General features: G+C 52.9%; 4 protein-coding genes across 15 annotated transcripts; 2 read left to right on the top strand and 2 right to left on the bottom strand.

The window, feature by feature from the left end:
* Positions 1-19,313: 19,313 nt before the first annotated feature.
* Positions 19,314-53,260, bottom strand: NOL9 (nucleolar protein 9). Of its 6 annotated transcripts, XM_031002654.3 has the most exons (12): positions 52,196-53,260; positions 48,308-48,527; positions 47,485-47,612; positions 42,986-43,121; positions 42,767-42,863; positions 39,765-39,862; positions 31,236-31,397; positions 30,418-30,715; positions 29,923-30,034; positions 26,946-27,123; positions 24,643-24,776; positions 19,314-23,950 (listed from the first exon to the last, which is right to left on the bottom strand). In XM_031002654.3, the coding sequence occupies exons 1-12, from the start codon at positions 52,589-52,591 to the stop codon at positions 23,801-23,803; spliced, it is 2,109 nt and encodes a 702-aa protein (XP_030858514.1). In that variant the 5' UTR covers positions 52,592-53,260; the 3' UTR covers positions 19,314-23,800. The 6 variants fall into 6 exon arrangements, with proteins under 6 accessions (XP_030858514.1, XP_055239171.1, XP_018866030.1 ...); XM_055383196.2 differs by lacking the exon at positions 31,236-31,397; XM_019010485.3 differs by lacking the exons at positions 39,765-39,862; positions 42,767-42,863; positions 42,986-43,121; positions 48,308-48,527; positions 52,196-53,260 and having other exon boundaries at positions 47,485-47,607.
* TAS1R1 (taste 1 receptor member 1) lies at positions 52,362-78,024 on the top strand. 2 transcript variants are annotated; one of them, XM_004024567.5, is made up of 6 exons: positions 52,621-53,654; positions 69,164-69,470; positions 72,912-73,673; positions 74,692-74,904; positions 75,227-75,347; positions 76,921-78,023. In XM_004024567.5, the coding sequence occupies exons 1-6, from the start codon at positions 53,464-53,466 to the stop codon at positions 77,850-77,852; spliced, it is 2,526 nt and encodes an 841-aa protein (XP_004024616.5). In that variant the 5' UTR covers positions 52,621-53,463; the 3' UTR covers positions 77,853-78,023. The 2 variants fall into 2 exon arrangements, with proteins under 2 accessions (XP_055239157.2, XP_004024616.5); XM_055383182.2 differs by lacking the exon at positions 74,692-74,904 and having other exon boundaries at positions 52,362-53,654; positions 76,921-78,024.
* Positions 78,025-78,216: 192 nt separating this feature from the next.
* Positions 78,217-87,569, top strand: ZBTB48 (zinc finger and BTB domain containing 48). 6 transcript variants are annotated; one of them, XM_004024565.3, is made up of 11 exons: positions 78,217-78,318; positions 78,808-79,566; positions 80,322-80,563; positions 84,183-84,294; positions 84,958-85,050; positions 85,459-85,545; positions 85,765-85,919; positions 86,350-86,486; positions 86,568-86,732; positions 87,045-87,133; positions 87,205-87,569. In XM_004024565.3, the coding sequence occupies exons 2-11, from the start codon at positions 78,877-78,879 to the stop codon at positions 87,499-87,501; spliced, it is 2,067 nt and encodes a 688-aa protein (XP_004024614.3). In that variant the 5' UTR covers positions 78,217-78,318; positions 78,808-78,876; the 3' UTR covers positions 87,502-87,569. The 6 variants fall into 6 exon arrangements, with proteins under 6 accessions (XP_004024614.3, XP_004024615.3, XP_004024613.3 ...); XM_004024566.5 differs by having other exon boundaries at positions 78,254-78,404; XM_004024564.5 differs by having other exon boundaries at positions 78,263-78,338.
* Positions 87,570-89,013: 1,444 nt separating this feature from the next.
* Positions 89,014-101,301, bottom strand: KLHL21 (kelch like family member 21). The gene is made up of 4 exons (XM_004024571.5): positions 100,080-101,301; positions 97,338-97,743; positions 93,778-93,850; positions 89,014-91,951 (listed from the first exon to the last, which is right to left on the bottom strand). Exons 1-4 carry the CDS (start codon positions 101,098-101,100, stop codon positions 91,658-91,660), a joined length of 1,794 nt encoding a protein of 597 aa, XP_004024620.3. The 5' UTR covers positions 101,101-101,301; the 3' UTR covers positions 89,014-91,657.
* Positions 101,302-101,526: the final 225 nt, after the last annotated feature.

The raw sequence follows: 101,526 nt of genomic DNA, 5'->3' as shown, positions 1-101,526 counted from the left end.
AGTAAGAAGAGGTGGGAGGACACATTCAGGATTCCTTCCTGGGGCCCAAGAAACCGTCCACACAGCTCTGCACACAGGCCTGGGGCCAGCCGGCCACTTCCTCCGGCTGAGGCTACTGTGGGCACCTGCCCATCTGCCCCCCGTGGGCTTCCTCCAGAGGTTCCTCAGAGGAACCAAGAGTGACCAAGGGCGGAACAGGAGCGGGGCTGCAGAAATAGCTATGAGATCCCAATTCCCGACAGTCACGCTCCAAGCGCCAGTCCCACCCCCATCACAGGCAGGGCTGGCATCGGCCCACCCTGCATGGGCCCCGGCCAGGGTCTGGCTGGCGCAGAGGACAGAGCCCACACAGACAGCCGTGTGCCCAGGCTCACCCACCCGACCGCCTCAGCTCATGCATGAGACCTGTTCACGTGCTGTGACCCAGCCGCTGTGTGCAGCTCCCCAGCGCCTCTCTGCCGGCCCCGGGGAGAGCTGGGGCAGGCACACATGGGTGAGCAGGTCTCAGTTCTGGTGCTCAGGCTGAGGGTGTGCATGGTGTATCTGGGTGCCACCACTTGGGATCTCAAAGGCCTCGCCACACCTCACCAGGATAAAGGGGATTCCAAGAATGGCCTTGACTCAGAGAGTGGGCATGGATATTCCAGGAGCCTAGTTTTAAAGAGCTTTGAGGCTGGACATGGTGGCTTATACCCAAAATCCCAACACTTTGGGAAGCCAAGGAGGCAGAAGGATCATTTTAGTCCAGATGCTCAAGACCAGCCTGGGCAACATAGAGAGACTCTATCTCTACAAAAACATTAAAAAAACCAGCAGGGCATGGTGGTGTGCACCTGCAGTCCCAGCTGCTTGGGAGGCTGAGGCAGGAGTGCTGCTTGAGGTCAGATGCAGTGAGCTGTGATCTCGCCACTGCACTCCAGCCTGGGTAACAGAGCAAGACAACCCTGTCTTTTTTTTTTCAGATGGAGTTTTGCTCTTGTCACCCAGGATGGAGTGCAATGGTATGATCTCGGCTCACTGAACCTCTGCCTCCCAGGTTCAAGTGATTCTCCTGCCTCAGCCTCCCAAGTAGCTGGGATTACAGGTGCCTGCCACCATGCCCGGCTAATTTTTTGTATTTTTTAGTAGACACATGGTTTCACCATGCTGGCCAGGTTGGTCTTGAAGTCCTGACCTTAGGTGATCCACCCGCCTCGGCCTCCCAAAGTGCTGGGATTACAGGCGTAAGCCACCGCGCCCGGCCTACCCTGTCTTAAAGAGAAAAATAAAGAGCACTTGGCACTGGGTATGCCCTCTCTACGTTAGCTGTGTGGCCAGTGTGATCAAGGGGCCCCAGAGCTGTGAAACCCCAGAAGCAGGAGCCGCCTGCCCCAGAGGCAGGAGAGACAGGCAGCTTCATAGATGTGATTCCTGCATCTGAGCCGTGAGGGCATCCCAAGGGGAGGGACCAGCAGGATGACTGAGATGTACAGAACAACTAAGAGAGCCCAGGGAGGGTCTGCCTCTGCAGACGGCGAGCAGCCCCACTTTGCCCCACCCCGCCCAGGGGAGCACAGTCTGACTGGGGGCGAGAGGTGGGACACAGCTCCCATTGGCTGGCCCTGCTGGCTTGGGGCCGGGTGGCTAAACGACCTGGGTCAAGTCTCTGGCTCTGTTGGGTCCTGTAGCACTGTACCTGCCTCAGGTAGGCAGGAAGCTGCCGGGTGAAGAAATAGAGCAGCCTGCCCCCGATCCCACCCTCCAACTCCAGGACAGTGCCCGGCTGAGGGTGAAGGGGAGATTTGCCCCCGCAACATCAGCTGCCATGCTCCTCCTCACCCCACCCCCACATCCCGTGCTGCCTCCCGCATCCCCACTGCCTCCACCAGCTGGGCAGCTGGGCCGCCCCTCTCACGTCCTGCCCTCCCTGCCTCCTGCGCACGTCCCGATGGGGCCTGGAGCTGCTGGGGCCTGTGGGACACTGTACCTGCCTCTCCTGACAAGCAGCCACATTCCCCCTCCTCCACAGTGGGGGGCTGGTCACAGGCACGGATGCCTGGCCTTCATGCCCACCCGGCATCGTCCTCCCTCCTGGGAGCAGCACTTCCCTTCTCTCTTTTTTTTTCTTTTTTTTTTTTTGAGATGGCGCCTCGCTCTGTCACCCATGCTGGAGTGCAGTGGCACAATCTTGGCTCACTGCAAGCTACACCTCCCGAGTTCACGCCATTCTCCTGCCTCAGCCTCCGGAGTAACTGGGACTACAGGCGCCCACCACCACACCCAGCTAATTTTTTGTGTTTTTAGTAGAGACGGGGTTTCACCGTGTTAGTCAGGCTGGTCTCGATCCCCTGACCTCGTGATCCGCCTGCCTCGGCCTCCCAAAGTGCTGGGATTACAGTCATGAGCCACCGCGCCCAGCCTACACCTCCCTTTTCAAAACCCTTCGCTGTATGGTCTGCGGGCTCCCTCTTGCCTCCCAATGTGGACCGCAGGCTGAACCGTCACTCTCCCTGCCTCTGGCCTCACGGATGGGCTCAGGGAAGGACCACGCCAGCCTGGGGAGACTCATCCAGGACAGGCTCCTGCTCCCTGGGCTTGTGGCCTGGGGGACGCCAGCTCCTGGGCCCGAGGATGAGGCTAATGGAGAAGAGAACCCAGGCCCAGGCCCCGGCCCCAGACAGTTCCACAGTGCTGGGAGCTGGAGATCAGCGCTCCGGTAGCTTCTGCGGACCGGACTCAAGTTTCTGTCACTGCACCAAAGCTCCCTGACAGAGCCAGGTCCCCAGCCCACAGTGCCGACCAGCCCACTGTGCCGACTAGCCTACAGTACCGACCAGCCCACGATGCCGACCAGCCTACGGTGCCGACCAGCTGAGCTGAGCGGACAGGATGGGCATCTGACAGCCAGCACAGGTGCGCCCTGCCTCTGCCACCGCTGTTTGAAGCTCCCTGTGTGTCATCCCCATTAGTGCTCTCAGCCTCCCAGTGACCCCCAAGGCATCATTATTCCCATTCACAGCTCCCCAACCTCTCACCCCCAGGAGCAGTCCAACATCCCACCCCTCTAAACACAAGCCACGGGGCTCAGCGTCCCCGAGAGCTCATCCTGCCTCTTCAGGGGCTTAAACTCCCTGTACCTCTGTTTCCTCATCTGTAAAATGGGGACAAAAGGAGAAATGACCCACGTCCTGGGACCTGGAACATGAATGTTCCAGAACATCTCATTACACCACCCAGCCCTGAGAAAACACCATGGCCTGATCTTGGGGGCGGGGTGAGAGCAGAGGCAGAGGCCAGGCCTGAAGCCCAGTGCGGGGCCCACGCTGCCCAGCCAGGCCAGCCCTGGAGGAAGGACAGCCTCCTCAGCTGCTTGCCTGCCCTCTGGCCCCCAGGGTCCTCATTTCCGGGTCCTCTCCTGCACCAGCGGCAGCTCTCAGGAGTGGCTCTGGCCCCCACACCACCGTGGAGCAAGTGACCGTCAGCAGCATGTGTGTGTGAATGGGCTACAGGCCCTGGCTGGGCAGGCCCGGTGCCAGAGCCTGCTGAAAGTCCTCCCGGGAGGTGGGCTCGCACCTACCCCCGAGGTCCTCGATGATGTCCAGGGTGGAGCTCCACGAGAAACGCTCCACCGTCCCCAGCTCCAGCTCAGCCAGGTCGCCGGGCAGGGCCTCCAGCTCGTAGGTGCCCCGCTTCCTCCAGTAGAGAAACATGCTGAGGCCAGGGGAGGCCGCCCTGCCTGGCCCGCGCCCTTGGAGGCTGGGTGGCCTGGGGACGGGACGCAGGGAGTGCAGGGGCGCAGGGGGCTTCAGGGACCACTGGGGCTGGCCTCGGCTGGCAGGCGCTCCCTCCTCGGGAAGGGGAGCATTCTGGGAGCGGCTGGGGGCCTCAGAGCTGACCAATGGCCAGGGCCCCGGCCCCACACAAAGCGCCTTTCTTCCCCTCCTACAGACATTTTACAAATTTCGCCTTCCCGGCCCCCTCGGAGCCCCCGCCGAGGAGACGGGCTGGCCGTCTGGGGACGACAGAGGCCCGGAAAAGAGTGCGATTGTTTCGTGGTCTCTTTGCTAAGATAGGTTTCCAGAGAAGAAAAATGTGCTGCCCGAGGAGCAATTCCGGCTCCCCACCCCTGACCTGTGACCCTGCTCCCAGCCCCAGTGGAACCCTGCAGGATTTCTCAGTGAGGAACAGAAGCACCTGTGGGGACGCCGTGGGCTGCCCCTAGAGATGATTCCAGCTCCTGCCTGGACCCTCCCCAGGAAGCTCAAGGCAGGCATGTCCCTCACCTCCACTGAGCCGAGGCCCCCAGAGGCCCCCCAGCGGGGCAGGAGCTGTGGGCCAGGCCTCACCCTCAGCCTGCCTGTGAGGTCTGGGCTCTGCTCTCTGGGCTCCCTTTCGGGGCTGGCCACACTTCACCAGGCTGCCTCCTCCTTCAGATCATGTCGCCTACACCAATGGCAGCGCAGGCATAGAGCCCTAGGCAGCCGAACCTCTGGCATCCTCAGGGGAGCCTCATTGCTCCCGAGCGGCGGGTGGAGCTGGAGGAAGTCAGAGGGCTGGGGGTGCAGACCCTTCACAGAAAGAACCATGAGAAGAAGAAAAAGCGAGCGGACAGGCGGGGAAATGAAAAGCCACTGACTGGTCAGTTGATTCCAGAGTGTTGTCAAAACTGCAAAATGTTCAAGCTAGAAAATAGCAACTCAAAGCCTATGGCAGCCCTCCTGTGGAGAGACCTCTGCCACGGTATCCACGTGACCTGTGCCCCAGCAGGGTCACTGTGGCTTTCCCTGCGTGGGTGGGCACTTCCTTCATGGCACAGATGAGGAAGCTGAGGCTCAGCTCACAAGGAATAGAACTTGTATTTGACCCCAAGACTGTCTAGCTTCAAAGCCAACTTGGGGACCTGAACAAGCAGCTGGGGGAGAAGGTGGGGTGATCAGAGGGCCATGGGGCAGCCCTTCAGAAATCCAGACTTGAACGGGGCCAAGGGCAGCTTGCACTGGGCTCCCCAGCCAGGCTCTGCTGAGCCTCCTCTGTCTTACCCCACCTGTGCCCCCCCAGCCTGCCAGGTCTGAAGGAGCAGAGCCAGGCCAGAGCTGGCTCTCCTAACAGACCAGATGCCTGGCAACAGAGACCCAAGGCCCAGGCAGAGGGAGCTGGCAGCAGAAGGCTCTGTTTCTGGGGGGTGGGGGGATGGAGGGGTCACCCCAGGGCTGTGGCAGGGGGTGCTGGGGTGGCCATCCAGGCAGCCTGCACGCCCCCAGCTGAGGGCTAAGGTGCCAAGAGGCGGCTTGAATAATTCGAACCATATGCCTGCCTGGCCGGCCCCTCCCGCGCCGGCACGGGGCCAGGGAGGACAAACGCAGGCCCTTGGCCTTCATCACTGGCACCCACACGACCTGGGCCTGAGCCCACAAGAGCTGGGGGTGTCCCTGGCTCGCGTTCATGTGGCAAGTGGCCTGCCTGGGGGTGTCAGACTGAGGCTTAGGGAATAGGACCATCCATGGCCTGGCCAGCCATCTCTGTCTCAGACCCACCATAGCAGAGGCCAGGGCCGGTGGGGTGGGTCTTAGAGCCTTTACCCAGCCCTGGTCCCTCTTTGTCTGGGCTTGGTGGGAGCCACACCTGGTTATTATTTTAGGACAGCCAACCCCAGAACATCCCCGCCTGGGTGCAGCAGAGACTCCTTCCTACCCTCAACTGTGGGCTGAGCACAAGGGGACGCCCCTACTGCAGCGGTCACCTGGGGGGGGGGGCCCCACTCCCAGGTGTCCATTTGGGGCTCGGAGGCTGAACCCTCCTGAGGGGCTGCAGCCCTGGATGCCAAGAGGAGGAGGCCGGGCTCCACCCTCCATCCTGACCACACGGAGCATCATCTTCTGTGTTCCCTCTGCCTCCAAATGTGCCTCCTGCCTCCCACCTCCCACCTTCGCTTGTGCTGTTCCTGCTGCCAGGCTGTCCTCCTCTGTCTCCCACGCTCCTTCCATACAAAGCTGGAGGGTCCCCCACCCAGCCTCCCGATGCAGGAAGGCAGAGGCAGCCCCAGTGGGTCAGGGGAGGCCCCCCCAGGCCAGCGAAGCGGACCCCCACAGTGCTCGAGGGTGCAGCACCAGCCCCTCTCTCTGAGGCAGCAGCTGTCCAAGGCAGGTGGACACACCTGGGCTTTTTCCTCGGGTCTGGGGGAAACCAGGAAACAAGACTGACGAGCGATGCCGCTGACAAACACGGGGGTTGCTCTTGGTGCCTTCAGGGACAGCTGTCTGTCTTGCATTCTGCTGTGTGCCCAGCCTCAGGCAGGCTCTCCACTTACCATGGCCCAATGCCATACTGAGCAAGCACTATTCACACATCATCTCCAATCCACACTTCATCCCCAACAGCAGGTGCTACTGTCCCCACAACAGAGATGGAGAAGCTGAGGCCATGACAGGCAACTTGCCCAGGGCCACACAGAGCTAGGAAGAGGGAGAGCCAGGGCTGAGCCCCAGAGCGGTACACACACTGCTGGCCGCACTGCCCACCCCGCTCTAGGCCTGGTCCTCCTCACCCACCTGTAGCGCCTCTCGAAGTCACTGCTGGGTACAGACAGGGAGCTAGAGGCCCAAGAGAGGCAGGCGGGCCCTCAGCTGGAGGGCTGCTCTCCCACAGCCCCAGACCTATCTCGGGGGACTCAGTCCCCTGGAAGCCTCAGGGCCTCTGGACAGGAAGATCCCAGGGGAGCAGAGACAATTGGTTTGTGCCCTCACGCGGGCTGCCCCTGGGGCTGGGAGCTGTGGCCCTGGGCCCGGAGACCCTAAGATTTGCCTCTCGTCCCACCTCTGGTTCCTTCTGTGCTCCAGTGAGCATCCCCTGGCCTGGGGCTGGAACCAGGACAGGCAGAGGGACAGTGGCTAAAGACAAGGGCCCGCTTCATCCAGTTCCTGGCAATGGCCTTGGACATGGGGAGGGGGCGAGTCCTCTGCAAACTACAGCTGTTTCCTTGAGAGCGGAAGTGCCAAGTGAGGGAGGACCCAAGCAGGGTCTACCTCCGCAAGGTCTCGCTGAGTAAGGGGCCAAAAGAGGAAGAGAAACAGGTGGCAGGACCCGGCCATCGACCCCCATGCCAGGAAGCCACGGCCACTCGGGAGACGTAGGCTCTGGGGCACTTTTCCTGCCTAAGCTCACAGGCTGGGGGCTCCACAGGCCCCTGAACATCCTTTCTCCCCTCAACCACCCTGGATGACCCCTTCCCACTGCAGGGGTTTTCTGAGGGCAGCCCCCCGCAGGGGAGGGCTTGGTTCAGGGTTAGGCTTCTGCCTCCCAAGCTGGGCAGCCTCGGCCGTGACACTTCCCGATTCCACATCTGTAAAATGGGTTAAGGAGAGAGCCCCCCAGGGTGTCATCTCCACAAGACCCTGCACACACAAGGTTTAGCAGGGAGCCTGGCGCAGGGTGAGTGCTCACCCCAAAGGGATAGACTTGGTGGGGGGTCCCTGTACCCAACAAGAGCCCTGTTCCTCCCCGTCCCCAGGCAAGGCCCACTGTGGCCTCTTGTGGACCCCAAGGCCCCAGGTGCAGGTAACCACATTCCTCCCTTCCTCTCCCAGTGTCTGAGGAGGCCTGTCTGGACCCCGAGGGCAGCCGGGGAGAGCCAGCTGCGTGCATGCGGGGCCGCCATGCCCAGTTCTAGCTACCCGGCTCTCGTGAGAAGCACCCAGGCGGCCATGCTGTGGGTGAGTGTTTCTGCACAGGCCAGGCTGCAGAGCCCCATTATGTAATCTGGAGAGAGTGGGCGCTAGCCACTCCCCCTGCCCTCTGGCTCTCCTGTCTCTGTTCTTCTGGCCAGGCCCTCCCCAAACGCTCCACCAGGCCAAGTAAAAAGAAGAATCTGCCTCTGCCCGGCCGGGCACAGCGGCTCACGCCTGTAATCCCAGCACTTTGGGAGGCCAAGGCAGGTGGATCACGAGGTCAGGAGTTCAAGACCAGTCTGGCCAAGATGATGAAACCCCGTCTCTACTAAAAATACAAAAATTAGCCAGGAGGGGTGGCAGGCACCTGTAATCCCAGCTACTTGGGAGGCTGAGGCAGAGGATTGCTTTAACCCGGGATGCGGAGGTTGCAGTGAGCTGAGATCGCGCCACTGCAATCTAGCCTGGGTGACAGAATGAGACTCTGTCTCCAAAAATGAAAAGAATCTGCCTCTGCCCTCTGGAGGCACAGGCTGAGAACCCTCCAGGGCCAATACCTGATAGTGACCCTGGGGGTGGGGGCCAGGTGGGGCGGAGGCCAACCCACCAGCCAGCAAGCAGTGGGCCCAGTGTCAGCACCTGCGGGAGGGGTGAACAGGGCCTGGTGCGGGCAGCACAGACCCTTCCTCCAAATTAAACAATTCTGGGCTGGGCACAGTGGCTCATGCCTACAATCCCAGCACTTTGGGAGGCCAAGGCGGGTGGGGATCACTTGAGGTCAGGAGTTCGAGACTAGCCTGGCCAACATGATGACATCCCGTCTCTACTAAAAATACAAAAGTTAGCCAAGTGTGGTGGCAGGTGCCTATAATCTCAGCTACTCAGGAGGCTGAGGCAGGAGAGTGGCTTGAACCTGGGAGGCAGAAGTTGTAGTGAGCCGAGATCACGCCACTGCACTCCAGCCTCAGCAACCGAGTGAAACTGTGTCAAAAAAAAAAAAAGTTAAACAATTCTGAAGGCCAGATGCGTGGGTCCAGTGCCCCAGCCCATCTGCCAGTCCATTTGTTTGGAAGATGCTGGTGGAAACCTGGGCCACAACCACCTGGCCCCTGGCCAGCCCGTCCTTGAGCTTCAACCAGGCCTCAGCCTTAGCCCCCAACACCCTCCCCTCCCCACAGTCTCTGATGGGCCCTGTGCCAGCCCTGGGTGCTGCTGGGGTGGGGGATGGACCAAAGAGGACAGGCACCACCAACGAGGACGGTCACTGACTCCTCCAGCCTCGGTTTCCTCCTCTGTAAAATGGAGACAATCCTAAGCCCCGACTAGGGTGATTAAATGAGGCTGCCTGTATGAAAGGACCCTGCTTGGAGCCTGGCAAGCCCGAGAGAAACGTCTGAAGGGGGCTGGCGGTCACCCAGCAGCTGCTGATGCCCACCGCCCCCAAGACAGGAGGGATCCGAGAGGGGTCCCACACACTCCTGTGCTGCCCAGACAGGTCTTTCTCCAATCCTCAGGGCCCCCAGGTGCTGGGACTGAGGCATGTGAGATGGGGGACTGAGGCAGCAGGGCCACGACAGGGCTCACAGAGCGAGGACTGGGCCGGCAGAGCCACGCAGTGGCTTCACCTCCAGGCCTGGAGTGGGCACTGCAGGCTGCCTGACTGCAGCCCCCCCAGACAGGCTGCCCCCAGCACTGCAGAGAGTGAGTGTGTGACTGCCACTATGGCCTGGATAGAGGAAGCGGGAGAGGGTTCTGCTGGCAGGAAGCCCAGGGCCGGGCAGGGGAGAGGCCCTTGGAAGCCGGGGAGCCCGTGCTACTCTCTTCCCTGTGCTCAGGAAGACTCCTGCTGGGCCAGGGACCCTCTCAGCCCCCTTTCCCTGGCTGTCCTTACAGCAGGGACACTAACATCTGCCGGTGCCCTATGTATTATACCAGGACTCTGGACCAAGGGCCTTCAAGGTGGCATCTCCTTTAATCTACCCAGTGGCCCTGTGATTGGATCACCGTCACCCTGTTTTACAGAGGAGGAAGCGGAGGCTCGGGACGCCTGGAGACCTACCCATGTCGCCCGGAAGGGGTTGGGCGCTGCCGCAGGGTCTCTCCACCACCCTCCATACCATTGGCTCCTCCTTCACAGCCGAGATATTTGAGCTCCACATGCTGTGGGGTCATCCCAGGCCGAGCGAGTTGTCCTTCCTGCTCAGCACCGTTCAAGCCCTGAGGCCACGTGAGCTCAAGTGGGCTTCTCCCAGCCCCAGATGTGCCCCTGACTTGGACTCTGGGAGCCATTCAGGCCTGGACAAACCTCCCTGACCTTCGAGCCCACTGGCATGGGCCCCTCCCCGGGCTACCCTGAGTGTGTGGGGGGCAGGGAAGCCAGACAGTGGGGCCCTCAGGCCCACTCGGCTCACCAGCAGGGTGGGAGGGCCAGTCACTGCCCAGCATCTGGCCGGACCATCATCACCCACCCAACCACCAGCTGCAGCCTCGGGACAACTGCAGCCTGGGGCGGGCCGACCACAAACCAGCTCCCACACTGTTCTAAGCTCTGTCTCCAAGATGTCTTTCAGTGCCATCAGCCCTGCCCTGCGCTGGCACAGCCTCAGGCCACCACCGCCCTGCCTCAGTCCCTCCCCGTCTCACATTTACCCCCTCCAACACAGCCTCCAGAACCAGCCGGGCTCCCCGGGTTCAAATCCCAGCTCCAGCTCCTGCCGGCTGTGCCATCTCGAACAAGTTGGGCCTCAGTTTCCTCATTTATACAGCGTAGGCCTCACAGGCCTCACAGGGTGGCCATGGGGGGTGAATAAATTAATCCAGGAGAGTCCCCTCCAAACCCGGAGACAGTGGCCAACAATCACAGCAGAAGAACAGAACGCAAGTCTGCAAATGTCACTGTCTTGATTAAAAGCCTGCCCCCGGCGTGGCCACTTAGACGCCGGGGCCCCGCCCACCCACTGTTCCTGGTGGAATCGGTAGCTCCTCTCACTGACGCCTGGATCCCGCTGTGGAGCTCCCCTCGCTCCATCTAGCCTGGGAGCCCTTAGAATCTAGACTCTATCAGGGATGCAAGGCCCAGACCCAGCCTGGCCCAGGGCAGGTGCCAGGGAAATGCTTATTGATTTGAACTAAAATCAATTTGCAATCAACCATCTCTCACCAGGGCTGACTTCCAAATACCCCAAGGCTTGGTCCAGCTGGGCTCCACCTCACCCTGTGTGTCAAGGTGGCAGGGCTCCCTGGCATCCAAGTAGGACCGTGCCCAGAGGGCAGCCCACATGCCTGGATGCCCGGCTGGGGTCAAACCTGGTCCCCTTGGAGGAGCTGAGACTCAGACTAAGACTAAGACCCAGCAGCTGCCACCTGCCGGGGATTTTTCAGCCTGAGGTGAGGGGAAGAGGCGGAAATGAAGGCTGTTCCTCGGGGCTGTCTGTGGCCAAGCCAGCACAGCTACATTCCAGCCTGACTGCCGGCTGCTGGCCACTGCAGACTTTTAAACCTGGCCAGACAAACTGAGAGACTGGGGCCCTCTCGAGGGCCAAGTCTGTCCAAGGAACAAAGGCTCCTGGGCCAGGCTCCCAACCATGGAAAAGACAGGCTGGACTTCCAGAACAGCTAGGATTTCAAACCATCTACCCCATTGTCGAAACCCTGGTCCTGTTGGTTGGAAACTGTCACTACTGTCACTGTGGACACGCCCAGCAGAGACCCAGGCTGCCTCGGATGGGCCTTGTCTGACTGTTGGCCCACAGAAGTCAAGGGCCCTTCCCCACTAAGCCCAGGACACAGGCCCAGCCTCCAGAGGCAGTTTCTGTGCAGGGCAGCTATGGGGTCTCAACCCATCTTGGCATTACAGAGGAGGCTGTTTCCTGAGAGCCTCCCATATGGGCCTGGAGGGGTTCTGCCTGGATCCTGTTCATTTACATCTCGAGAAGCATAAAGCAGGGACAGGTATGGAGGTTCACGTCTACAGTCCCAGCACTTTGGGAAGCTGAGGCAGGAGGACTCCTTGACCCTAGAGTTCAAGACCAGACTGGACAACATGGCTGAGACCTTGTCTCTACAAAAAAAATTAAAAATTAGCCAGGCATGGTGGCACTCAGCTGTGGTCCCAGCTACTCAGGAGGCTGGGGTGGGTCTCTGGAGCCTGGGAGGTTGAGACCAGGCTGGGCAACGTAGTGAGACTGTGTCTCTACAAAAAGTTTAAAAATTAGCTGGGCATGGTGGTATGCGCCTGTGGTCCCAGCTACTCAGGAGGCTACAGAAGAGGATGACTTGAGCCCAGAAGGTCAAGGCTGCAGTGAGTTGTAATTGTGCCACTGCACTCCAGCCTTGGTGACAGAGCAAGACCCTGTCTCAAAAAAAAAAAAAAAGAAAAGAAAAAGAAAGAAAATGGCCGGGTGCGGTGGCTCACGCCTATAATTCCAGCACTTTGGGAGGCTGAGGCAGGCAGATCACGAGGTCAGGAGTTCGAGATCAGCCTGGCCAACATGGTGAAACCTTTTCTCTACTAAAAATACAAAAATTAGCTGGGCATGGTGGCAGGTGCCTGTAATCCCAGGTACTCGGGAGGCTGAGGCATGAGAATTGCTTGAACCCGGGAGGCGGAGGTTGCAGCGAGCCGAGATCATGCCACTGCACTCCAGCCTGGGTGACAGAGCAAGACTCCATCTTGAAGGAAAAAAAAAAAAAAAAGAAAATTGGCCAGCCGCGATGGCTCAAGCCTGTAATCCCAGCACTTGGAGAGGCTGAGGCAGGTAGGTCACCTTAGGTCAGGAGTTTAAGACCAGCCTGGCCAACACAGTGAAACCCCAACTCTACTAAAAATACAAAAAATTAGCCAGGCATTAATCCCAGTTATTCAGGAGGCTGAGACAGGGGAACTGCTTGAACCTGGGAGGCAGAGGTTGCAGTGAACCAAGATGGCGCCACTGTACTCCAGCCTGGCGAGAGAGCAAGACTCCATCAAAAAATAAAAAAATAAAATAAAAAGAAAGAAAGAAAATCATACCAAATTTTGGATATAACAACAGCTGCAAACAGACAATGTGCTAAATGCTTTGAACATTTAGAGCCTTCAGTAGGGACTCTGCTTCCGACAGTGATGGAGTCAATAAATCAGACCCACCTGCCCATTTGGGACAACTAAAAAAGCTGGATGAGGCCGGGCGCGGTGGCTCACGCCTGTAATCCCAGCACTTTGGGAGGCTGAGGCAGGCAGATCACGAGGTCAGGAGATTGAGACCATCCTGGCTAACACGGTGAAACCCCGTCTCTACTACAAATACCAAAAATTAGCCGGGTGTGGTGGCGGGCGCCTGTAGTCCCAGCTATTGGGGAGGCTGAGACAGGAGAATCACTTGAACCCAGGAGGTGGGGGTTGTAGTGAGCCAAGATTTTGCCACTGCACTCCAGCCTGGGTAACAGAGTGAGACACTGTCTCAAAAAAAAAAATGTATGAGGTTGGGCATGGTCGTTCACACCTATAATCCCAGCACTTGGGAAGGCTGAGGTGGGAGAATCATTTGAGGCCAGGAGTTGAAACCAGCCTGGACAACAGAGCAAGACTCTGTCTCAGCAAAAAATTAAATTAAAAAAAAGACTATGTAAGAGGGTCTTTAGAAGTGGGAAATCTAACCAGAAAGATAAGCAAATTTAATGTAGCGTATCCTCTGGACACCACCCGCGGAAGTTCTGGAGGCATGACCCCAGAGTCCCCTATCGCTGCCCCTGCTCCTCTGCCAAGAGCCATGGCATTTCAGCAATGCGAGTGGACAAGAGGGAAATGCCTGGTGACCACATAAGGGGTCACCTGACTAGTCATGCCCCTCATATCTCAGGGACATGGACACGGAAGACGGTGACCACTTACTCTGCTGGTGGGAGAATAAGTGGCTGTCTGGATGACAATCTGGAAATGTCAGAATGAAATTGCTCACAGCCTTCCACACAGAAATTCCACTGTCCTAGGAATTCCCTCTACAGATGCTCTTTCACAAGTGCACACAGACACAGACACAAGAATGTCCACTATGGCACCATTTGCAAGAATGAAAAACTGGGCTGGGCTTCGTGGCACACACCCAGCTATTCAGGAGGCTGAGGCAGGAGGATTGCTTGAGTCCAGGACTTTCAGAGACCAGCCTAAGCGATATAGCAAGACCTTGTCTCAAAAGAAAAAAAAAATAGGTGAAATATTGGAAACAATCCAAAAGTTTGCTATTAGAGGCATAGTTTAAAATTTCAGGCATATCCATGTATATCGTGAAGCCATTAAAAAGGATGAGGAGGCCAGGCACAGTGACTCATGCCTGCAATCCCAACACTTTGGGAGGCCGAGGAGGGTGGATCACCTGAGGTCAGGAGTTCCAGACTAGCCTGGCCAACATGGTGAAACCCCATCTCTACTAAAAACACAAAAATTAGCTGGGCGTGGTGGTGGGCATCTGTAATCCCAGCTACTGGGGAGGCTGAGGCAGGAGAACTGCTTGAACCCGGGAGGTGGGGGTTGCAGTGAGCCGAGATCACACCACTGCACTCCAGCCTGGGCAACACAGTGAGACTCTGTCTCAAAAAAATATAAAATAAAAGATAAGGAATGTTTTTATGTATTGGCAAGTTTTTTGTACTGGCATATATATGTGTGTGTGTATATACATATACATATATGTATGTATATACGTATATACATATACATATATGTATGTATATACGTATATACATATAAGCATATATTATATATATGTATATATATATATATTATTATTTTTTTGAAATAGAGTCTCACTCTGTCACCCAGGCTGGAGTACAGTGGCACGATCTTGTTCACTGCCACCTCTGCCTCCCAGGTTCAAGCGATTCTTCTGTTTCAGACTCCCGAGTAGCTGGGATTACAGGCGCCCCACCACCACACCTGGCTAATTTTTGTGTGTGTGGTTTTTTTTTTTTTGAGACGGAGTCTCACTCTGTCGCCCAGGCTGGAGTGCAGTGGTGCAATCTCGGCTCACTGCAAGCTCTGCCTCCCGGGTTCACTCCATTCCCCTGCCTCAGCCTCCTGAGTAGCTGGGACTACAGGCGCCCACCACCAAGCCCGGCTAATTTTTTGTATTTTTAGTAGAGATGGGGTTTCACCATGTTGGCCAGGCTGGTCTCAAACACCTGACCTCAAGTGATCTGCCGGCCTCGGCTTCCCAGAGTGCTGGGATTACAGGTGTGAGCCACCTTGCCCGGCCACAGATGTATTACTTTTATAAGCAGAACAAAAGTGCACATGTGGGTGGGCAAGGTGGCTCACGCCTATAATCTCAGCACTCTGGGAAGCCAAGACGGGCGGATCACTTGAGGTCAGGAGTTTGAGACCAGCCTGGCCAACATGGTGAAACCCCATCTCCACTAAAAATACAAAAAAAAGGCCAGGCGCGGTAGCTCACGCCTGAGACCCCGTCTCTACTAAAAATACAAAAAATTAGCCAGGTGTGGTGGTGGGCAACTGTGGTCCCAGCTACTTGGGAGGCTGAGGCAGAAGAATGGCATGAACCTGGGAGGCGGAGGTTACAGTGAGCCGAGATGGTGCCACTGCACTCCAGCCTGGGCAACAGAGTGAGACTCCGTCTCAAAAAAAAAAAAAAAAAAAAGATACAGCCAAGCATATGCTGAGAATAGGTGACCATTCTCTGCTGTTCATGGGGTAGGTATGATACAGGGGACACTCCAAAAGGTCTGTAACCCCCAGTGTCACCCACACCTGGACGCAATCTCCCTTCAGTAAATAAGCAGGGCCAGGCTTATTTAATTAAGTGGCCATTTTACTATGTGAGTGCTAGGGGCTCACATGTCAACATGCTGTCGCTGTCACTGTGGCTCACATAACTCTATATTCCCTGAATACTAGCAGGGGATGAGCTTGTGGGGGTGAGCAAAGGAAGAAAAAGTCAGCAGCTCAGATTCCTTGCTGGGGAGGGGATGGCCCTGGGAGGAATTCTCCATGACTCGCTGTCAGCTTCATATATCTGTCGGGCCAGCCATCAGGGAGACAGAGATAAAGGTTGGAACAGGCTCAGATCTGACGACAACCAGAAGGGTCCATGGCCCAAATGCCCCGAGGCCAGGCCAGGCCAGTCTATCCCGCTGGGGCCGGGATGTTTCCCAGACCAGGCTCCAACTCGGGTAGGAGAATGTTACCGGATTTCATGAACGCTATTCCTGACCCCCGACTCCCAAAATGCATCATGGCGGATATATATATACATATATTTTTTTGAGACGGAGTCTCGCTCTGTTGCCCAGGCTGGAGTGTAGTGGCTCCATCTTGGCTCCCTACAAGCTCCGCCTCCCGGGTTCACACCATTCTCCTGCCTCAGCCTCCCGAGTAGCTGGGACTACAGGTGCCTGCCACCACACCCAGCTGATTTTTTGTATTTTTAGTAGAGACGGGGTTTCACCATGTTAGCCAGGATGGTCTTGATCTCCTGACCTTGTGATCCGCCCGCCTCAGCCTCCCAAAGTGCTGGGATTACAGGTGTGAGCCACCGCGCCTGGCCGTGTCATGGCAGATATTAAAAGTAAACTTGAAAATATGGATGTGCAGGGCCAGGCGCGGTGGCTCACGCCTGTAATCCCAGCACTTTGGGAGGCCGAGGCAGGCAGATCACCTGAGGTTGGGAGTTCAAGACCAGCCTGACCAACATGGAGAAACCCCGTCTCTACTAAAACCACAAAATTAGCCGGGCTTGATGGCGCATGCCTGTAATCCCAGCTACTCGGGAGACTGAGGCAGGAGAATCACTTGAACCCAGGAGGCGGAGCTTGTGGTGAGCCGTATCGCACCATTGCACTCCAGCCTGGGCAACAAAAGTGAAACTCCATCTCAAAAAAAAGAAAGAAAGAAAAAGAAAAAGAAAAAAGAAAAGAAAATATGGATGTGCAGGAGGAATTTCCTAGCCCTTCCCGAGAGCTACAAAGACAAGGTTGGGAACGGTTCCAGACCATCCTTGCCAGGGGCATGCAACTTGAAGGCACAAAATGGGACAGTCTGAAGGGCCTTGGGGCATCTTTCTTGCCCCACTTTCTATGTCACAGAGGAGGAAACAGGTAACCCTCCTCTAACACGAGAGCCACCTGCCAAAAGCAAAGCCAACCTGCCACCAGAGCAACCCTTCGGCATATGTTTTTGTTTTTGTTTTTTTGAGACGGAGTCTTGCTCTGTCGCCCAGGCAGGAGTGCAGTGGCACGATTTCTGCTCACTGCAAGCTCCGCTTCCCGGGTTCACGCCATTCTCCTGCCTCAGCCTCCCAAGAGGTGGGACTACAGGTGCCCGCCACCACGCCCAGCTAATTTTTTGTGTTTTTAGTAGAGACGGGGTTTCAACGTGTTAGCCAGGATGGTCTCGATCTCCTAACCTTGTGATCCGCCTGCCTCGGCCTCCCAAAGTGCTGGGATTACAGGCGTGAGCCACTGCGCCCAGCAACCCTTCGGCATATGGAGTCTAGGTCTTTCTTCTGTCAGGAGTTAGATGGCTGAGCGGCAAGGCCCCCTCCTCTGCCCTCAAATCAGAGCTGATGGCTCAAACTGCAGGGCTTGGAGGGCTTAACTCACTGATTAATGGAAGAATGAGACAAAATGGATCCAGCCTGCAAGTGGCTCTTAAACCGTCCGGACTAATTCAGTGAGTGTGAGTCCTTGGAGCCCTCCAACACCTGCAAAGCCCCTCCTTTCACTCTGTGTCCTCAAACCTCCTTTCTAGACAAAAGAGATAGAAAACATACTCACCAGTTCCTGAACAAAGGCTGAGCCAGCTTTGAGGTGGAGACCCATGTTTTGTCAGGACTGAATTCATGTTTGACCTCTGCGGTGGTGGCACCCTGCCTGGACCTCCAGCCACATGCCAATGCCACAGGCCTCTCTAATCAGACACACAGGTCTCCGTCCTGCTTTGCCCAGTTGCCGTCTCAACATGGAAGGCTTCTCCCCGACTCAGCCCCAGTCTTAATTTCTGCAGCTGGACCTGTCTGCACAGAAAACCAAGGCGCTCTCAGCCCTGCCAATTTGCTCCCCGTCCAACACAGGTCCCCTGGGCGCTGTATATTTGAAGGCACAGACTTCGCAGCCGCCGCTCACACTGCATTTCCTTGTTGGTGGTTGGTTCCTTCTTGGATTTTCCATTCCCGAGTGCCCATTCGCGCCCTGGAATGGGCTCCCACACTGCTGGCTGCCCTGGAGGTGCCGTCCCTCCTTTCCAGGAAAGCAACACCACAGAGACCCCGGCCTCTGCAATCCCAGCAGCCAGCAGCAGCCCTCTGTTGGGCTCCTTGGCTACCAGGAAGGCCTTAGTTTGGTGGCTTTCCCCTGCCAGGCAGAGAGGGGCTGGTCACAGCGGGAGATCAAGTGAGCCTCAAAACATTAGAAAAACCCAAGCCAGTCTGCAGAGCACCGCAGCCGCCTCAGGGCCGGTTACCATAGCTACCCTTGGCTTCCCAGCCCAGCACATGTCTGCCCAGCTCAACTCTGCTGATTCGCAAGACTTTGCTTGCTCAGCTCCTGGCACTGCAGACTGGACCTGCTGCCCCCAACTCGGGGGCTACCGCTCTTCCTGGCAAAGCCTTGGGAATACTTAACTTAGCAAGGTCTTTCTGAAAAGGCCCTGAACATCACGTAGGCTTCCCCACTTACTGCATAGATGGCCCCCATATTTATTTTAGCCACTGTTCAGGCTGGGCTTGTCAGCCAAATCTCTCTCTGCTAGGCCCAACCCTATGAGGTGTGGGAAGACAAGGGCTGAGTCCTCACTGCCGAGAGGCAGTTTTATCGGCACAGCACTAGGTGGGGGTTTGTTTCAGGTTTTTTTTGCTTTTAAGTAGATGGTGTCTCACTATGTTGACCAGGCTGATCTCAAACTCTTGGCCTCAAGTGATCCTCCTGCCTCAGCCTTCCAAGGTGCTGGGATTACAGGCATGAGTCATTTTAGTTTTTTAAAACTTGAACTCTTCCAGGAGCAAAGCCCTGTTTCCTTCTAATACACTCCCAAAGACAGTCCAGAAAGAATGCAACATCCCCTCTTTACTTACATATGAACCAAGACAGGAAAATTAAACTCCCACTTGAGCTTCAAGTCAGTGACAAATAAAAATTAAAAATACTGAAAAAATAAACTCCCATTGCACTCAATACTTCAATGGTTAAAAACAACAACAAAACAGGCCAGGCACAGTGGCTCACCTGTAATCCCAGCACTTTGGGAGGCCGAGGCGGGTGGATCACCTGAGGTCAGTTTAAGACCAGCCTGGCCAATATGGTGAAACCCGCTCTCTAGTAAAAATACAAAAATGAGCTGGGTGTGGTGGTGCCTGCCTGTCGTCCCAGCTACTCGGGAGGCTGAGGCAGGAGAATCGCTTGAATCTGGGAGGTGGAAATTGCAGTGAGCCGAGATTGCACCATCGCACTCCAGCCTGGGCAAAAGAGACTCTGTCTCAAAAAGAAAAAAAAGGGCACAACAAAACAAACAAACAAACAAACAAACACATCACAAGCATTTGCTGGAGTCTCCAGACTTCATTAACCGCCTTTCAACATTTGTTTTCCTCCCAGTGTTTTTTCACTATAGTTTCTTCTAAGCATTTAAGTGATTGCCTGGAATAAAATGACCTATCTACATAAAATTACACAACAACTAAATTCATGTTCTCAAAAATATTTAATGATACAAAAGTTCATCTGTTAACTGAAAAGAGCTGAACAGAAACCATACATATTTTGTAAAATACACACACACACAGCAGAACCCCAGCTGAGACACCTCACAGTGTCAGTGATTACTATGTGGTGGTGGGCTGGAGGATCATTTTCTACATGTGTAAGCTGCTTATAAAATTTTAAAAGCAACAAGTGGGGGTTTATGAAAAACTTTCAGGAATGGGTTATCTATGGTAGCCGTGGAGCTTGCTTCCTCAAGGGCTCTTTGACCACAGGAAGCTTGGTAGCAACAATTTTAAGGTGAACCTGCCAGAGGCAAGATGAGTAAGTAGCTGCGGATTCATTTAGTTTCTGCATCCCTCCAGCATGACCGTGAGTAGCACAGCCGTGGTGCCAGCCTCCTGAGTTTACCATCTAATCAGAGGCTAGCCACACACTAGGAGTTACTGACCGTTTCTACATGCCGGAGACTGTGCTACATCTCTTATAGACATGACTTCACTTACTCCTCACCCAGGAACACTGAAGGAAGGACAACTACCCAATCTTCAAAACACAAAACAGGCTCAGGCTAAGCATCTTCCTCCAAGTTACACCACTGACAAGTGGTAGAGCCAGGATTTGAACTCAGAGCTCTATAATCAAAGCCTGCTGTCTTATCCATGATCTTGCCATCCAAACCCAAAAACAAATGACCTAGGCCGGGCACGGTGGCTCACGCCTGTAATCCCAGCACTTTGGGAGGCCAAGGTGGACGGATCACAAGGTCAGGAGCTCGAGACCAGCCTAGCCAACATAGTAAAACCCCATCTCTACTAGAAATACAAAAAAAATTAGCTAGTTTAGTGGCGGGCGCCTGTAATCCCGGATACTCTGAAAATTACATACAAAAATTACTAAGAGGCCCAGGCACAGTGGCTTATGCCTGTAATCCCAACACCTTGGGAGGCCGAGGCAGGCGGATCCCCTGAGGTTGGAAGTTCGAGACCAGCCTGACCAATAAAGTGAAACGCCATCTCTACTTAAAATACAAAAATTAGCCGGGTGTGGTGGCAGGCGCCTGTAATCCCAGCTACTTGGGAGGCTGAAGCAGGAGAATCGCTTGAACCCAGGAGGCAGAGGTTGCAGTGACCTGAGATCAGGCCACTGCACTCCAGCCTTGGCGACAGTCCGTCGCAAAAAAAAAAAACAAAAAAAAAAACTAAGAGCTTTTGTAAAGAATAGCTTCAGGCCAGGCGCAGTGGCTCACGCCTGTAATCCCAGCACTTTCGGAGGCCAAGGAGGGCGGATCACGAGGCCAGGAGTTCGAGACCAGCCTGACCAACATGGTGAAACCCTGTCTCTACTAAAAATACAAAAATTAGCTGGGCGTGGTGGCACACGCCTGTAATCCCAGCTACTCAGGAGGCTGAGGCAGGAGAATCACTTAAACCTGGGAGGCGGAAGTTGCAGTGAGCCGAGATCACTCCACTGCACTTCAGCCTGGGCGACAGAGCTAGACTCTGTCTCAAAAAAAAAAAAAAAAAAAAATTGCTTCAGCACTTTGGGAGGCCGAGGCAAGCAGATCACAAGGTCAGGAGATCGAGACCAGCCTAGACAATACGGTGAAACCCTATCTCTACTAAAAATATAAAAATTAGCCAGGCATGGTGGCGCTCGCCTGTAATCCCAGCTACTTGGGAGGCTGAGGCAGAAGAATCACTTGAACCCAGGAGGGGAGAGGCTGTAGTGAGCCAAGGTCGTGCCACTGCACCCCAGCCTGGGTGACAGAGCGAGACTCCGTCTCAAAAAAAAAAAGAATAGCTCCAATGGAGAACTCCTTACTACCTAATCTGACCCATAACAGACTGTGGAAATGATAAAAAGTCCAATCTTGTCCTTCCTCTAAATGCCCTTAAAGCCACTGCCACCAGCTGGGTGCGGTGGCTCATGCCTGTAATCCCAACACTTTGGGAGGCCAAGGCAGGTGGATCACCTGAGGACAGGAGTTCGAAACCAGCCTGGCCAACATGGTGAAACCCCTTCTCTACTAAAAATAGAAAATCAGCCAGGCGTGGTGGCTCATGCCTGTAATCCCAGCTACTCGGGAGGTTGAGGCAAGGGAATCACTTGAACCCGGGAGGCGGAGGTGGCAGTGAGCCCAGATTGCGCCACTGCACTCCAACCTGGGCAACAAGAGCGAAACTCCATCTCAAAAAAAAAAAAAAAAAAAAAAAGGATAAAAAGGCCACTGCCATCAATAATGGGATGAATCTTCATCCTGGAGAATGGTGCTGCTGCAGGTCTGACCGGCACAAGCTAGAGCTGACAGAGGCCTTGGCTCCCGGTCTCCAAACCTCCTTCCCTAAACCCTGTACAGCTTCCTGGGCCAACTCTAGCCCCAGTACAGCCACCTGACCCACAGCTGATAGCTCCCTCTAGAGGCAACGATTTTTCTTTACTGATAGGGACTGAAGAAAAAGACTTGACCTTCATACAGGCCGCATTTAAAGCCTGAAGGCAAACCTAGATTGAATGCAAATGCAATTACAGGGCACCAGTTTCATTCTTCCAGAGACTTGCTGCAAATGACCTCCAGTGAGTATAACTGTAAGATACACGGAAGTGGAGAAAGGCAAAACGTTGGTGGTGATGGATTGTCTTAAAATTCTTTACGAGGCCAGCACAGTAAAACATCGTATGAATGAGCCAGATTTCAACATAAATAAGGGGCAACTAAGAAGCTAGACTCAATTGTCTCAAAGGTATCAAAACTAATCACCATAGCAAGGTTTCCTGTGCTTATTTTAAGTCCTTTGCTGTTGGGTCTAAGAGGTGCTGAGGGGCCACTGTAAAATACTAAAGACAATGATAACCAACAGTTGTATGCAAGTGTATATAAGTGTTAAAACCCACACATCCTAATAGTCTTACAATGTGATCATGCTGGGAAGATGGAATTCTGTCAAAGCGGCGGTCACAATACCAGTTTGAACCTCAGCCCCAGGAAGTATCCTGCTGTCTTAAATGCAAAAATGATGTGACCTGGTCCCATCACCCGTTTACACAAACCACTTCCAACCTAGAGGACAGAGTCGGAAGCACCAGGGAGAACATGGAGAATGGCAGTCTGGTCACCAGCCGCCAGCACCCCCAGAAAAAAGCTCTAAATGGCAGGGTTGTTCATAGGTGCAAGTTCAGGTCCAGCCTCCCACAGGCAAAAATGGAGCTTTCCCAAGAGCTGGTCTGCCAGTCCTTCTTCCTTCAAAACAGCCCAGTCTCCAGCTCTGCCCTGTGGTTGTCTCTGGCCTCAGATCAGAAGTCAATTTGGACAAATCTACTTTTTAAGAGCCCCCAGAAGAGGTTTTCCAGATTTTTTTTTTTTTTTTTTTTGAGATGGAGTCTTGCTCTCGTCGCCCAGGCTGGAGTGCAGTGGCGTGATCTCGGCTCACTGCAAGCTCCGCCTCCTGGGTTCATGCCATTCTCCTGCCTCAGCCTCCTCAGTAGCTGGGACTATAGGCGCCCACCACCACGCCCAGCTAGTTTTTTGTATTTTCAGTAGAGACGGAGTTTCACTGTGTTAGCCAGGATGGTCTCGATCTCCTGACCTCGTGAACCGCCTGCCTCGGCCTCCCAAAGTGCTGGAATTACAGGCGTGAGCCACCGCGCCTGGCCCCGAGGTTTTCCAGATTTGAAAGAAATTTCCTCAGCATAAAACCTCAGGATTAAAAAAAAGGAAGGGCTCTTGGGTCCAAATTTATATCTATCAAACCCGTTTAAATTTTTCTTTTCTTTTTTAAAAGGTAAGGTCTTACTGTGTCGCTCAGGCTGGAGTAGTTGGTGTACTCCAGCCTGGAACTCCGAGGCTCAAGCAATCCTCCCGCCTCAGCCTCCCAAAGTGCTAGGATTACAGGTGTGCATGAGCCACCATGCCCAGCCCTATCTATTAAATCTTGATTGAATATAACAGACCAAGTACAACTGCACCAAATGGATGGGCTGTAACCATCCACACTGGCTCCAAGGAAGCAGACCGCTGGACCCCAGCTCTGCATGTGGCTCAGGCAAGGCTCATGGCGAGCCCTTGTATCCATTATGCTTGAGATCCTGCAGGTCGGCCTTCTTCCTTCCTTCTCAGTACATTGTTATGGCCCCAGTTTCCTTATTTTTATCCTGATTCTAATAACCAGGTCCTTGAAGAACTTTCTGAGGAATCTCTGTTTTAATGGCACACAAACTGTTCTCTGCTGTTTTACTCCCTCTGGACAGCAAGTATGAGTATCACACAGAAGACTAGAACAAATTCTAGCTCATGCAGCTTTAAAAGAGAAACTTAAGACTACTATACGACATTCACGAATTACACAAAAAACACTGTTGCTAATAAGGGCACCATTCATGGCCATGAAACTCCATCATATCTCTTGTGGTCAGGCTTGAGACAAAGCTTTCTGGTAGGAAAGTTTCTTCCCTTATTAAAAACGCGAGCATCACTTCATTTTTCGACAGAACTTAGGTCTTCGGTATGGTTTCTCTTTATGTGCCTCCTCAGGTTCTCTTGCTCCAATTTTCTCTGATGCTCCAGGAAGTTTAAAATTGTAATCCGTTGTGACATAAGGTACTGTCCCTTCGATCCCACGCTGAAATGGAAACACAGAGAATGCATGGAAACACTCCAGGTCCAGCCCAGAGAGGTTTACAGTGCTCTCTCACACCTAGAAGGCAGTGTCATGGTGACGGTCTGGGTGGGGACTTCTCACTTTTAAGGCATTTGATCCCTTCCTTCAGAGCCCCCTTTAATCAACTGGCTCGGTAACAAACGTGCCAAGGCCTCCCTTCTGTCCCATTCCATCAACACAGCAAACAGCGTGAGGCAGAGTGGGGGTGCAGTGTGCGTCCCTTTCAAATGAGGGACACCGGAGGATGAGAATGGTAGGAACATCCCCCGTTCCCAGAGCCCACTCGCAGCCCCTGTGGCTGGCTCTGGGGCACACAGACGCCTTGACCTGGTCCCGTGATGCCTCTGAAGACTGTCCTCAGGAGGACAAACCTGGGAGGGCCTCTGCTCGCTCCAACACAACCTACTCCTATGTAAAGGCTCCACCACGGGTTGCAGTGAGCCCAGATCGCGACACTGACACCACGAGTGACAGTGATTCATAGTCTCAGGCCTTGGAGGCAGCCCTGACACCGTCTTGGCTCACTCAGGATCTACAACAAAGTATAGGTTTCCCAGATCACCCATTCCCATGACCCCTGACCCTACTTCAGCTCTTCACTTCTGTGGACCTGAGTAGGCTCCTTCCAGGGCTGTGCCCGGGGGAAGGCTCACCTGGCACTTAAGGACACAATGCGGAACGGCAATAGCTCCAACAAGCAGACAATTCACGGTCCTTAGCTCTTCCGGGGGCACAGGGGTGAGGATGTGGTACAGCCGCTTCTCCATGTCAATGCCTCTACAGATGCCTTCAAGACACGCGCACAACACAAAAATCACCCTTTTGGAAAACATCAAACCTCTCCACCGTTAGAAACTGCAGAATGGTTTTGAACATAAGTCTTGATATCAACTCTGTTTTGTTTTGAAAATACAAAGAGCTGGCCAGGTGCAGTGGCTCACGCCTGTAATCCCAGCACTCTGGGAGGCCGAGGCGGGTGGACTACCTGAGATCAGGAGTTCCAGACCAGCTTGGGCAACACAGTGAAACCCTGTCTCCACTAACAATACAAAAAATTAGCCGGGCGTAGTGGTGGGCGCCTGCAGTCCCAGCTACTCGGGAGGCCGAGACAGGAGAATAGCTTGAACCCGGGAGGTGGAGCTTGCAGTGAGCCGAGATGGCGCCACTGTACTCCAGCCTGGGTGACAGAGTGAGACTGTCTCAAAAAAAAAAAAAAAAAAAAATACAAAGAGTCAAGAGATGGAGTCCTTGAACATTGGGACAGTTCGTACCTTCCCTGTGTTCAGCCACGAGGAACCAAAATGGTCTACGTGCAAAAGTCCTAGATTGGGCCAGCTGCGGTGGCTATGCCTGTAATCCCAGCACTGTGGAGGCTGAGGCGGGTGCATCGAATGAGGTCAGGAGTTTGCGACCAGCCTGGCCAACATGGTGAAACCCCATCTCTACTAAAATCACAAAAATCAGCTGGGCATGGTGGTGTGCACCTGTAATACCAGCTACTCGGGAGTCTGAGACACAAGAATCACTTGAACTCGGGAGGCAGAGGTTGCAGTGAGCCCAAATAGACAGGGAGAGACTTTGTCTCAAAAAAAAAAAAACAAAAAACAAAAAAAACAGCCTGGGCACAGTGGCTCATGCCTGTAATCTCAGCACTCTGGGAGGCCGAGGTGGGCAGATCACAAGGTCAGGAGTTCAAGACCAGGCTGACCAACATGGTGAAACCCCATCTGTACTAAAAATACAAAATTAGCTGGGCGTGGTGACGCATGCCCGTAATCCCAGCTACTCAGGAGGCTGAGACAGAAGAATCGTTTGAACCTGGGAGGCGGAGGTTGCAGTGAACGGAGATCACACCATTGCACTCCAGCCTGGGCGACAGAGCAAGACTCCGTCTCGGAAAAAAAAAAAAAAAAAAAAAAAGTCCTTGATTGTTGGTGAGTACAGGCCAGGGGGAAAATCCACCACTAAGGAACATACAGAAGACAACCTGATATCACTGTTCCTCCTTTATGGTCTATGAAAATGCTTTTGAGAAATACAGTGTTGTCCAAATCTGAAATGTGCATTTGAGGACTTTGCTAATTTGGGACTACTTAGCTCCAGCACCCTTCCAAAACTCCAAATTTATTGACCTCAGGAAACCAGGGCAGGTCAAGGAAGTGGGGATCCAATCCCGCTGGGCACTTCGAGCCCTGGTCCAGACCCTGGATCTGAGTGATGCGAAGTGCCAGGCTGTGGCACAATTGCGCCTGGGTTCAGGTCATTCCTGGCTGTAGGGATGAATTTTAAGGGAGGAAGTGGAGAGTTCAGTTAAGAAACTTTTCAGTAGATGCCGATGGCTGACTAGCATGCTGAGAAGAGGTGGAAGAAGCTGACATATTTTGAAGAGAGAAGCCACCAGACCATCTAATGGGCTGAAAGTACCAAATGAAGGCTAGGGGATGCCAAGGAGGGGCCAGGGTCTGACCTGGATGTCAGAGTGAATCTTCCAATGGACCAAGTACGAGCCTGGGGCAAGGAGGAGAGGGTGAGGGCAGGAGGGTCCTGGGGGTCCCAGGTCTGCACGCCAGCCAGGCACTCAAGTGAAGATGCACACCGACAAGGTGGGTTTGGAATGCAGATGAGCAGCTGTGCTGGAGGACGCTGCAAAAAGGCAGCGCCTAAGATGGATTTAGAACCCAGCAGTGACTGAGACAGCCTAGCGGAGAAGTGTCGAGCAAGAAGAGGGCCAAGCCCAGGCCCTTGGGAAGCCTACATTTACAGGAGCTGGCAGATGAAGCAGAGAAATAGCTGCTTCCTTCCTGGCCTCCAGCCCCTAAGGCGTGCTATATAGATGAGGGGGGTTCTCTGACCTCTGTAGCTTAGACACAGCTCCAAGGTCAAGACCAGTCATCTACAGTTGAAGCAGTGGATCCTTTTCTGTAGGTTTATGGATATGTTTTACTCTCAGACTCACCAAAGCCCAAGCAGTCACAGATTGGAGTCTGGGCAAGCAGGATGGGCCCATTCGTGTATCCTCTGACGTCATCCTGGATCTTGCAAAGACCAACCCAGCTGGCATTCACAGCATATAGTATATGGGTAGGGGCGACATCAGAGTGGGTAATCCGGAGTGCGACTGCATTGAAAGGGACCTGGAAAATGAATTTGCATCTCACTCTATTCATTGCTACTTTGAAAGACCACTTAATTTCTACAACTAGATTAACCAGCTATCTAAAGATAGGTCTGCCGAAGTGCCTACTCAAAAGTATCTCTGAAGAATAAAAATAGCCAGGCACAGTGGCTCACGCATGTAATCCCAGCACTATGGGAGGCCGACGCGGGCGGATCACGAGGTCAGGAGTTCAAGACCAGCCTGATCAACATGGTGAAACCTTGTCTCTACAAAAAACACAAAATTAGCCAGGCATGGTGGCGGGCGCCTGTAATCCCAGCTACTCGGGAGGCTAAGGCAGAAGAATCGCTTGAACCTGGGAGGCGGAGGTTGCAGTGAGCGGAGATTGTGCCACCGCACTCCAGCCTGGGCGATAGAGCAAGACTCGGTCTCAAAAAAAAAAATAAATAAAAAATAAAAATAAAAAATAAAATAAAAAATTCTTTAGGCTGGGCGCAGTGGCTCACGCCTGTAATCTCAACCCATTGGGAGGCCAAGGTGGGTTGATCACTTGAGGTCAGGAATTTGAGACCAGCCTGGCCAACATGGCGAAACCCTGTCTCTACTAAAAATACAAAAATTAGCCAGGGATGGTGGTGTGTGCCTGTAGTCCCAGCTACTTGGGAGGCTGAGGCACAAGACTCACTTAAACCCAGGAGGCGGAGGTTGCAGTGAGCTGAGATCGTGCCACTGCACTCCAGCTTGAATGACAGACCAAGACTCCATCTCAAAAACAAAAATTAAAAATAATAAATAAATAAATAAAATACAAAAATTTAGCCAAGTGTGGTGGCGCATGCCTTTAGTCTTAGCTACTTGGGAGGCTGAGGTACTAGAATTGAGAATCACTTGAACCCACGAAGCGGAGATTACAGTGAGCCAAGATTGTGCCACTGCACTTCAGCCTGGGTGAAAGAGAGAGACTCTGTCTCCAAAAAAAAAAGAAACAAAAAACATTTAAATTTAAAAAATAAATGTGGGCCGGGTGCAGAGGACACGCCTGTAATCCCAGCACTTTGGGAGACTGAGGCGGGTGGATCATCTGAGGTCAGGAGTTTGAGACCAGCCTGGCTAACATGGTGAAACCCCGTTTCTACTAAAAATACAAAAGATTAGCTGGGCGTGGTGGCATGCGCCTGTAATCCCAACTACTCGGGAGGCCGACGCAGGAGAATCGCTTGAACCCGGGAGGCGGAGGTTGCAGTGAGCCAAGCACGTGGCATTGCACTCTGGCATGGGCAACAAGAGTGAAATTCCACCTCAAAAAGATAAATAAATAAATAAATGTGAAGTAATACAAGACAGATTTAAGTATTGGCAGACAAATTTCACATTCACTTAAAGAGCATCTCCAGGTGAATAAATGACCCATAAACTAAAACCCCATTAGCAAAGTGACTTAGACTCTCCAGGGGAGGTAACTCAGAGGCCTGGAGCCCACGCCACCATCGGGCCCAAGAAACATATCCTTGCTGCCCAGGTCTGCCGCTTCAGCCTATGTGACCTAAGGCAAATGCTTCCACCTGACAATGCCCAATGCTCAAAGCTGTAAATGAAGCACGTCTTAGCCTTTCTCTCACAGGGTGGCCATGAAGTCACTGAGCCCCTCCATGCTTGGCAGAGTGCCTGGCACGGAGCAAGCGCTCAAAACCGGACATGCTGTGCGGCAGAGCACAGACCTGGGCTCAGAGTCGGGCGTCCTGCGGCTTCAGTCCTAGCCTCAACTTTGACTACACCATTTTGGGCAAGCTGACTCCCAGTCCCTGGCCTTGGTTTTACCATCTGTAAAATGGGGATAATAACAGGACCACGGTAAGTAGTGGAGTTACACAGGCTTAGAACAGAGTACTGCACAGAGTAAGCATTTCAGAAGTGCTACCTGCCGCTAGTTTTGTTTTTTCATCATCCCGAATCCTAACACTATCATGCTTTCCTCCCAAAACAATTATTAGCAGCCTGGATTCCAAGTTGCAAATACTCTGGTGGTGGAATCTACTTTTGACGACAGTAATGTGAAGTACTTCTTTTTTTTTTTCTTTTAAGTCGGCATCTCGCTCTGTCACCCAGGCTGGAGTGCAGTGTCGTGATCTCAGATCACTGCAACCTCCGCCTCCTGGGTTCAAGCGATTCTCCTGCCTCAGCCTCCTGAATAGCTGGGACTATAGGCACGTGCCACCATGCCTGGCTAATTTTTTGTATTTTTAATAGAGAGGGGGTTTCACTGTGTTAGCCAGGATGGTCCCGATCTCCTGACCTCGTGATCTGCCCGCCTTGGCCTCCCAAAGTGCTGGGATTACAGGTGCGAGCCACCGCGCCCGGCTAATGTGAAGTACTTTAAGAGTGTTCTCTGGGTGCCAGGTTCCACTGTGAACGCTCCCTGAATCCACACGTTCACTCTCTGAGGCCCAGTAGCACCCCTGCTCTACAGCTGAAAAGTGGAAGTGCTGGAGCAGCCCCTGCGACCAGGTGGGACATTCAAACCCAGCACGGACCCACACTTATCCTCAGTACAGAACCATGGCTAAGAGCAGTCACTGGAGCTGAACTGCCTGGGCCTGCATGCCAGCCCAGCCCCTAGTGCTGAGTCCCTCAGCCTCTCTACACCTCAGGTTCCCCATCTGTGAAGTGGGAATAACAACACAAGCTGTGTCACTGGGATGTTCTGAGGATTAAATGAGCGAGGAGTTATGTAGTGGTTAGAAAAGCGCCCAGCACACAGAAAACCACACAAGTGTGTAACAAAATGAAGACAATTTCTCCTGTAAGTTCAGATTACCTGATAGGGTGTCAGGCTATGTAAAGGAGAAAGTGGTTTGGGCATCGGGGGCTGCAGCTGGCTAAGGTAACTCAAGATGGACAGATCTCGAAGAATTTTGTTATGTGACTCTCTGAAAGGCAAATCACAACAAGGTAAGTAGACATTTAACCCTCAACGGCCACCTCCCACACCTGTCATCACAGAGGTCACATTTTCACAGAGTACTGGGCTTTCCAACGCTGCCCCCCCTTGACAGACCCCAACTGGAAAAACAGGAAGTGTAAAGACTCTCCTTTAAGTCAAAGTTGCTGGCAGCCAGAGGTAGGGGACACTTCTGGGTATTTCCACTGGGAACGTAACAGTTCAGAAAACAACTGGTTCGTCTTTGTAAATGCACAGCTGTGATAGAGACCTGAAGATTTCAGAGGACTCAGGCCTTTAGAGGAATTGAGAATGGCAGGTCTTTTTCGACGGAAGGAAAAATAATTCTTCAGCCAAATGAGGGTTAGTTACCTATTTCTTGGAGTTATTCTGAATGCAAAGTCTGTATAAACACCTATCAGTTTATGTCCAGTGAACTCAACTGGACTCTCTTTTTCTTCATCAGCAAATTCCAAAGCATCTGCAAATGCTGCGAGTCTGAAACGTCGATTTCTCATCTTGGTCTTGCTTTTTGTGTACAAGCCATCCATGTCATCTACATACTGCGGGGTAAGGTCTGGCATATATTTACTGTGGTCAGAGCGGAACTGAACCACATGGCTGGGAGACAGCAATCGGATCAGATCAATGAGAAGCAGGAGCCCCTGGTCTGTGGGGAAGAGACATTAGCACAGCTGATACACTCAAGAACAGTGACGCGCTCAAGAACAGTGACATGCTCCTACGACAAATGGATGCATTTGTTCTAAGACAAAGAAACCCATCAATACGTTGGACTTCGGCTGGGCACAGTGGCTCATGTTTGTAATCCCAGCATGCCTTGACAGGCCAAGGTGGGCGGATCACTTGAGGCCAGAAGTTCAAGATCAGCATGGCCAACATGGCAAAACCCCATCTTTACTAAAACTACAAAAATTAGCGGGGCAGAGTGGCACACGCCTGTGGTCCCAGCTACTCTGGAAGCTGAGGTGGGAGGATTGTTTGAGCCTGGGAGGCAGAGGATGCAGTGAGCCGAGATCACGCCACTGCACTCCAACCTGGGCGACAGAGTGAGACCCTGCCTCAATTAAAAACAAAAAACAAAACACTGGGCTTTAACGTGAATGTCTGAAACTAACAGTACTCACACTGCCTGTCCTTCCCTTGCAGATGCGCACATGCAGGCTTACCTGAAACCCATCCCATAGTGTTGACGACGAGAGGGGACTCTCTCTTGTAAGCGCTGAACACATATTTCACTATATCAATATAATTCTCATAGTTGTTTTTACAAGAAGGTTTCCCATAATACACCATCTTCTGTGGGGTCCTCAGGTGAGTGAAAGGTGCTCCTAAAAAGATTAAGATGAGTAATCACAAGAGTAAGGTGTGATCAATCCTGGCTACTTAAAAGGTGGTGAGGGTTTTGTTTCAGCCGTTATCACTGACAAAGAACCTCAGGAAATCTGAGACCATCCTACCTACAGGAATACTCTAATTCCATTTTTTGGAAATCTAAGCTTTCAACTTAACACAAAGACATGCTCACTTTCACATAAACGGCTAATGCCAATTATGTCCTAACATGGCCATTCATTCAGCGAACACACAAATCTGCTAACTGCTGGGCTTATTCCAGTGATTTGGGACATATCTGTAAACAAAACAGACAAACATCCCCACCCTCACAGGGCTTCTATCCCAATGAAAGGGCAATGAATAGCCATGTGTGTCTTATAGGAATACAGCAATGACTCTGTTCTAAGAGGCCCTTCACATATAGCCTCTAATTTTCTTTCTTTCTTTTTTTTTTTTAGACAGAGTTTCACTCTTGTCGCCCAGGCTGGACTGCAATGGTGCGATCTTGGCTCACAGCAACCTCCGCCTGCCAGGTTCAAGCGATTCTCCTGCCTCAGCCTCTCAAGTAGCTGGGATTACAGGCATGTGCCACCATACCTGGCTTATTTTGTATTTTTAGTAGAGACGGGGTTTCTCCATGTTGGTCAGGCTGGTCTTGAACTCCCAACCTCAGGTGATCCACCCACCTCAGCCTCCCAAAGTGCTGGGATTACAGGTGTGAGCCACCATGCCCAGCCAAGAGCCTCTAATTTTCATAACCCTGTGGCAGGTAGTAGTATCCTCATTTTTACAGATGAGGAAATTGGGAAAGAGATCAACTTGAACAAGGTCAGCCAGTCAGTAAACAGCAAGCTGGTTTAAACCCAGAGGGGCCGGCTCCTGCGTTCACACTCCTAATCATGACATATCTCCTCTGGCCAGGGACAGGGAGCTGAGCAGTTCAATGAGGGCAGGGTCCGCACAGTCAGCAGGCCAGTGACCAGGACTGTGTGTGAAAGGGTCAGAAGGGAGATGGCCTGGGTCAGTGTGATTGCAGCAAGGCCACTCAACCGTCAGAGTGGCCACTATGATGGGAGCTGCGAATTCAGCCAGCGAGGCTCCTTTCAAGGTTGGGGCCAGTAAGGGCAGGGATGTGGGGTAGCCAGCAGCAGAGGGAGTAGCCTGTATAGTTGAGAGAAGACTGAGCAAATATGCAAATATATTGTAAATAATCATAGGCAGCTTTCTTCCCACCAGAGAACCAACTTACAAATATGAAAGTGAGGAAGGCTAACGAGAGTGACCCCTGGGGTGTTAAGCCAGAATCGGATGAGTCGGAAACTCATGGCTCTCTCTCTCTGTCTCTCTCTCTCTCTTTCTCTCTTTTTTTATTTTTTTGAGACAGAGTCTCACTCTGTCATCCAGGCTGGAGTGCAGTGGCGCAATCTCAGCTCACTGCAACCTCCACCTCCCGAGTTCAGGTGATTCTCCTGCCTCAGCCTCCCAAGTAGCTGGGATTACAGGCACTCGCCACCACACCTGGCTAATTTTTGGATTTTTTAGTAGAGATGAGGTTTTGTTATGTTGGCCAAGTAAGTTGGTCTCAAACTCCTGACCTCAGGTGATCCGCCTGCCTCGGCCTCCCACAGTGCTAGGATTACAGGCATGAAGCACCGTGCCTGGTTTTAATGAAACAGATAGAAAAGGTATCTACAGAAGTATAGATCTATATGCATACATACACATATACATATGTATGTTTGGGTTTAAATATGCAATATATGCTAGCTCTGTGCGCTGAGGGGATCTAGAAACAATAACACACCAGAGGCAACAAGCGTGCACAGTACTGAAACTCTGGTTTCAATCTCTCTCCATGAAAAGAAGCCAGGGCTCTCTGGAAAAATAGCTCATTCCAAGGCTATGGAAGAGAAAGTGAAAGATGACCCCAGAACTTCCTGTTTTGCCTGAAAGTTAAGACAGTGCTCAAAAAAGGATGGAGCCATGGAGTAGCCAGGGTCAGTACAGCTGGAGAGCCCAGGCCAAGGGTGCAGTCAGGACCTAGGACGTGAGAGGAGCTCAGTAGACAGACAGGTCCTAGGAGGTGGCCAGCAGGGCAGAGCAGCTGCTTATACATAGGGATATTGTACACATAAATTAATGTGTTCAGAATAATGAGAGCCAAGTTTTCTTGTTTTTGTTTCTTTTTAAGATAGGGTCAGCTGGGCATGGTGGCTTACACCTATAATTCTAGCACTTTGGGAGGCCAAGGCAGGTGGATCACCTGAGGTCAGGAGTTTGAGACCAGCCTGGCCAACATGGTGAAACCCCGCCTCTACTAAAAATACAAAAAATTAGCCAGGCATGGTGGCGGGTGCCTGTAATCCCAGCTACTTGGGAGGTGAGGCACGTGAATCGCTTGAACCCAGGAGGCACAGGTTGCAGTGAGCCGAGATCGTGCTATTGCACTCCAGCCTGGGCAGCAAGAGCGAAACTCCATCTCAAAAAAAAAAAAAAAAAGTTGGAGGTATCACATTCTCTGACTTCAAAAGCAGTTATAATTAAAAGAGCATGGTCCAGACCGGGCTACAAAGTGAGACACTGCCTCTACAAATAATTGTTCAAAAATTAGCCAGGTGTGGGCCGGGTGCGGTAGCTCACGCCTGTAATCCTAGCACTTTAGGAGGCTGAGGCGGGTGGATCACCAGGTCAGGAGATCGAGACCATCCTGGCTAACGTGGTGAAACCCCATCTCTACTAAAAATGCAAAAAATTAGCCGGGCGTGGTGGCGGGCACCTGTGGTCCCAGCTACTCGGGAGGCTGAGGCAGGAGAATGGCGTGAACTCAGGAGGCGGAGCTTGCAGTGAGCCGAGATCACGCCACTGCACTCCTGCCTGGGTGACAGAGCGAGACTCCGTCTCAAATAAAATAAAATAAAATAAAAAAATAAAAATTAGACAGGTGTGGTGGCTAATAATAGCTGTCATCCTACCTACTCAAGTGAGGTAGGAGGATCCCTTCAGCCCAGAAGCTTGAGGTTGCAGTAAGCTATGATCACACCACTGTACTCCAGCCTCAGTGACAGACTGAGATCCTGTCTCAAAGGAAAAAATAAGGCCAGGTGCAGTGGCTCACACTTGTAATCTCAGGACTGTGGGAGGCTTAGGTGGGAGGATCACTTGAGCTCAGGAGTTTGAGACCAGCTTGGGCAACATAGGGTGACCCTGTTTCTACAAAGTCTAAAAAAAATGGAGTTAGGCTTGGTGGTGCATACCTGTTTTCCCAGCTACCTGCAAGGCTAGCCTGAGCTCAGAAGGTGGAGGATGCAGTGAGCTGTGATTACGCCACTGTACTCCAGCCTGTGTGACAGAGCAAGACCCGGTCTCAATAAATACATATTTTTAAATTAATTTTTAAGTAAAACAGCATGGCAGGATCAGGCATGGTGGCTCTGCCATCTCAGTGCTTTGGGAGGCTAAGGCAGATCACCTGATTCCAGGAATCCAAGGCTGCGGTGAGCTATGATTGTGCTAATTAATGCACTCCAGCCTGGGTGACAGAGTGAGACACTGTCTCTCTCAGAAACCAAGCACGGTAATGGCATAAAAAAAGACATATCACCCAATGGAACAGCATAGAAAGCCTGGAAATAAACACTGCATTTACAGCCAATTGACTTCTGACAAAGGTGCTAATAACAAAACAAGGGGGAAGGACAGTCTTCAATAAATAAGGCCGGGAAATCTGGTTATCCACGGGGAGAAGAAGGATACTAGATATCCTTATCAAACACCATATACAAAAATCAACTCAAAATGGAATAAAGACTTAAGTATTAAGACCTGAAACTGTAAACCTACTAGAGGAAAAGCTTCATGACACTGGTCTAGGTAACAATTTTTTGGATATGACCCTGAAAACAAAGGTTAACAACAGACAAACGAGATGGCATCAAACTAAAAAGCTTCTGCATAACAAAGGAAAAAATTCCAAAGAGACAACCCTCAGAATGGGAGAAAACATCTGTAAATCATCCATCTGATAAGGAGTTAATATCCAAAATATGTAAGGAACACAAGAAACTCAACAGCAAGAAAACAAATAACCCAACTGAAAAATGGGTAAGGCACTTGTACTGACTTCAAAACTTACTGAAAAGCTATAGTAATTAAAACAATATGATACTGGGTCAAGGACAGACATGTACACCGAAGAAACAGAAACGGAACCAGGAAATAAGCCCATACATATAAGATCAAACAATCTTCAAGACAGTCTTTTCAACAAATGGTGGTGGAAAATCTCAATATCTATATTCAAAAGAAAGAAGCTGGACCAATTCCTTACACTATATGAAAATATTAATTCAAAATGGATCAAAAACCTAAACTTAAGAGTAAAAACTGGGCTGGGTGTGGTGGCTCACACCTGTAATCCCAGCACTTTGGGGAGGCCGAGGCAGGTGGATCACGAGGTCAGGAGATCGAGACCATCCTGGCTAACACGGTGAAACCCCGTCTGCACTCCAGCCTGGGCGACAAAGCAAGACTCCATCTCAAAAAAAAAAAAAAAAAAAAAGAGTAAAAACTGAACAAACAAATTCAGGCTGAAAAATTTAAAAATAAAAAAATTTAAAAAGTTAAAAACTATAAAGCTCTTACAAGAAAACATTAGAGACAATCATGATGACATTGGATTTAGTAATGATTTCAAGGATGTAACACCAAAAGCATAGGCAACAAGTGAAAAAATAGATACACTGAACTTCATCAAAATTAAGAACTGTGCATCAAAGGTTACTGTCAAGAAAGCAAAAAGACAACAACCTACAGAACAGGAGAAAACATTTGCAGATTGTACATCTCATAAAGGATTAATATAAAGAACTACTATTAATATGAAGAACTACTAAACTCAACAAAAAATAACAATCCAATTCAAAAACATGCAGGCTGGGACCGGATGCCGTGGCTCACGCCTGTAATCCAGGCACTTTAGGAGGCCAAGGCAGGTGGATCACCTGAGGTCAGGAGTTCGAGACCAGCCTGGCCAACACGGTGAAACCCCATCTCTACTAAAAATATAAAAATTAGCTGGGCATGGTGGCGGGCATCTATAATCCCAGCTACTCTGGAGGCTGAGGCAGGAGAATCGCTTGAACCCGGGAAGCAGAGGTTGCAGTGAACTGAGATCACACTACTTCACTCCAGCCTCGGCACTCCGTCTCAAAAAGAAAAACAAACAAAAAACAAAAAAACAAGCAGGCTGAGTGCTGTGGCTCAAGCCTGTAATCCCAGCATTTTGGGATGCTGAGGCGGGTGGATTGCCTGAGGCCAGGAGTTCGAGACCAGCCTGGCCAATGTGGTGAAACCCTATCTCTACTAAAAATATAAAAATTAGCCAGGCGTGGTGTAGTTCCAGCTACTTGGGAGGCTGAGGCAGGACAACTGCTTGAACCCGGGAGGTGGAGTCTGTAGTGAGCCGAGATCACGCCACTGCACCTCAGCCTGGGCGAAAGAGCAAGACTGTCTCAGAAACAAACGAACAAAAAAAACACACAAGCAATATTCAAGGACTGGAACAGACATTTTTCCAAAGAAGATATACAAATGGCCAATAAGCACATGCTCAACATCATTAGTCATTTAAGGGAATGTAAATGAAAACCAACATGAGACATTACTTCACACAAACTCAGACAGCTATAATCAAAATAAGCATTGGTGGGGATACGGAGAAATCAGAACTCTTGTGCATTGCTGCTGGGAATGTGAAATGCAGCTACTGTGAAAAACAGTTTGGCAGTTCTCAAAACATTAAACACAGAACTACCATAAGACCCAGCAATTCCACTCCTCGGTATACACCTGGAAGAACTGAAAGCAGGATATGGAGGAGATATTTGAATACCCATGTTCATAGCAGGATTATTCACGAAAGCCAAAATGTGGAAAGAACCCAAGTGTCCCTTAACAGCTCAATGGATAAACTAAATGTGATATACACATACAACTGAATAACATTCAGCCATCAAAAAGAATTATTATTATTATTATTTTTTTGAGGCAGAATCTCACTCTTTGTCACCCAGGCTGGAGTGTAATGGTGCAATTTCAGCTCACTGCAGCCTCTACCTCCCAGGTTCAAGTGATCCTCCTGCCTCAGACTCCCAAATATCTGGGACTATAGGCACGGACCACCAAGCCGAGCTAATTTTTGTATTTTTTTTATAGGGACTGGGTTTCACCATGCTACCCTGGTCTCAAACTCCCAGGCTCAAGCAATCTGCCGGCCCTGGCCTCCCAAAGTGCTGGGATTACAGGTGTGAGCCATGGCACCTGGCCAGGAATTAAATTTTGATACATGCTACAACATGGATGGATTTTGACAATACTATGCTGAGTGAAATAAGCCAGACAAAGGATAAGTATTGTGTCACTCCACTTACATGAGAATAGCCAAATTCATAGGGACAAAAAGTAGAACAGAGGTGAAGTGTCTAGGGGCTAGGAAAGAGGACAAGAGGAGGACACGAGGGAATTAAGGGAGTTATTCTTTTTTTTGAGACAGAGTTTTGCTCTTGCTGCCCAGACTGGAGTGCAGTGGTGAGATCTCGGCTCACCGCAACCTCTGCCTCCCGGGTTCAAGTGATTCTCCTGCCTCAGCCTCCCAAGGAGAGTTATTCTTTTTTTTTTTTTTTTTTTGAGACAGAGTCTCGCTCTGTCGCCCAGGCTGGAGTGCAGTGATGAGATCTCAGTTCACTGCAAGCTCCGCCTCCTGGGTTCATGCCATTCTCCTGCCTCAGCCTCCTGAGTAGCTGGGACTACAGGCGCCCGCCACTACGCCCGGCTAATTTTTTGTATTTTTAGTAGAGACGGGGTTTCACTATGTTAGCCAGGATGGTCTCGATCTCCTGACCTCGTGATCCACCCGCCTTGGTCTCCCAAAGTGCTGGGATTACAGGCATGAGCCACCAAGCCCAGCTGAGAGTTATTCTTTAATGAGTACAGTTTTCATTTTGGGATGACAAAAAACCACACCCGACTAATTTTTACATTTTTTGTAGAGACAGGGTTTCACCACGTTGCAAACACAACAAAAAAAGTTGTGGCCAGGCACAGTGGCTCATGCCTACAATCCCAGCACTTGGGAGTCAGAGGTGAGTGGATGACCTGAGGTCAGGAGTTCGAGACCAGCCTGGCCAACATGGTGAAACCCTGTCTCTACTAAAAATACAAAAATTAGCTGGGCATGGTGGCGCGCGCCTGCAGTCACAGCTACTCAGGAGGCTGACGCAGAAGAATAGCTCGAACTCAGGAGGCGGAGGTTACAGTGAGCACAGATCACGCCACTGCACTCCAGTCTGCCTAGGTGACAGAGCAAGACTCCATCTTAAAAAAAAAAGCAAGCAAGGTGGTACTTACTCCAGCAGCACATACACTAAAAAACTGGAATGATACAGAGAAGACTGGCAATGGGCCCCGCACAAGGATAACATATTATTTTTTTTAAAGTGATGTAGAATTGTGGATAACTGGTGAATTTTCAATAAAATCTGTAGACTGGTTAACAGCTTTTTTTTTTTTGAGATAGAATCTCACTCTGTTGCCCAGGTTGGAGTGCAGTGGAATGATCTTGGCTCACTGCAACCTCCACCCCTGGGTTCATGCGATTCTCCTGCCCTGGCGTCCCAAGTAGCTGGGACTATAGGCACGTGCCACCAAACCCAGATAATTTTTGTTTTTTTGGGTTTTGAGATGGAGACTTGCTCTGTCCCCAGGCTGGAGTCAGTGGCTTGACCTCAGCTCATTGCAACTTCTGTCTCCTGGTCAAGCAATTCTCCTGCTTCAGCCTCCCGAGTAGCTGGGACTACAGGCGTGCACCACCATGCCCAGCTAATTTTTGTATTTGTAGTACAGATGGGGTTTCCCCATGTTGGCCAGGCTTGTCTTAAACTCCCTACCTCAGGTGATGCACCAGCTTCAGCCTCCCCAAGTGCTGGGATTACAAGTGTGAGCCACCACAGGCAGCCTGATTAACAGTATTGATTCAGTATTAATTTCTTGGTCTACATAGTTGTACATAAGATGTTGAAATTAGGGAAACATGTGTTTCTAATTTACATAAAACAAAATAATTTTTGCCACCACACCCAACTAATTTCATAAAACAAAATGAGTAGCAGTTCCATTTCCTAAAATGAGAAAGCACCATAGTTTGTTTTTTGGAGGTTAGAGGAACAAGTTATGGAAAGACCATGAGTTTGGTAGGCGTATGTTCACTTTTAATATTTTATACTCTTCTATTTCTGAGTTTTTGTAAGCATCATCACATATGAATTTCATAAAACCAAGACATTCGAGAAATATGTAATACATACCCAGAACTGGTTCTGTAATATTAAGCAAAGAAATGCAACCAGGAGGGGTAAATTCTGTCTGTCCCAGATCACATTCCAAATAGTCAACGCAGGGAAGACTGCAAATTTTTAAAAAACAAAAAAGAAAGAAAATCCTAACTAGCTTTACTCAGTAGAAAGGATAATCACACAGTAAAGATTTCATGTGACACACAGGCATAATCCACCACACACAGCACTTTAGAAGTGAAGCCTCAAGATGACAATCGCTGTTTAAAAACAAGTCCAGAGAAACGCAGTGCAGGCATGGTCACAATGTCCATTTGTAACACGGATAACAACTTGCTCTTTCAGATTTTTTTTTTTTTTTTTGCGATGGAGTCTCACACTGTTGCCCAGACTGGGGTGCAGTGCGCAATCTCGGCTCACTGCAAGCTCCACCTCCTGGGTTCATGCCATTCTCCTGCCTCAGCCTCCTGAGTAGCTGGGACTACAGGCGCCCACCATCACGCCCAGCTAATTTTTGTATTTTTAGTAGAGACGGGGTTTCACTATGTTAGCCAGGATGGTCTCGATCTCCTGACCTCGTGATCTGCCCACCTTGGTCCCCCAAAGTGCTGGGATTATAGGCGTGAGGCACTGCGCCCGACTGAATTTTTTTTTTTTGAGACGGAGTCCCGCTCTGTCGCCCAGGTTGGAGTGCAGTGGCGCGATCTCGGCTCACTATAACCTCCGTCTCCCGGGCTTGAGCAATTCTCCTGCCTCAGCCTCCCAAGTAGCTGGGATTACAGGTATGTGCCACCATGCCTGGCTAATTTTTTCTATTTTTAGTAGAGACGGGGTTTCACAGTGTTAGCCAGGATGGTCTCGATCTCCTGACCTTGGGATCCGCCCGCCTCAGCCTCCCAAAGTGCTGGGATTACAGGCATGAGCCACCATGCCTGGCTAATTTTTGTATTTTTAGCAGAGACAGGGTTTCACCATGTTGGCCAGGCTGGTCTTGAATCCTGAACTCAAGTGATCCACCTGCCTCAGCCTCCCAAAGTGCTGGGATTACAGGCATGAGCTAACACTCGGCCATCTTTCATATAAGTTTATTTTTTCTTGAGACAGGGTGTCACCGAGTCACCCAGGCTGGAGTGCAGTGATCAGAACTCACTGCAGCCTCGACCTCCTGGGCTCAAGCAATACTCCCTCCTTAGCCTCCCAAGTAGCTGGGACCACAGGCACATGCCACCATGCCTGACTAATTTCTAAATTTTTTGTAGAGACAGGGTCTCGTTACGTTGCCCAGGCTGGTCCGAAACTCCTGGGCTCACACAATCCTACCTCAGTTTCCCAAAGTGCTGGGATTACAGGCAGAAGCCACAGTGCCCAGCCTTTTTATCTTTTTTTTTTTTTTTGAGACAGAGTCTCGCTCTGTCACCCACGCTGGAGTACAGTGGCACCATCTCGGCTCACTGCAAGCTCCTCCTCCCAGGTTCACGCCATTCTCCTGCCTCAGCCTCCCGAATAGCTGGGACTACAGGTGCCCGCCACCACGCCCAGCTAATTTTTTGTATTTTTAGTAGAGATGGGGTTTCCCCGTGTTAGCCAGGATGGTCTCGATCTCCTGACCTTGTGATCTGCCCGCCTCAGCATCCCAAAGGCTTGGGATTACAGGCGTGAGCCACTGCGCCCAGGCTTTATTTATTTATTTATTTAGAGACACAGTGTCACTCTGTTGCCCAGGCTGGAGTGCAATGGTGTGACATAGCTCACTGTAGACTCGAACTCCTTGGCTCAAGCCAGCATCCCACTTTGGCCTCCCAAAGTGCTGCAACTGCAGATGTAAGCCACCATAACCCACCTCTGTTGTTGTTGTAAAGGTAAAATTTCGGATCTGGCATGGTGGCTTATATCTGTAATCCCAGCACTTTGTGAGGCCAAGGTAGGAGGATTGCTTGAGCCCAGGAGTTCAAGACCAGCCTGGGCAACATGGCAAGATCCTCTGTCTACAAAAGCAAAACAAACAAAAAAATTAGCCAGAGGCCGGGCATGGTGGCTCATGCCTGTAATCCTAGCACTTTGGGAGGCTAAGGTGGGCAGATAACCTGAGGTCAGGATTTGGAGATCAGCTTAACCAACATGGTGGAACCTTGTCTCTACTAAAAATACAAAAATTAGCTGGGTACGGTGGCGCACGCCTGTAATCCCAGCTACTTGGGAGGCTGAGGTAGGAGAATCACTTGAACCTGGGAGGCGGAGGTTGCAGTGAGCAGAGAACACGCCATTGCACTCCAGCCTGGGTGAGTGAAACTCTGTCTCAAAAACAAACAACTAGCCAGGTGTGGTGGTGCGCTAGTGTGGTCCCTGCTACTTGGGAGGCTGAAGTGGAAGGACTGCTTGAACCCAGGACGTCAAGGCTGCAGCAAGCCGTGTTTGTGCCACTATACTTTTTGCTGGGCAACACAGTCAGAACCGGTCTCAAAAAAAAAAAAAAAAAATTAAAAGAAAATTCCCAGGAGTTTGAGACCAGACTGGGCAACATAGCAAGACCTCATCTCTACAAAAATAAAAAATAAAATAAAAAAATTAGCCAGGCATGGTGGCCCATGGCTGTAGTCTCAGCTGCTCAGGAGGCAGAGGCGGGAGGATCACTTGAGCCCAGGAGTTCAAGACTATGAGGTATGACTGTGCCACTGCACTCCAGTCTGAGGGAAACCCTGTCTGAAAACACACACACACACACACACACACACACACACACACACACACACACCCAGAACTTATAAATACAGACTCTGAGACCAAGTGTCTCCTCTTGGAAGTCTGCCTGCAGGTAAGGCAAAGTCAGCCTACGCTAGAGCATTGTCACATACTGCAAAGCAGACGGCAGTGAGGACCAGATGCTTCAGCTGGGCAGCTTTAGACCTGTATGTAATCTCTAGCTAGAAGCCAAGAAGCACTCCCTCCAAATCAAAAATCCCACTTCATGACAAAAACCTAGCAATGTGTCAAAGCCATAAGAAAAGCACTCTTACCTATTTAACAACTGGTTAATCAGGTATCTATTAAATGTTGACTTTCCAACATCCTGGGATCCACAAACTAGAATGACAGGGCAGCCATCTACTTCTTCTGAATGGGAAACAAACATTGATCGCTAGAATTAGCCGTCTTCCTTGGACTCGAATTATGACTACTCATCCTCTGGGGGTCTGGTGGACAGACATTCAGGGTGATCAATGTGTATTACTCACCACAGGAAACATTGACTAACTCTTCCAGGGCTGAAAGGGTACTCTCAGTTAACTGAAGGCCTTTCCTTTTTTTCTCTCTTCTGATGCCAACAGACCTCAAGGCTAAATATTCAGGTTTAATCTGGGGAGTTGGACTCTGAAATCAACAATTTAAACTTTAAGGTGAAAAAATGCACATTTTTTTCTTCAGTACTAAATTAATCAAGCCTCACACAGTTGTGAGCCAGAGAAGATAAATTGTTTCCTCCCTTTGTCTCCTGCCCCAAAATCCAACCCATCAACAAGTGTTGCCAACTGTATTCCTGAAGTTATCCACGTCTATTTTCAGTTTCTGCTTTCTCCCGAGCCTTCACTGCCTCCGCAGCAGACTCCAGAGAAAAAGAAAATGCCTGGTAAGACATGACTGCACAGGAAACATTCAGCAGGAGGCCCTGGCTCTAGACCAGGTGAGTGATGTAGAATCAAGTCAAGGCAACCTCTGAAAACATAAAGCAAAAACACACGGACAGAACATATGCAAACAGAGTTGAAAGGAGGGAGAAGACAGGTCTGTGAAGTCCAGAAGGACTGGGAAAGCAACCCAAGGAAAGGAAGAGCAGGCCCTTGCTGAGGCAGGTAAGGCTCAGTTGGAACCAGTTCACCACAGAAGAGGATGAAGGAAGGGCCCCGCCCATGAGCACATCCTCTTGCAATTCATCAACACTGAAAATAAAGATACCATAAAGAAATGTGAAGCAGGCTGGGTGCAGTGGTGCATGCCTGTAATCCCAGCTACTTGGGAGGCTGAAGCACAAGAATCGCTTGAACCCAGGAGGTGGAGGTTGCAGTGAGTCAAGACTGTGGCACTGCACTCCAACCTGGGCGACAGAGGGAGACTGTGTCTGTGTCTCAAAAAAAAAAAAAAAGAGAAGCAGCCTAGTGTGAGGCTTCCTATCGGCAATGCTGGATCCTAGAAAACAACAGAACAAGGCCTTCAACAATTTGAGAAAAAAGTCTGTTGAACCAACCATTCTACACTGTGTGCAATTATCAATCACTGAGGGCAAATCAAGAACATCTAACAAAATTAGATAATCAAGTTTACTATCTCCCTTATGTGAAAAAACAACTCCAGAATCTACTGACGCATCCAGAGGGTGGGATAGGGAGGGAAGTATCCAAGAAAGAGCATAAGAAATATGAACAGTGGTGGTTTAGTCCCAGAAAAACAGATAAAGCTGAAAATAAATGAAAAAAGAATGTGGCTGCCCCATAGCATCTGGAACATTCACTTTCAGTAACCAAGGCTTGAGAACAGGCAATCCCATCTCCTCCTCTGCAGTCCTGGTCCAGCTACTGGACTCTGCAAAAGACTAAAAGGCAATCACAACAGTCCGTTCGCTGTCCTGCTCTCACTTCTTCTCTCCTTTCACTTCAAATTCCCCACACCCACCTCGTATCTATCTGCTTCCCACACAGTGACGACCTTGATTCCATTTCCCAGTGCAGCAGGAAATAATCAGAGGACAACTTCTACTTCCTCTGGCCCTCTCCTAGGGACTTCCTCTAGCCACTATGAATGAGCTGGCTATGCTCCTACGGCCACATGATGCCAGAACCGGACCCATCCCTGGTAGCCAACTTACATAGTTCCAGCAGCCTCTCCTCTCTCTGCTGCATGGTTACCTCCCCCTTCCTCTGGATCATTCCCATCTGCCATGTTCCAGCATGTTTTTTTCATCCATCTTAACAAAATTACAAAACTCTCCTGATCATACTTATCCCTGCAACTAGTACTTCATTTCTTTTCTTCCCTTTACAGCTAACTTCTACCAAAGCAAAATACTTTACTACTAAGCCTGTGAGTCCCTCTCCGCCCAGGCTCTTGACCCCATTCCAATCAGGCTACTTCCCGGCCTCTACAGCCAGCGCTTTCTCAGGTCTCACCTGACCACCAGCAGCTTTCGCCACCGCTGTTCAGTTAACTCTCGTTTAAAGACTTCCTGACCTACAGGACATCACACACTGGGTTTTCCACCAAAACCGATGACTATCTGCTGCTCCCTCATCTTTGCCTGGACCTCTTCTTGGAGTGCCCAGGGCTCAGAGCTGGAACCATCTTGTTTCTATCTATTCAACTCCATCAGCATTATTATCGCACCTGGTGGCCTAGGTATCCTCTCTGCTGAAGGCTCCCATATTTACACCTCCAAACTCTTCCCTGAACTCCAGGCCCACATATTCAACTGCCCACTTGACATGTCCAGCTGATGTCTACCAGGCATCTCAGGGTTAACAAATGGAAACCCACTCCTCCCGCAGTGACCCCATCCCAGCTAATGGCAACTACATGCACCTCAGTCGTTAAGCCAAAAACCTGCTGTGATTCCTTGATTCTTCCTCACCCCTCACATATCCAGTCTGTCGCCAATCCTGGAGATTAGACTCCACCTACTGGCCCATGGGAGACAATTATAGTAATAGTACTTAAGGAAATGGAAAAAAAAAAAAAAAAAGAACTTAAGGAAATGAATAATACGGTCAGTAAAAATTTAGAGGTGAGGCCAGACACGGTGGCTCACACCTGTAATCTCAGCACTTTTGGAGGCAGACGGATTGCTGGAGTCCAAGAGTTCGTGACCAGCCTGGGCAACATGGCAAAATCCTATCTCTACAAAACCTACAAAAATTAGCCGGGAGTCATGGCGTGTACCTGTAACCCCAGCTACTGAGAGGCTCCGGTGGGAGGGTCACCTGAGCCCGGAAAGGTTGAGGCTGCAGTGAGCTGAGTTCTTGCCACTGCACTACAGCCTGGGCAACAGAGACTTTATCTCAAAAATAAAAACAAAAGCTCTCTTCTAGGGACGTTGTCTACACGAAGTGAGAATGGTCCAGCATTTGACACACCGTCATAGGCTTTCCTACAATACATCATCATAGGCTTCCTACAATACAGCCTCTAACAAAACTAGGCTGTCCCGAACCCCTGGTAATAAAATTGTTTGTCTCTGTACCAAGAAGGTTGGGAAAACACCAAAATTTGCATTGGCGTGGGCCAGGCAGGCTTCGAGGGGTCCGTGCCATGAGACTTAAAGTTCTTTTTTTTTTTTTTTTTGAGATGGATTCTCACTCTGTCTCCCAGGCTGGAGTGTGCAGTGGCGCAATCTCAGCTCACTGCAACCTGCGCCTCCCAGGTTCCATCGATTCTCCCGCCTCACCTCTGGAGTAACTGGGATTACAGGTGCATGCCCCACGCCCTGCTAATTTTGTGTATATTTAGTAGAGATGGGGTTTCACCATGTTGGCCAGGCTGGTCTTGAACTCCTGACCTAAAGTGATCTGCCCACCTCAGCTTCCCAAAGTGCTGGGATTACAGGCGTGAGCCACCACGCCCTGCCAAGACCTAAAGTTCTTAAGAGATTGTCCAAAACAAAAACCATGTCAGCAGAGCCTACGGTGGTTCCATGCGTGCTAAACGTGTTCAGGACAGGATCAAGCGTGCTTTCCTTCTCGAGGAGGAGAACATCATTGTAAAAGTGTTGAAGGCACAAGCACAGAGTCAGAAAGCTAAATAAAAAATGAAGCCTTTTTGACTAATAAAAATTAAGACTCGTTAAAAATTAGAGGTAAGGAAAGAGATAAAAGAAAATATAAGTTCATTTAAACTACTCATTCATAGTTTAGAGACAATTTATATTATCTCAAATTAATAAACTGAAATATAAAGACAACCATTAAAAACCCCAAAAAAGGCCAGGCATGGTGGCTCACACCTGTAATCCCAGCACTTTGGGAGGCAGAGGTGGGCAGATCACCTGAGGTCAGGAGTTCGAGACCAACCTGGCCAACATGGTGAAACCCCGTCTGTACTAAAAACAAAAAAATTAGCTGGGCATGGTGGCATGCACCTGTAGTCCTAGCTACTTGGGAGGCTGAGGCAGAAGAATCACTTCATCCTGGGAGGCAGAGGGTGCAGTGAGCCGAGATCACACCACTGCACTCTAGCCTGGCAACAGAGAGAGAGTCCATCTCAAAACAAAAAACAAAAAAACAAAAATTAGCCGGGCATGGTGGCAGGCGCCTGTAATCCCAGCTACTTGGGAGGCTGAGGCAGGAGAACTGCTTGACCCTGGGAGGCGGGGTTGCAGTGAGGTTGAGGTCGCACCACTGTACTCCAGCCTGAGTGACAGAGTGAGACTCCGTCTCAAAAAAACGAACAAACCAACCAACCAACCAACCAAAAAAGCAGGGCTGGAGCACGGTGTTAATAAAAACCCAAAAAGCACTTAACCAACTACGATATAAAATGGTGGCTCAGGTATGAAACTAAGGAGGGGAGGATGAACATTTTTCACGATATACCTTTCTATAATAGTTTCTGTATACACGTGTTACATTCTGTAGGACTGAGAGCACTAGAGAGACCAACTGTTCTTCCAAGACAACATCCTACATAGTCATCTGAAATCACTGTTTTGGTGCAAGTAATTAGCAAAACTCTGAATGAAAACGGGTTCTACCTCTTGCACAAAAATGTAGGATGAACCCGGATAGCTGGTTATGAAGTTTACAGTGGCAGTTTTCAGATGTTCTAGCAACACAATGGAACACTGAGGAGAAAAATTCTGCATCGACCAACGCCTGTCATCTGTAAAGAGAAAAATAAACCACCTTAGAAGCAGTAACTTCATTACATTCCACGCCCTTTAGGACTGCCATCTCCTCGGCTAAACTATAAACTTTAGGAGAGTAGGAATTACGGTTGAGAGCCTTTTTCAGGGGGCCATACTACATACTAAGAACACATCTGGGAGAAGTCAGTCGAGGTTTGCCACATAATAATTTTGTGGCCTTGAACAATTTTTCTTGTCAGTAAAATGGTGATAACAATAGTACTTTCACTCTCAGGACCCTTGTAAGGGTTTATATAGATACAGCAACGTCCTTAGCACACTGTCTAGACCATAGTAAGTATCTAAAATAATTTTTTTTTCTTTGAGATGGGGTCTCGCTCTGTTGCCCAGGCTGGAGTGCAGTGGCGTGATCTCAGCCTACTGCAAGCTCCGCCTCCCGGGTTCAAGCGATTCTCCTGTCTCGGCCTCCCGAGTAGCTGGGACTACAGGCGCCTGCCACCACGCTCGGCTAATTTTTTGCATTTTTAGTAGAGACAGGGTTTCACCGTCTTAGCCAGGATGGTCTCGATCTCCTGACCTCATGATCCGCCCGCCTTGGCCTCCCAAAGTGCTGGGATCACAGGCGTGAGCCACCGCGCCTGGCCCTAAAAATTATGAATTAGCCTTATTACAGTAGGCCCTCAGTAAATTACCCAGTTCTTTTCATTACCAAGGTTAAGATGAGATTTGAGCAAATTCCGGGCTTCCCTTTTCAGTTCCTTCTTGCTTTTATCAGGCAGTGAGTAGCGAAGTGCATGGATACTCAAGCAAGAGTGGGTATACACAGAGAAGATGTCTTGGGCAGGCTGGCCTTGGCTGATGGTAAAACCAAATACCTGCACCTGGCCATAGAGGCAAGTCACACGACAGATCCCACTAAAAGTAAAACCCTAGCAGGGAGAGAAAACAGAAAAAACATTATAGATCATGTCACTAATGACTGAAACATTCCAAAATCTTTTTTTTTTTTTTTTGAGATGGAGTTTTGCTCTTGTTGCCCAGGCTGGAGTACAATGGCACAATCTTGGCTCACCGCAACCTCCGCCTCCCAGGTTCAAGCAATTCTCCTGCCTCACCCTCCCTAGTAGCTGGGATTACAGGTGAGTGTCACCACGCCCAGCTAATTTTGTACTTTTAATAGAGACAGGGTTTCTCCATGTTGGTCAGGCTGGTCTTGAACTCCCGACCTCAGGTGATCCGTCCACCTCGGCCTCCCAAAGTGCTGGGATTACAGGCGTGGGCCACCGCACCTGGCCAAATTCTAAAATCTTAACTTGCTATTCACACATCAAAAGGCAGGTAAGGCCAGGCACAGTGGCTCATGCTTGTGATCCCAACACTTTGGGAAGCTGAGACAGGAGGATCACTTGAGCCCAGAAGTTCAAGATCAGCCTAGGCAACAGAGTGAGACTTCTCCTTACAAAACATTTAAAAATTAGCAGGGTGCAGTGGCATGCCTCTGTGGTCCTAGCTACTTGGGAGGCTGAGGTGGGTAGACTGCTTGAGTCTCGGAGGTAGAGGCTGCCGTGAACCATAATTACACCACTCCACTCCATCAGTAATAAGTATTGGGCCAGGCACGGTGGCTCACGCCAGTAATCCCGGAACTCTGGGAGAAGGAGGTGGGGGGATCACTTGAGTGAGGCCAGGAGTTTGAGACCAGCCTGGATAACATGGCAAACCCCCCTGCACCCCACCCCCGCCACCCCATCTCTACTAAAATTACAAAAATTAGCTGGGCATGTGCCTGTAATCCCAGCTACTCCAGAGGCTGAGGCATGAGAATCACTTGAATCCAGAGGCAAAGGCTGCAGTGAGCTGAGATCATGCCAGTACACTGCAGCCTGGGCGACAGTGATACTGTCCCAAAAATAAATAAATAAATAAAAATTAAATAAAATTAAAAAATTTAAAAGGCTGCAGCCATAAAAAGGTATGAGATCATGTCCTTTGCAGGGACTTGGATGGAGCTGGAAGCCGTTATCTTCAGCAAACTAATTCAGGTACAGAAAATCAAATATCGGCCAGGTGTGGTGGCTCACGCCTGTAATCCCAGCACTTTGGGAGGCCGAGGCGGGTGGATCACAAGGTCAGGAGATCAAGACCATGCAGGCTAACACAGTGAAACCCCGTCTCTACTAAAAAAAATACAAAAAACTTAGCCAGGTGTGGTGGCGGGCACCTATAGTCCCAGCTACTCGGGAGGCTGAGGCAGGAGAATGGTGTGAACCCGGGAGGCGGAGCTTGCAGTGAGCCCAGATCGCACCACTGCACTCCAGCCTGGGCAACAGAGCGAGACTCCATCTCAAAAAAAAAGAAAGAAAATCAAAATATGGCATGTTCTCACTTATCAGTGGGATTTGAACCATGAGAACACATGGATACATGGTGGGTAACAACATACACTGGAGCCTGTGGGGGTCTGGGGAAGGGCATCAGGAAGAATGGATGCTGGGCTTAATACGTAGGTGATGTGTTGATCTGTGCAGCAAACCACCAAGGCACCCATTTAACTACGTAATAAATCTGCACACCCTGCATATGTACCTTGGAACTTAAAAGTTGAAGAAAAATGAAATAAAATAAAATAATTTAAAAAGGCAGCTGATTTCTAAGTAACAGATCGCATTGTATTGGGTAACCATAACATACTTTATTTTTTTTTTTTTTTGAGACAGAGTCTTGTTCTGTTGCCCAGGCTGGAGTGCAGTGGCGCAATCCTGGCTCACTGCACACTCCGTCTCCCAGGTTCAAGTGATTCTCATGCCTCAGCCTCCCGAGTGGCTGGGATTACAGGCTCATACCACCATGCCCGGCTAATTTTTCTATTTTTTAGTAGAGATGGGGTTTCACCATGTCAGCCAGGCTGGTCTCGAACTCCTGACCTCAGGTGATATATACGTGTATATATATATACGTATATATATATATATAGTTGGAGAGATTTGGAGACAGAGTCTCGCTCTGTCACCCAGGCTAGAGTGCAGTGGTGCAGTCTCAGGTTACCACAACCTCCGCCTCCCGGGTTAAAGCAATTCTCCTGCCTCTGCCTCCAGAGCAGCTGGGATTACAGGCGTGTGCCACCACGCCCCATTGATATTTCTATTTTTAGTAGAGATGGGGTTTCACCATTTTGGCCAGGCTGGTCTCAAACTCCTGACCTCAGGTGATCTGCCCACCTAGGCCTCCAAAAGTGCTGGGATTACAGGCGTGAGCCACTGTGCCCAGCTCTCTCTTTTCCTTTTCCTTTCTTTCTTTTCCCCTCCCTCCTTCCTTTCTTCCTTTCTTTCGAGACGGAGTCTCACTCTGTCGCCCAGGCTGGAGTGCAATGGCGTGATCTTGGCTCACTGCAACCTCCAGCTCCCGGGTTCAAGCAAGTCTCCTGCCTTAGCCTCCTGAGTAGCTGGGATTACAGGCGTGTGCCACCATGCCCAGCTAATTTTTGTATTTTTAGTAGAGATGAGGTTTCACCATGTTGGTCAGGCTGGTCTCAAACTCCTGACCTCAGATGATCTGCCAGCTTCGGCTTCCCAAAGTGCCGGGACTACAGGCCTGAGCCACCGCACCTGGCCCATACTTTATATTTTTAACCTAAGATCATACCCCATGGCAGCTACAGAGAAAGCATGGTGACCGTGAACTCGGCTCTGTGCTCCTGGTTCAGACAGACTCTACCACTCTGTCCTTTTAAAGACCCACAGCTGGCCAAGTCTCTTCCAGAACTTCCTGGGTTTTGCCTTCCCTCCTGCATTAGACAGGGAATCTCCAAGAATGGCATCCACGTTAAGAATCAGGCTGCCTGAGTTCGACTCCTAGCTCTCCCACTACTGTGTAAGTTACCCAACCTCAGTCTCTTCGTCTGTAAACACTTAGAGAGAGGGACAACTACTCCGTAAGAGAGCTGAATGTTTAAATGGGTTCAAAGCCTAAAACACTTGGAACCCTTAAATCCTGGAATTTCTGAGCTCTCAGTAATTGCAACCTTTTTTTTTTTTTTAACTATTAAAATCCCTTTCAGGGTTCCAGGTGCGGTGGTTCACACCTGTAATCCCAGCACTTTGAGAGGCCGAGGCGGGTGGATCACAAGGTCAGGAGATCGAGACTATCCTGGCTAACATGGCGAAACCCCGTTTCTACTAAAAATACAGCCGGGCGAGGTGGCACGCGCCTGTAGTCCCAACTACTCCGGAGGCTGAGGCAGGGGAATCGCTTCAACCCGGGATACGGAGGTTGCAGTGAGCCGAGATTGCGCCACTGCACTCCAGCCTGGGGGACAGAGTGAGACTCTGTCTCAAAAAGAAAAAGAAAGAAAGAAAACAAAACAAAATAAAGTCCCTTTAGTTCGTAAGGCCTAGGGACCCCTTAGCAGGGTACCTGTTACCCTGCTGCTCAGGGGAGCCTAGTTGCCACCAACCATCAAGAGGATGGACTTGAATCCGACTGGCAGCCAGAGAACAGGCCCGGGGGACCACGGTCCTCTCCTACCCTGCAGCTCTCCCGGGGCTGCCTCTCCAGCCCTCCCTGCCCTCGGGGACTACTACCGGCGCCCCCCACCTACCTGCTCGACCGGCAGCAGCAGCAACGCGCGGCCGGGGCCCACGGGCCGCACCGGTGGGATGAGGAGAGGCCGGTGGCAACTCGAGGCGGATTCGAGTTCGGGTTCGGATTCGGGTTCGGAGGCGGGGGTCGGGCTAGGGATCGGGCTGGGGGTCGCGGTGTTGGGTCTCCCGGCCGCCGCCGCGCGCGACACCTGGCGGGCTCCCTCCCTCCAGTCCACGCCGGCTGCCTGGGCTTGCAGTAACCGCCGCCGTAGGCGCCGCCGACCGCACCAGCGCAGGCTCCCGAGCCGGCGGCGGGGCCGGCGGCTGAGGATGAGCTGGGGCCGGGCCTTGCGGACCCGCAGCCAAGTGGAACGGCAGGAACCCCGCTTTAGCAGCAGCCCCCAGTCCGCCATGCTGGATCCTCAGGGCCTACCGCGCGAGAATCTCGCGAGATCCCGTCGGTCCGCCCCGCTGCCCTCCCAGCTGCCGAAAGGAGGGGCCTCGGAGCCGCCGGCGCCCTCTGCCGGCAACCTCCGGAAGCACACTAGGAGGTTCCAGCCGATCTGGTCGAGGGGGCTCCACGGAGGACTCCATTTACATTACGCAAATTCCCTACCCCAGCCGGCCGGAGAGAGAAAGCCAGAAACCTCGCGACCAGCCATGGGCCAACTCTCCGGAAAAACACCGGGATTTTTTTTTTCTCCTGCAGAAAAAGCTTTAGGATTGGCAGTTTAAACAAAACATGTCTATTTGCATACCTTCGGTTTGCATGCATTTGTTTCGAAGTGAGCAACCCTGGGTAACAAGGCGAAAGTATATGACAATTTGCTCAGAATCTTAATGTCAGAAAACTGGAGACTGGGGCAGGGGGGTGTCGACTCAAAGCTGTGTCTCATTTAGTAAACTGAGGCCCAGGTAAAAAGTTCTGAAACCTCGCAACACCCGGAGAAGTTGTGTTCCAGCCTCCCACCTCGCCCCAAAATGCCAGAGCTCCTTTTCTAAGCCAGGTGAAGTCACAGAGCGTGGACGGAACCCACAACCGTCCAGAGGAAGGGTCACTGGGTGCCACCTGGTTTGCATCTGTGCCTTCGTCCTGCCCAGTTCCTGAGTGGGACCGCAGGCCCGGAATGTCAAGGCAAACAGTCCTGCTTCAGCCACTGGGCTCCAGTCCCACCCCTTTTGGGGGCCTGAAGTTAGGAAGCATCCGGCAGCTGCCTTCTATTTAAGCAACTGGCCTCCTTAGAGGCCACTCCTTGGCCATGCCAGGCGCGGGCATCTGGCCAGCATGCTGCTCTGCACGGCTCGCCTGGTCGGCCTGCAGCTTCTCATTTCCTGCTGCTGGGCCTTTGCCTGCCATAGCACGGAGTCTTCTCCTGACTTCACCCTCCCCGGAGATTACCTCCTGGCAGGCCTGTTCCCTCTCCATTCTGGCTGTCTGCAGGTGAGGCACAGACCCGAGGTGACCCTGTGTGACAGGTGAGTGAGGGGCCAGCAGAGCCACACTTAGTGGGACCCCTGGCTATAGGGCCCCTCTGGCTGCCATCCTCCAAACAGGACCTTGCCTCTGCCTTTGCCCCTTGAACTGTCCCCAGGCCTTGTTCATCAATCCACTTGCCACCTAAGTGCTGGCTAGACCTTCCTAGACACTTCGGCCAGTTTCCAATTATTTCACCCTTGCTGTTAGAATGTGTTGTATTGTAACTTCATTGAAATTGGTTCTTGGCTTTGTACCATACCTAGGTGGCCAGGCCTAAGCAAGGGCAGCTTTTTCCCTCTTCTTTTTTTTTTTTTTTTTTGAGACGGAGTCTCGCTCTTTCACCCAGGTGGGACTGCAGTGGCGCGATCTCAGCTCACTGCAAGCTCCGCCTTCCGGGTTCACGCCATTCTCCTGCCTCAGCCTCCCGAGTAGCTGGGACTACGGGCGCCCGCCACTGCGCCCAGCTAATGTTTTGTATTTTTAGTAGAGACGGGGTTTCACCATGTTAGCCAGGATGGTCTCGATCTCCTGACCTCGTGATCCGCCCGCCTCGGCCTCCCAAAGTGCTGGGATTACAGGCGTGAGCCACCGCGCCCAGCCGCCTTTTCCCTCTTCCATCTTCTCTCCACTCCTACCCATGTTCAAAGTTCCCTAGAGTCCCAGATGACAAGTATGATTCTCCATGGTTCTTCATGGGGTGGGAAGGGAAGACACATCCCATTAGATGCTTTAGGAGCTTGACAAATATAAATTAGGTTGGTGCCATCATGAAGTCAACAATCTAGGTAGAGGGAAACTACTGCTTTTCTTTTATTTATATCTATCTATCTATCTATCTATCTATCTATCTATCTATCTATATATATATATATATATTTTTTTTTTGAGATGGAGACTCAGTCTGTCATCCAGGCTGGAGTGCAGTGGCATAATCTTGACTCACTGCAACCTCCTCCTCCTGGGCTCAAGTGATTCTCATGCCTTAGCCTCGGGAGTAGCTGGAATTATAGGCATGTGTCACCATACCCAGCTAATTTTTGTATTTTTCGTAGAGACAGGGGTTTCACCATGTTGGTCAGGCTGGTCTCGAACTCCCGACCTCAGGTGATCCGCCCACCTCGGCCTCCCAAAGTGCTGGGATTATAGGCTTGAGCCACCGCGCCCAGCCTACTTTTCTTTTAAAGAAGACAGTTGCAGCCGAGCACAGTGGCTCACGCCTGTAATCCCAGCACTTTGGGAGGCTGAGACAGGCGGATCGCGAGGTCAGGAGTTCGAGATCAGTCTGGCCAAGATAGTGAAACCTTGTCTCTACATAAAATACAACAAATTAGCCAGGTGTGGTGGTGTGCACCTGTAATCCCAGCTACTCAGGAGCCTGAGGCAGGAGAATCACATGAACCCGGAGGTGGAGGTTGCAGTGAGCCAAGATCACACCATTGCATTCCAACCCGGGCGACAGAGCGAGGCTCCATCTCAAAAAAAAAAAAAAAAAAAAAAAAAAAAGACGAAGACAGTTGCTTGCAGACTGTGAAAGTCACAGACCCAGAGGCCCAAGAATGCTGCCGAGGCTTGGCTGCAGGATGTCCTACCCATGAAGCACACGAGATGGTTGGCTCAGGAAGAAGTTTCTGGAAATCTAGTGTATGACAATCTACTCGAAGGGCTACAGCTAGAAACCTGGATAAAGAGATAAAGAGAATGGGCTGGGAAGAGAGATTGGGTAGAGCAGGAGGAGGGAAGAAATGAAAACTGGCTTCAGATACTTGAAGAATTGTCTCAGGCAGGAGGCACGAACCCTCCTTTGAGAGACTCAGGGGACAGAAGTGGTAGAAACCATGGAAGACCTTCTAATAAGCAAGAGGCTGGAAAATGGAACAGGCTAGCACACTTAATGTATTTGTTTGTTTATTTGTTTATTTATAGAGATGAGGTCTTGCTCTTTCCCCCAGGCTGGAGTGTAGTGGTGCAATCATAGCTCACTGCAGCCTTACTTGGGCCTCATTGAAGCTCAAGTGATTCTCCTGCCCCAGCCTCCCAAGTAGCTGGGACTACAGGCATGCACCACCACTCCTGGCTAATTTTTTAATTTTTTGTGGAGAAGGTGGTCTCACTGTGTTGCTCAGGCTGGTCTCAAACTCCTGGTCTCAAGTGATTCTCCTGCCTGGGCCTCCTCCCACAGCATTGGGATTCTAGGTGAGCCACTGTGCCAGCCATTACAAAAAAGTTTTTTTGAGCTGGGATCTCACTATGTTGTCCAGGCTAGTGTCCACCTCCTGGGATCAAGCAATCCTCCATCCTCAGCCTCCTGAGTAGCTAGGACTACAGGCATGGGCCACTGCACCTGGCTTAGCCTGCTCTTTAAACGGGGCTGAATCCTGTCCCTGGCTCATTCCTGGTGGGCTCCAGACAGGAGTTCCCAAAGTAGGGGTGATAAGGCATATAGGCCCTCAACACATTCGTAAGTGTCCTGGTGAGAAGCACTAATTAAACAAGGTTAAGCAGGTGTAGTGGTTAGTTTTTTGTTTTTGTTTTTTTTTTTTTCTGAGACAGGGTCTTCCTCTTTTGCTCATACTGGAGTCCAGTGGTACAATCATAGCTCACTGCAGCTTTGCTTGGGCCTCAGTGAGGCCCTAGCCTCCTTACTAGCTGGAACTACAGGCATATGCCACCACTTACCGCGAATTTTTTAAATTTTTTATAGAGACAGGGTCTCACTACATTGCCTAAGCTGGTCTCAAATTCTTGAGCTCAAGCAGTCCTCTCACAGTGCTAGGCCTCCCAAAGTGCTAAGATTACAGATGTGAGCCGTGGTGGTGAATTTTGCATGTCAGATTGTCTAGGCTATAGTGCCTAGAGTTGTGTAGTCAAACATCAGTCCAGCTGTTGCCATGAAGGTATTTTTAATTTATTTATTTTGGCCGAACGTGGTGGTTCACGCCTGTCATCCCAGCACTTTGGGAGGCCAAGGGAGGCAGATCACTTGAGGTTGGGAGTTCCAGACCAGCCTGGCCAACATGGTGAAACTCCACCTCTACTAAAAATACAAAAATTAGCCAGGCTTAGTGGCTGGTGCCTGTAATCCTGGCTACTTGGGAGGCTGAGGCACAAGAATCACTTGAACCGGCATGGCAGAGGTTGCAGTGAGCCGAGATCGTGCACTCCAGCCTGGGCTAGAGTCTCCAGCGAGACTCAGTCTAAAAAAAAAAAAAATATTTTGAGACAGTCTCCCTCCGTCGTCCAGCCTGGAGCCAACTGGTGCGATCTCGGCTCACTGCAACCTCTGCCTCCCAGATTCAGGCGATCCTCCTGCCTCAGCCTCCCAAGTAGCTGGGATCACAGACATGTGCCAGCATGCCTGGCTAATTTTTGTACTTTTTTTTTTTTTTTTTTTTGAGATGGAGTCTCGCTCTGTCGCCCAGGCTGGAGTGCAGTGGCGCGATCTCGGCTCACTGCAAGCTCTGCCTCCTGGTTTCACATCATTCTCCTGCCTCAGCCTCCGGAATACCTGGGACTACAGGCGCCCGCCACCACGCCCAGCTAATTCTTTGTATTTTTTTTAGCAGAGACGGGGTTTCACCATGTTAGCCAGGATGGTCTCAATCTCCTGACCTCGTGATCCACCCGCCTCGGCCTCCCAAAGTGCTGGGATTACAGGCGTGAGCCACCATGCCCGGCCCCAATTTTTGTACTTTTAATAAAGACAGGGTTTCACTATGTTGGCCAGGCTTCTCTCGAACTTCTGGCCTCAAGTGATCCACCCACCTCAGCCTCCCAAAGTGCTGGGATTACAGGCATGAGCCGCGGTGCTCAGCCTGAAGCTATTTTTTAGATGTAGTAAACATTTAAATCAACAGACCTGAGCTGGGCATAGTGACTCACGCCTGTAATCCAAGTACTTTGGGAGGCTGAGGCGAGTGGATTGCCTGAGCTCAGCAGTTCGAGACCAGCCAGGGCAACACAGTGAAACCCTGTCTTTACTAAAATACAAAAAATTGGCTGGGCGTGGTGGTAGGCGCCTGTAATCCCAGTTACTTGGGAGGCTGAGAAAGGATAATTGCTTGAACCTTGGAGGTGGAGGTTGCAGTGAGCAGAGATCACACCATTGCACTCCAGCCTGGGCGACAGAGCGAGACTCCCTCTCAAAAAAAAAAAAAGCCTGAGGTTTTGGCCAGGCGCGGTAGTTCACGCCTGTAATCCTAGTACTTTGGGAGGCTGAAGCGGGTGGATCACCTGAGGTCAGGTGTTCGAGACCAGCCTGGTCAACATGTGAAACCCTGTCTCTACTACAAGTATGAAAATGAGCTGGACGTGTGGGTGCACACCTGCAATCCTAGGTACTCTGGAGGCTGAGGCAGGAGAATCACTTGAACCTGGTGGGCGGAGGTTGCAATGAGCCGAGATCCTGCCATTACACTCCAGCCTGGACAACAAGGCAACAAGAGTGAAACTCCGTCTCAAAAAAAAAAAAAAAAAAAAGCCGGGTGCAAATGGCTCACTGTAATCCCAGCACTTTGGGAGGCCAAGGCGGGCAGATCACCTGAAATCAGGAGTTCAAGAGCAGCCTGACCAACATGGAGAAACCCCCTCTCTACTAAATATACAAAATTAGCCGGGCATGGTGGCGTATGCCTGTAATCCCAGCTACTTGGGAGGCTGAGGCAGGAGAATCACTTGAACCCAGGAGGCAGAGGTTGCGGTAAGCCGAGATCATGCCGTTGTACTTCAGCCTGGGCAACAAGAGCGAAACTCCATCTTGTAAGGTTAGCCGAGAGAAAGAACAAGCAGACCCAAAGTCAGGCAAGCGTTTATTAACCTGCTGGGCTGCTCCACAGCAATCAGAGGAGGCAGCAGCCCAGGCTTACAGACTAGGGGGTATAAGTGTATTTTAGGGAGGGAGCAGGGGCGCCTAGGGGCTGTTTCTGGGTAAACCCACTTCCTGGTCGATGGGCAAAACAACAGCTGGGGAACATCTGCCTTGGCGGAGGGCCTGCAGGTGGTGAAAAAAAGAGGGGACAGAGAAAAACAAGGGGTGGGGAAAACATCCGCCTTGGCGGTGGGCCTTTGCCAGGTTGGGTCCCTAACATTCCATCCTTTAATAGGTAATAGAGAGGGGGTGTCATTGCCTTCTGACTGCTTCTAGCTAAAGAGGGGCGATGTTGGCCGGGCATGGTGGCTCACGCCTGTAATCCCAGCACTTTGGGAGGCTGAGGTGGGCGGATCACGAGGTCAGGAGCTCGAGACCATCCTGGCTAACACGGTGAAACCCCGTCTCTACAAAAAATACAAAAAAAATTAGCTGGGCGTGGTGATGGGCGCCTGTAGTCCCAGCTACTCAGGAGGCTGAGGCAGGAGAATGGCGTGAACCCAGGAGGCAGAGCTTGCAGTGAGCCGAGATCGTGCCACTGCACTCCAGCTTGGGCAACAGAGTCGGAAGACTCTGTCTCAAAAAAAAAAAAAAAAGAGGGGCAATGTTTATGGAGAAAGGCTGTGGGGTTGGGACGGTTGTTCTTGAAGTAGCATCATGTCTTGTACTGTCCCATGGGTGAAGGCTCTAATATGATCCTGTAAAAACTGGGTAAGGAGATGTAGGAGGCAAGGGCCAAATGCTAAAAGGAGAAAAAGGGTTATGGCAGGGCCTAGGAGGGGCATTAGCCAGGGTGCCTAGGGGTTACAAAACTATTGGGGCCAGGAGTCTGAAAGGCGCTGCCTGATTTCAGAGGCCCTTTCATTTAACCGTTGGGCAGCATCTCGTACTAGTCCTGACTGGTTAGTATAGAAACAGCACTCTTCTCCTAAGAAGATGCGCAGTCCACCTTTTTTGGCAGTGAGGAGATCTAAACCTCAACAGTTTTGAAGTGACGCTGCTGCTAAAGAGTCTATCTGGGGCTGGGCACGGTAGCTCATGCCTGTGATCCCAGCACTTTGGGAGGCTGAGGCGGGCCGATCATGAGGTCAGGAGATCAAGACCATCCTGGCTAATACGGTGAAGCCCCATGTCTACTAAAAATACAAAAAAATTAGCTGGGCATGGTGGTGGGCGGTGCCTGTGGTCCCAGCTACTTGGGAGGCTGAGGCAGGAGAATAGCCTGAATCTGGGAGGCGGAGCTTGCAGGGAGCCCAGATCGCGCCACCGCACTCCAGCTTGGGCAACAGAACGAGATTCCGTCTCAAAAAAAAAAAAAAAAAAAAGTCTATTTGGGATTGGAGAGTAAGGATGGATTCAGCTGTCTTGTAGGCTGTCCAAGAGATCTTTTGAGAGACCGTGATAGTAGGACAGAGAGGTGGACAAGGGTTGGGGTGATCAGGCCCAACACCAGGCCGTGGGGGCTACGAGGTCCAGTGGAGTTAAAGGAATAAGAAAAGACAAAAGAGAAAGTGGGACCGGGGGCCAACTCTAGTATGGAGGCTGCGAAGGCCCCCAGCTCTGGGAGCCCACATTATTTATTGGTGATCAAACAAAGAAACAGGTGGTGAGGATGTGGGGGTTGAAAGGAAGCGCTGTATCAAGTGAATGAGCTGCAGCTGTGCCGGTTTAGCATTTTCTTTGCAACATATGGCTACTTGAGATAATGGGAGTGCTAGAAGCAAGGAGCCAGCAAGTCTAGACACACTCCAAAGGCCAGGAGGGTTTTTTTGTTTGTTTTTGAGACGGAGTCTCACTCTGTTGCCCAGGCTAGAGTGTAATGCCGAGATCTCGGCTCACTGCAAGCTCTGCCTCCCAGGTTCACATCATTCTCCTGCCTCAGCCTCCCGAGTAGCTGGGACTACAGGTGACCACCACCACGCCCGGCTAATTTTTTGTGTTTTTAGTAGAGATGGGGTTTCACCATGTTAGCCAGGATGGTCTCAATCTCCCGAACTAGTGATCCACTCGCCTCGGCCTCCCAAAGTGCTGGGATTACAGGCATGAGCCACTGCGCCTGCCCAGGCCACGGGGGTTTTAGACCCTGGACCCTGGGCATGGTCCAAGACTCTTTTACATTATGTCAGACATGCAAACCCTGCCTCAGCTCCTCTCCCAACACTCAGCTTTTCTCCCAACAGACAAGCCTGCTATCCTTGTTCCTGTTGCAGTGGTAATTCCTAGTCAAGCAGGGGTGTTAGCTGTACGGCTCTGCGTTGACGGACTTGAGCTTTAATAGGGATTGGTAAACTCTGATTTCCAGAGGCAATGTCAATTTTGGGGCTTAAGAAGACTAGGGTGCAGGTGCCGGTCCAATTGGTAGGGAAGCAGACATAGGTTGAGGTTCCACACAAGAAAAATATACCTTGGCTGGGCAGAGAGAACTGGTTATGTATATTGAAAAAGCACGTGAGTTTATTGTTTTCATCCTCCCACCTGCCTAGGGTGCTTGCTAAGGCGGCTCCAGTGAGTGGCTGAAAAGGAGTTGCAGGGATAATTGGAGAGGCTCCTCGTGTTTTATTCTCCCACTGGAGCAAGAACCGTTTTGTGTCTACCAGGAGCCATTTGGAAGAGTAACTGAAAGAGGGTATAAGGAAGCATTTGGCAGGGAGGGGAGCTGTGCTGCAAGAGGCCCATGGGTGCATGGCCATACAGCCTGTATGTCTGCCATTACAAAATCTTGGTTGTTTAGTAAAGAGCTGGTGGTGACTTTTGGGGGTCCTGAAAAGTGGATGAGTTGTTTAAATTGGGCCGTTTGGGTGACCTTAAAATTTTGGTGGTCATTTGGGGCTTGAAGCTGTAAGGTATGGTTACATTGATGGGACAGTAGGTGACCTAAAGTCAGACCTGAGGGCAGGTTGCATTGGATACACACAGGGGCTTGGAAAGTCAGACCGGTACCGGCGGCCACAGGGCCGTGAATGGGCTTGTCATTACTTGTATATTGGGTAAGGCTGGAGATATAGGAGCGTAAAAGTTGTACTATGCGCCGTGTCAGAGTGTTTTCTGTCGTATCTATGATAGAAAATTTAGCCAATGACTGCATGTCTAAAAGTTGTAAGGAGCTTTTTCCTTCATAACGGGGGTGACAGTTTAACTTAGTAAGAACTCAGTCTTTTGAGGGAATGGGGGTGGCAACATAGGTGGTAGTTGATAGGGAGATAAAGAGCCAGCAGTCTTTTGCTAGGATGGGGTTGGGCTGGTTTAGCGGGGAGGGAGTTAAGCTAAGGGTCTTGGAGAGGTAGCTGGGTACTATTGGAAAGGGGAGGTGTGGCTATGTGGGGCAGCCAAGGGATTAGGAGCGGTAGATAGGCAAAGAGTAAGTAGGAAAGTAAATAAGTGTGTTTCATCTGGGGAAAAGTCACACAGGGTGCCTTGAAAGGGGAGGTCATCTATCCACTCTAAAAGAGAGTGGAGAGTGGGAATTTGGGGCTGAAACCAGGAGATGTCTTGGCAAACGGAGAGGATGAAGAGGGTGAAGTGGCAAGGTAGGCAGGAACAGGGCATTTGAGAGAAATCGGGAATGTACTTGGGATTGTCAGGAGGAGAAGGAGGAGTCTGGGTATTGTTTAAGGGTCTCCTTTAGGGACGGGCATGAGGCAGAGTTTAGTTGGGCCAAGGAGGGAACTGGAGAATCGGCGGAAGGCAGCGGGTGGGTCACTTGTAGCCAGATTAGTCGTAGGAGCCCTTTTTAATCTAGAAAGTTGGTACCAAGAAGCATGTCCTGAGAGTTTGGCTGCGGTGGGGATTGTGAGGATGACTTGGAAAGGGCCTTCCCGCTTAGACCTGGGGCTGGTTGGGTTAAGAGTTTTTAAGAAGACATGTTCTCCTAGAAGGAGAGTCTGGTCGTGGAGGCTTCATGGGGTTTTGGGAGGGCCTGGTTGGCTTGTTCGTGGAGAAGATGGTGGATGAGAGAGAGTGTTGGGAGAGAGAGTGTAGCTGAGAGTTAGAAGGGGGCCTGTTTTGTAAGAGGAAAGGGCGTCCATACATTAACTCAAATGGACTGAGGAAGGAGGGTGCTTTTGGGCTGGCTCTGGTGCGGGCTAGGGCTATGGGCAGAAGGGAGGTCCAGGGTTTCTGGACTTCAAGAGTGAGTTTGGTTAACCGAGTTTTAAGGATGCCATTTGCCCTTTCAACTTTTCCTGATGACTGGGGTCAGTATGGGATATGGAGGCGCCACTGGACGCTGAGGGACTGAGAAACCTGTTGGGTGATTTGGGAGATGAAGCTAGGGCCATTGTCTGATTGTATGGAGCAAGGGAGACCACATCTAGGGATGATATCTGCTATAAGAATTTGGGCGACTACTGCGGCCTTTTCTGAAGAGGTCAGAAATGCTTCTACCCGCTCAGAGAAGGTGTCTATAAGAGTAAGAAGAAATTTTGTCCTCTTGACGGGAGGCAAGTGGGTGAAGTCTACCTGCCAGTCCTCCCCTGGGAGTGTTCCTCTGAGCTGATGTGTAGGGATAGGGGGAGCGGAGCGCCGCTTGGGAGTAACAGAATATATGACAGTTGGAGGTTATGTCTCTTAGTGAGGTGAATAGGTGGGGGGAGGAGAAATAAGGGTGAAGGAGTAGGTACAGGGGGCACGCACCGATATGGAAGGATTAGTGAGGAGATGTTAGAATTTCTATGAATAACTTCAGGATTGAGGAGAGGTTCATGGGAGATATTAGGGAAATTAGACTGCAGGTGATTAAGCATCTCAATACGGGAGTGGGTGGGAGGAGAGGAAGATACTGCAATTAGAGATGCAGGGTTAAGGGGAGCACTTTTGGAGAGACAGAACTCAGGGTTTTCAAGAAAGAGAGCATGAAGTAGTTGGATGCGGGATGGAGAAAGGGCACTTAGTGCTCGGGAGGAAAGAAGATCTTGTAGATTATGTGGGCTGTCGGTGGTGTCTTGACCGAATGTTGGGTTTTTGCTTTCTAAGGCTAGGGTGGCCGCTGCTGCTAGAGCTCTGAGGCAAGTTGGCCATCCTCGAGTGGTATTGTATAGTTGTTTAGAAAGGTAAGCTACAGGAGCAAAAGAAGGAGGGCTTCCTTTTTGTTGGCCAAGGACACCAAGGGCTATTCCATGGTTCTCAGCTGTGTAGGGAGTGAAGGGCTGAGAAATGCCAGGCAAAGATAGAGCAGGAGCGGTTACAAGGGCGTTTTGTTTTGTTTTGTTTTCTTTTTGGAGACGGAGTCTCGCTCTGTTGCCCAGGCTGGAGTGCAGTGGCACCACCTCAGCTCACTGCAACCTCCGACTCCTGGGTTCAGGCAATTCACAAGGGCGGTTTTAAGTTTGTGGAAGCTGGGGATTATGTTGTGAGAAGAATTTAGAGGCCCATTTAGAGAGCCTTTGGCTGCTTCATAGTGGGGGCTGGCTAGGAGGGCAAAGTTGGGGATCCATATTCTGAAGAAGCCTGCATTCCTAAGAAAGAGAGAATTTCACTCGTAGAGGAGGGTGGGGGTAGGCTGTCTATTAAGGCTACCCATGCCAGGGTCATGGCTTGGGCCCCGGGGGAGAGTTGGACTCCTAAGTATGTTACTGTTGGGGTGGAGAGTTGTGCTTTGGAGGGGGAGACCCCATATGCTTTGTTAGCAAGAAAGTTTAGAAGGGTAATTGTGTGAGTCTGAGAGTCTTCTAGGGAAGGACTACAGAGGAGGAGGTCATCCACATATTGAAGGAGACGGCTGGGGGAAAGGTCTAAGGAGGTGAGGTCTTGGGCTATGACTTGCCCAAAGAAATGAGGACCATTCCTGAAGCCTTGGAGAAGGACAGTCCCTATGAGTTGCTGTGATTGGAGGGTGTCAGGGTCAGTCCAGGTGAAGGCAAAGAGGTTTTGGGAATCAGGATGTAGGGGAATGGTAAAGAAGTCATCTTTTAGGTCAATAGCAGTGTAGTGGGTGGTACTGGAGGGGATGAGAGAGAGAAGTGTATAGGGGTTAGGGACTACAGGGTGAATAGGAGGACTGCCTGATTAATGGCTTGGAGGTCTTGAACGAGTCGATATGAGCCATCTGATTTCTTAATGGGGAGGATGGGGGTGTTACAAGGAGAGTGTGTTGATCAAAGAAGACCACGTGAGCAGAGCTTGTTTACGATGGGCTGTAGACCCTTTTGGTGGGTTAGAGAAATGGGGTATTGGGGGATGTTGGGGAATTTGGAGGGGTCTTGAGATGGAGTCTCGCTCTGTTGCCCAGGCCAGACTGCAGTGGCGCTATCTCGGCTCACTACAAGCTCCACCTCCCAGGTTCACACCATTCTCCTGCCTCAGCTTCCCAAGTAGCTGGGACTACAGGTGCCCGCCACCGCGCCTGGCTAATTTTTTATATGTTTAGTAGAGACAGGGTTTCACCATGTTAGCCAGAATGGTCTCGATCTCCTGACCTCGTGATCTGCCCGCCTCGGCCTCCCAAAGTGCTGGGATTACAGGCGTGAGCCACGCGCCCGGCCTTTTAGCTGGATTTTGATGGGGTCATGGTGAGCAGTTAGGGAAGGGATGGTGGTATCCTACACTATTGGGTTAACAAGAGAGGTGGGAAGTGGGTGCTGGGGAGAGGGGTCAGGGACTGGACTGGCAGAGAGGAGTAGGAGGGACTCGGGTTGGGGGAGGCAAGAAAAGGTGATACAAGCCTTGAATTTGGCTAAAAGGTCTCAGCCTAGAATGGGGATGGGTCAATGAAGCGTGATAGAAAGACTGTGAGAAAATGGTATTGAATAGGGAACAAGTAAGAGGTCTGGGGGCGCATGGACGCGAGATGAATCTGTCAGTCCCCACAACTGAGACTGAGAGGGATGAGCTGGTCCTGAGAATTCAGGCAAGGCTGAGTAGGTGGCCCTGGTATTGATTAAAAAGGAGATCGGCGGCTGGGCGCAGTGGCTCACGCCTGTAATCCCAGCACTTTGGGAGGCTGAGACGGGCGGATCATGAGGTCAGGAGATCGAGACCATCCAGGCTAACACGGTGAAACCCCGTCTCTACTAAAAATACAAAAAATTAGCCGGGCGTGGTGGTGCGCGCCTGTAGCCCCAGCTACTCGGGAGGCTGAGGCAGGAGAATGGTGTGAACCCGGGAGTCTGAGCTTGCAGTGAGCGGAGATCGCGCCACTGCACTCCAGCCTGGGCGACAGAGTGAGACTCCGTCTCAAAGGAAAAAAAAAAAAAAAAAAGAGGAGATTGGCTTACCTGATACTAGCAGAGTTACCCTGGGCTCTGCTGCATTGACGGCAGTTTGGCAGTTGGGGCCTGGGGCCCTGGGCCTCGTCCATCTTCAGCGGCTAGGTCAAGGAGCGGCGGGAGTGTAAGCAATTCTTCACCTTCTGTCTCACTCAAGGGGAGGTGGTTCTGAGGTGCAGGCTTTTCTGCCCATCTGTTGAGACGACAGTTAGACTTCCAGTGGCCTGTCTGCTGGCAGACTGGGCAAGTGCTCTTCATCACTCGTGGATTAGGACTTCTTTGCCCAGTAGCCTTCTTTGCCGCACTTAAAGCAGGGCCCGGGAGGATTACTGCTATCGGGTCTTTTGTGCCCTTGTGTGCTATGGCTAGATTGACGGATAGCCACAGCTAGAAGTTGGTATTTAGCGTGATCTCCTTAGGCTCTATCTAATTTACTTTGCTTATCCTTATTATTGAAGACTTTGAAAGCCAGGTTAAGGAGGTCTTGTTGTGGGGTTTGAGGGCCATCTTCAGCCTTTTTAAGTTTACACCAGGTATTGGGGGCAGATTGGGAGATAAAATAGGTATTGAGAACAATAGTTCCAGGCGGGTGCGGTGGTTCACGCCTGTAATCCCAACACTTTGGGAGGCTGAGGTGGGCGGATCACAAGGTCAGGATATTGAGACCATCCTGGCTAACATGGTGAAACCCCATCTCTACTAAAAAAAAATACAAAAAAAATTAGCCGGGCGTGGTGGCGGGTGCCTGTAGTCCCAGCTACTCCGGAGGCCGAGACAGAAGAATGGCGTGAACCCGGGAGGCGGAGCTTGCAGTGAGCCGAGATTGCGCCACTGCACTCCAGCCTGGGCAAGAGTGTGAGACTCCGTCTCAAAAAAGAAAAAAAAAAAAAAAAAGAGCAATAGTTCCTTCTTGGGAGGCAGTGTCAATGCAGGTATATTTTTGGAGAGACTCTGTAAGGCGGGAAAGGAATTGGGCAGGATTTTCGTCTGCCTTTTGGGAAGTTTCTTTAAGTTTTTCAAAATTTACAGGCTTATGGGCAGCTTTGTTAAGGCCTGCAATGAGGCAGGTAATCATGTGGTTATGGGATGCCCGGCTGGGGTCTGTGGGTTGGTACTCCCAGGAAGGCTCTCACTGGGGAACAGCAGCAGCTCCTACGGGCTTAGTAGGATCTTGCTGATGAAGATCGGCGGCATGTGCCTGTGCTGCAAGCCACACTCTTTCCTTCTCTTCTGGAAGGAGGGTGGAAGAGAGGATAATGTAGAGATCATGCCAAGTGAGTTCATAAGATTGGGTAAGATATTTAAATTCTTTGATATAAGTATCGGGATCAGAGGAGAAGGACCCGAGATGTTTTTCAGTTTGGTAGAGGTTGGAGAGGGAGAAAGGGACGTGGACATGGACCATCTCCTCAGCTCTTGCCACCTCCCGGAGGGGAAGTGAGGAGGCTGGTTGAGGGGCATGTTGGGCCTGAGAATGGGTAAGGGGTAGAGACGGCGAAAATTCGGAGTCAGAGGCAGGGTGGTTGGAGAGAGGGGGAGAAGGGGGCAGAACAGGAACGGGGACGTAAGGTGGGGGATTGGTGGTTTCATGGAGGACCATGGTGGTGGCGAGGATGGGGAAAATCGGCGGGGTTAAAAGAAGAGGAGTCATCGACTGGGGCTGTAGGAAGAGTGACAGAGGGTGAGTTGGGTTTGGAGTGGGCGAGGAGGATTTGGAAAGTAGAACAGGACTGGCAGAGAGAAGGGTGGCTATGGAGAGTGAAGAAAGCCTGAACATAAGGAATCTCGGACCACTTCCCATTGCAGTGGCAAAAGTTGTCTAAGTCTTTAAGCACATTGAAATCGAAAGTGCCATTTTCGGGCCATTGGGAGCTATTGTCTAACCTGTATTGAGGCCAGACAGTATTACAGTAGAAAAGCAGCTTCTTAGGACAGACCTCTGAATGGAGGCCGAGGGCATTGAGGTTGCACAGAAGACACCCAAGGGGGGTGGTCTTAGGAAGCGTAGAATGAGAAGCTCCTATGGTGAATGGAGTGGGGCAGGCAGTGGAAGGAGAGACTGGCGGTCAACAAGGATGGCGGGAGAGGGCGTCCTGTGTCCCGCAAGCCCTGTCTGGAATAGAGGAGGTAGCCACTGAGACAGGCATCCCTGAAATGGAGGAACCGGAGGCCTGGAGGCCAGAGGAAGCCCTTGGCCCAGCGCTGGGTCTTTCGGGAATTCAGAGATGGTCAAGGATTCTGGGTAAATGGCAGGAGTCTCTTTTACTCACTCTCGCAGAAGCTCTAATGATGAATGAGGCTGCCAACAATGGGAGAGTCTGAGAAATCCTCTGGGTCTTTGGCAGGTTCGGGAAGGGGAGGGTGGCCAGGAGAGAGGTGGGATGAGAGGGGGAAAGGCTCTAGCACACAGCCCAGGAGGAGAGAGGGAGGGAGGGAGGGGGAGAGAGAGAGAGAGAGGGAGAGAGAGGGAGAGAGAGAGAGAGAGAGAGGGAGGGAGAGAGAGGGAGGGAGAGAGGGAGAGGGAGAGGGAGAGGGAGAGGGAGAGAGAGAGGGAGAGGGAGAGGGAGAGAGAGAGGAGAGAGAGACCTCTGGGGATGCCCGGCCAGAGCCTACCCATTCCTGGGTTTCGGCACCAAAATATAAGGTTAGCCAAGAGAAAGAATGAGTAGACCCAAAGTCAGGCAAGCAAGTTTATTAACCTGCTGGGCTGCTCCACAGCAATCAGAGGAGGCAGCAGCCCAGGCTTACAGACTAGGGGGTGTAAGTATATTTTAGGGAGTGGGGGCTGTTTCTGGGTAGAGCCACATCCTGGTTGACAGGCAGATGTTAGGGGAAAAAACAACAGCTGGGGAACATCTGCCTTGGCAGAGGGCCTGCAGGTGGTGAGAAAAGGAGGGGATGGAGAAAAACAAGGCGAGGGGAACATCTGCCTTGGCGGAGGGCCTTTGCTGGGTTGGGTCCCTAACACATCTCAAAAAAAAAAAAAAAAAAAAAAGCCTGAGGTTTCTGCACAAGGAGGGAATTGAGGGAATTCTGCCTCCAGACCGCCTTAGGACTGAAGAGCATAGTAACATCAATTCTTTATAGAATGTCCAGCCTGCTGGCCTGGCCTGTAAAATTTGAACTTGCCAGCCCTCACAATGTGAACCAATTCCTTAAACTACATTTCTCACTTTCTCTCTCTCTCTGGAAAACACTGACTAATGTAGCAGGTTTCTCTGCTCCAGGACTTCAGGACCTTTTCGATGCTAATAAGTTTCTCCATCAGGGCCAGCTTGTTCCTCCTACTGAGCTTCAGAGCCCTTGTTGAAGTTGTGGTTTGGGGGACTGGACCGATGACCTCAAAGGTTCCCTTTGCTCCCAAGCCTCAGAGTCTAGGAGGCCAGAGGGTCTCAGCAGGGCCTTGTCCTTCTCAGCTGTCTCTTACTGGCTTTCTCCACAGGTCTTGTAGCTTCAATGAGCATGGCTACCACCTCTTCCAGGCTATGCGGCTTGGGGTTGAGGAGATAAACAACTCCACGGCCCTGCTGCCCAACATCACCCTGGGGTACCAGCTGTATGATGTGTGTTCTGACTCTGCCAATGTGTATGCCACGCTGAGAGTGCTCTCCCTGCCAGGGCAACACCACATAGAGCTCCAAGGAGACCTTCTCCACTATTCCCCTACAGTGCTGGCAGTGATTGGGCCTGACAGCACCAACCGTGCTGCCACCACAGCTGCCCTGCTGAGCCCTTTCCTGGTGCCCATGGTAAGCTGGAGCCTCAGACCTTTGCCCAGCTCCCTTCAGGCAAGTCTGGGCTGGGGCATGTGGGCAAGAGCTGCTGTCCCCCCAAGGCTGCCTACCCCCTGGATCTCTTGGGTGGTCACTACTCTTTAGTCACAAGTCAGGGGTCCCTGCCCAGCGTGGTTCCTGCCCCAGCCTTCCTCTCTTTCCAGAGCTGCTTCCAGATCCCTGCCTCCACTCTCATGGGAAAACCCATTCTCCTTGGGAATTACTGCCACTCAGCTGTACCCCTGCTGCCCTCCACTTCCCTCCTCCCTCCAGAGGTTCCATTGCCTTTGTTAGGAATGGACACCCTGGACAGGCGCTGTGGTTCATGCCTGTAATCCCTTGGGGAGGCTGGGCAGATCTCTTGAGGCCAGGAGTTCGAGACCAGCCTGGCCAGTATGGTGAAACCCCATCTCTACTAAAAATACAAAAGTTAGCTGAGAGTGGTGGTGTGTGCCTGTAATCCCAGCTACTCGGGAGGCTGAGACAGGAGAATTGCTGGAACCTGGGAGGTGGAGGTTGCAGTGAGCTGAGATTGCACCACTGCATTCCAGCCTGGGTGACAGAGTGATACCTTGTCCCCTCCATCCTCCCCCCAAGAAAGGACACCCTTTGCTTCCCACCCCATAGACTGCTCCACATCATCCCAGTCTCTCCTGCCTGCCTTTCTTTCTTCCCTCCTGTCTCAGAGGTGCTGACATGCCTCACCTTGCTGATGTCAGTCCTGTCTCTGTGCTTATTCTTGCCCTGTACCTTGGACCACAGCCCCTCCTTGGCTTATGGATCCTTCCCCATGGGTTCCTGCCTGGCCCGTGGTTGCCCTCATTCCTCTCCCTCCTCCAGGCCCTCTACCCTGAGCACTGACTCCCTGCCCCTTCCCATGGGAGTTTCCTGCTGGCCTCTCCCTGCCCTCATTGACCCTCAGCCCGATTCTGTCCCCACCACTCTTGCTTTTGCTGTGAGCTGGGGCACCTTCTAGGTATCCAAATCCTACTTTGCAGTCCTTCTTTATCTTAGGTGACTTGTGATTTTTTTTTTTTTTTTTTTTTTTGAGACACAGTCTCACTCTGACACTCAGGCTGGAGTGCAGTGGCGCAATGTTGGCTCACTGTCTCCCAGGCTCAAGCAATCCTCCCACCTCATACTCCTAAGTAGCTGGGTCCACAGGCATGTGCCACCATGCCTGGCTAATTTTTGTGTTTTTTGTAGAGATAGAGGTCTCACTATGTTGCCTAGACTGGCCTTGAACTCCTGGGCTCAAGCAATCCACCTGCCTTGGCCTCCCAAAGTGGTGAGATTACAGGCATGAGGCACCGTGCCCTTTGTGACATTTTTGACCAGTCCTCCTATGAGAGTCTTTCTTTGGAATTTATGCCCCCCTCAGCCCCCTGCCCCCACCTGGCTTTCACTTGCAGCCCTTCTCTCCTTTTGCCCCACTTCCTCTGAAAAGGTAGGTGATTCCCCGGAGCAGGCTTCGCCCTCGTCTCCTCCCCTTTTCCAGTTCCCAGGCAGGCTGTGGGCTCGTGGTTTAACCTCCCATTCTCAGTCCCCTCCCCTCTGATCTGAGCCCCTGATGCTGGCCCAACATTGCCACATCATGGACCCAGCAAGGCCCAGATTGACCTTACCTCCCTACACAACAAAAGCCTCTTTTCTTCCTGTATTAGCCCCAACCCTCTGGTGGAGGGTAGTGAGGGAGTGGCCATCACCCTGGAGTCCTGCCCACTGCCGCTCCTCCTTGCCCTGCTCCCCACCTTTCATCCTTTCTGGCCTCCTTTTCCACTGCCACAGCCACAGCTGGAATTCAGACCAGCATCACCCCTCAGCTAGATTCTCCCATCAGTGTCCTAAGGCTTCCCCCTGATTCTAGTTTTAAATTTCTTCTCATTCCTCACTGAAGTCAGAGATACGCTCATAAAATGCAAGTCCCAGCCGGGCGCCGGGCGCGGGGGCTCACGCCTGTAATCCCAGCACTTTGGGAGTCTAAGGTGGGCAGCTCATGAGGTCAGGAGTTGGAAACCAGCCTGGCCAACGTGGTGAAACCCCGTCTCTGCTAAAAATGCAAAAATTAGCCAGGCGTCGTTGCAGGCACCTGTAATCCCAGCTACTCAGGAGGCTGAGGCAGGAGAATTTCTTGAACCCAGGAGGCAGGGGTTGCAGGGAGCCAAGATCACGCCACCGCACTCCATCCTGGGCGACAGAGCAAGACTCTGTCTCAGAAAGAAAAGAAAAAATGCAAGTCCGAACATAGCACTTCTCTGCGGACATCCTTAGGGGCTCCCTGTGGCTTACAGCAGTGGCCCTCAACCTTTTTGGCATCAGGGACTGGTTTCGTGGAAGACAATTTTTCTAAGGACAGGTGTGTGAGGAGTTGGTTTCAGGGTGATTCAAGTGCATTACATTTATTGTGCACTTTATATTATTACATAGTTTTATACATATATATATATTTGTTTGTTTGTTTGTTTGAGACGGAGTTTCGCTCTGTCGCCCAGGCTGGAGTGCAGTGGCGTGATCTCGGCTCACTGCAACCTCCGCCTCCCGGGTTCAAGCAATTCTCCTGCCTCAGCCTCCCAAGTAGCTGGGAGTACAGGTGCACGCTGCCACCACGCCTGGCTAATTTGTGTACTTTTTAGTAGAGACGGGGTTTTGCCATATTGGCCAGGCTGGTCACGAACTCCTAACCTCGTGATCCGCCCACCTCGGCCTCCCAATGTGCTGGGATTACAGGTGTGAGCCACTGCGCCCGGCCATAATGTATTAATATAATAAAATAATTATACAACTCACCATAATGTAGAATCAGTGGGAGCCCTGAGCTTGTTTTCCTACAACTAGATGGTCCCATCTGGGGGTGATGGGAGACAATGACAGATCATCAGACATTAGATTCTCATAAGTAGCGTGCAACCCAGATCCCTCGCATGCGCAGTTCACAGTAGGGTTCAAGCTCCTACAAGAATCTGATGCTGCTGCTGATCTGACAGGAGGGGAGCAGCTGTAAATACAGATGAAGCTTCGCTTACTCACCAGCTGCTCACCTCCTCCTGTGAGGCCGGGTTCCTAACAGGCCACTGACCTAACTTCTGCCCTGACCTACACATGCTTCTCTTCTTCCTTGCAAACTGCCTCCAGTGGAAGTCCCTGAAGGTCCCCAAACACACGGGACTATTTCACTCCTATGCAGGTTTTGTCTCCTTTGCTTGGAATGCATCCCCTCACCCCTTGTCCCCAGGCAGATTCCCACCCCTCCCCCAGAACCTGCCCCAGTGGAGCCTTCGCAGGTGATTTGTCAGTTTCACAGGATGAGGGGTGCTCTCCTGGTCTCCCCCGCTCCCTGTATCCCCACACCCAGCACAGGGCCAGGCACTGGGGGGTCCTTCAGTGGAGACTGAAATGGCTAAACAGGACCTCCCACAGATCAGCTATGCGGCCAGCAGCGAGACGCTCAGCGTGAAGCGGCAGTATCCCTCTTTCCTGCGCACCATCCCCAACGACAAGTACCAGGTGGAGACCATGGTGCTGCTGCTGCAGAAGTTCGGGTGGACCTGGATCTCTCTGGTTGGCAGCAGTGACGACTATGGGCAGCTAGGGGTGCAGGCACTGGAGAACCAGGCCACTGGTCAGGGGATCTGCATTGCTTTCAAGGACATCATGCCCTTCTCTGCCCAGGTGGGCGATGAGAGGATGCAGTGCATCATGCGCCACCTGGCCCAGGCTGGGGCCACCGTCGTGGTTGTTTTTTCCAGCCGGCAGTTGGCCAGGGTGTTTTTCGAGTCTGTGGTGCTGACCAACCTGACTGGCAAGGTGTGGGTCGCCTCAGAAGCCTGGGCCCTCTCCAGGCACATCACTGGGGTGCCCGGGATCCAGCGCATTGGGATGGTGCTGGGCGTGGCCATCCAGAAGAGGACTGTCCCTGGCCTGAAGGCGTTTGAAGAAGCCTATGCCCGGGCAGACAAGGAGGCCCCTAGGCCTTGCCACAAGGGCTCCTGGTGCAGCAGCAATCAGCTCTGCAGAGAATGCCAAGCTTTCATGGCACACACGATGCCCAAGCTCAAAGCCTTCTCCATGAGTTCTGCCTACAACGCGTACCGGGCTGTGTATGCAGTGGCCCATGGCCTCCACCAGCTCCTGGGCTGTGCCTCTGGAGCTTGTTCCAGGGGCCGAGTCTACCCCTGGCAGGTAAGAGAGCCCACCCCAGCACCTCCTGTCAGGGAGAACAGCCAATCCTGAGATGAGCAGAGTGGGCACTCTCCAGTCACTCTAAATGCCAAGGGGGATAAATGCCACTAACTTGAGGTTTTTTGTTTTGTTTTGTTTTTTGAGACAGTCTGGCTCTGTCACCCAGGCTGCAGTGCAGTGATGCGATCTCGGCTCTCTGCAACTTCCACCTCCTGGGTTCAAGTGATTCTCCTGCCTCGGCCTCCTGAGTAGCTGGGATTACAGGCACCCACCACCATGCCTGGATAATTTTTCTATTTTATTTTATTTTTTTTGAGATAGAGTCTCGCTCTGTCGCCCAGGCTGGAGTGCAGTGGCGCGATCTTGGCTCACTGTGAGCTCCGCCTCCCAGGTTCACTCCATTCTCCTGTCTCAGCCTCCCAAGTAGCTGGGACTACAGGCGCCCGCCACCACGCCCAGCTAATTTTTTTTGTATTTTGAGTAGAGACGGGGTTTCACCATGTTAGCCAGGATGGTCTCAATCTCCTGACCTCGTCATCCACCCACCTCGGCCTCCCAAAGTGCTGGGATTACAGGCGTGAGCCACCGCACCCGGCCTAATTTTTGTATTTTTAGTAGACCTGGGGTTTCACCATGTTGGCCAGGCTGGTCTCGAACTCCTGGCATCAAGTGATCCTCCTGCTTCGGCCTCCCAAAGTGCTGGGATTATAGGCATTAGCTCTCTTCTCTTAGACAGATCTTTCTCTCTGATCCTTGCCGTCTCTCACCCACTGTGTCTTGGAAGTGTTAAGTGATAAGATCCAGGGCTAAAACTGTCTATAAAGGAGCGTTTGTTAGAGGCCTCCCCTCAGGAGGTTGGTGGGGAAGATTGAGGGGCTTCCTGAGAAGGAAGGGACGAGACCTTCCTGATGGGCTGAAACCACCAGGATGGAAACCCAGGAAGGCCCCAGGCCCTTGCTTCTGGGACCATGTGGGTCTGTGCTGTCTGTGGTGGCTTCATGATACGCGTTTCTTTCAGCTTTTGGAGCAGATCCACAAGGTGCATTTCCTTCTACACAAGGACACTGTGGCGTTTAATGACAACAGAGATCCCCTCAGTAGCTATAACATAATTGCCTGGGACTGGAATGGACCCAAGTGGACCTTCACGGTCCTCGGTTCCTCCACATGGTCTCCAGTTCAGCTAAACATAAATGAGACCAAAATCCAGTGGCACGGAAAGGACAACCAGGTAATGGGGATGTGGCTCCTCACCACGTAACTGGCTTATGGGCAACCTAGAGCCTGGGGGTGATGCTGACACAGTGTACAGGGAGCAGGACGGGGACCCCAGGGGTCCAGCTGCCACCACTCTACCCATCCTGGCCAGGGAAGCAGGGAAGACACTCCGTAGGCAAGTGTGCAGATGCCCTGGGGCGGAAGTTCACACGACCAGGGGCCCTGCCCTGGGAGTGAGCCCTGAGGGCAGATGCACAGAGATTCTGTTTTCTGTTCCACATGTGAGCTGTCCTTTGACTTGGGCCCCTACGTGTGGCCCCTCTGGCTTCCTACAGGTGCCTAAGTCTGTGTGTTCCAGCGACTGTCTTGAAGGGCACCAGCGAGTGGTTACGGGTTTCCATCACTGCTGCTTTGAGTGTGTGCCCTGTGGGGCTGGGACCTTCCTCAACAAGAGTGGTGAGTGGGCAATGGAGCAGGCGAGCTACCCAGCACTCCCGGGGGCTGCACGGTGGAGGGAGGGCCTCCCTTGGGCCCCATGTGCCCTGCCCCAGAACCAAGGCCCAGTCACTGGGCTGCCAGTTAGCTTCAGGTTGGAGGACACCTGCTACCAGACAGAATTCTGATCAAGAGAATCAGCCGCTGGGTGCGGTGGCTCATGCCTGTAATCCTAGCACTTTGGGAGGCTGAGGCGGGTGGATCACTTGAGGTCAGGAGTTCGAGACCAGCCTGGCCAACATGGTGAAACCCCATCTCTACCAAAAATATAAAAAATTAGCTGAGTGTGGTGGCGCGTGCCTGTAATCCCAGCTACTCGGGAGGCTGAGGCAGGAAAATCACTTGAACCCAGGAGGCGGAGGTTGCAGTGAGCCAAGATGCATTCCAGCCTGGACCACAGAGCGAGAATTCGTCCCAAAAAAAAAAAGAAAAGAGGCTGGGCTCGGTGGCTCACGCCTGTAATCCCAGCACTTTGGGAGGCCGAGGTGGGTGGATCACCTGAGGTCAGGAGTTCGAGACCAGCCTAACCAACATGGTGAAACCCCATCTCTACTAAAAATACAAAAAAAAATTGGCCGGGTGTTGTGCCGTGTGCCTGTAATTCCAGCTACTCGGGAGGCTGAGGCAGGAGAATCGCTTGAACCCGGCAGGCGGAGGTTGCGGTGAGCCGAGATTGCACCATTGCACTCCAGCCTGGGCAACAAGAGAAAAACTCCGTCTCAAAAAAGAAAGAAAGAAAGAAAGAATTAGCCAACTGAAAGCCTTAGACTGAGGCGTGTCCTCTGTTAGAGAGCTGTCATCACAACTCCTACAAAAGCAGTCGTATCCTGAATTCAACCTCTTTCTCTAAATGAATATAGCTATTGTTCCCTTTGTGCCCTCTTGTCCTACTGTCCCTTCTGTTGCCCATGCCAAAGACAGCTAGCTCCTTGAACAGCTTGGCTTCAATACAGATACTAGCGTGTCTGCAGCAGAGAAAAAAACAGCATTCCCCATCCAGAAATGCAAGGTCAAGAACAGAGAGCAAATTAGGTAGCTAAGGACTCAGGTCCTTAGTTGGTGTCCAGGGGCCACATTCTTTCCTTTCACCATCTCTGTAGGGACAGGAATACTTCCCTTCTGTCCTCAGAGGGTCAGGACTCAGAGAAACCACAGAGCAGCAGCTCAGGAAAGTGGTTCATGGAAATGCTGGCGAGAGAGAGGGGTTACAATGCCCTCCCTTGGGAGCAGGCTGCTCCCATCAGATCGTAACCTCTCTGGTATGTGGGCAGAGCTACCAGGTTAAGGTCCTCCCTAGGGTTTGCAAAACCCTCATGGGATCATGAGCCATACAGAACCGACCTGTGTGTCTCCAGAGTCTGTAATTTTGAGGAAATGCGTGGCCTCAGGCCCCACTCCCGGCTACCCCCATCCCACTATGCCTAGTATAGTCTAGCTGCCCCGGTACAATTCTCCCAGTATCTTGCAGGCCCCTATTTCCTATTCCTACTCTGCTCATCTGGCTCTCCGGAACCTTCTTGGCCTTCCCTTTCAGACCTCTACAGATGCCAGCCTTGTGGGAAAGAAGAGTGGGCACCTGAGGGAAGCCAGACCTGCTTCCCGCGCACTGTGGTGTTTTTGGCTTTGCATGAGCACACCTCTTGGGTGCTGCTGGCAGCTAACACGCTGCTGCTGCTGCTGCTGCTTGGGACTGCTGGCCTGTTTGCCTGGCACCTAGACACCCCTGTGGTGAGGTCAGCAGGGGGCCGCCTGTGCTTTCTTATGCTGGGCTCCCTGGCAGCAGGTAGTGGCAGCCTCTATGGCTTCTTTGGGGAACCCACAAGGCCTGCATGCTTGCTGCGCCAGGCCCTCTTTGCCCTTGGTTTCACCATCTTCCTGTCCTGCCTGACAGTTCGCTCATTCCAACTAATCATCATCTTCAAGTTTTCCACCAAGGTACCTACATTCTACCACGCCTGGGTCCAAAACCACGGTGCTGGCCTGTTTGTGATGATCAGCTCAGCGGCCCAGCTGCTTATCTGTCTAACTTGGCTGGTGGTGTGGACCCCACTGCCCACTAGGGAATACCAGCGCTTCCCCCATCTGGTGATGCTTGACTGCACAGAGACCAACTCCCTGGGCTTCATACTGGCCTTCCTCTACAATGGCCTCCTCTCCATCAGTGCCTTTGCCTGCAGCTACCTGGGCAAGGACTTGCCAGAGAACTACAACGAGGCCAAATGTGTCACCTTCAGCCTGCTCTTCAACTTCGTGTCCTGGATCGCCTTCTTCACCACGGCCAGCGTCTACGACGGCAAGTACCTGCCTGCGGCCAACATGATGGCTGGGCTGAGCAGCCTGAGCAGCGGCTTCGGCGGGTATTTTCTGCCTAAGTGCTACGTGATCCTCTGCCGCCCAGACCTCAACAGCACAGAGCACTTCCAGGCCTCCATTCAGGACTACACGAGGCGGTGCGGCTCCACCTGACCAGTGGGTCAGCAGGCACGGCTGGCAGCCTTCTCTGCCCTGAGGGTCGAAGGTCGAGCAGGCCGGGGGTGTCCGGGAGGTCTTTGGGCATCGCAGTCTGGGGTTGGGACGTGTAAGCGCCTGGGAGAGCCTAGACCAGGCTCCAGGCTGCCAATAAAGAAGTGAAATGCGTATCTGGTCTCCTGTCGGGGGAGAGTGTGAGGTGTAGCGGATTCAAGTCTCAACCCAGAGCTGGAAAAGGCTGACCGCCCAGATTGACGTTGCTAGGCAACTCCGGAGGCGGGCCCAGCGCCAAAAGAACAGGGCGAGGCATCGTCCCCGCATCCCATTGGCCGTTCTCTGCGGGGCTCCGCCCTCGGGGGGGCCGGAGCTAGAAGCTCTACGCTTCCGAGGCGCACCTCCTGGCCTGCACGCTTTGACGTCACGTCCGGCGCGGAGACGGTGGAGTCTCCGCACTGTCGGCGGGGTACGCATAGCGGGCAGTAGGTTCGTGGGCTGTGGAGGCGACGGAGCAGGGGGCCAGTGGGGCCAGCTCTGGGAGGACCTGCCTGGGTGAGGAGGGCGCGGGGTGAGGGAGGGAGGGGCTGCGGGCCGCCGTGGCTGCCTTCCGCTCGGCCGCTCGGGACCTGTGGGCGCGGCGTGGGCTTCGCTCACCTGTCCGCGGCTGCCGCCCTCCGCCGTCCAGGATCCTCTCACTGTGCCGGGCCAGTCCGTTCGCGCTCGTCCCATGTCTCCTTTCCCCAAACTTGGATTTTTCTCACCAGGCCCTTCTTCACGACCCTGGCCCCCCATCAGCATCCCCCCTGGCCAATCCAATATGGCCCCCGGCCCCCGGGAGGCTGTCAGTGTGTTCCAGCCCTCCGCGTGCACCCCTCACCCTGACCCAAGCCCTCGTGCTGATAAATATGATTATTTGAGTAGAGGCCAACTTCCCGTTTCTCTCTCTTGACTCCAGGGGCTTTCTCTTGCATACCCTCGCTTAGGCTGGCCGGGGTGTCACTTCTGCCTCCCTGCCCTCCAGACCATGGACGGCTCCTTCGTCCAGCACAGTGTGAGGGTTCTGCAGGAGCTCAACAAGCAGCGGGAGAAGGGCCAGTACTGCGACGCCACTCTGGACGTGGGGGGCCTGGTGTTTAAGGCGCACTGGAGTGTCCTTGCCTGCTGCAGTCACTTTTTCCAGAGCCTCTACGGGGATGGCTCAGGGGGCAGTGTCGTCCTCCCTGCTGGCTTCGCTGAGATCTTTGGCCTCTTGTTGGACTTTTTCTACACTGGTCACCTCGCTCTCACCTCAGGGAACCGGGATCAGGTGCTCCTGGCAGCCAGGGAGTTGCGAGTGCCAGAGGCCGTAGAGCTGTGCCAGAGCTTCAAGCCCAAAACTTCAGTGGGACAGGCAGCAGGTGGCCAGAGTGGGCTGGGGCCCCCTGCCTCCCAGAATGTGAACAGCCACGTCAAGGAGCCGGCAGGCTTGGAAGAAGAGGGAGTTTCGAGGACTCTGGGTCTAGTCCCCAGGGATCAGGAGTCCAGAGGCAGTCACAGTCCTCAGAGGCTCCAGCTGCATTCCCCAGCTCAGAGTGAGGGCCCCTCCTCCCTCTGTGGGAAACTCAAGCAGGCCTTGAAGCCTTGTCCCCCTGAGGACAAGAAACCCGAGGACTGCAAAGTGCCCCCAAGGCCCTTAGAGGCTGAAGGTGCCCAGCTGCAGGGCGGCAGTAATGAGGTACTGTGCCCAGGGTGTTGGGACTGGGGAGACAAATAGAGGGAATAGACACTTTTTTGGTATAATAGGGACCCTGGGCTGGGTGTGATGGCTCACTCACGCCTGTAATCCTAGCACTTTGGGAGGCCAAGGCGGGTGGATCACTTTAGCTTGGGAGTTCGAGACCAGCCTGGGCAACATGGCGAGGCCTCATTTGTACAAAGAATATACAAAAATTAGCCGGGTGTGGTGGCACACACCTGTAGTCCTAGCTACTCGGGAGGGTGAGGTGGGAGGATCACTTGAGCCCAGGAAGTGGAGGTTGCAGTGAGCTGAGATGGTGCCACTACCCTCCAGCCTAGGCGACAGAGCAAGATCCTGTCTCAAAAAAAAAAAAATATGTGGACCTTAAGACAATCTCTGTTAATGTGGGTTTGGAACAGGCTTTCTCCAAAGGAAGCTGGTGACCTCAGGCTGACCTTTCTGCAAGCCCCAGCTGTTCATGGTTGCCACCTTCCTGAGAGGAGTGGGCAGCATCAGGGTTACAGGTGTTTCCCCAGGGCAGTGTTTCCAGCTGAGCTTCCAGTTCCCCACAAACACAGCCACTTTCCTCTGAATCCAAGATTCAGATGCTCTGCCTTGGGCCCCTGAAGGAACTTGTCTGATGAAGGGACTTGTCAGGGTTGGGGCTTGGGATGGAACTGGAGCTGGGTCCCTACAACTCCTGCTGATTCATTTGGTGACGCCACCCCCTCCTGCTGCCTATTGTGCTCTAGTGGGAAGTGGTGGTTCAAGTGGAGGACGATGGGGATGGCGATTACATGTCTGAGCCTGAGGCTGTGCTGACCAGGAGGAAGTCAAATGTAATCCGAAAGCCCTGTGCAGCTGAGCCAGCCCTGAGCGCGGGCTCCCTAGCAGCTGAGCCTGCTGAGAACAGAAAAGGTACAGCGGTGCCGGTCGAATGCCCCACATGTCATAAAAAGTTCCTCAGCAAATATTATCTAAAAGTCCACAACAGGTAAACGTTCTGTTTTTCTATTTTCTTTTCCTGTCTGCCATTCCCGCATTGGGGGAGGGGTCCTGCACTTCCCACTTCTGGGTGAGGTAGGGGCTGGGGGATCCATCTCAGACCCACATAGTGTCTGGCCTTGGTACACCTCTGATAATCAGGAAGTGAGAGCCTGCTTTGGGTTGGATTCTTCTTCCTCGCTGTCCTGTGAGTACTCTGGTTGGAGATGGGTTTGTGTACATCTTGTCAACAGGTTCCACCCACTGTGGACCTTGACCTCCAGCTGGTCTCTGCTAACAGAGTGAGAAACCTGTGGCCCCTGTGCTAGAGCTGGGGCCCAACCTTAGGTGTTTCTGAAGCCTGGCAGTGTCAGCTTGAAGCCTGGCAGTGTGGGCTTTGGGCCACAGTGCCAAGCCTTGGTTCAGTGCTACCTGCGTTTCCAGGGAAGTGTTCACTCTGGGGTGTCAGTGGGGCATTCAAGTCTATTTGTCTAAACCTTCAGCGTCCAATAAAGTAACCAGGAACTCCAGGAGCTATTACAATTTTTATTTTTACATTTAGTGGAGACAGGGTTTTGCTCTGTTGCCCAGGCTGGTCTCAAATTCCTGGGCTCAATCGATCCACCCATCCTGGCCTCCCAAAGTGCTGGAATTATAGGTGTGAGCCACCATGCCCAGCCCCCAGGGGCTATTTTATGTTTTTGGTTTGTTTTTGTTTTTGAGTTGGAGTCTTGCTCTGTCACCAGGCTAGAGTGCAGTAGTGTGATCTCAGCTCAGTGCAACCTCTGCCTCTTGGGTTCAAGTGATTCCTCTGCTTCAGCCTCCCAAATAGCTGGGATTACAGGCATGTGCCACCACACCCAGCTAATTTTTTGTATTTTAGTAGAGATGGGGTTTCACCATGATGGTCATGATGGTCTCAATCTCCTGACCTTGTGATCCACCTGCCTTGGCCTCCCAAAGTGCTGGGATTACAGATGTGAGCCACCACGCTCAGCCTATGTTGTTTTTCATTTTATTTTATTTTTTTGAGACGGAGTCTCACTCTGTTGCCAGGCTGGAGTGCAGTGGCATGAGATGGGCTCACTGCAACCTCCGCCTCCTGGGTTCAAGCGATTCTCCTGTCTCAGCCTCCCGAGTAGCTGGGATTACAGGTGCCTGCCACCACGCCTGGCTAATTTTTCTATTTTTAGTAGAGATGGGACTTCACCATCTTGGCCAGGCTGGTCTTGAACTCCTGACCTTGTGATCCACCTGCCTCGGCCTCCCAAAGTGCTGGGACTACAGGCATGAGCCACTGCGCCCAGCCTGTTATTTTTTTTTTTTTGAGACAGTCTCACTGTGTCGCCCAGGTTGGAGTGCAGTGGCATGATCTTGGCTCACTGCAACTTCTGTCTCCCAGGTTTAAGCGATTCTCCTGCCTCAGCCTCCTCAGTAGCTGGGACTACAGGTGCACACCACTACGCCCAGCTAATTGTTTTACTTTTTTTTTTTTTTTTTTTGACATGGAGTCTCCCCTCTGTCGCCCAGGCTGGAGTGTGGTGGCTCCGTCTAAGCTCACTACAACCTCTGCCTCCCAGGTTCAAGCGATTCTCCTGCCTCAGCCTCCTGAGTAGCTGGGATTACAGGCACGCGCCACCACACCTGGCTAATTTTTTTGTGTGTGTTTAGTAGAGACAGGGTTTCAGCATGTTGGTCAGGCTGGTTTCGAACTCCTGACCTTGTGATCCACCTGCCTCAGCCTCCCAAAGTGCTGGGATTACAGGCGTGAGCCACCGTGCCCAGCCATTTTTTTACTTTTTAGTAGTGATGGGTTTCACCGTATTGGCCAGGCTGATCTCAAACTCCTGACCTTGCGATCCACCTGCCTTAGCTTCCCAAAGTGCTGGGATTACAGGCGTGAGCCACCGTGCCCAGCCCCCAGGGACTATTTTAACTTAAAATTTAAAATTAAATAAAAATTCAGTTCCTCAGATACGTTAGCCAAATCTGAAGTGGTGAGGAACCACGTGTCTCCTGGTGGCTGAGTCGGGCAGTGCTGACATAGCACATTTCCATCATCGTGGAGAATCCCCTTGGGCAGCACTGCTTTGGAGTCCCTGCAAGGCCTGTGGGGATAGCGGCCCAGTGGCATGCCTTCCAATCCTGCCACTCCCAGCCAAGACATCACTAGTCTATCATGGTGTGTTTTCTTGCCATGCCAGGTTGGGCGGCACACTAGTAATCACCTGGAATGGGAGCCAGGGGGAAACCTGTTCGCTGTCCCTGTGCACCGTGTTCAGGGCAGCTGCTGCCAGTGGAATGCTGGGATAACCCCAGTGTTGGGGGTCCTGGGGCAGCCTGTGTGCTGCTGGATGCTTGCTCTCAAGTACTCTGCTGGGGTAAGACTCTGGGGCAGTTTCCATCCCTTCCTTGGGCTTCAGCTTGCTGGACTGGCCCTGAGAACTGGGAGGGGATGGCTTCATGAAGTCATTTTGATGGGGTATGAAGATAGTTGCTGTAGAGGAAGAGGATGAGAGAGCTGCTTGGCCTCTGGAAGGTGGGAGGAGCTGTCGCAGGCTGCACAGGGGCTCTGAGGTCGAGTTCGTTTAGTTCATTGATTCAGCAGTCTACCAGGTGGCCAGCAAGGCTTTGTGGGTGCTTGGGATGCATTTAAGGGAACTAAACAAAGGTCCTTGTGCAGCTGACCTGCTTGCCAGGCAATGCAGATAACAGATAAGTCCATCTGCCTGCAGTAGACGGTGAGGAAGTGCTGCCGAAGAAGAAAAAGCAGAGGCGGGCCAAGGGGTTGGGGAGTTGTGGGTGGGGTTCGATTGCGATTTTAAGTAGCCAGGGTCTCTAGAGTCTTACTGAGAAGGTGAGATTTAAGCAAAGACTCAAAGGAGGTGAAGAAGTTGACCAAGTGGGTGACTGGGGAGCATCTGGGCAGAGAGAAGAGCCAGGGCGCTGGGGTAGGAGGATCCTGGGGGCGTGACAGGCAGCAAGGAGGCACATGCCTGATCCAGATGGCCAGACGACACCCTGGGAGAGAAGCAGGCAAGGGGAGGGCTGCCTGCGCCCTGATAGGCCTCCCGGGCCCTTTCTCTGATTGGGGAAGCACTGGGGATACGTGAGCCAAGAGGTACTGAGGTCTGACTTAAAGGTCGTTCTGGCTCCTGAACTGAAACCTGTGGGGGAGGCAGTCAGGGAGCGGGGAGACCAGATGGGCAGCTCCCCTGGCTACCCGGGAGAAGCTGTTGCTGGCCTTGGTGGGGCAGTGGAGTCAGGTGAGGATCTGGCCATGGGTTTGAAGCTCTGGGAAGACTGAGTTGCTTCTCCAATAGTCAGGACCCAAGATCTGTTTCTGCCTTCAGACAGAATGCGGTCAGCTGGGCCTCCCCGTCGGCCTCTGTGCTGGCCAGATCCATGGCAGCCTCTTAGGACCTGTGTGAGCTTCTTGCCACTGCACTCTCCCTTGCAGAGTCTCCATGCTGGGGGAGGCTTCTGGGCTTGTCCCTGCACCTTAACCAGTGTTCTCAGTGTCACCTGAGAGCACTTGTTCCCCTTAGAAGGGACCCAGAGGGGGCCCTGGGTGAGGGAGAGATGGGAAACCCTCTCAGCCCCCCCACCCCTGTGGCTTCTCCTGGCAGGAAACATACTGGGGAGAAACCCTTTGAGTGTCCCAAATGTGGGAAGTGTTACTTTCGGAAGGAGAACCTCCTGGAGCATGAAGCCCGGAATTGCATGAACCGCTCGGAACAGGTACTTGGGAGCTGGCCCAGGTACTTGTGGGCAGGGCACACTGGCCTCTCTGTCTTCGTGCCATCCGGGAAGGGCCCCAGGAGACTGTCTGAGAGGGGTACTGTAAACTCAGGAAAGCTGTGGGGTCCTTGGATGTCATGAGGTCCATGCCCTGGTACAGGTGGGGACACAGGTCCTGAGGGCGGAAGGGACAGGCATAGGAGGGACTCTGTGGGAGGCATTTGGGGTTGGCTTTCCTAGGCCCCTGGCCCACCTCCACCTTGGCTTTGGAGAAGGGGAGCCGCTACAGGGGATGGCAGCTGGGAAAGGCCCCCTGGCCACCCCCAGCAACCCCACTGCTGGCTTCTGTGTCAGGGCCCGCCGAAACCCGGGCCCACTCTTCCTAGAGGCCTGTCAGCAGCCACTAGGGCCAGGGACTGTGGGTGAGGCCACTCGGACCCTGCCCCCAGTCTGTCTGGGCCTGAGAAGGGCCTGGTGTGCGGTGGGCTTGCAGCACTCAGTGATGGTCAGGCCAGGCAGGTTATGTGTTGCCCTCTCCCACCCTAGCGTCCCCCCCTCCCCAGGCAGACTCTTCCCAGCAGCAAGCGGAAGTCCGGGCAGAGGCTGCTGTCATAGGCAGAGGCCCCCGCTGATGCCGGCCCTGCTTGCCCCTCACACTGCCAGGTCTTCACGTGCTCTGTGTGCCAGGAGACATTCCGCCGAAGGATGGAGCTGCGGGTGCACATGGTGTCTCACACAGGGGAGATGCCCTACAAGGTCAGGCTTGGCCTGTCTCCAGGGCCAGGGTTGGGTAGCCCCAGGATCCTTCCTGCTGAGCCCTTTACATGGGGTGCTGTCAGGCACCTCCCTCATAGTAGCTGTCAGGGAGCCTGCCTTCCCTGCCTGTCCAGTGCCCCCTTATCTAGGCAGGGCTACTGTCTGCAGCCTCACCTCCAAGGTCCGTATTAGGCCCTTGTTTCTTTCCATGGAGGACAGGCTTGGCATCTTCTGGGCAGCTGAGCCCTGAGGGCCCTCCTTTGCACCATCCTTCACACCAGATCAGGGGTCCTCCCAGAATCATCTCACCGGGGCCTCCCTCTAGTTCCTGCCCTATAGCCCAAGGGTGGGTGGCAGGGTTTCATGGGTGCAGGCCGCCCTGGAGGTGACTGTGGGCCTCTTTTTCAGTGTTCCTCCTGCTCCCAGCAGTTCATGCAGAAGAAGGACTTGCAGAGCCACATGATCAAGCTTCATGGAGCCCCCAAGCCCCATGCAGTAAGTGACAGGGAGGGCTGGGCATGCTTTGATGCTGGCATGAGCAAGAGTGAGCTGTGCCCAGAGTGGGCAGCCGGCAATGTACTTTCTGTTGTTCAGGGGGAGGGGGCTTGTGGGTCTGCTGTTCAGTGCGGGGGTGCTTGTGGGTCTCCCAGGCAGCCCTTCCCTGCTCTCACCCTGGCCCTGGTCCCTCCCTCTGCCTGCCTGGTCTGCCTGCAGTGCCCCACCTGTGCCAAGTGCTTCCTGTCTCGGACAGAGCTGCAGCTGCATGAAGCTTTCAAGCACCGTGGTGAGAAGCTGTTTGTGTGTGAGGAGTGTGGGCACCGGGCCTCGAGCCGGAATGGCCTGCAGATGCACATCAAGGCCAAGCACAGGTGCGTGTCGCCCGTTCTCTCTTGGGGCCCAGTCCTGCTGCCAGTCCAGGCTTGCACCGGCAGGGAAGACAGAGTTTGCTGACTTTTACACAGATGAGTGTGCCCCCCTTGGCCTCCACCCTGAATCTAGTGCCTACAGCCTCTCTGGGATAGTGGGACCTGAGGGGCAAGCAGCTATGCCAGGCGGAGAGGCTGGGAGCAGATGTTTCAGGCTCAGACAAGCCTCTGTGCCCCCGGGGCAGGTTCTGAGCTTCCTTAGTTTCCTGTGACTCCTGCTCATAGATTGTCCTTCTGCTCTCGGGGTGGAGGTGGTGCCCTTTTCCTAGCACTGCCCAAGCCCTCTTTCCACCAGGCATGCTCCTAGCTGTAGCAGAGCAAGGGGGTCACTTCCCTTGGTGATGGCCTCTGCCCCATGTCCCCACCTTAACAGGAATGAGAGGCCACACGTATGTGAGTTCTGCAGCCACGCCTTCACCCAAAAGGCCAATCTCAACATGCACCTGCGCACACACACGGGTGAGAAGCCCTTCCAGTGCCACCTCTGTGGCAAGACCTTCCGAACCCAAGGTGAGGTACGCCCCGCCCCTCCCCTCGCCTCCCCATCCCGAGGCCAAGGCCACAGGCTGAGCTCTTGCCTTGTGCCTGCAGCCAGCCTGGACAAGCACAACCGCACCCACACCGGGGAAAGGCCCTTCAGTTGCGAGTTCTGTGAACAGCGCTTCACTGAGAAGGGGCCCCTCCTGAGGCACGTGGCCAGCCGCCATCAGGAGGGCCGGCCCCACTTCTGCCAGATATGCGGCAAGACCTTCAAAGGTACCTGGGCGGCCCTGGGAGAGCCATTTCCTGCTCATCCGAGTTGGAGGGTCTCTGAGGAGGAAACGCTCCTTTCTTGCCAGTGAACCTCTTTTGTGCCCCACATGGTTAGAGTTGAGAGTGGACCTGCTTTGAAGGCAGGGGTGTCCTGTGCAGTAGTGACCCTGGGTGGCACTGGAGAGCCTGGCAGGGCCTGTGCAGCACTTGTAAACCACTGGTCCCCTCCCTTGCTGCCTGTCCCAACCTCCTGCTGGGTTTCCTCGAGGGTCCCGGGGCTCCTGCACGATCCCCCCCGCGTTCTCCCTCTTGCAGCCGTGGAGCAACTGCGTGTGCACGTCAGACGGCACAAGGGGGTGAGGAAGTTTGAGTGCACCGAGTGTGGCTACAAGTTTACCCGACAGGTAGGCCAGGGCCCGGGCCCCTTCCCCTACCCCAGGATCCCCCGAAGTCCTGAGCTCACCCTCCCCGCCAGGCCCACCTGCGGAGGCACATGGAGATCCACGACCGGGTGGAGAACTACAACCCGCGGCAGCGCAAGCTCCGCAACCTTATCATCGAGGATGAGAAGATGGTGGTGGTGGCGCTGCAGCCGCCTGCAGAGCTGGAGGTGGGCTCGGCGGAGGTCATTGTGGAGTCCCTGGCCCAGGGCGGCCTGGCCTCCCAGCTCCCCGGCCAGAGACTGTGTGCAGAGGAGAGCTTCACCGGCCCAGGTGTCCTGGAGCCCTCCCTCATCATCACAGCTGCTGTCCCCGAGGACTGTGACACATAGCCCACTCTGGCCACCAGAGCCCACTTAGCCCCACCCCTCAATAAACCGTGTGGCTTTGGACTCTCGTATTTCAGCCTGATAGTCTGTTCCCGTGTCCTGGAGTTGGGGAAGTGCTGCCTTCCCACCCATGCCTTCAGGACAGAGTGGTGCCCTGCCTGGTCCTGTGTGGGCCTCAGCTCAGCTGGCAGCTTCCCCTCCTGTCAGGAAACCTCAGCTGAGCGAGGCTTGGATGGGGTTCCTTTGGGGGCCAAACCTCTGGCCTTGGCTGCTCCCCACATCTGTATTCTGTTCCTCATTACTGCAGGATTTTAGAGTGGGGAACGCTGGCCAGTTAGAGCACCAGTATTCCTATTTTAGAGCTGAGGTGATACCGGCTTCTGGAGATAGAATTCATTACTAAGCTTCTGGAGTTCAGTAGAGTGGTCAGGGCCCACGGGGCTGGCCTTGTTGGGCAGAATCAAGGATTGGGCCCAGTTAGTGTAGCTGAGCACACCTGGGGGTCTGAGGAGGGTGGGGCCCTTCCTTCAAGCAGCCTGGTCTGTGTGTCCAGGAGGCTTTAGTCCCCACGTTCTATAGCTGTGGGGTACTGTGTGGCAAGGAGCAAATGCACGTGGGCCTTAGAGCAGATTGCTGTTGTTTAAATTTCTTCCCAACTAAGTTGGCCCTGGGTAAGTTATTGACAGCTTCATTTCTCTACTAAAAATACAAAATTGCTGGGTGTGGTGGTGCATCAGGAGGCTGAGGCACGAGAATCCCTTGAACCCAGGAGGCGAAGGATGTAGGGAGCCGAGATTGCACCACTGCATTCCAACCTAGGCGACAGAATGAGGCCCTGTCTTTAAAAAAAAAAAAAAAAGAGGCCCACTGTGGTCTCAACACTGCTCTCCTTCCCAGCCGAGACACTGGCCTCTCCCTCAGGTTCAGATGGACTCTGCAGATAGATAGGAAAAACATCCTGAGCCAGACGGCTTGTGTGGATTCACAGCCTGGTTTGGGACTGTATTTGAAGGGCTCCACCTCCCCAGGTCCAAGGGCCATCTCATCGCAGATGGGAGTCTCATCACCACCTGTATGTACCGCAACCTCAGGAAGGGCTGTGGGAGCTGGGCCCGGGCAGAGGACCAACAGGCAAAGACCAGCTTTGGAGCAGGCAGGTTTCCTGGGCATCATCCGTTCCACAGCATTTACTTCTCAGGCCTCTCTCTTTAAATGGAGACAAGGTCTTCCTGTATTGCTCAGGGTGGTCTTGAACCCCTGGGCTCAAGTGATCCTCCCTCTTCAGCCTCCCAAAGCACTGGGATTGCAGGTGTGAGCCACCACACCCAGCCTCTTGGGCATGTCTTTTCCACTGCTTCATCGCTTGCTACAATCTGAGATGAGAAAGGGCCTGGAAGGCTGTTTAAGACCCTCAGTGTGAACCCTGGGCTCCATGCTGCCTGTTCCCCCGACATCTGTCCTCAGCCCAAGAGTCCCAGAAGACAGTAGCAGGAGGACAAAGGCAATGACTCCAAATGGATAGGAAATACTTTTATTTCAAAAAGTACTGAAGGTACCCTAAAACCTTAAGCAGGATTCTGGACATGGAAGCGTACAGAATAGACAAAAATAAATATGTCAACCTGCCCGACCCTCTGGGGTGAACTGGATGTGGACACTGGAGGGAGGGCGTCCTTTATTACATATGCGTCTCTGAAGTCATATAAATATAGAATACCTTATAGTAGGTCAGCATTAAATACCAGTCACTGTGTTTATATAACTTAATTTGTGCTGTAGACAAAGTTCTGTACATGTAACATGTGGCCATGCCCAGGCGTCCCAGCATCTGTCCTGAAGTCAGTGTAGAGACATCCTTAAGTGGTGGGGACATGACAGCCCAGAACCCACAGCAGAGGGGAACTGGGGAGAGGAGGGGGCCTGACCCTGGATCCCCCAGCTGGTGTCCACAGGCTAGAGGGACCCATTGCTGCAGAGGCTGGTGCCTGGTCTTCCCCATACTTGGTCTTCTAAACCCAAAGACGGGGTCCTGATGGTGGAGACCTGGGTAGGTCCGGAGGACAGACACAGGAGAGGGCACAATCCCAAGCGCAGCTCTCCTGCACTGGCTCGCACCACAGCCCTCATCTGAGTGGCCGCCACAAGCCTGGAGTACAGCAGCTGCCAACCACAGCAAAGCCGCAAAAAGACTGAGAAAACAGGAACCCAGAGTTCCACAGGGGCAAGGCCTCGCAGACCAGCCAAGCCCGAGATGCCCTGTGGTGGCAGTCATCACACAGTCTGGACAGCATGTCCTTCCTTGGGTGCCCAGCTCAGTGCCTGGAACGGTCAGGGATTGAGGGCGTAGCCAACCTTGTATGGCCAAACCTGGCCCTTACGCCCCTGCTGACAAGGGAGACAAGCTGCCCTACTGAACTCCAACAACCTCTGGGTGGGCTCAGCAGCCCCTAGGAAGTTAAGTGAGAGCTACAGGGCAGGGGAGCTCCCTGAGGGAGTTTGCACAGACCAGGAGGGGCCAAGGGGTAGCCCCAAGGGAGCAGAGGAAGAAGGGCAGGAAAAGGTCCAGGGCACAGGGCAAGCAACAGTGCCAGAGGGTGCCTGGTCACAGGAAGCCCAGCTGCACGTTCCACGCTGCCCACAGGACTCCCAGCCAGGCCCCAGCAGGCCTGGACAGTGCTGGGCCCCCATCCTCGGCCTTCCCAGCACAGCAGGTGCTGGAAGATGACCATGACCCAAGGGAGAAGAGCCGCCATGAACTGTGGCCATACCAGCCAGGGCGTTCTAGGACAAGACTTCCTAACCCGACAGCAACGACATCCACAGTGTATGGACTGGGCTCTTGAGGAGCACGTGGGAGAGGCCAGGCAGCCCTGTCAGGGGTCCTGGGACATATTAAGGCAACCAGCCATGCCATCTGGCCAGCACAAGGGACTTAAGTGCAATCTGCTAAGTGACAGTGCTAAGACTGTCTTCCTGCTGAGAACATCTCTACGAGTTAGTTCACTAGAAAAAGCAATAAACATTTGCTTTAACCTTCTTTAACGAGGAAAATGCAGTCTAAATGCCCTCTTCTCTAAAAAGGAAGCAAGGACAAAAACTCAAGCCAAGGCTACTTTGGGTACTTTGAGGGGAAACTGACCATTTCCAAGAGAAAACCAGGGGCTGCCAAGCTGCGGCATTCACCCGGGAGCTCCTGCAGAAAGCTTTGGCAATGGGACTTTTTAGACTGGAAAAATCAAACAAAGCTGACCCTGTAGAGCTCCTTCTTCTTCCCACTTCTTCTAAGGTCAAACTGCAAGCATTTTCAACTTTGGAACCAACCACCAAGGCCACCTCCTGCCCAGGACTTCCTTTAGAAGCAGTGGGACTCCTCACGCGCAGGCCCAGCAAGGGCTTGGGCACCCGCAGCTGTCTGCTTGGCTGGGTGTCAATGATCACCTCCCAGGGCCTCCTGGGAAGGAGAGGGTGAGAGGTGAGGACACAAGAGCCAGTCAGGGGGTGGGAGCAGGGGGCTATGGCTGAGGAGGCCCAGCATCTGATAGGAGCACATCCTCTTCACCCTCCAAGCCCACACCCCTGCTCATGTCCCACTGTTCTGGGTGCAGCCTCTGGAGGGCAGCCCTCTGAGGTGTTTTGATGTAAGCCCCTGGCAGGGGCCAGGAGCTAGGGAGGCAGGCTCCCCACACCTCTGGACATGGAATTTGGGACCCCACTTCAGCCTGTCTGCCTGGTCCGCTGCTCCAGGTTCAGGCCATCCTCAGCCTCATGGGAGGACCCCTTCTCCCTTCACGCGTCCCTCCCAAGTCATCGTCCTCTCCCAAGGTGGGAGCAAGTAGGTGCAGATGACAACGGCAGGAGGGGTGTGCGCCGCGTGGGTGAGCTGTGATCCGCAGGGTGGGGTGACCTCCAAGACCCAGAAACATGTGCTGGCAGGAAAGTGGCTCTTCCTCAACTGCAGGGAGGGCGTTCCCGACGGCCTCTGATTCAGGCTCTCAAGGTCCAGAAACCTTCCAGGTAATGGATCCTGGGCTGGCTTCGCCACCCAAGAGCCTGTGCTCCTCCTGTGAGCCCAACCTGTCCTTGTGCACAAAGGAGTGGGGCACTGCCCCGCAGAGGTGCCAGTTACCTGCACCGAGGCCCGTGCCGGGCCAGACTGGGGCTAGTGCAGCTCATCAGGGTCCCGCGGCGGCCGGGGTCGGCCTGGGTCCATGTCATTGCTGCCACTGTCCAACTCGAAGCCACGCCCACCCGAGAAGGTCTGGGGCATGAACTGGCGGAAGATGCTGACACTGCCATGCCAGAAGGTGGGTTCTGGGAGCCGCCCCACCACGCTCCACGCGCGAGTCTCTGGGTCATAGGCCTCTACCACGTCCGAGAGTTCAAATGTATTGTCGTATCCCCCAGAGACGTACAGCTTTCCCCCAAGGACGGCCAGGCTGCCCCCAACATGTACCTGTGGGCCAAAGGGATGAGTGAGTGGAGGTCAGAGGAGAGGGTAGGGCAGGGCCCCACCTGGGGAACCACTGGAGACAAGGCATGCCCTGTCAGTACCCCAGAGGGGTGGCCTTGGCTCTCCCAGAAAGCAGCAGAGACGCCAACCCCTTTCCAACACCCTGCCTAGGAGAACGGGCCTCCCCGGAGGCAGCTGGGCCTTCCCTATGGTGATGAGGGTGCCCGCTGCAGCGCCAAGCCTCCCCGTGTGCAGGTCGTGCCGAGCAGCGCTTCCTACGTTCTCTCTCAGAATCTCTGCAGTGGCCCTCTGGGCTGAGCAGTGCTGTTCTCCCCATGTTACAGATGGGAAAACTGAGGCTTGCATGGCTGACAGTGGCAGAGCTGGGCTCTGAACCGCGAGGCTGGATGATTCCTTCCATCTTTCCCAAATTCGCTATTACTATGTGCAGCTTACTGCGGGGAAAACAGAAGGCTGGGGCTCTTAAATGCGAGGACACTAAGCTGTGAGGTAAGCTGTGAGGCTGGATGTCACGGAGTGTAGGTTTGGAAATGTTAACAGACAGACAGGAAAGAAGGCTGTAGGCAATATGATGTGTACCTCAGACTAACACTGCTCACATGGCCAAATGGCACTGAAGCCTCCCTGTCCCATCACTGTCAGGCTGGGCACCCCTCTTCTCAACAAGCCCAGAGAGAAGGGGTGGACCCTGGTTGTCCTATTCAGAACACACAGCAAGTGCTCAACACAAGTATTCCCACAGTGGGCTGGGCATGGTGGCTCATGCCTATAATCCCAGCACTTTGGGAGGCTGAGCCAGGCGGATCACAAGGTCAGGAGATCCAGACCATCCTGGCTAACACAATGAAATCCCGTCTCTACTAAAAATACACAAAATTAGCTGGGCGTGGTGCTGGGCACCTGTAGTCCCAGCTACTGCTACTCGGGAGGTTGAGGGGGGAGAATGGCGTGAACCTGGGAGATGGAGCTTGCAGTGAGCCGAGATCGTGCCACTGCACTCTAGCCTGGGTGACAGAGCGAGACTCCGTCTAAAAAAAAAAAAAAAGTATTCCCACACTGACTTCCTCAGGAACCAGCTGGGCGTGGTGGTTCACGCCTATAATCCCAGCACTTTGGGAGGCTGAGACAGGAGGGTCACTTGAGGCCAGGAGTGTGACACCAGCCTGGGTAACAGCAACACCCTGTCTCTACAAAAATTTTAAGAATATCCTTTTGTATCTACATATGAGAAAAAAAATTACTGGGTGTGGTGGCACACGCCTGCAGTCTCAGCTATTCAGGAAGGTGCAGTGGGAGGACTGCAAGTCAAGGAGGTGGAGGCTGCAGTGAGCCATGATTGTACCACTGCACTCCAGCCTGGGTGACAGAGCAAGACCCTGTCCCAAAAATAAAAAAGGTCGGTCACAGATCTCATGCTGACTCTGCTCTGGCCCCACGGGCTGCTGGTGTATCCAAGAACACGCCAGGGTGCCCTGCTGCAGGGCCTCTGTACCTGCTGTCCCTCTCTGGAACAGGTGTCCCCAGATGACTGTATGCCTTGCTCCCTCACTTCCTTCTGCTCTCTGGCTCACAGCAGATACTCAATAAACACTGCTCAAATGTGTGCTAAACTGTGTAATCTTAGGCTATTACTTAACATCTGTGTCTCTGAGCCTTAAGTGCAAAATAATGGTAAGAGCAGCCTTCTATTAATTGAGATGAGACCCACCCATCATGGCTGTGGATCCCAAACACTCATCACGATGACACTTGGGTTGCAAAATCAGGACCAGCCTGTGCTTCCAACGCTGGCCCGCCTGAAAATTTACCTGATTCATGGACGGGATCTTGTCCCATTCGTTCCTCGTCGGGTTGTACACGTCCACCTCGGCAGAGTCATCCCTGTGGAGGGGGCAGCAGGAGGACAACTGCTCAGAGCGAGGAGGAAGTGCACACACGCAGGGCTGGAGCGGAGTCCTCCCCTGGGTCACTGACTCCTCCAATGACCTGGATCTTTCTGATGCCATCCAGCAGCACCCTTGCCAGGTAGGCTCCATCCTCAGCTCTTAGGAGCCAATTTCAGCCCCCTGTGCCCACTCAGCCAGGGCTCCAGGGCCAGAACCCTCACTCCCAAACCTGAAGATCAGGCTTTTGAGTACTTGAAGCCCATTCAGTGCCTCCCCATCACCCAGTACCAAGGTGGCTGTCCCCCACCCCCCAAGCCTACAGTAGCTCCCTTCAGATCTTAAAGAAGCCTCCTTGCTCCACTGTGCATCCCCACAGGCCCTGGAACACTCCTTGCCACTGTCCCCAACATCACTGTGAGCCCCCAACCCTGTCCTGTTCACTACTATGTTGAAGTACCCCTCACTTTGGGATCAAGACCCTTCAACTTCATCTGACACCCTTTATATCCCCACAGTAAAAGGCTCAAAGGCACAGCCTGGAAAAGCAAAGATGCAGGCCAGGCACTGTGGCTCACGCCTGTAATGCAGCACTTTGGGAGGCCGAGGCTGGTGGAGTGCCTGAGGTCAGGAGTTCGAGACCAGTCTGGCCAACACGATGAAACCCTGTCTCTACTGAAAATACAAAAATTAGCCAGGTGTGGTGGTGGCATGTGCCTGTAATACCAGCTGCTCAGGAGGCTGAGGTAGGAAAATTGCTTGTACCCGGGTGGCTGAGGCAGGAGAATCGCTTGAACCCGGGAGGCGGAGATTACAGTGAGCCAAGAGCGTGCTATTGCACTCCAGCCTGGGAGGCATAGTGAGACTTCGTCTCAAAAACAAAAAAAAGAAACAAAGATACTACAAGACAAACAACAGTAGTTGTGAACCTGACACGGCAGCACAAAACCAGCCACAGACAATGCAGACACGAGCCTGGCTGTGTGCCAAGAAAACTTTCTCCATGGACAGACATTTACATCTCGTCTAACTTGAAATGTTATTCTTGATTTTTTGCCCCCAATCATTTCAAAATGTCAAAGTCACCCTCAGTTTGTGGGCCCTATGGTGGTGGTGGTGGTGGTGATGATGATTACACCCTGGAACCTGCTAGGCTGCCCTGTCTTTCCCCAGCAGAGACTTGCAAACCACAGCCCAGAGGCTGGACAGAGCTCGCCGGCATTCCCAGAGGGGGCTACTGCACCCCAGCCAAGGAGCTATTTTGTACCAGAACCAAGGGGAGGGAGGCCCAGGTCATTTGTGGGTCACATGGACAACGGCTCAGGCTGTGGCCTCCCTGAGAATGGCACGTCCTAGGCACAAGCTGCCCAAAGACAGGTGGTGTTCTGGGCAGAGGGTTATGTGGCTCTTGAAGAGCCAAAGTGCACAGACAAAGTGACACTGGGACAAATAGCCCAGCGGGACCAGCCCCAAGCAGGGCCCCTGCATGCTTAGCCTTCTCTTTAGGGCTCAAGCAGCTTCCACTCAGGCTGAGCCTGGGCGCCCCTCCTCTGTGCTCCGGCACAGGTCACACTGGTAAGATGAACGCATGCAGCCTTTCCAGAGCACTGCCTCCTCCCACACGTGCAAGTGGCTTAGGAAACCCCTGGAAAGGTCAGCAGTGGGTGGGTGGGGGTGGCGGGGCAGACCCTCATGCTTCCCTATGGGAAGGTTAACCCAGCAGGCAGACCTCCCTGGCGCACACCTTCACATCTTGCTCTAGGACAGATGGGGGAGAGGAGGAGGACTCTCAAAGACACTGGGCCTGGAACCACTGCCTAGGGGCCGAAAGGAAGGTTCTGGCCCTCTGATAAGTTGTATTTATAGCCATCTCCACCCCCTCTTTGAAGACACCTTCACAACTTGGGGGAGGGAGAGCTGGGCAAAGGGTCAGATGATGTTTTATAATGCGACCAGAGCTGGCTGAGAATCCAGGGCTTTCTCAGAGCAAGACCATTAGTTCTGGGCATGTGGTGGTGCCCAGCTACTTGCGTGACAAGCAACGCCACCCCTGTTCTTCTTGGTGCTCACTCCAAAAGCCTGGTAAGGAGCCTCCTGTCTGGGGGGATGGTGGGGCAGACGCCAAGGCCAGGGCAGCTCTGGCAGTGCGAGGCAGGGGGCCAAGGAGCAGGGAGCTCACATCCCCCAAGCTCCCTGTTCAAAGCCCCAGAACGAAAGGGCACAGTGGGGACTGTCATTCAGTTCCTCCCCTTCCCTCCTGGACCCAGAGCTTCAGGCAGGCTCTAGGCTGGGAGGGAGCAGCAGGATATGTGAACAAGCAGCGGAGTACAGCAGGCAGGGGCTGCCCCGCGCCATCATTGATGCCCAGCAACCAGCCGGAGGCAGCATTTGGCTGTGACCAGACAGGTCATCAAGGCCAGCAGACACATGATGACCTGCAGGCTGCCTGTCTCTGCTCCGTGCTGCCCAGCCTACAGCCTGCTCTTGCTGGAAGAGCTCAACTCCACCACCTGTGAAATCGCTTAAGAAAGCCTGGGGTTTTCCTTAAACCCAAAGGAATGGAACAAGCACTCTGGGCTCCGAAAGACCAGGCCTGGCTGGGTGTGGGGGCTCACACCTACAATCCCAGCACTCTGGGAGGCAGGAAATGTGAGACGATTGTTTGAAGCTAGGAATTTGAGACCAGCCGGGGCAATACAGCGAGACCCTGTCTCTACAAAAGTTAAAAAATGAGCCAGGTGTGGTGGCTCATGCCTATAATCCCAGCACTTTGGGAGGCTGAGGCAGCTGGATCACATGAGGTCAGGAGTTCTAGACCAGCCTGACCAACATGGAGAAACCCTGTCTCTACTAAAAATATAAAAATCAGCCAGGCATGGTGGCACATGCCTGTAATCCCAGCTACTTGGCAGGCTGAGGCAGGAGAATGGCTTGAACTTGGGAGGCAGAGGTTGCAGTGAGCCAAGATCGCGCCACTGTACTCCAGCTTGGGCAACAAAAGCGAAACTCTTCTCTTAAAAAAACAAAACAAAACAAAAAAAAACAGACCGGGTGCAGTGGCTCACGCCCGTAATCCCAGCACTTTGGGAGGCCAAGGCGGACCGATCATGAGGTCAGGAGATCGAGACCATCCTGGCTAACACAGTGAAACCCCATCTCTACAAAAAATACAAAAAAATTAGCCAGGAATGGTGGCGGGTGCCTGTAGTCTGGAGGCTGAGGCAGGAGAATGGCGTAAACCCGGGAGGCGGAGCTTGCAGTGAGCTGAGATTGCACCACAGCACTCCAGCCTGGGCGACAGAGCGAGACTCCGTCTCAAAAACAAAACAAAACAAAAACAAAAACAAAGAGACAGACCCAGCCTCCAACCCCAGCTAGGCCTCAGTTTCTCATCTGTGGAAAAGGGAGAACAGCCATGATGTGTGCTTAGGACAGGGCCTGGTAAGAGACACCAAACACAGTGGGGCTCGGCACCCGGAACTCACCTGACAAAGTACATGAGTCCGTTCAGAGTCGCAGTCTTGGGGGCGAAGGACCAGGGCGGGAGCTGGCCGCAGTCCACCAGCGACCACAGGTCAGTGTCCGGGTCATAGCACTGCATCACCATGGTCTCCTTGCCGGCCAGGGAGCCAATGGCATAGAGCCGGCCACGGCACGCAGTGGTGGAGCAGTTGTCCATGGGGTAGGTCATGGGCTGCAGGGCCTCCCAGGAGTCGGTGGTGTGGTCATAGCGCTCGGTGCTGTCGGCGGCCACCACGTACAGCAGTCCGTCCAGCACAGAGGAGCTGTGGTACTCGCGGGCCTTCAGCATGGGCGCCACCTCCGCCCACTCGTTCACGCTTGAGTTGTACCTCCACACGCAGTCATAGAGCCGGGAGCCATCGGACCCACCTGCCAGGATGCATGACAGGCAGAAGATCAGCCCACTCAGGTGAGTCACCCACCTGCACCCTCCCGAACTTCCGCGAGGGCCTCTCCCTTGGGAGGAATTAACATCACTGGGCTTCACCCCAGACGCACATCCTCTCCCCAAAGCCCAGGCCACATGCTGTGGCTAAGGCAAAGCACACGCTGACCACTGTCCAGCGAGATGACTGCTGCCAAGCCTCTACCAAACAAAGGTCCTGAGTGCAATGCTGAAGAATCCAGCAGCCTCCTCTGGACACCGCCCCCCAGCCATGCATACACCTCAGCAGACCAGAGCCCTGGACCTTGGGACAGTTCTCCTGGGGAGCCACAGAGCTTGTCGGTAGGGCACAACAGGGACTTGCTCACTAACTCCTAGGCTTCCTGGGCACCCTCCAAGCAAGGTTCTGCCAGGACAAGATGAGCGGAAACCCAATTCCTGCTGTAAGCAAGAGACCTAACGCTACACTGCGAGGCCACTTCTCGATTCTGGTGCAGGTTACAAAGCTGTGTTTGGTTTAGAAAAACCCATGAAGCTGTGTAAGTATAATATATATATATATTCTTCTGCCTGTATTATTATTTTTGAGACAGAGTCTTGCTCTGTCACCCAGACTGGAGTGCAGTGGCATGATCTCAGCTTACTGCAACCTCCACCTCCTGGGCTCAAGCAATCCTCCCACCTCAGCCTCCTGAGTGGCTGGGACAACAGGCACATGCCGCCACACCCGGCTAATTTTTGTATTTTTTGTACAGACGGGGTTTCGCCATGTTGTCCAGGCTGGTCTCGAACTCCTGAGCTGAAGTGATCCACCCACCTTGATATCCCAAAGTGCTGGGATTACAAAGAGCCACTGCACCCGGCCCTGTATTTTTAATTTCAATAAAAAGCTAAGAATAAAAAGTGGTACTGGCTGTAATCATAAATTACACCAGGTCTATTAGAAACCCCAGGACATGAAGGGACCCCAAGCATCCTGGGGGCTGTACCCCTTGGCCTCCCAGGCTGGCACCACAGGACACAGCGGACAAAACATTCTGTTTCACAGCCCTGAGCTCTAAAGGGAGAAAAGCAAGTTCTTGTTTTTAGGAAGTGAGCTCTGCCGGCCTCCTCCCTTCCATGGAGCTGTGTGAAAGGCAGCTGAAAGGAATGAACCAGCCACCTGCCTAAACCCAAGGGATTGACTGCTCTGCTGGGACATTTATGAAAGGGTGTGCAGAAAGCTGGGGCCAGTCTGGCCAGTTCTGGGAAGAAATTATCTGCTCAAAGCCACTGGTCAGACTTTCAGAAGAGGGGAGGGACACGGTCCCCAATCAACTTGGGGACACCCTTGGATTGGAAAGAGGCACAGATTCTGGCAGAACCCAGCAGAGGCTGGACTCAGAGCAGCAGGCTAAGGAAGCTGTGGCAACAGAATCCAGCAACTGTCCCACCTGACACCTCAGAGCCCCACTGGAACTCGGAGCACGTCCCAGAGTGGGCTCTCTCGCGAACATGCAAGGCTGGGCACAGCAGCTGTGACATCCCAGTCCCCACCTCCTTGCCTGATAACCGCCTCACACGCCTGCCTGGTGGGTTCTTTCCTTATATAGCAGTCACAGAGACCGCCCTTCCTCACCCCGGCAAAGGAGGTAGCCTCGTGTTTGAACTGGGATTTATCTTTAATAAAAACCGTAGAAGCCCAAACTCAGGCGGACTGGGACCCGCCTACCATGACTCGGCAGTGTTTTGGGGTTTGGGCCAAGTAACTGGAAGAAAACCTCTTAACATGTGACCATGTTTACAGTCTCTGGGGAGTTCAGCCTAAACACCACGTGACCAGAGCACAGAGCCTAGGTGCAAGCCCAAGGGAACCTTGTCACCGGGTGACAAAGAGTGAGTCAGGGGGCCCGGTGTGGCTCAGCAGGGAGGGAGAAATTCCCCGGCTTGTGGGGAACAAATGCCTCACCGGGCGTCGGCCTCCTGCCCGTCCCTGGATTCCTTAAGGAGAAAAAGAAAGCACCCATTGTGCGGGGTGAATGTCCCAGTATCTTCCAACCAAGTGGGGAGGCACCTCCGGGGCACGGAGTTGGCTCAGCCTGGCAGCCCCGGCCGCACGGGGCACAGAGACCCACAAGCAGCTACTTGTCCCGGCTCACACAAGGGGCCCTTCTTCAAGGTTGAAAGTATCGCCCAGAGAAATGTAGTCACCAGAGCCCCAGCTTGGACTCAGGTGCGGCCCTAGGATTCCAGGCTCTATGCGCTTCCCCCGCGAATAGCTGGGCTCCCATACCGGCGAGGTTCAACCCCAGAGAGCCTGCCCAGCCCCTGGCCCACTCACCCGTCACGTAGATGTCATTGCCCAGCGCCACGATGCTGTAGCCTCCGCCCAGGTGGTCTGGGAACTCGGCCAGGTAGCGCCACTGACCCGTCTGCGGGTTGTAGCAGTCGACAGTGACCAGCTCGTCACAGTCCTGGTCGCAGCCGCCCACGAGCACGAGGATCTCGGCGAGACCGGTGGACGGGCGAGGACGCATTCGGGGACAGGGCCCGCGGTCGTGGCGGTCGTAGCGCGCCGCCTGGAAGTCGCGCGCCTCGCGCAGCAGGCGCAGGCAGGGTGGGCAGCGCGCCACCAGCGGCTCGGCCTCGACGTGCGCCAACAGGTAGAAGCGGCGTACGAAGGGCAGGCGTACGGCCTCCAGCAGCTGCGGCCAGTGCGCGGCGCGGCGCGGCGGGTCAGCGCGGACCCAGCGCAGCGCCAGCTGGTAGGCGGCCTCCTCCTTGGGCACACACAGCCCGTCGTCCCGCAGGTAGCGCAGCAGGCGCGCCAGTGGCAGCCGCTCCAGCTGCTCGGCGCCCAGCTCGCCCACGTGGCGCAGAATGAACCGCTGCGCCGCGCTCGCCAGTCCCGAGCAGCTGAAGGCCTCAGCGAAGTCCTGCATGTCCAGGCAGTTGGCCAGGTCGAGCTGCTGCTGCAGGAAGGCCCCGCACGCCTCCTTCACGGCCGGGAACTGCAGCAGGTCGGCGGCGCGCAGCAGCGGCTCAGCGTTGTCGCCGCTTACCGCCACGCGGCCCGTATAGCTGAAGTCCAGCAGCAGCTGCAGCATGTCGGGAGGCACTCCGTGCAGGCGCACCCGCTCGGCGCGGCTCTCGCGCAGCTGCCCCGCGAACATGGCGCGGAAGTAGGGGCTGGCGGCGGCCAGCACCGCACGGTGCGCCGGGAAGTCGCGCCCGCCCGCCGCCTCCAGGGTCACGTCCAGGAACTTGCGCTCGGCGCGGAGCTGGCTCAGGCCGCGCAGCAGGCTTAGGGCGTGCGCGGGGTCCGAGAAGGGCAGCACGGCCAGGGGCGCCGGTCGCTCCATGGCGCCTTCGCTAGGTTGTCGAGGACGCCGCGGCCGGGGCCTGCGGAGAGACGCGGCGCGCTGGGCACCGCTGCTATAAATAGGGCGGGGCGCCGCGGCTCTCGAGGGGCAGGATGGGCGGCGAGACGTCTGCACCGCCCCCTTAACCCCTCTGTGCCCGGCGCCACCGCCCCCCGCGCAGCGCCCGCCCCCGGCTCCCCAGGCTGAGTCACCGCTGTCCGCGGCCGGCTCCCTCCCTCCGCCCTTCTGCGTCTCCCCGCTGACGCCCGGGCCGGGGACAGCGAGTGACAAGTGCCAGCTCCGAGGGCGGCCTCGCCGCGCGCCGGGACCGGGGGCCTCCCGGGGTTGCCCACGACCCACCCGGCCCGGCTGCTGAACCCAACCCGGGAGAGGCGAGCTCGGCCCTGAAACCAAAGCCACCCCTCC

The sequence above is a fragment of the Gorilla gorilla genome, chromosome 1 (assembly GCF_029281585.2).
Source record: "Gorilla gorilla gorilla isolate KB3781 chromosome 1, NHGRI_mGorGor1-v2.1_pri, whole genome shotgun sequence".
Taxonomy (NCBI): Eukaryota; Metazoa; Chordata; class Mammalia; order Primates; family Hominidae; genus Gorilla; species Gorilla gorilla.
This window is presented reverse-complemented; position numbering and strand designations above follow the sequence as displayed.

Bases quoted from the DNA above. Each gene is read 5' to 3' on its own strand.
- ZBTB48 (XM_004024565.3), top strand. From the start codon at position 78,877: ATGGACGGCTCCTTCGTCCAGCACAGTGTGAGGGTTCTGCAGGAGCTC. The intron at 85,546-85,764 runs GTAAGTGACAGG...GTCTGCCTGCAG, and splicing joins GAGCCCCCAAGCCCCATGCA to TGCCCCACCTGTGCCAAGTG. The intron at 86,733-87,044 runs GTACCTGGGCGG...TCCCTCTTGCAG, and splicing joins ATGCGGCAAGACCTTCAAAG to CCGTGGAGCAACTGCGTGTG.
- KLHL21 (XM_004024571.5), bottom strand. From the start codon at position 101,100: ATGGAGCGACCGGCGCCCCTGGCCGTGCTGCCCTTCTCGGACCCCGCG. The intron at 97,744-100,079 runs GTGAGTGGGCCA...GCATCCTGGCAG, and splicing joins CAATGACATCTACGTGACGG to GTGGGTCCGATGGCTCCCGG. The intron at 93,851-97,337 runs GTGAGTTCCGGG...CCCCCTCCACAG, and splicing joins GGACTCATGTACTTTGTCAG to GGATGACTCTGCCGAGGTGG.
- NOL9 (XM_031002654.3), bottom strand. From the start codon at position 52,591: ATGGCGGACTGGGGGCTGCTGCTAAAGCGGGGTTCCTGCCGTTCCACT. The intron at 42,864-42,985 runs GTGAGTAATACA...TTTCCCATTCAG, and splicing joins GTTAGTCAATGTTTCCTGTG to AAGAAGTAGATGGCTGCCCT. The intron at 27,124-29,922 runs GTAATCTGAACT...TTCATTTTCCAG, and splicing joins ATAGCCTGACACCCTATCAG to GTCCCTTTCAATGCAGTCGC.
- TAS1R1 (XM_004024567.5), top strand. From the start codon at position 53,464: ATGCTGCTCTGCACGGCTCGCCTGGTCGGCCTGCAGCTTCTCATTTCC. The intron at 53,655-69,163 runs GTGAGTGAGGGG...CTTTCTCCACAG, and splicing joins GAGGTGACCCTGTGTGACAG to GTCTTGTAGCTTCAATGAGC. The intron at 69,471-72,911 runs GTAAGCTGGAGC...GACCTCCCACAG, and splicing joins GCCCTTTCCTGGTGCCCATG to ATCAGCTATGCGGCCAGCAG.